Genomic DNA, 144,179 nt, shown 5'->3' with positions numbered 1-144,179 from the left:
CTCACACCTTGCAGAATCTGTTAGAGTCTATTTATAACAATCCCACAAAGGAAAGAAGCAATCGCTTCCACCTTTTGTGTTTTATTTCTGCACACCTATAGTTCTCATTCTCTGCTGATACAAGAGAGTGTGCATGCAGGAATGTATATGAGCTATTATCAGGATTCAGAAAATCCAAACCTATACAGATATGAGGCAGTATAGGGACTGTACATTCATGCAATGCAAATAAGGATGAAGGATACACAGAAAAGATCCATGCGTTCCACACTGCACCACAACCATAGAATACTCACCCAGTGCCATATTTGGCATCAGCTTAGACATGAACCGCCATTATGACTGAATACTGCATTCTAGGCAGGATCTGTAATCTAAAAGATGGGGTGTAAAAGAATGCATTAAAATGTAGAGACAGGCAATAGCCTCTTAATGGACAAGGCTGTTTTAGATCTCATGTTTTTAAACTTAAGCACTGTTATTGTGTTTGTGTATAGAAGTTGTGTATAATGCACCATATCTGGGATAAAAATAAAATGTGTACATATAAACTTCAATGTAAGTCATTTCTCAGAAGTTGATTTTACAAACTGCTTTTTCATAGCCTGAAGTCTTTCTAAACATTTACTGTTTAATTTGTATTCTTTTTGATAATTTAAGAAAGCTAAAAATATTAAAGTAAACTGTACCAGAAGCCACAGTAAGGAAAACATTAGGATGGTCATACCGCTGGATTAGTTCCTCGATTAGTTAGACCTTTCCTAACAATGATAGCATATACCTGTACTAAAGATACACCAATATCATTCCATATTTACCCCTTTTACTTCTCTTTATGGTCTTAAATAAGTTCAGGCACAATTATGGTGGGGCAAATTCATGCCAGGCCACAATTATGGTGAAAATGTGGGAAACAACCCCGCATTATGTTATTGGCAATATGTGCTGACATTCCATATATAAACGGGTGTGTGGTAAACAGTACCATGTTTGTCCCCTGATGGTCCTCGGTAAATTGTGAGTGTGCAAGTAATGAAGCAGATATAATTGCTGATTGCTGCAATGTCCTGGTCACAAATGCTCAGTAGATGAGCACTAATGGGTGCAATTTTGCCTACTTAATGCTCTTGTACTTGTGGCTGTGGCTTTATATTAAGATGGCCATACACTGAACAATCCTCTAGTTTGGGGGAGGTCGCCAAAAGAACTAAGAATTGTTCAGCACTTGGGCCATACCATTGGATCACATTGACTGTGTGATCGTGCAAGGGCCAAATCAACAAGCTAATGTGCTCTTTGCCCCAGTGGGAGTTTTAAACATGCCCAATCAACATCACCAGTTTGTGGCCAGATTTTGGTCAGGCAGGCCCATCTGAGGGCCCCATACATGGGCTCATAAGCTGCTGACTCTGTCTGCCGGCAAGTAAACTTTAGCCCTAAAAACAAAAGATACCAAATACTTTACTTCCTGGTTTAGTCATTACAAAAATCTCCCAAATAGGGAGTTGTTTTTTCATCTTTAGTGGTTCATTGTTGTTGTTGTTTGGGCACAAACATTTTTTTTTTTATTCTCAGCTAATGTATATAAAATGCATTAACACACATTGGTACTTGCTAACCACCCTGAAAAGCACATGATACCACCCCTGTATAATTAGGGTCACTTAGAGCAAGATAACGAAAAAATGAACAACAATAACAAAAAACAATGAGCAAATTATGTCAGTCTGATACTATATATTAATGTCTGGAATTAATAATTTACTGTTGTATTATGAAACTGTGCACTTCACAATCTCTTACATTATAGGAAGGGGAATTTACTCTTAGGGTAATGTCACTGTGACATTAAAGTAATCACTTGCTCCAGTGAGGAGAAAGCAATTCCTATTCTCGGAGACCCTGTGGGAGGCAGGGAGGGAACACACCAGTTTTTTTGTGGCTCATAGAGGCCTATTTGTCACATTTTGGGTGACTTCCCTTTGTGTTTAATTACTGCAGGAAAGTTACCCTGTGTGATGTTACCCTTAGGGAAATTAACTCTGATCTTCAAGTGGCATGATTACATGACAGATATTAAAGGGAAAGAATAATTTTAGAACTAGCATTTGTCAAAACAGATTGTGTAGGAAGGAAGACGTAGAAGAATACATTGTTTTCCCAGCCTGTGGAAATTCATCACGAACAAGGTCATATATCTGAAATTCAAATAAGGAATATTTTAAGCACTCACTGGCAGGAGGTGCTGCACCCATTGTTTCAGTTTGTGGACATTGTCAGTTTTTTTGTAATATGTCACTGTAATTCATAGCATCTGGAACATAAATATACAAATACTAAATGTAATGCTTATATGTGTTATATGGTACCCTACTGTCTTTCTGAAGTACTCAAAGAATTACACTTCTGCAACTTTCTTTCACACTCCTTGAGATGCCTCCTGGTCTTATAATAACATACAAACGTGCAGGTATGGGATAATTTTAATTCTAAAAAATATTTATTTTTTCTCTTTAATAAAAAAACAGTGCCTTGTACTTGATCCTAAGATATAATTAATCCTTACTAAAGGCAAAACAATTACTTTAGGTATAGTCATCCAAATTATGGAAAGACTCTTTATCTGGAAAACCCCAGGTTCCGAGCACCGTGAATCACAGGTCCTATACCCAATTAAATTTAAGATGCTAGACAGCAAGAAAAACCTCTATAAAAAATGGGAAAACACATACCTGTGACCATTTTAAATTCATCCTTAAAACAAACTGGATTCAGTGGGAGCTGGCTAACATATTGACACCCCCAGTCGGTCTTTCCTTGTCCTTTAAAGGGGACCTTTCTGTTAACTTTCAGTACGTTATAGATGGACCCATTCTAAATAACTTTTCAGTTGGTCTTCATTAATTATTTTGTATGTTTCTTTGAATTATTAAGGTTCCTATTTCAAGCCTGCAGCTAAAATGAGTCACTGACCCTGACAACCAGAAAACAGATTGTCTATAAAGGTTCAGTTTTATTGTTATTTTCATTATTAACTGCTTATTTTCTTTTTGGGCCCTGTTCTATTGGTCTTCTGTTCAGGGCCATTCTGAGCCCCATACTGTGTATATGCATAACATTTGTCAAAGCAGTTAAAGGGGCATATTTATGCTTGCCGCAAATGCTAGGGGCAAAGGGTGCACAGTTTTGGACCCATTAAACATATTTAGCAATCTAATGATATCAGAAGTTTATTTGTGACTGGTATATATGACTTTTAATACCCTTATAGTTTGTACTGGAGGTAAATGATTCCCTTATGAGACTACACCTTAAACATATGTATAGAAAACTAACAATTACCTACATTGTAAGCTCTACGGGGCAGGGACCTCAATCCTCTTGTGTCTTTGACTCTTAATTTATTGCAACTATACTTTGTAATTATTTGTATTGTGAAACTTTGTATTTATCTATTAGTATCTTAATAACCCCCTGTTTGTATTAATCTATTCTACTGTATAGCACTGCGTACATAAGTAGTGCTTTATAAATAAAGATATTCATACATATGTAGGGAAGTGCTATACATACAATTACAGATGAATCCACCTTTAAAGTGGCACTTGTAAAGTAGGGAGATCATCATTTTTTTTAATAATACATAGGTTTTAATGAGTTATGTGACACAAGTGACAAACACCATTTATAATCACTAAAGCCATATAATGGCACATGTTAAAACTGGCTGTAAACAAAGTTGTCTTTTTATATGATTAATGACTGACATATTTTAAGGAACAGAGGTTCTAATCTAATCCAGAGCAATACCAGAGTGTGGATACTATTGAGCCACTGATTCTTACATAGTTACATAGTTACATAGGGTTGAAAAAAGACCATTGTCCATCAAGTTCAACCCATCCGAGTAAACCCAGCACACAACCTATACTAACCAATCTATACACTCACATACATAAACTATATATATATACAACCAGTAATACTAACTGTAGATATTAGTATCACAATAGCCTTGGATATTCTGCTTGTTCAAAAACTCATCCAGGCCCCTCTTAAAGGCATTAACAGAGTCTGCCATTACCACATCACTAGGAAGGGCATTCCACAGCCTCACTGCCCTCACCGTGAAAAACCACCTACGCTGCTTCAAATGGAAGCTCTGTTCCTCTAATCTATAGGGGTGACCTCTGGTGCGCTGATTGTTTTTATGGGAAAAAAGAACATCCCCCAACTGCCTATAATCCCCTCTAATGTACTTGTACAGAGTAATCATGTCCCCTCGCAAGCGCCTCTTTTCCAGAGAAAACAACCCCAACCTCGACAGTCTAACCTCATAGTTTAAATCTTCCATCCCCTTTACCAGTTTAGTTGCACGTCTCTGCACTTTCTCCAGCTCATTAATATCCTTCTTAAGGACTGGAGCCCAAAACTGCACTGCATACTCAAGGTGAGGCCTTACCAGGGACCTATAAAGAGGCAAAAATATGTTCTCATCCCTTGAGTCAATGCCCTTTTTTATACAAGACAGCACTTTATTTGCTGTAGTAGCCACAGAATGACACTGCCTGGAATTAGACAACTTGTGATCTACAAAAACCCCTAGATCCTTCTCCATTAAGGATTCTGACATATATTAGATCTGTTCCGGTCAATAGGAACAGTAGTACTGCTCTCCTGTAGCTTTTAGCAGTAAGTGGTTGTGCCCTTGCCATAGCCAGCCTCTCACTTACTTAACTACACAGCATATAAACCCCTTTCTCCATCAGTGTAATAAGAAGTTATAACTCCAATCATTGATGCATGCTTCTGTAACCTCTAAATATCTGTCTGACAATGAGAAATTGAGAAATAAAATTGTAAGAATGGCATTAGCATAGCCTTGGACTGTACATCATTATATAGTTTTGTTGCATTACCACTTTTGGCGAGACAGGACCTTACTCAGTGAATAATGTGCTTTCTTTTAGTTAACTGCCATGTGCACTGACCAGTTACAGTCCTTGTTGTTTTATTCTGTGTGTTAAAATATAACATGATAGACAAAACATCTCAGAGTCATACATAGTTAATATTCTCGGCATAATAGATGAACATATCTTAATAAAGCATTCTATGTTTCTTGACACAAATGGCTAATCTCATTCCAGGCTGTCAACTATCACCTAGGATAATCACACTGGCCAAAAAACTTGAATTTCAAATGTAAAATAGTTGATGTTATTTAATTAGTCTAACAATGTATTTAATTGCCCCTTGTGGTCTCCATCTTGCACATTGCATCGGGTTCTTTAGATAAAAGCCATGTAATACCCTGACATTTTAACAAACAGTCATATTTATTTGTATTATTTTTACTAGCCAGTGAAATCCAGTATAATTTTTAAACCCCAATGTGCTGGATTACCATTTCATTTCTCTTTCTGTAATCCCACTCTTACATCTGAACAGGCAGCTCCCCACATGTAGAGTAGAAATCTGTCATTGAGCTGACCAAGTACAAGCACACATATGCCCCTGTGAGCATTCTCTGCTGAATATTAGGCGGGAAAAGACTGGATTACACATAGGTGCTCATTTATAAACACCGGGCAAGTTTGCACCTGGGCAGTAACCATTGCAACCAATCAGGTTTTTGCTGTAATTGTTCTACCTGCAGCAGGCTAAGAAAAGCTAATCACTGGTTGGTGGCTATAGGTTTCTACCCAGGTGCAAATATGCCCAGCGTTTATAAATAAACCCCAACATGTCAGACTGGGGTGCAAGGAACCCACCAGAAAACCTTAGACCACAGGCCCTCTCTTCACTCTTTCTGACTTTCTTTAATCAATTAATCATTTCTTTTAAAATACTGTCATATATGCTTTCCTCCATTTCTTATATTTCTTTCTATTTTCTATTTCAAATAGAAATGAGGAATGGCCATGGCATAGGCATACAAGGCAAATGGTTAGGTAAACAGGAAGACCCACAGGCATCTGGACCCACCAGGAATTTTCCCAGTGGGCCAGTCCAACACTGATTACACAGATAGAAACTAGGAAATACCCCAGTAGGTGATAGGATATATAGTTGTGCTGCACATTTACTCATATAGTGATACTTTATTAGAATAATACACTAATAGAACAAACAGGGGTCACTACAGTAATACAATACAAAGTAAATACAGTACAAAATAAGTACAGTTATATTCATATTTAAGGTTTACGTTATGAAGAGGCTAAAGCTAGGAGACCCCTGTCCTGTAGAGCTTATATTCTAAGTTACTAAAGTTAATTTTAAATGTATTTGCAACTAAAAGCATTAATTTTGTGTGTGGTTTTTGTGATCCTGCACTGCTGGACCTCACTCTTGAAACAATAAAACATTTGGGAGGGCTTTAATGCCCACCTCCAAATTATTAAATTGTGGGGCTTTCATTCTAAGGTCCTTATCACACACATACAGGGGCCATTAATCAGGAGCCAATGAGATTTATAGGGAAATTTTCAACATTCAAGTTTGAATTATTTCACAATTCAAGTATTTTTGAGCTATAAAAACTCGAATTCAAATTTTGTTTCAAAAACTAGAATTTATTAAGTACAAAAAACCTGAAAACTTGAATGTAAAAATTTGCGATCTAAAAGCTTGCGAGTTTCTATAGAAGCCAATGGTAGTTGTCCTAGGCAAAGTCAATCCATATTTGCAAACTCAAATTTTTGTAAGTATTGGAGTTTTTTATTCAAACAAGTTTTTCTTATTAATAAATTAGAGAGCACTCGATATGCAAGTTTATTCAATTTAGACAAACAAACTCAAACGCATAAGCTGAAAATTAGTACCGTATATACTCGAGTATAAGCCGAGTTTTTCAGCACCAAAAATGTGCTGAAAAAGTCACCCTCGGCTTATACTCGAGTGTGATCCCCTGACAGCGGTTCCTGCTCCAGCCTGCCCCACCAACCCCACAGACTACTTGTGCGCCGCTCCCCTGCCAGCGGTTCCTGCTCTAGCCCGCCCTGCCAACCCCACAGACAACCTGTTTGCGCTCTTCTTCGCACCGCAGTAGTTCCTGTCTACATAGAAGTCGAGGCTGGGATTTCTGCAGGGGAGCGTGACGTCACTTCCGCCCCAGGAACTACTGCGGCGCGCAGAAGAGCGCAAACAGGCGCACAGGTAGTCTGTGGGGTTGGCAGGCGGGCTGGAGCAGGAACCGCTGGCAGGGGAGCGGCGCACAGGTAGTCTATGGAGCTGGCAGGGCGGGCTGGAGCAGGAACCACTGGCAGGGGATCATACTAGAGGTAGTTATTTTTTCTATATGGCCTAAGCGTACATTTCAGTGAATACTAATGTATAAGTGACATTGTCACTTGCTCTCCTTCCTACCTAAATAAAAACCTGCGCACCCATACCATGTAACACTCGGCATTACAGGAGGGTTGCAGTTAAGCAAAACAGGTTGTGTTTCTGAAACACTTCTTTTTCTTTCTTGTGAATGTCCTATTATGTCTTAACCTGTCCCATAATTATATTTTTGTTATATTTTTTTTTGTGTTATTATTTTCTGTGATATAACATTACTGTTTTACTGTTTGTTTTTATTTATGTTTATTATGCACCCGCTTGGAGGTGTCAGTGGGTCTTTGTGTGCTGTTTATTCACTTTGAAAAAGGCTATTAATTATCATTAATTACCAGTACCGTAATTTAAAGCTACACACATACAGTACAGTATAGAACAAAAAAAAAAAAATTACCACCACCCTAGGCTTATACTCGAGTCAACAAGTTTTTCCAGTTTTCTTAGGTAAAATTAGGTACCTCGGCTTATATTCAGATCGGCTTATACTCGAGTATATACGGTAAATAAGCCCTTTAATGTAGCAGAATATAGTGATGTGCAGATCTGGACTCCCTGCTAGAAATAATACATCTTTGTGTGTGTGGAGGCTATAGGTAGAAGATACCTTTATTTCACTTGCAGATTTTTACCACCATCATCATTATAGTCATTTATTTCTCTAGCCCCAAGTTATGCAGCATAAATATGGTATTTTGACTGATTCGGTTTTCCTAGTGATGTGATGTAGATTGAGAAGAGCAGGAAACTTACAATGAAACCTTGAGGAATGTCAGCAGAAAGTGATTGAGAAGGAAAAGTCAGTAGAGTCAGTAGAGTACAGAACTAGGAGTGGGCAAGTCAAAGACTGCAAAGAGATCGAACAGGATAAAAAAAATAGAAGTGACCCTTAGATTTTGTTAACAGGGGGTCAAAGACTGCAAAGAGATCGAACAGGATGAAAAAGTAGAAGTGACCCTTAGATTTTGTTAACAGGGGGTTGTTGGCCATATGAATAGTTAAGTTTGGCAAAGTGGGTCCTGGTGATATTGCAGTTAGTGGGTGTCAGCAACTGGTCTCTTGTAGTATCATCCTTCATTAGTGTTGGTATGGATGTTGCAACCCAGTAAATAAATGATGCTTGGTTATTTTTCAATATACATCTTTTTTTCAGCTCAGCTTAAATCCTCACGTAAGGAATTACGGGTGGAGACATTCAAATACTCCTTTATCGATCTATGGCCAACAATGCATCCAAAACCACTGGTTTAATTGCACGGATATGGCCTAATAATTAGGAGCCATAGTAAAAAAAATTAATTTATGGCAGTATCAATGAGTGCTATTTGCCTAAAACCATGAATACCACTTTGGCAAAATTTGGACATAAACTTGGTACCAAAACACCATTTTTATTATTTAGGAGCCATAGTAAAAAAATTTAATTTATGGCAGTATCAATGAGTGCTATTTGCCTAAAACCATGAATACCACTTTGGCAAAATTTGGACATAAGCTTGGTACCAAAACACCATTTTTATTATCCCAAAAAAGCTTATAGAACTCTGCTCTGTGACTCCCTCAGCTATAAGCACTAATATAAATGCACCGACCCCCTTTCCTAAATGCAGATGCTCTGAGCATGACAATTCTACCAAAAAAAGGGAAAAAAGCAGTTAAATAGCGCTGTTAATCTTGCCTAAATATGTCCACACACATAAATCACATTAATCAGATGCAGCCTGCTCAGATATGTCAGACAAGCCCTATATATAAGGAGCAGGAAACAATGCATGTCCTTTGTTCCTATGAGCACAAACCAATCTGTGCCATTCTGTGTGGCTTGTCAGAGGATACAGCTTTAGGTCTTAATACATAAACGGCACATGTTTGGTTCCTTGTCAATGCAAACCACTCTGTGCCTTGAAACATAAACCATTCGATTCACAGACTGGCTCTGTACTCATGTCTTACTGTCTGAACATTGCTGGCACCATAATTCTCTTAGCTAGTTTCCTCTTTACGTATCCTGCATGTCGGTTCCCAGAAGCCCTCTGGATTTGCCCTGTGACCCTGATATATAAATCCAGGGTTGTGTTTATTTTTACTTTTAGCAATAGAGCTTTTTTTTCCATCTCCCCCAACGATAGTTATTCTTAACAGGGTCAATGACTTCTACCCAGCTAAATTGCTCTATAAAAATTGAATTTTATTGCTCACAATTTTTTGCAAGCTCCACTGGGGGCATTTTTGGCTATTGATCTGCACCTGGAACGGCTGCAGTATTTTCTGTTAAGCATGGAACTGTATTTTACTGTGCGGTTTAAAAATGTTTTTTACAAAAGAGTTTTAACCTTTAAAAAAGCCTAACAGTGGAGCAACAATGACACTGCAGACCCACTGCTTTGTTTTATTACTACTCGGTTGACTGCAAATGCTACTTTCCCAAATTGTATTCTTGATAAATATTGAATAATTATCATCATTTCATCATTTATTCATATAGCGCCAGCAAATTACACAGCACTTCACAATAAATTTAAACAAATAGGGATCTTAAAAAGTTTAACAAAGGTTATACAGAGTAACAATTTTACAATTAACCTTTACACCTATTCCATAGTGCGTTATAGACATTACACGTTATTCATCTCAGTCCCTTCCCCAGTGGAGTATGTTATGGAATGTTCTATTCTTACCAACTTTTCAATTGGTCTTCATTTTTTTATTTTTGATAACTTTTGAAATATTTGACTTCTTCTTTCTAGCTGTCAGATGGGGGTCACTGACCCCAGCAGCCCAAAAACTATTGCTCTACAATGTTCAGAACCTCTTCTATTCATCTTCCAGTTTCTCATTGAAACCCCTGCCTGGTTGCTAGGGTAAACTAGCAACGAGATAGATGCTGAAATTCCGCACTGGAGAACTTCTGAACAAAAAGTTAAATAAGTCAAAAACCACAAAAAAAAAAAAGAAAACCTATTGCAAATAGTTTTAGAATATGACTGTCTACGTCATACTAAAAGTTAAAGGAATAATGTCATGGGAAAACATGTTTTTTACAAGAGGCATCAGTTAATAGCATTGAAATCTGTTTTTCAAAAGAGCAAACAGATTTTTTTTTTATATTTGAAATGGGGCTATATATATATACATACATATTCTCCCTCAGTCATGTGACTTGTGCACTGATAAACTTTAGTCACACTTTGCTGCTGTGCTGCAAGTTGGAGTGATATCAAACCCCCCCCCCCCCCACCCAGCAGTTGATCAGAAGAACAATTTGAAGGGAGCAAGATAACAGCCCCCTGACAGCTGCATTCCTAAAAATGATCTCTGTGAGAAGAGCCGTTATTAGTAAAACACCAAAGTCTGGCTTATTACTCCTTCAGTAACACTAAGTAGGAGAAACAATAGGTTACCTGAAAGCAGTTCTAATGTGTAGCGCTGGCTCCTTCTGAAAGCTCAGACTCAGGCACAATGCACTGAGATGGCGCCTACACACCAATATTACAGCTAAAAAAAATAAATATATTGGTTCAAAAATAAAACTTGCAGAATGAATTATTTGCAACGTGAACAGTATATTATAGTACAGGTATGGGATCCATTATCCAGAAACCTGTTATCCAGAAAGTACCGAATTATGGAAAGGCCATAGACTCCTATAAGCAAATAATTCTAATTTTTAAAAATGATTTCCTTTTGCTCTGTAATTATAAAACAGTACCTTGTACTTGATCCTAACTAAGATATAATGAATCCTTATTGGAGGCAAAAGAAACCTTTTGGGATTATTCAATATTTAAATGATTTTTAGTAGACTTAAGTTATGGAAATCCAAATTACAGAAAGATCCCTTATCCAGAAAACCCCAGGTCCCGAGCATTCTGGATAATAGGTCCAATACCTGTAATAAATTCCATACTATAAAAATCGTGACCTTTTAAGTAAAAGCTGCCCCACCCCTTTAAGTGCAATGCAATTAGGAGTATGGAAAAAAGCAGAGTACCCAGAGAATCCCAAACACAGAAATCAGTGCAAACAGTGCACTAAACATTTAGGCTCTTCTTATTTACACTCAGTATACTGCAGTAACTGAAGTAAATATCTCCATGCAAATAATTTTTAATTATTCTTTAACAATTTTCAATGTCTTTGGCACAAATGCACAATGTAGTTCTCTTCTTTTTTTGTTTCTACATTTATACTTCAAACAATATTCCCCTATCAAATTGCACTGCACACTCAAGGCTGATTGATTTATAAAGATGTAATATTTTACTCCTGTACTTTTAGTGCGCAAACACAGCAATATTTATATTAGCCCTGTAACCTAGAAACACCAATCACCTATTTGCTTTTATTATTTTAGCTGCATTAGGCTGGTTGATGCCTATTGCATGCTATGGTTACAGGGCTAGCACAAGCTTTGCTCGACTGCGCAGAACTCTGTACATGGTAATTTAGGCATGGGAACTATTACAGTAGAACCCCCATTTTACACATTTCAGGGGACCAAAGAAAATTGGTGTAAAATCCAGGAAAACTTAAATCAGGGAAATGTTTTTTGCATTATATACTGATGGGACGCCCCTAAAAAGACAAGTGTAAAATGTGGGATACTAACATTTTTATGGTGTACTTTTTTTCTAAATTACACTGTTTACATAGCAAATAATTCATTCTACCATTTAAAATGTTATTCTTGAACCAACAAATGTATTTGTTTAGTTGTATTATTGGTATGTAGGCAGCTATTGTTGAGCTTTCAGAAAGAGCAGCACTACACATTAGAACTGCTTTCAGGTAACCTATTGTTTCTCCTACTCACATGTGACTGGAGAAGTCCCAAGCCGGACTTTCTTACTATTGAGTACTATTCTGATATCTACTGGGAGCTGCTCTCTTGCTCCCTTCCCATTGTTCTGCTCATCGGCTGCTGGGGGGAAACTCGGCAGTAAACTCGGCAGTAAAGTGTGACTGAAGTTTATCAGATCACAGGTCACATGGCTGTGGCGCCCTGGGAAGTGAAGAATATGGCTAGCCCCATGTGAAAATTCAAAATTAAATATAAAAAAATCTGCTTGCATTTTTAAAAAATGGATTTCAATACAGGATTCTGCTGGAGAAGCTCTATTAACTGATGCATTTGAAAAAGCATGTTTTCCCATGACAGTATTCCTTTAAAATCAGGGTATGTTAAATGTGTTTTCACTGTATCTGGAAGGTTTGGGATCTGGGATTTTCTTGTTAAGGTATCTTTTTGCAATTTGGAACACTCTGCCTTAAGGCTTGTAAAAAACATATTTGTTAAATATATATTAATATTAAACTTTATATCTGTAGTAAGTTCAACATTTTATATGAGCAGAAATATATTCCATGGTAAACCAGTGACATACCTTGAAAAGGCAAATAGTACAGCTAGAAATCTAAAAGGTGTAATGACATCTACAGAAGTCTTTGAGCAAAAAGTTGACAGTAACCAAAAAAAAAAAAATCTGTGCTATAAAATACTGTTATATATCGTTCCACACTGAGCTATTTTGGGGGGGACTTTTTAAGGCGCCTTTAGTGTTACATTTTTCAAGTTTCAACACATTATAGCACAGAAGTTACCAGCTACTGCCTAAACTCATGTCAGGATTAGTGAGGCATCCAATGTGTGCCAAGGAGATATGCAGGCAGCAGAACAATTCCCAGAATGCCCTTGGCATCTGACACAGCAGAATCCTTTCCCTAGTTAATCAGCGTTGCTTGAGCTGGTTCTGTCAGCTTGGCTGGATGTGAAGCAAGCAAGTGATGAGATCTTGCACATAATGGGGTCTGCTTTCAACACCTCAGTCTCTCCGTATTCATGTTCTGTTGTGAAATTAAAACCCTCTGCTTGCAAGCTAGTATGATGAAGCCCTGCTGGTTTACAGTTGCTATTCTCCATTTTATTTACTGTAGCACAACATTGCAATATATTTATTTTGGTGGATTTCTGCAAATGATTTGAGCTGCAAGTCAGCAAAAGTTGGAAAGCTGACAAATGAGCATCAATTCACCATGGTGCAAGCCATGGGCAAGGCCATTTTCTTATCAGAGATTATACTTGCGGGCAACAAACTGAAATGAATTACTAAGAAAGGGTAGATGAGCAGATCACCTGATATGATCAAGTTACATTAATGTTCAGAAAATAACAAAGCTTATCCCCAAAAAAGAGATCAACTGCAATATTTATATACAGGATTAAAAGCATTCATTATTACCCTAATTGTAGATTCCCCATATATTTCCAAGTAAGAAAAGTATCTTGCCAATGTCTTAGAAAACACATCATTTTCATTCCTAGTTATGGAAGTTTATGGTGGCAGTATGTACCCATCACTAAGACAAGTGATTTGATTTAGGACAAGCACATGTGGTGACACATGTATGCTCTGCTGTGTTATACAAATACAGTGGGTACTATGAAATGGGGTGTGAACTGTAAGGTTTGACAATGTATTTTAAGAGCACTGTATTAGTCATTGCACTACAGTGCATTGAGTAGGCTTTGCAAAGTATTGGGCCATTAAGGGCAGGTGAGATATACAGCATGGTCACTAAAGGGCTTTGCAATGTGCAGCAGAAAGGGCTGGGGGAAATAAATGTTGGACATATCAGTGGATTAACACTAGAAACTAAATTATGCGCTGCTGGCACACAAGGGAATATGCAATGTAATGAATGAACACTAGAGGGTCAGCTCACTACATACTCCAGCAACACTGGCATGCTTAATTTTGACTAGTGTGCTGAATTAACACTTATATTTGCAATGCCAGAGGAGATTAAAATGGTGGTGATCCAGAAAACAACTCATAACCCACAAATTAAATTCATATAAGGTTCTATACTCTTTTCTCAGACAAAAAAGTCATAAGCTATGTTGTTGAAATTGCCACCACTACCAACACCAATTTGCCAACACTGTAATCTCAGTCATTGTTTTACAGGGGCCTATTCGTTCTGTCTTGCAGGGCTGGGGTCCTAAATACGATTTCAGTTTGGGCAGTTTGGGCACTATATGCAAGGAGCTTGTATGTTCTTCCCATGCCTGCATGTGTTTCCTCCCACATTCCAAAATATACAGGTTGGTTATTTGACTCCTGATGAGATTGGCCTCATTTAAAGGAAAACTATACTCCCAAACAACGTAGGTCTCTATAAAAAAAATATTACATAAACAAACTAATATGTAAAACCCTGATTCATCTAAATAAACCATTTTCATAAAAAAATAATTTTTTAGTAGTATGTGCTATTGGGTAATCCTAAATAGAAAACTGCCATTTTAAGAATTAAGGGCTGCCCCCTGGGATCATAGCACACAAACAGGCTAAGGTACACATACATGCTAGGCCCCATCAGCCAATTAATGGACACAGTTCTGTCTTTTGCTTCTATACTTCTTCCTGTTACAGTTAAAGCTGCATTATTTCTGGTCATGTGATGAGTGAGCACACAGCCCATGACAAAATGGTGGATCAAGGGAAAAGTTATAATAGGGCAATATTTATGATATATATATATATATATATATATATATATATATATATATATATATATATATATATATATATATATATATATATATATATATATATATATATATATATATATATATGTATATTCCAGTTTGACGAGATTCTTTAATAGGTTGCTTGACATAATATAATCTGTTGGTTAAGTATTCATTCTGGGGGTATAGTTTTCCGCTAACTTGATAAGGCCTTCGATTGTGAACCACTGGGGCAGGGAGTAATATATAAATCTTGGTAAAATGTGTGCAAATGATTGGATGCTATATAAGCAGCAAATAATAAATAAAGAGTCATTTCTAAATTGCCAGTTTTCTACACATTTAAATTTGCTGAATGGCAGAGTAGGTGCTGCCATACTAAAATACATGTGAACATTATGTTTTGGAGTAGACTAAAACACAGACTATAGGTTTCAGTTACACAATGTCATTCTATGTTTAGCATACTTCAAACCATGCATTTAAAGTTTAATTTTTACCAACAAGTCATGTTACAAACAAATTATCTAAAAAAATTTCTTACACTGAAGTTTATTTTCTGGTTCAAAAGCCAGTACCATGTTGTGCTCCTATAATAGTCCCCTGTTTTCAATATGGTTTTGGGATGATAATTCAGCAAAATATAAGTAAGTATTACTGTACAGACCTCTTTGGTGGTGTTGGTCCTTTAAACATAAATAAATACTGTTTACTATAAAATCTTTCACCTTTCCTGGAAAACCCCTGATTGTTCCACTTAATTTAATTTTTAATATCGTCTGCTTTAGTCTGGCAATTGGTAAAGCATTTGTAGGCATCTTCATATGTACTAATTCTTTACTCTGCTGCAGATGTGAGGGCTTATTTATGACTGTAGCCGCAACTGCTGTTGTTCAAAATTATACACAACTGTTGTGTGTGTTGAGGGCATTTATTATAAGTACTTGAGGTCAAAGACACTCTTTCCTTCTAGTTTGCACTTAGCAGCAGGCATCAGTCCCATCTCCTCTTCTGAAATTTACGCAAGTAGGTCTATTGATGAAGGGGAGCCCTCAGCTGCCACCACCATCAAGCTGGCATTTAAGGGTTCCTTCTGTGGGCTGTGTCAATAAACACAGCAGACTTGCATCCAGTAAAGCTGATCTCCAGGGGCAGGCCTTATTTTTTCTTAAACCATTTTAAAAAAAATATCCCTGCCAAGCAGTCTAGAGCAGTTGTCAATGCAGTTATTTCCTTTTCTGTGAGGGAGACTTTAGATATGTGACTGGCAGCCCTGAGGAGGCTGAATTAGGTTATGTTTTGTGTACAGTAGGTCACTGGAGTGAAGGAGCAATGTCTGGTGAATAAAAATAAATCTGAGTATCATACTCCTGAATATGACATTAGAAGCCAAATCAAAGTGTGAGTTTACAGAGAGGCTTGGTTCGGTGAGGACTGCGCCTTGTTTGACCCTTGTTGGACAGATATAGATTTCTCCTGCTATATTTTCTTGCTTTATATGAGCTGCTGTTACAAATACTACATCAGCTGCCACTCTGTCTCTTCCTCACTGTAATCTGTCTCTTTCCACTTCATCTCTCTGTGATTTTCTCAATTATGTTCCTGGTAACAGGCTGGTGAGATTCTAGCAGCAGCTTCATTAGGCCCTGATGCCTGTAGCAATGTGTGTGTCTCCTGCACATATTGATCCCTTGCCACAGCGTGGAACAGCACAGCGATCCTCACTCACAGTGCCAGGATTTGGCACAACGCACGCTGGAAACATTTGTGACAAGGACACAGTTTGCATTTTTAACCTTCACTGTGCTTTATATTTTCCAGCATAGGTTTAAAAACGTTCAGGCAAAAGCAAAGAAATGAACAAAAAGTGTTTATTTGCATAGTTACCCAGCATAACCGACTGCCACTCCAAACTTCTTTCATTTTTGCTTTTTTTTCCTCCCCCTCTCAGCACTACTCATTCCTTTTGTCTTGAATCATGCAAAAAAAAAAAAAAAAAAGGTTTCTAGTTCTGCAGCTTCACCAGTACTGCAAACACGAAAGCTCAATTACTGAACCAGCATTTGTATTTTCTAATATAATGGATATATATGGGACACTTGCAGTGAATGTGCTCGTGTTTATAATACTGCAAAGGGCAACTGGATGCTTAAGAAAGTGAGTGTTATTAAAAAAGCAAACAATATATTAGTAGTGTGAAACTGAAAGGGCAGCTTTGCCATCCAGAGAATCAGAAAGAATCTGGAGCTGCAGTCAATAGCAATTTCCCTGTTTAGATCGATACATTCACTGCCTTTCTAGCTGCAGAAATTGCTTTGCGGATTTGTTGGGGTAAAGAAAGACATGAAGAAGGAGGGGGGGTTGAGCTTGAGAGGAAGGCAGTGGAATAGTGGTCTTCTAATGATTCTCAGTGCAAAAAGATCTCTATAGAGAAAAACAGGCATGTTCCCTTTGCTGCCAGTCAGACCTAAAGTGCAATGCTCCACAGCACATTGCAGGCCTCTCAAGCACTTCAAATATTAAACAATTACTGTACCAATTATGTACAGAAATTGGCTTTGGGTACAGATAATGGCATAAAATAATGGTTCTGCAAAGCATTATTTTTAAGCATTGACTGCATTAGGGGGTAAGAAAGCAGTCTGTGGTGTCTATTAGGAGTGACTTGTACATGAGGATTAAGGGAACAATAACCTCACAAATTAAAATGCTCCATTGGTTTTTATAAAAAATGCACACATGGCTTGGAATTAATTATCATAAGAGCAATTTTGCACCAATGCCATATTCTTCAGTTTGTTTGGTGCAGTTAGAAACACTGGGGGTCATTTATAGACACTGGGAAAATGTGCACCTGGGCAGTAACCCAAAGCAATTAATAAGATGTTGGTGTTCAGTGTTCTACCTGCTTAAAAAAAGGTAATCACTGGTTGCTATGGGTTACCTAAAAGGTGTAAATATGCCCCGTTTTTATAAATGAGCCCTTTTGCCACTCAGTTTGCACTTACACACATTTTGCATCAATTATAGAAATCATATGTTTAATATATAGAACATACTTCTACTACAAAATAATTTTGTAAGTCTTTTGGGTGAAAAATGGAGGCCTACAGTTGACATCACTGAATCTACTGAATTTTGTTTCCATTTTTGTTTAGATGCTAACATTGCATTGAATTTTTATAAATAAATGTTTTCTATATCAAGGGTGGCCAACTGAAGGCCCTGGTTTATTACTCTTTCATTTGTGTATGGATGTCAGACTTGAAGACACAATCGGTGAGTTCACAGAACCTAGAAAGGGCATATCAGAACAAGACCAGCAAATATGATATGCTATCTATGCATCCTTCAAGAAAATATAGGGTGAATGTATTAAAGTTCATTAGAGCAATATAAAAATTCTCAAGTTAAAGAGATGCAGTAAAAAAATAAGCAATTTCGTTTTTAGTGATTGATGAGCTGCTAAATCCTGTTGTGTTTTTGCAAACATGTATTACACAACGGTTTATGCATGCTAAGTGAAAACTTCACACTGTGAACACTTTTTCCACTTACAACATTAGTTACATTTCCTTAAATGAGCCAATTTCAGAAACATATCAGCAGGATGTAGTGACAGATTTTGATGGTGTTAGAAATAATGTACAATTGGGGTAGATATGTTATCCACTGGATTAGATTTTGAGCAGCAATGGGTCTATTTTAACCTAATGTGAATATTATTGAGTGGTTTTTTTTTAATACAAAGAAACTAAGTACATATCTAACCTACACAGCAATTATATTGCTATATGACTTGTCTATCTATCATAGCAATCCTTTACATGCTCCTTTTAACAGTTCTTGCCATCTTCACCCTTGACTCCTCTTTTCTAGTAATGTGATAGCATCAGCCTCAGCCATAACCAAAATGTTTGGGTTTCTCATTCATTTGAATGACAAGTGACTTGAGGAAGTGAATTACATGTTGACCACTGCAGTTCTACCTTATGTGCTATAGGCCTAAATGTGTAACCACTTCATTACTGCCATCACCTGGCATGGTATTCCACAACCTCGCTGCCCTCTCAGTGAAGAATCAATAATTGTTGCTTCAATACAAATTTCACTTCCTTAAGTCTAAAGGGGGGGACCCTTGTTCTTTGTTCATTTCTATGTGAAGATCCCCCGCTCTGATCTGTTTTTAATGTCCTCTAATATATTTGCAAAAAGTCTTGCTTATGTATCTACCTAGTCTCCAAAAACTTTTTTAAAGTGGCCCCTTGGTTGGAAGCTGGCCCTATGTGAATCTGGTGGTACAAATAGCTTATGGCCCATATATCAGGAAACTGAGAAAACTTCACTTATCAAGTTTTAAACCACATAAATCATTGTTGTGCAAAGAGCAGATAATTTAATAAAGTGCATTTCAGGGAAGTCCTTAATAGAGACCTTCTTGTTCTGTGTTTGTAGCATCTAGCTTGTCTGTTTTTCCCTAATCTGCATGGTTTCTCATTTCCTCCCACACTCCACAAACAAACAGACAGGGTAATTTGACCACACTGTGTATGTGTATAATGATCAAGAATTTAAGACCAGTGGCATACTCAGTGTTTTCTCTGTTGGTGTAACTGCCAATCTGCTCCCATCTGGCCTGTCTTGTGCATTTTCGTGCTCAATTCCACCACGTGTGTGCGCTGATAGTGCTGTGTCAGCGCGAACAATAATAAGGCAGATTGAGGCAGAGTTGCTGTTTGTGCCTCTTGCCTAAGCTCAACTGGGGCAAAGACTGATATATAAATCAGTCAGTGCTTTTTATGTAAATTAAATTGTATATTGAATATAGGTTATAGAACTCTGAGGTGACTTCTAATATCTTTATATTTTTCAACAGGAGGTACTTAATTTATCACAATACACAAGTTTCAGTGAGTCATTGGGCAAAAAATTACATTAGTAAGCACCAATTATAACTGATCACTTTACTAAGTTTCACTAAGTTTACACAATATTCATTGCTTTTGTGTATCATACATAAATATATATCTACATAAATTATATAGAACACAAAGTAGCACTCCACATTATATTTCCTGTAAGCAAATATATCTAACTACTATATAGGCCTTTTAGGTATCCAATGTTTCATTCGCCTAAGAAGGACCTTAAAAAAATTGTTCTCCTCCCATCCTAAAGAACTATTAGGAAAACATTTTTCCAAAGATCCTAAAGACATTAGGAAGATATTTCCTTCTGTTCTTCTTCATATACAGTCATGAGTTAGTTATTCGCTGTTCCCCTTACCTCATGACACTTTCCAAGTTCATTACTCTTGCCAAATTATCAGCATGAAAGCAATATTGCATCTCGTACCCATATGTCACACACAGACACAGAAACTTGGGACACATAAAGCTCAGGCGTGCTCCTAGTGCAGGCACAGCCAACAAAAATATAGAAACACAATCAAACATTTACATGAGCAAAAAGCCATTCAGCCATGAGACTCTGTCAGATCCAAGCACACGCAGAAACCTCTCATTTTCACACAACGAGCCTCAGCAGTAGGAAACACTTTAAATATTTCCTGCAGTCTTTTCTGAGGAGATGCCGTATAGCTGGTTACGGTGGCCTGTAAAATGTAATGACAGTGATATTTCTGCTCACAGATACTTGTTTGAGAGCGGCTGTAAATACACCCACTGGCCTGAACCGATGTCTCTTTTGTGGCTGATTACAGACTTGGTTATGGGTTCGCCAAGGGGAAAATAGTCCTTTGCAGAGAGAGAGATTATCATCTGAAAAAGCTAGAAATTAACAGCTCGGGTCAGTGGCATCATCTGTGCAGTGCCTGCATTGTCAGAGGGTACAATATTTTTGTGTCACAAAGTATTTATATCTGTTTGTTAATAAATGCTGTTGCACCATGGAATATTATGAATTGTTACACTGCCACCCTATTGAGATCTCAGCATTCACTAGCCCCAACCAGACTTCTGCTGTCTAGTTTTCCTTATTTTTGAGAAAAGGGATTTCCAGGTATATGACATTACTTTTTATTAAACTAATAATATTTGAAGGGGTTGTTATTTTTACAACATAACCCATAGGCATCACATTTTATGATGACACTATAGCCTTTACTTATTTTATTCCAGTCCCAACAGTGGTACTACTAAGCTTGATAGTGAAGAAAGCTATACTGTTATATTTCACTTGTGTAATGATGTCCAATACATTTAATTCCCTCAAACTCACTGGCTACAGGGACTAGAATCCCTAGTACAGTAACACCGGGTTTAATCCGAGAATAGTCATGTATTACTTTGGTTATAGAAATGTAATTACTTTTCAAATGATCCCTTTTCCAACTTGTATATGTTAAGGAGTAATAGTAATAAGAAATTATTGGTCTACTTTGTATTACAGTAACTGAATTGTAAAGCTATTTACTATCTACAGAGCATGTCGTTTTTCCACTCCCTATTATATTGCCAGCAGCAGCCAATACATAACCATTAGGGTACAAAGGAAACCACAAGCAAATCATGTTTTCTTCCTTTTAATTTTCTGGGCCACAGTTCAGTGCAAACCTTCATTTATATATTCTGATTTAGCTGAACACTGAGTTTTTCAGCCATTTGAACTAGATGGTATGGCTATGCCCTAGAGCTATATTTGCATGTCATGTTAAATCCATAATCATAATTAGATCAGTCATATTCCCCGTTAAGTAAAGGTCCAGTTCTGAATATAATTTTATCTATATCTGGGGCTGATTTCATAAGTGACTATAGTTTGTCAGGCAGTCCATGCATAATTTCCAAGGTCTCATAAAGATATACAAATCTTGTCATTTATAATAATTCAAAAAAGAGAAGCTAGTTAGCACTCGGTTGACTGATTTAAAAACAATCCCTAAGCTTGTAACAATGTCAACACAAGCAGTTATCCAGTACACTGTGACAAAGGGGCACAATAAATAACTTTGTTGCATGTTATGCTAAAGGGACTATATACTGATTTTTCTGGAGGAAAATATTTTTTCAATGGTTTCACTCATTATGCCTATTAAGGATTAATTCAGTTTACTGTTAAGTATTTTTTTTGGTATTTAGTATATTTTGCAAGCGCATCTTGTTTTCACATTAAGTGTTCACATGCCTGGCCTTTTAATTCCTTTTAAAGAGGTTTTAGGACCATTTGTGATCTAAATTTTGGATAAGCCCTCATAGCTTTGTAAAGATATTCGTAAAGATATTGTCATCCTGTTAAAGTTCCAGCTATATACAGAGCAGCATGATGTGCCCCAAATCTAACATTCAGGCAAGGTCCCACTCTCCACTGCTTTGAGGACCCTATGGGGAAGGGGGGGGGGGGCAAGCGCTGCAGTTTTGAAATGTCCTATTAAAAGGATTGTTTCAAGCTCTACTACACTTTTTCAAAAACATATCCTAGGAAGTCAATAATATTTACAGTACAGGTATGGGATCCATTATCTGGAAACCTGGTATGCAGAAAGTTCCAAATTACAGAAAGGCCATCTCCCATAGACTCTATTTTAAACAATTGATTCTAATTTTTAGAAATGATTTCCCTTTTCTCTGTACAGTACCTTGTACTTCCAACTAAGATATAATTAATCCTTACTGGAGGCAAAATAAGCCTATTGGCTTTAATTGATGTTTAAATGATTTTTTTCGTAAACTTAAAGCATGGAGATCCAAACTACAGAAAGATCCCTTATCTGGAAGACCCCAGATCCCGAGCATTCTGGATAACAGTTCCTATACCTGTACCATAAAAAGTCAATGATGTTTACAAAGAAAATCCTACAAATGTGATACATTTTCATGGGAAAGTTGCTTTTGATATGGGTCCAGCAAGCTTCAAATGGAATACATAGTTCACGGGCAAAGATGTTTAGCAGACTATTAGAAAATGTTTTTTTTTTCTGGGGTAGGGCAGAGTGGGCATTTACTCTAGAAAAATCTTTCTTTTCTCAGATGCAGGCCTGAGAATTTCTGCTTTGTCAGGGCCATGTTTTCTGTTTTCTAAAGTTGATGCCAATAGGTAGTGGAATGCAAATGCACAATAGTAAATGCCCTATGTGTAACTTTTGAACTACTGTTTTTGCAGCATGAATTTGTTTAAAGGCCACATAAAAACATTCCTAGAGTGGCAGCTCTTTAGGGGGAGCATCAGGCTGACCCTACATTTAAAATAATAATATAATTACTTTTATAGTTTTATTTTAAGGCTATTATAACTGGAGGCTGATAAGCTTACTGTGTGATAAATAAAGTGTTTCTCTTTTTTATTCATATACATGTTAAAAAAAATTCAATTCAGCACACTGGGACCATAAATCAGGGTGCAACAAGAAACTGGCCTAGTGTAGTATAAATGGTACATCTAGCCCTGTGTATTTGGGAATCTTTGATCTATACAAATATATTTTACAACTTTTGTGCTGTTAGGCTGAAAGTAGTTTGGAAATGTAATATGTTAATTGTTAGTTCTGCATATTTGTCATTTCTGGACAGGAAAGTGCATGATTATTTGTAATGCTTGTCTACATACTTAGTTTAATCAGTTGCAGATACAGAGCCCCTTAAAATAAAGCAGAAATCCTGTAGTGTGCATGCAACATTTAGTAACTGTACTACAGCAGATGATAACTATCATGCTCTTCCTTTTCCCTAATTTGTACAGTTTTATAATTTCAGTGCTCATTGCTGCCCTTCTCTGAAAATGTATGTTATATATACTTTCAGTCAGATGCTAGGTTTATATTTAAGCTTTGTTTGGCTGCATGTAGGCTTTAACATTTAATGAGTACAATTAGTCAATGAAAAGCATATCATACAGTCTGTAATGGGATATATATGTTTTTATTTTTATCTATTTAACAATTTTCTAAGGTTTCAGAGAACTAAAGTTTGCATCTGATCCTCCATTTCAGTTTCACCCTCAAATTGAAATTTGTAATTGTCTGTGCTGCCGCAGAACTAAGTATTATAACGTACATAAATGTACTCATTACCCTTACATGACAGCAGGATAAGGGTTCAGAGGTTAGACTTTCCCTAATACTTTATCCTATCTGCCAGTTATACTATTTTTATATTGATCCTGTAATACTATAGGAATGCCTGTGACCTTGACATTTGCATTTCCAGTTCTTTACCACTGTTGCACAGTTAAACCCTAAGGCCCATAGAAGTTTTTTTTTGTGTGTGTACACACAATGAAAAGATTCACAAATTCTGACTGAACACTAGTTGCAGAAAAATGGGCGTGCATAGCTTAATACTCTTCCAGTGTCTTTATGTACTCTTAAAATGATATTTTTATTAGTTATGATAACACTAAAGGGGTGATGCATAAAGTAGGTTTCATTTTGATGCAGTTGTGAACAATCAGTTGTGAGTTGCAGATAGAATTCTAAAAGCTTTTATGACTTGAAACTATGAGTTACTAAATCAGAATAATCCTGTTTTGTGAACACCCTTATATGAGCAAAAGTATTTGCAGTTGATAGGTATCTTACTACTTTTTCAATTATTTCTATATCTCTGTTATGTATAATGTCCCAGGAGGTCATATTCAACCATTACAGACTTCCAGTTCATCCACATTGCCTCCTCCATGATAAAAGGGGACACTTAAAATGGACACATTGGGTGATCACTAACCAGTGGGTTGACAAACTCATTCATTTAATGAAACATTTCTCCTGTAAACAAGATTTTTAAGTATAATACCTGTCTTTAAGTCTGATAAGAGCAAAAACCTTATGAACCCTAGAAAAAATTTAAAAAACTTGGTTTGATGTCCTCCTTATAGCAGCCAGACCACCAGGCGCCTAACTGTTTTAAATCTCAACCTGTATATATATATATATATATATATATATACACCTCCTTAATTGCTTAATTTTGGCATAAAAAGCTGTACATTATATTATGGCACATGAGGTGTATTCTCTGCTGGAGTTTTTTTTTTTTGCTGATGGAGAAGTGCAGCCTGTCATTTTAATTAATAAAAACAGCTGACATGAGAATTTTGGACAGAAAACACTCTAATGCATATTCTTGGCCTCAACAATTCGTACTGCATCACTGCGAATGACAGCCTGCATGACCACACCTTCGCAGGTTTAAAACTGCTGGCAGAATTATAGTCATTTATGACCCGTTGGAGAATTTCAGAGGTAAGTGCACTGCACTTCTTCCTCTAGGTTCATTACCCCTTATGTCTTGTGTACCATGAGCATAATGCTGTAGTCTATCCCTTCTGTAGTAAAAGAACTGTTTTTCTGTGTTAAAATCCTGTGCTATCATGGGTGGAACTAATGTCCCATAAGGCATCACAAAGGTAAGAGTGATCACAGAACCTAGAGTAAACTCTTGCTGCTGCCATTACATCAGTGCACCCCTGTTCATGATCTGACAAATCCCTTAATACACTTAAGGGTCTCAACTCACACAAGCACATCATTTATTTCTAATCAATGAAAAGCCTATCGCCCCAAATACTTGACAGCGTTGTTGTAGTATTTTATCCCAACCACATGCAGAAAGACTTTAAACCTGTGACACCTTTGCTCACAGGTAAGCAGCAGTCAAAGTTGGGCAGTAAGGAAATGTATGCTAAGAGTGTTATAATGACAATTACACAAATGCATCACCTCTAAAGTCATGTATTGTAGAATGCTGCAGAATATGTTGGTGCTTTATTAATATGTAATAATAATAAAAATAATATCAGAGCCTGTTAAAGTGCTGTAGATTAGTGTCAGTTTATAGTATTACACATTTTAGGAAATGATGGTATCTGCTGCTTATGGAACTGTTATTGTCACTGATAGTATATCCCTGTGTCTGTATGTATATAATAATTCTACAATTGTTATTCTGTCCAACCAGTGCACCCTTCTTTTGCAACTACAATGAATTCTGGGACTTCAGTTATACTTGTTAACATTCTTTTGGCATATCTTTGTATATTTATCTAAGAATTTATGTGCTTTTAATACCCTAAATAACACTTTCTAGCCAGTGATAACCTATCAACTTCCCCTGACCTAGAGCAGTGTCACACAGTAACCACTTACCTGTTGCTATGTCTGGTTTCTTCAACATGGCAATGACAGTTGTGGCCAACCTGACACTCTCTTGCTAACACTGCACATTCACTCAACTGAAATATAAGTAACTATGCTGTGCAAGATTTTATCACTGCATAAGGACCTAACATTTCAGGGCACATCTACTAAGGGAATTATTGTGAATAAACAAATTACTGGGCCCTTCTAGCTTATGAACTTTCAGGATGATAATAAGGTGCAGCACTCTATACCCCTGAGCCCAAATCAGCTACTGAATCTGTTCTATTGTTATATTCTAGAATCTTTTCTATTGTTCTACCCCGGTTACTGGTTAAAGGGACATTACCTACCAGTTATTAAGTCAGACACCAATAGTTTAAACATAAGACACTGATGATTTTTATACATGATTTTCTTGCTTAGTCAAACAAGACTCACTCATATCTATGTTTAGTTCAAATATAACTATGGTTGTGTCTTTTTATAAACAGTTCTAAATGTACTTATATTTCTACTTATATGTTGCCTTTATTTTTAACTTGTACTTTAGTCTGGGCCCGCTGGGGGGACACTCCCACAGTGTGGGGACCGAAGAGCTTTCACTTACACCAAAACAAGCGAAGACCCAAGTGAACACCAGACCGTTTTATTCCCAATCAATCGCGCTCGGGTTCTCGGCAATACTAAGTTGTACAATAGCAAACAGGCCGATTTAGAGTCTGTAACACCGACTCAACTATTACGTAGGGCCCCTCAATGAATGGGGCCCTCTGCATTTTATTGCGTTGGCAGGCATTCATGAAGCACAAGGGTTAAGGTAAAACGAAAGCAAGTAGGGGGCAAAAGCACTGAAATCCACCCGGGCAGACCCACTAAAGCCTGGCTTTGTCCAGAGGAATTACTCCTTCTAAGATACCCATACACCTCTCCCAGCCTGCGCTAGCGCTTTAAGACCCCGGGGCCACTGCCTTCTCTTTTCTTTCTGCTCTTCTTTTCTCTCTTCCACATTCCCCACCTCTGAACCTTGTTGATTGACAAGAGAAAAGCTAAGGGGGAGGGGAGTGACCTGCCAAACTACCAATCCAAAGCCAAGGGGGGCGGTACATTACCTCCCAGTACGCCAATCGGCGTGACGGAAGGGGGGGCTAAGTCTCCATTCCGCGCTGTGTGCCAGCTCTGGAGAAGAGAGGGATAGACACAGGAGGGGAGGGAGGAAAGCAGAGTCTGAGCCCAAACAAAAGCAGGACACCGAGCTGTGTAGAACTTCCCTGGCCCGGTACAGACCCCACCCTCCCGCGGAACCGCCGTGCCTGGATACTGTACCTTTTCTTCTTGACTAGGACGGATTCCTGGCGCCCTGGGATTAACAGGAGGGAGCCACAACAAAGGCAGGAGAGAGAAGAACAATAAGAGTTCCCTGTGCGCTGCACAACACAGGCACAGGGTGCTGCAGAGCGGGGCTTGCTCCTGGAAATGGATGATCAGCCCAGGTTGATGCACAGCCACCCCGGGGTGGGGATGGCGGGACACCCCAGTCTGTCCCAACACATGCAGGATGGCACAGGAGCCAACGAAGGGGAGGGGGGCAGGAAGCAGGACATTGGGGATATATTACAGCAGATCATGACCATCACTGACCAGAGTCTGGATGAGGCACAGGCCAGGTGAGCTGGATCTTGCAAAGTGCTTCTTTCTCTCTTTTAGCAGCTTTAGGCTGGGACCCTGTGGGCATCAGGATACTATTTGTGAGCTTATACTTGTCATGTCCAGCCTGAGGCCCTCCACTTCTAACTGAGCAACAACTCACAGCATCCGGCTGTCAAGGGATGATGGGAGCTGTAGTTAATTGCTCCAGGGCCTCAGGGTGGACTTGCCTGATTTTTAGAATGGATGTGTGTATGAGGTTGGACCAGCAAACCACTTTTCCCCCATTAGCAAAGTAACTGCTACTGTTTATCAACCTTGTGTTATATGTGAACGTGTATCAGACAACGTGCACCATAGAGCTGACAATCTACCTCTGTACATGGTGCTTTGGTTTATATACTTTTTATTCTTAGTGCTGTATAAGTAATAAGGTTTACTGTGTGCAATCCATTTGCACGACAGTAAGTGTGTACAGTATATACCATGTACATGTGTGCGCTAAACTGTTACCCCTAAGCAGGAGGGTTGCATTGTCTTTCACTTTTCCATTTTTACGGCAACATTTTTAAACTGGTACTGACCCAGTGGGGTTTGAAAAACACCAAATTATGCAAAAAAAAATCTATTTATCAACAGTTTCTATCTAGATCTTTGATGTTTAGCTTGTGACCCTCCAGTTGTTGCTCTGTTATAACTTTCACATCAGCTGTCAAAAGGATTCTGGGAGCAGCAGGGGGGCTGCAGGTTGAACATCCCTGTCCTATATGTATGGTATATTCATTCCTTAGAGGAAAAAGAAACGGGCAGGAAGAAGTTCTCCATCTGTCAGGGAAGCACTAGAGATGTTGAGTTATCCTCTGGGCCTCAAAATACGTTGTACTGGCAGTTCCTGCATTCTAAAGATCTGTTTACAGTTGTTCATTGTGATTCACGCCATATAACTATATACTGCATTCTATAATACAGAGAGGGACTTTTATATGTCATAGGTGGGATAATAACCTCATGTACAGAACTCATGTCCAGGGCACACTCATTTACAAAACACACTGATTTTATGGGGACGGGCAGAGTTTTTGTATATAACATATTTTAATATACATCTCTACACATAATCATTAAAAGCATAGCTTCATTATATAAACTTTTTATGATGTTGGTTAATTAAATAAGAACAGAGGTTCTGTGAATGGGAGTAAACATGGATTTTTCTGCCAAGGAAGATTTTTAGTACATGGGAAATCCAAGCAATATAATTACCTTTGTTTTGTAAATCAGAGATTTAAATACATTACTTATTGCATGGACTACACTCTCCATCTAATAGGGTTGAATGACAGCATTAAATAAGCTTTGTAAGTTAATTGTTTGACACTTTCTTATATAGCTAAACAATATTTCCTTAGTAATGAGAATCAATGTAGAGGGTTTGCAGTGAATTCTCTGTTGTGCATTGAGAATTTATGAATGTTTCTTTTGGTTTCCTTCTACTTTTGCCTTTGTTCAGCATTTCTAAATATTTAAAGAAGGAGGAATCCCACAACACCTTTCTCCTATGGTATAAATTCAACATGTTAACCCCAATCGGGTAAATAGAAAAAAAGCAGGCTTTTCAAGAGAAACGTGCAGTTGGCGGAACTAAATTTGAAATTACAGCACTCCTTCAATTGGATTAAAGGGATTTTGGATGGCATTTATCTAAAATGTGTTGCTGTCGCAGAGAAATATTTCCCCTGTACATGTGCACATTGCATGTATATAATTTCAAGGCACATATACCATTTATAAATATATACATATTTAATATGTGTAAAAAAAAAAAAATATATATGTGCTGAAAACTTGCAGACTAAAATATACAATTGAAATTCTCTCGCAACATTGAAATTACAAAAGGTTGAAGTATGTAACAAAATGTACTTAGTAGTAAGAAGTGTATTTTTGCTTGACTTATACAAAGCAAGAGAGCAGACCTTTCAGAATCTGTTAATTGGACATGTCATGCCCAGCCGTTCCTTTGTCAGCGTATAGAGATTTGCAAAGCTACTATGAATAAACGTAAGTGTGGATCACTCTGCTTCAGTCCATTGTAGCCAAACAGCGATCTTTGCTTATTATCTATAGTATGCACTGTGGACTGACAAAGGCTGGTCAGGCCCCAGTGTGTCGTTTAGATGCCTATCTTCCACTGTGGCAATTTTAGCTCTAGGTATTTTAGTTTTATTGTATTCATCTTGCTGTTTAAATATAAAATAAATCCATATTTGTCTATATTCTGAGAGTTTTTTTGTATTTACATGTTTTTCTAATTTATGTTTTTATATATTTTATTTTTTTCAAGCAATTCGTTTTCCTTATCTGACAGGCAAAATATAGTAGTAATAAAATCTGGTTTGCCTGTTGGAACCCAAGCCCCACATTAATACAATTATAATTCCTTTGTATACTGTACTTGCTGCAGGACAGGCAGAAGTACACATATAATGTAAACTTCAGGCACTACACCTCCCACTTACCCACAACAGCATGTGGATTCTGGGAGATGTAGTTCTGCAACAGCTGGAAGGTCATGTCCCAGTAAAAGACGTCTATACATAAAGTGACAAATGTATGCAAGCCATAGTTTACAATCTTCCTGTATTCCGCTAGAATTGCATTATGGACACTCTTAAAGTATTAACAGCGCCCTGATGTAATTGAAACAGTATTTGATGTAACTAGAAGTATACATACAATGTACTAAATCTAAGTCTAAAGAACACTTGCAAGTCAGTAGCAATATAATTACTGTTTTTTTTTTTGTAGCTTAAATTTTATTTAAGAGAAAAATAAACATAACAGAGCAATATATGTGAGATTAATATAAAGGACACAGTATTGCAGGGGAGCCAAGAAGAAATTTGCAGTCTGTTAATGCTCTTAATCTACATAAGGGAATATTTAATATATTCAATATAGTGACCTTTAGCATTGCCATATATAGAACAGGGATATTTTTACCAGCTGAGCATAAAATAGAAACATTTTAGTGGAAAGATAGATAATAACAAAGGGGTTAAAACATGTTAAATATATTTACTATGTATGATAAAGAAGGAAGTTGTTTTCTGTTGCTCCATCTATCATACAGTGATAGATGACTTCTTGAAGTTTGCACTTGAACTGACCATTTTGAGTTCATTGTTACTATAAATACACAGGACCCATTTTAACAGTGTCCTTGCACAGAGGTAACAAATAGGCGACCAGTTGTATCTGTGTGTTTGTTCTTGTACTGCTTTCTTTATTTCATGTATTTATACCTTAACTATGCTAAATTCAGGTGAATATAGATATCAGTGTGAGGCATTATTGCAGGGTCTTTGGCAGTCATTAGCAGGTCATTGAAAAAAATCTATGAAAATATAAATAACTACAGTGGATGTACAGAATAAAATTTAATGTGTTGCATTATTTGCATCACAAATAAATTAACTGTTAAATCATCATGGAACCAGGTGTGTAAGCCATGCAGTTTGTATAACATATAATTCACATTATAGCACACTTTGTTCTTTTGTATGTGGTAGAAGTGCAGGGGAGCAATACTTAAGAAATCAAGAGATTAGCCATAATTTATATTGGTCAAGTTACAGAAAGTTCAGGAGCCAGGCAGATATTTTAGGAACCAAAGGGGGGCTGGCTTTTATGTAAACTTGTTTAAAATATCCTGAAAAAATTTGAATCCATGGCTACCTGACTTGACGATTTGTCCAGCAGCAGCTTATGCTAATACAATGTACAGGACATGGTGACTGTGTGCAAACACATAATTATTTATGCACGTTACACTGTACAGAACAGATTGTTACTCTACAGACAGAACATTAATGAAATGTACAGGACATAATTAGTGCATTCTTGACACACTGACTGCAAACAGTTCAGAAATATTCAGGAAACTAACAATGTGCATGAAAAGACAGTGTAGAATTTATTAATATAATGTAAAGAGACAGTAGTAATTAATTGTTTCAAAGAGTTGCTAACAGAATATCCAGCAATGACATACCTGTGGAAGAAAATATATTACGCTAACAGAATAAATATAGTATTTCTCTAGTGTATTGATCATGAAGTGTTAATGTTTTTACATACAGAATCCTTTATATTTCTCCAATTGCTTTTACTTTTATAAAACCAAGATCTTTTGAACTTCCAGTCCAAGAATCTTTTTTTACTAAAAATTTCAAATTTTGTAGCACAGGCATTTCAAGTAGTGTTTATTTTTTAAGTCTATTACAAATATTTGCACATGAAATGTGATACACATATGCATTCCCCAGCTATGACTATTTATTTTACAACTGAATTCAGTCCATTAGTAAAGTTGGCCATCAGTCTGTTCTTATTTCTTTACTCTTTATTTGTTCGACTTTAATAATGTGTATATAAATATCCATATAATTGACAATAGGAGCACTCTCATTATTTGTCGGGAAGCTTCTTTGATACGTGGCAAGGAGCAGTAGACATTTAAGTGTGTTGCTGTTAGTTCGTAGAGCACTTTTTTTCAGATGTTGGGGCTGTGTGTCGGTGTGAAACACATGGGGAAGAATCCAGGTTTACTGCAAGTGGGAGTGAAGCAAAAGAGGGAGAATGCAAACTTTCTGTATGAGAGACAAGCACATGGGAGGAATTCATGCTTACTCTACTTAGAACTGAAGCACAAAGACAGTCTAGGTTTATTCTGTGTAGGTGTTGCACACAAAGGAGAGCATCTAGGCTCACTGTATGTGGGTATGAACCACATGGGCGACTAGGCTCGCTATACAGGGGTGTGGAGCAACTTACTTTATGTCAGGCATCAGTCTTGGGCTTTCCACATATTGTCAGATACTGTGCAGTCAGAATCAATCTTCTGTGATTTGACCAGTTCAATAGCCAGATTGAACTGCTGTGATTGGTTGGCTTAAAGAGTGAATGATCTTAATGCATAGAGAGGAGTCCAAGCGTCCATATAGTTTTTCAAGGAACTAAAATGTTCTGAAAGCTTCCTATGATTATCTTAGTTAGCCAATAAAGGTATCACCTTTGTACCACTTTTGTTATTTTTTATTTCAAAAGGGTTACCCTGTTAACATTTTGACTGGCTAACACGGTACATCACCTTCTCCCGTATAGTTTTGTGATGTTTTTTTGTCTTTAATCTATTTCTGGCACCCTGATATGTCTGTGACATATATCTATGATCATACATAATGAACTGTTGCCCTGCAGTGGTAAAACTGATGTCTGGTTTAACAGTTCTAATGTAATTTGTATAATAAATAAGCTGCTGTTAGACCATGGGGGCAGCCATTGAGTCTGAAAAATTAGAAAAGGAACAGTTGAGCAGATAACAGATAAGCTCTGTAAAATACAGTGGGTGTAGATTCCTGTGCAAAGGTGGCCACACGTACCAATTTTCGATCTTTCGTGCGACCATCTGTTGCATGTAAGTTCGTTCTCACCCTCCACAGACGTTCAGGGCTGAATCGTCAGATATGGAGGTAGAAACAATAGGATTTCTACCTCCTTCTGCCAATTGACCCCTTCAATGGCGCCCAATCAAAATCTTTTAACTGGGCCAATCATCGAGTAGATGGATATCCGCAGATTTTTGCGATATTGGTCGCCTCGCTGAGTTGCCATACACGCACCGAATATCTTATGAAACGAGGTTTCGTACGATATCATCGGTGTGTGTATGGCCAGCTTAAGAACTAAACGCATTGTATTCAGCAGAGTTTATCTGTTGTGTTTCTGTTATACTGTTTTATTTTTACAAAGAAAAAAAAAATAATTAAAAAATTTAGAAATATTTGCTTATATTTTCAGTAATTCAGAGGCTTTCAGTAAAGGGATCCCATTCCTGTGTTTGTGTGTGTGTAAAACACAATTTTAGCAATAGGATTGTTTTTCTACCAATATGGATTCATGCAGCTTAGTTAGGATCGAGTACATGGTAGGTACTATTGTATTTTTACAGAGAAAAAAAAAACATTTTATAAAACTAGAAGTATTTACTCAAAATGGGAGAGGGCCTTCCAGTAATAAGGAGGTTTCTGAATAAGGGAATCCCATACCTGTGTGTGTGTGTGTGTGTGTGTATAATATAATAAGTACTCTTCTCATGTTTAAGTTGTACAGAAAGCATGTGGCTAGCTTCTCTTACAGTGACATGGTTAGCTTTTAATTAATAACATATGGGCAGCTCAGAAAAAGTCAATTTATTTTAGGAAACCAGGACAGCAATCTGGAGAGTTTTAGGAGAGGAAAGAGCAGCATGCTTCTAATTTCAGGCAGCTGAATAAATGTAAGAATAAGCACTCATGGTGCATACTGGCGGTGGCTTGGGCAGTAAATGCTTGTCAGTATACAGTATTCTGGCATTCACAGCTATACCTAAATGCAATATTAATTGTCAGTCTAGTGATTTGTTTAGAATGTCTTTTGATCCCGCTTCCCTTAAGGTTATTGTCTATGTTATAAATAATACTGGTGTGACTGTACATTGGATTTAAAGAAAGTGGATAATATACATCACAACCAGAAGGAAGGCTGACATGAGGAAATTGTCTTGCTTGTAAAGGCATGACTGCATGTAGTGAAGAACAGCCTGTTCTATTACATGATAACAAACAGCCAGCCGAGTGAAGCACTGTCAGATTCCTGCCACAGTACTGTGTGCTTATTGGGTGTTCTACAACACTGATTTTCAGTCTCAGAACTGCTGGTTCTCATTCCTGAAACAGTATAGCAAAAGCTACTTAATAGACCAGGGGTCCCCATCCTTTCTTACTTGTGAGCCACAGTCAAATGTAAAAAGACTTGGAGAGCAACACAAGCAGGTAGGTAGCCTCTATGCACACCATCAGCTTACAGGAGGTGTTATTTGGTAGTACATCTTGTGTTTATTCAACCAAAACTTGCCAGGAATTCAAAAATAACTACCTGGTTTGGGGGCACTGAGAGCAACATCCAAGGGGCTGCTGAGCAACTGGTTGGGGATCACTGTAATAGACCTAGTGAAGTTCTGACTTCTGCTATATTAAATCAAGAGTCAGAACCAAAGAATTAATAGGGGCAAATACTGCTTTTAACTAAAATTACATTGACAAATAACATTAAAATCATTAAGCATTCAATGGAAATTTGAAGGTTGCTTAGAATTTGAATTTCCTTTAATGCAAAAGATTGGAGATCCCCTTTACCTATGTTTAGTTTTTGGAGCTGTACAACCATTAAGCTTTTAGAACCGTGCAAAACATTTATTTGATAGCTCAAACATGAAAAATATTTGTAAGGAGTTCTTCCAAACCTTCGATTAAACCCTGGTGGCTAATACAGCATATTTGTTAATTTATATCTTATTCTGGGCTGGGCAAAGCTAATTTATAATATGTTTTTTTTAGTTAATGGGGAATTGATTGTCTGCATGTGTTTCTTTACAGGCAGAGAAACGGCCTAGTGTGCCATTACCCCTAAATAGTTTATCCTGACTAACAAATGCAACAATTTGACTCAATGTTATTGACTTCTGAGTCATACGTTTCATGTGACTTTTCATTAAACACAACACAATTTATAAGGGTCCAAACAAGCCAGCTGTTAATATAGAGATGAATGAACACTTAATTCTTAATTTAACTTTCCAAATCTGAGTGGCTGCAACTCGTTCCTACACTTGCAGTTGGACAGCATGGTATATGCATGGGCCTATGTAAGCGCATAGAAATGTACTGCTGGACTATTATCTCACTAATCTCACTGATTGCTGTCTGACTTGTCACAAGTAAATTGCTTGCAAAATACAGGGGTGCACAAGACCTCAACAGATATCTGTTTCCTCCATATGCCCCATCTCCCAAATTTGTGGCATCCCTGATCTAAAAGAAAATGGGATCTTCCCTCATTGTTCTGCTCATAGTGCGCAAACACATCCATGACCCCCACTTCCCACTCGGACTAGTACATCATGATCCCTATTTTTGCAGCTTTTTGGTGCCTATTTACCCACTATTACAGGGATACCAGCTTCCATATATACACTAGGATCCTGTGGATATCTTGGAATTACTGCCTCACAAGGCATCTGTTTATTTTGCTACTTTTACTACATGGTACAATATTGGGAATTTGTTGTAGTGTGATATATTTGGGCAGAACAATATGTTTTTGCCTGCCCCCTTGACAACCACAGACCTTCTTCTTAATTAACACCATATGGACAGTTTACTAAAGAAATGTATTTATTTAAGATCTAGAGGCATGTAATCAGGGGTATTGAATTCCTTACAGAGGAAATAGCATCCTCCTCCACATTTTAAACAAAGGGACACCATGATTATGGATAAGTATTTTTTTAGAGAATATTCCCTGTGGAATGTGACGAACAGACTGTGTATGTGACTGTCTTCTTTCTTTTCTCTCTCTCTCTCTCTCTCTCTCTCTCTCTCTCTCTCTCTCTCCTCTATTATTTTATTCTATTGTTCTGTTTCCACATGGGTATCATTTTACTGCTTCCCCTACTTGCATTTAGCACTGCATCAGATCTCTTGCTATAGCAACAGTGTGATTACTATTGCTAATCGTACTTGTGGCTATCAATACCAATCATATCACTGAGGGCAAACCAGCAGGCCTTTTAATCGATTATTAAATGTTCCAGAGTTCGTAAACTCTGAAATGAAAGCGAATCATTTGCAGCAGGATTTTGATAAGTTACATGTGATCCAGTGCATTTCTTTACAAAGTGTAAAAGTAATAGGGAACACCATGTTAAGAAGTAAGGGTGACTTCAGAATTTCCCAAGGCTTTTGATGAAAGATTTTCTTTTCTTCGATTTTAGCTCTTGTGAAATATTAGTGACACGTCCAAAAGAGCCCTTTATGTGTATTAATTATCAGAAGAGTTTACATTGATTATGTAGAGTTAAGCAATTAGAGTCATTGGTGGGGGGTGGGGGTTTGCCTAATAAAGTGACTAAAGATTGCCTGGTACTTTTAACATATATAGCGAATTTACAAAGGTTCAAAATTGCACCAGTGCAGTTGACCATAGAAACCAATATGATCTTTTCTTCAACTCATTATCAACTGATAAAAACTAATTGTTTTGGCAAGAATATGTTTACAATATACTACATATTTAAGTAAGAAATTTTGAAACGTATGTCAAGCATATGCCTTTAAGGCTATTTTAGTTCCATTTAGAAGGCATTATATTGCATATGTATAAATATGTGTCATAATGCAATTACTCTGATCCTGCTGAGGAAGCACTAGAGAGTTTTAGGTGCCAAGGAGTTATAGACAAATTTTTGACACACTGTGGTGCATAGTATAGAACTACATAATATATTGAGATCATTAAACTAGTTGTTGCATATATGTAAATACAAAAGGTCTTATTTTGCAATGGTATCAGAATGTGCCAGGTCCCCTTTTGGATGTTGAACCCACAAACGACCGTTAAATATCTCTTACACAATGTTAAGTAAGTCACATGTACTGGAATGCCCATATCTGTGCCTCTGCATTTTTTCAATTGGGTGCCAGATGGTAACCAGAAGAAAAGTACTTTGGCCTCCATGTGCTCTAAAAATTGTACCCAATATTTCAAATCTGGTCTGGTTTGATAAATAGGACATTCAGCACAAGCTAGTACTTGTTCTAGTGGGTACAGATGAACACTAGAACCCTGAAAACTCCTTTTGTGTGTTGCTCCTAAGCGTACTTTATTAATACACTGGTAAGGCCACTTTAATGCAGTTGGGACTGTTGTTTTGTGAGTACAAAGCATGGCAGGTAGCTGCTTTTTTGCACTTGATTTGTAAATGAACAGCCCTTTTGAGGAATTAATATTATTATTAGTTCTAAAGCACCAGTAACACTAAAAAATACAAATGTTTTGAAATAATTAAAACATAATGTACTGTTACCCTGCACTGGTAAAGGTTGTGTGTTTGCTTCAGAAAGACTACTATATTTAATAGAAATGGCTGCTATGTAGCCATGGGGCACCCATTTAAATTGAAAAAAGGCACAGCTTACATAAGCAGATAACGGATAAGTTGCATAGATTCCCATTGTATTCTACACAGTTTATCTGTTATCTGCTTACTAACCTGTGCCTTTTCTCCTTTTTTCAATTTGAATGACTGCCCCCATGGCTACACAACAGCTTTGTTTGTATAAACTATAGTAGTGTTTCTGAAGCAAACGCACAACTTTTAGGCCAGTGGCACACTGGGAGATTAGTCGCCCTGCAACAAATCTTTGTTACTGCGGGCGACTAATCTTCCTGCAATGCCATCCCACTGGCAAGAATGTAAATCCCCGGTGGGATGGCATACGCGTTGCTTTGTTTGCCCGAAGTTGCCTCTCAATGACACTTTGGGCGACTTCGGGAAAATTAAGCATCACGTATTCCATTCCACTGGCGATTTACATTCTTGCCGGTGGGATGGCATTGCGGGGAGATTAGTCACCAGCGGTAACAAAGATTTGTCGCGGGGTGATTAATCTCCCCGTGTACCACTGTCCTTACTAGTACAGAGCAATAGTATATAATATATTAATTATTTATATACACTTTTATATGTAACCTATAAATGTGTATTTGTGTGTAATAGTAATCCAACCTACCTGTTATTTCTATAGTATTTTAACCCTAGATCATTTAGCACTCCCAGAGAAGGAGCTGCTGATACCCCCCCATCCAAGCAGGGGCCCAAGGCAAGGGGAATAGGAATTTCTTGCTTCCAGTTTTGTGTCTCTACTACTTACTGCAGAAAAATGAGAGAAATATGTAGATTCCATATTCTTTTTCTGTGTGACACATTTGTTCACAGTTAGGGAAATCAATATGTTGAATATTAGCACATTTGTGTTATGTGGCAAATCCTATGTTTATTTTGAGTTTGTTGTATGTTTGGATGTAGTCCTAATGAATGCCTATATCAAATTGTGTGTGTATATGTATATATATATATATATAATATATATATATATATAATGAAAAAATATCCACTCACAATAAAAGTTTTTCGTATTCATAAGTCCTGTGAGTGCGGGATATTTTTTCATAATGTCTATGCTTCTGACATTCTGCACCCAGGCATCTGTGACCTATTTATGAGACGTGAGTGCCTGATTTTTTGTGTCTGTGTGTGTGTGTATATATATATATATCATTTTTTATTTTTATTTTTTTTGTCGTAAGATTTGTAACAACATTCTTACCATTGCTAATTTGTAATGCAGATTGCATTTCACCTAGGGTGTTACAATTTAATGGTGTCACTGAATTCAAATAGTTGGGTCTAACCGTGTGAATGCAGGAAAAAACCTCTATTGTGGCTTGTATGTCTGTAGCCAACAAGGGGACTGCATGAAACACTCCTTATAACAAGCCTGTTAAGTGGATGTGTCCTTGGGTCATCACTTTTCTCTAGTATTGGGTCTGTTGTTAGTGTTGTTGTGTCATTCCAGCCCCCAAGCCTTATTATCCCAACATGTAAGGTCTAGCGAGCAGGGCCCTCCTCTTTTATTTGAACCAGTTTGTGTTCATATATCATTGTCCGGCTCTATGCAACTTGCCTGGAGAGAAATTACACTTATAACCACTTATCTCAAAGTGATATCTCAGGCAATGGCAGATGGTTTATCTATACCCATTTTCATAGGCGTAATTAGACTGAAGTGATGTGACTAAACATAAGCTGAATTCCTTGTAGGGTACCATGGTTATATCTGAAGGGTATATTTTGCACCACCTCAGTAACCAGTGGCTGTCAACCAGCAATTATCCTTCCTTAACAATCTAGTGCAGTTAAAATAATAAAACTGAATGCCTCTGTGGTTGCTATGGGTTACTGCCCTTGTGCAGATGTTGCACCTGTTAAATATTTTATCAGTAATAATGAGAAATAATAAATCTAAGGCACGTTTCAATAGTAGCTATTACATTCACACATTCTATTCTGCTTCTCTTGATAAACTCACATTATAACAAAACATTAAAACCCAAATGTTTATGTGTTGCAGAAAACACTGGTTATATGTAGCCTGTGCGTCAATGCAACTATTTATATACATGCCACCCATTGTTCATTGCCTGTGGATACAAATTATCAGATTACATTTCTTGATATTGTTTCACTTTCACTGTAATATCTTTATGTTTACACAGAACTAGATTGGAATATCTTTAATATGTGCAGGTTACAATAAATAACATGGTTTATTTACAAGCTTTTTAGACTAATTTCCCTGGCAATAGCTTCCACTTAGCATTGTAGGAATCCTAGCTGAAAAGTGGCAGTTTATTTTACATTTTTTTTCTTTTTGTCTTCTGTAAATTTTAGGTAGCAAAACTATCATTAACTTCCTAATGTAGCTGGGCTTTTGCTAGGGGAGAACACATGCAAATCTTCTGATTTTGAAATTGAAAATCATGAAATACTTGAATAGAACAATTTTAAGAGCGTGTTAACAAACCTGGGATAGTTGTGTAATGGATTCATTTTCTCTTTGTGCCGTTCAGTACAAAGCCTGTTCTAGCAGACAGATTGCTCCCTCTCTGACAAAATAGAACAGCAGTGCAGACTACTGCTTGTCCCACATCTGCAAAACTGTCTTCTAGAAAACTGTATATTATTCTTTTTCCTTATGTCTTCTTAGGACAATATTACCCAGGTAATTGGGCTAGTATATAAAATCTGCAGTGGAAAAAACAAAAGTCAGGGTTGAGTGAACTGCTGATAACAATAGCACTAATAATACCACATGAATTAATTTTACCCAGACCTCCTCTAGATCACAGTCACTATATAATGAAGCTATAGTTATTTTAGTTGAATTCTTTTGAAATGTACCCACCTCACTTGAAGCACCAACCCTGATATTTCTTTATCCTGATATATATGGGGAACTGTTCAGCAGTGTTTTCCTTTTAATAAAGGACCAATAAAGTCTTAAAGTGAAAATAGTTTTCTCATATTTTAAGATCATAGCTGTTGACCCAGCGCTTACAAATAAACTATTTCTTGGAAGCAAATGTCATATTTGATTTAAGAGTTTTTTTTTTTATAATATAGTTCTGTAGATAGCCATGAATGACCACTGATTTCTTTCTATTTATCTTCCTGTTTAAGAACTAAAACCATTGTACTCTAGACAGCTAATGGGTCATCTGCTATGTAAACCTGTGCCTTTTTGCTCTTTTCAACTTAAATGGCTACCCTTATTGATACACATTAGGTTATTTATATAAACTCTAGTGAAGTTGTGTTTCTGAAGCAAACGCCCATTTTTTGCTAGTGCCGGATATAATTAAATTTTATTAAATACATGTGAAACCCTTTAGTTTGTTTGTGTTACTGTACCTACTTTCTTACAGGCAAAAATCAGCAGCCATTTTATGCCTTATAATTTGATATAGAATAAATATTTAAAGCACTAAGGGGCACATTTACTAATCCACGAACGTCCGTCGTTATGATCGGTATTTTTGCTGCAGAGTGCCATTGAGTCCTATGGGAGGCTTCCAAAATCATGCAAAGTCGCAAAGGTTTGCCCGCCATTTCCGAGCGCTCAATACGAAAAAGTTGCGACAATTCGCGGAAAAGTCGCGATGAAAAAATCGCAAAATGTTTGTTTCCAATCCAATTTTTTTTCCTATTCGGATTCGTGGATTAGTAAATGTGCCCCTAATTCTCACAAGACTGGCACATATAGTAATTCTAAACTCTGTGGGCAAAAATGTTCTTTATTCATTCATTTATGGAGTAACTGCCTGCAAGCTCAATTGTCTTCATGTCAGGTGATTGTCACTCTGAAAGACGCTGATGCTTCCTTTGAACGGGGAGCGATTTGGAGCGTTTTGTACCACCGTTCGCAGTGCTACCAATTTGATCTGTTATATGGACCATTTATGAACACTTTTAACTGTTTTCATTTATGAAAACGTGATATCTTGTGTACCAAAAGTTGCAGCATTGTGTATTTTTGTGTAAATGGAATTATTTAGAAATGACATATACATTTTGTAACTCCTGTTGTATTCTGGGAGATGTAAATAGCATAGATGGGAGCACACTGACAGTCTCTGACATGCATAATTCAGCGTTGCTTTTTCTGGGAAGGGGAGTCCCTTTTGTAACTGTGGTGTTGCAGCCCTGGTTCTTGCCTGTGACTAACAGAGGACTCATCTGACACAGATCGTTAGTCAGAAAAAAATAACTTAAATGCAGAGACTTTCTGACCTCTCGGATCAGTGAAACGTCATCTAACTCTCTCTCGACCTCATTCCAGATACGTATGGAGGCAAAACAACTCTACATTGGCACATGGTCTGATCTGCTTTGAGGATCACAAAGTCCTCTCGCTTTTATCGACCTGTCACCACAACAATGAAAAATGCCCCAACATACCAGCAGCCCATGCTTAACGTGGGATTTAATATTACAGTCATATATAGTGCTTGTGTAGATTGTGTTAGTATGTATATTATAGTACATTAGTGTCAGGCTGCTGAATTGGTCAGATTATTGGGGGTCTTGTTTTAATATAAGTGAAAGTCTCTGTGATTTGTTCCTTTGCTGTTGGATTTCATTACAATGAATTGTATTGGCAGCTTAATTCACACACAGTTTTTAATCACACTCTGGCATGCTGGGAATTGAATTCAGTAGAAACTGAAGAGCCACAAGCTGAATATCCTAGAAAATGAAGTTATAGTAGAAATTCATAATGAATATGACTTTTTTTTATTAGAGACTTAAAGCCTGTTTTATTATAGTGTTTGTGTGCATGCTTTCATACCTCTTCTGGGCTTTTTCGGCTTGAAGAAACCAAGCAGTACCTCTCTCTTCTAGCAGTTTATATTAAAATGCACACATAACCACAAAGCTACATTAAAGTTCAAGGGGTCCTCTGCCCCAAAATAGTTTTTTTTTTTTTTTTGGCATTGACGCACCCCCATTGAAATTCTCACAATTTTTCCTTGGGACAGTGGGGGGGGGAAAAAAAAGCTTTGACCGGGAACTGCTATCTTTCTTTCCATGCGTGAGTCTTGCTTTTAAGCACTTGCTTTATTAATATGATGCAAAGTGCTCATGTGATGCTTGTTGTGAGAATCTTCCTATCTAATCCATGAAATCTTACATCTCCTTATCCCTCTCAATGTGCTGCTGGAGCAGTAGGGCCCATCACTTCTGTGGCCCATATTGTTGCAGGAGCATGCAGCAGTTTTTTTTTGCCAACAGGAATAAGAACCTTTTATATAGCCATTTTAAGACTCTAATAAACTCTTTCTTTATTTACTTAGGTTCATCCCCCTTTGTGTTAAGTGGCAAGGACCCCTGCCTTGCGTTGCTCATTAGGCAGTAAACTCAGTTGATATCTGCTGTGTTAGGTTACACTCATTACCTGACAGAACATATTTGCAGAATTAGAGGAAACACAAAGTCCCATAATATACAGATCATATAAATACTTTGTATATTACAAATAAAATTACAAGTAATAGCAGTTAGGTGATTCATATGGTATTTGTACATTGCATTGTTCTCCTACACAGTAACAAATAATTATTATATCTAATTTATTAAAAATGTCTCACTATGATGGGGTTAGCACTCTTTTTGATGGGATTTTAATGTCAGGCTCATGTCATCGCTAATAAACAAAAGAGTATCTATTGGTGATCTTCAACGTGGATCTGATAACTGGTACCAAACTACAGATTCCAGTATCCCAAAAAGATAGTAATGGTAAGTGGGATTCTGGTTATAGAGTTTGAGAAATCACAATAGGAGCACAGTTTGAAGATCATGAATTCTTGTATATTTCTAAATATAGGAATTCAGAATATGAATTCAGTCCTTAAATGCCTTCACAGAAATGCTGACATTACAAGCCTTAAGGTGACTGGATATTGATCAATATGGTATGATTTTAAATATAAAAAAAAAATCGCCTGATTTATTTATGCATGTAATGACACTTTTAGATAAAGACTGGACACGTAATCCTTAGTTTCCACTTGATTTCAGTTAAAGAAAAAATGTAATCTACTGATCACTCATGTCATCTTGTGAGATGGTCATCAGCCAAGAGGGAAGAGACTGTCATTCTAACCTGAAACAGAGTGGCTCATTTGACCAACTTCAGATCTATGGAAAAAAATATATTTTGCTCAAGCTGTTTTCCAAAACCTTATTGGCCAGCTGAAGTCTATAATGGGAAAAAGAGCATGTTGGGCACAGGCAAAAATGATAATTCTGCTTAGCTGCAAATGCACATGCTGAGTTTTCATTTGTATCATTGCATAAAAAGCCTTTTTTGAGCACATCTAGATATGTATCATATGATGCAGAAACTTGTATTTTCCTATTGAAAGACAGCAAAATGTAAGGCTAGAAGGAATTTGTGGTTCATTTGAAATGTGATTCAAAGTCTTGATAAGCTACGAGGGTAATGGTGCGATTACTAAACAGTTGTGAGAGATTCTGGAGATCTGATCTGCAGCTCACATTGCTTGGTGTTTTTCTTGGCTTTTTAGATGCCGTTATGCTAAAACATTCCTTTTGCATTTAGCAATCGACAAGAGTGAGAGGGATGAGAGAAGAAAGAGGGGGGCAAGAGCAGAATATTAGAGTTCAGTTCTATGTTTGTATTTACCAGAAGTGATTATTCTGGCTAGTCTGTCCCTGGCCTCTGTGATTGGTTAAGGATCCTAGATGGCATATGTGTTGGAGACCTGGCCTGGTTATTCAGTATTATGTACTATGTATTAGTTTTCCTTAAATTAAAACTATACCCCCAGAATGAATACTTAAAGGAGAAGGAAAGGCACCCCCAGTGATTTTTACCTTTCCTTCTTCTTTACCCAACAAATATTTTATATTATATGTGACCTATTAAATAATCTCTCCAAACTCCATTACATCCTTTCCCTTGACCCACCATTTTGTGATAGGCTGTGTGCTCCCTCAGAGATCACATGACTAGAAATAGTGCAGCTAACTGTAACAGTGTCGAAGAAGTGTGGAAACAATTCAATTAATTGGCTGATGTGGCCTAGCATGTATGTGTGCCTTGGCTTGTTTGTGTGCACTGTGAATCCTGTGATCCCAGGAGGTGGCCCTCAATTCTTAAAATGGCAGTTTTCTATTTAGGAGTACCCAATAGCACAGGGGTCGGGAACCTTTTTGGCTGAGAGAGCCATAAACACCACATATTTTAAAATGTAATTCCGTGAGAGCCATACAATATGTTTGGCCGCTGATGCTGCGGGGCAAGGTAGGGTGGGTCGCAAGGATGCCGGATGCGGATGTGATGCGGAGGAGGGTGTGGCCTGCGCTCGGCGGATAGAAGATTTGTTCTAAGGCTTAGAACACGTCTTCTATCGGCCAATCGCAGGCCACATCCCCCATTTTTTTTTTATTAAAGATTTGGAAGCGAGCCAGATGCAGCCCTCAAAAGAGCCACATCTGGCTCCCGAGCCATAGGTTCCCTACCCCTGCAATAGCATATACTACTAATAAAGGATATTTTTATGAAAATGGTTTAATTAGATAAAACAGGGCTTTACATATGAGCTTGTTTATGCAATGCATTTTTATTACATTATTTGGGGGTATCGTTTTCGTTTAAGATCCCACTACACTTCTCCTTTATTAGGTGGAGCGTGCCCTTGATTTGACCCTAACATCTTTGTCTGCACCTTTATGTGTGAATTTTGTAATCAGTTGGGATCCACTGTAATAATATGCTTTGTATTTTTGCAGAAAACACGCTTTGAACTGCCACAGAATGAAGCCTGCGCTATTCAATGTATTATGTGAAATTAAGGAGAAAACAGGTAAGAAAATAAGGTTGGGTAGTTGCGGCCTTGATGTTTCAGATGTCTGTACTGTTGGAGGGTGTTAAATGTGCACCTCTTTGACACAGATTAATATGATTGTCCAGTACGGACACATGCAAATGCCTTACCTTCTTTGGAAGTTTGATTTTATTCTGCTTTTAAATGAGTAGCGTGTCATGATTGTGGTATTTTGATTTTCTGTCTTAATGCGATAACTATGACTTTCTTTTCTTTCTTGCTACTCATACTTTGTTTTCTGATGTATCAATTAGATTGTTACCTTTTCTGTATCAGTCATATTAGAGCATGTCCTTTCCTGTGGCTATTTTTAGAAAAGAATGGTTAACCTCTCTGCATAGAAAACATATATGGGAAGGTTAATTATCTAGGTTCTAAGTCTAAAAATCCTACACGTCTTGCTGTATTCCAACTCTAAGTTGAAGCCTATAAAAAAAGTGATCATATCATTTCTTGGGTATTTTGATCTTTTTGTTGCTAAGAGTCTTATGCTGCCATTTAAATCTGCACATTATCCATTTCTTCATTACCCTAATAATATATATTATTATTATTTCCTCTTCCCAGACTTTGGTTGCCCAGCTAATGGCAACCTTTCACCTATTCTCTTTTACATATTCGTTCGTGTTGTTTGTGCTCTTAACTAGATGCTAAACTCTGAAATGTTCTCCTGTCCATTGCAAACTTCAGAAATACTTTTGCTAAATTTAGAGGCCTATTCATTAAAGCACGATTGACCACAAATGAGAAAAATTCATAATTTTTCTAATTGCTCAAGCTTTTCGTATTGACCCCGATAATATCATTAAAATAGTAAGACTTTTTCGTGGTTTTCTTAAATTCCATGAAAAAGTCATAATTTTCGCAAAGACTACAAACATTTCAGAATTCATTCAAGCTTTGGTATCGTGACTTTCTTTTTGGAACAGTTTCCGCACCGTTTACGATCAGTCAGATACGAAAATTTAGTGACTTTCGGATCGCAACCACAATATTTTCGTATGACCAAGAAAATAATTTTCGAGCAATTTTTGCACATCAGAAATTATCGCGGTTACTCTGAATTTTTCCAATCGTGCTTTTTAATTGGCGAAAATTTGTGCTTTAATGAATTGGCCCCATAGTGTTATTATATGTGCTGGTGTACTTTGCACATACCTGTAGTATTGGGACACTTATAGAGTTTGTTTCCCATGGTTTATCATATCTTTAAAAGATTATTGGCCAAAGCCTCTTTTGGCTTCTTGAAAGAAGGTTTTCATACAGTGGGAGTCTTTTTGTTAGATAAAAATGGTTTTGAGAGAAATTAAGAGAATATTTGAGGCCTTGTGAAGGAGAGAATTTCGTATTTACTGGTAGCTTTGAAAATAAAATCTGTAATGTAAAAATAATGAAATATTGACCTGTGTACAGGTATTTCTGTTGGACAACTACAGAGGGGGGATATAAAAAATAGCTAATGGTATTTAAATTGCAGTTGTCTGTTATATGTGCTTGTTTCCCCACACAATTGTCACATTGTTTCTGTTTTTAGTCATTGTTTTTCTCAAAGCGATAAGCCTTTCTCTCTAATTATTTAATTCTTCTTCGCTCTCCTTTCTCTGTCTCTGCTTAGCTAAGTCATAGCCATCAACCCACTCTTAGTCAGGCTTGAGTTAGTGCCTGACGGACAGTTAGTAAAAACTTTACCAGTTCTGCTACATTCCAGCCAGGTTCTCTGTAAGCCTTAAGTCGGTTTAACTCTTTACGTCTAAATATACACTCTGATTTTAATATAAATCAGAAGCATGCACTCAGATTTCTACAATGCCAATATGGAATGTAAATTCTAATTTTCTTTGCTGTTTGATTTAACAAAATATCACCTTAGCATGTGCATAGAAAATCACTAACAATTTGCATTCATTAGATATCAAAAATATATTTAACTGGACCACTTTAATCATTACATGGTAATTATAATTTTATTGCAGTATTACTCAAGAAATGGTGGAAACATCTTGCAAACCAAATGTGGGGCCTTCTAGTCGTTATTAAGACATAATTTGAGCTTCCGAAATAATTGAAATCAATGTCTGAACCATGGTTTTGATTGGTCTTCCACGACAGGAGACTGGGACAGAGTAAAAATGAATAAGCAATAACACAGTATTCATGTATAATTTAAAGTCCATTTGAGAGGTAGTTGGGTCACTTGATTTTCATGTCTGTGGAATAATTATTCCTGTATGTGCATTTTTTTTAATCCTTTTAAATACTAAAATTGCTATTCATTTTGGAGCACACATTTCATGTGTATCTTCTACTATAGAGGCTGGTGTATACTCCATTACCATTTGAGAGCAGAACCACACATATTCATGTGTCTGTGTGTGGACAGCTGAATACATTAACATCATTGTTTCAACTGCAAAGCTCACATCATTAACATTGCCATTCCATCATTTTTTGTGATCATCTCATTATAAGTAACATTATGATCTATCATGATATTTCCATAGTTCTGCAAACTATAGAACCTGAACCTGAAAGGTAGTGTCTTTAAGACAGGTTTATTATATCCGGGGAGCTCATTTAGGTGTTTTTTTTTTTTTTTTTTTTTTTTTTTTTTATAAGCTGCCATTTTTGTATCCGCATGGTTTTTATTATTGTTACATGCTAAGTGCTATGTAAGTTGCAATATACCTGTGAAAACTAAATATCCAGTAGTTGTGCACAGTAAATTATTGAATAGTTCTTCACAGGAATGGAATAAAATGATTATGCTACATCCCACCAGAAATTCTAGATACAACAGCAGGAGGAGGAAAAACATCATCATACATTTATCATTCGTTTTGGTTTCTCTGGATTTTCCTTTCATGCAGGGCCTAGTAATATACCAGTGATGTTCAAGCTGCATGTTGGTGACAGCATTACCTGTATGTGGAACAGGGATCCTGCTGTATCAAAGAGTGGCATTGATTGTAACAATGAATATCAGAATTGTGAAAAGTATAACAGAATATGACTGAATACTTCCGTGGGTTTTCTGCTTCCTCTCTGTGTCTGATTGATGCATGCCTCCTTTTGTCAGGCTAGTGACAACTTACCATCTGCTTTATCCAAGATTTTATTTTATATTGGTAATTTGCTGTTTCAGCCTGCGAAATTCCTTTGCTCTTGTGCCCTATAAATCTGGAATACCCAACCTGCAGTCTTAACTACAAGTCTCAGGACCCCCACATAGCATTAACAGCTTTATTTCAGTGGCAGTTACAGGCTAAATGGCCCTAATACAGGAATGGGATTCTTCATCCAGAAACCAGGAAGGCCACCTCCTATAAACATAATTTTAATCAATTCAAATTTTTATTATTTCCTTTTTCTCTATAAAAATAAAACAGTATATTGTATTTGATCCCAGCTAAGATATCAGAATCCTATTGGGTCTATTTAATGTTAAAATGATTTTTGAGTAGACTAAGATATGGAGGTTCAGATATTGGGAAGCAGTGTTGGGCCAATCCAGCCAGGCGCCCTAGGCAACCTTGGACCCCCCCCCCCCCCACGCTTGTGCACATGCAAGTTAGCGTATGATGCATGCACACAGGGACACAGAGTTGCCGTCAATAATCTCCCCTTTATTTCTGGGGGGCATCCCAAGACCCAACTCTCAGATTTTGAGATTTTTTGCATCGTTGCTGTCCTGATTTAGCAGACGCACATCTCTTCGAGTTCATACAAAGTTCACTTGTGGTGGTTTAGGCTTCCCCTGACTTCTTCACCTTCTGTCATCATAACTCAAGGGCAGACAGGACTTCATCCAAGGGAGGGACCCAGGCAGAGAAATTCCACACTTCCCTTGTTTAAAGGCGCTTTCCATTTGGAGTTGTGTGCCTGTGAATGGCTTTCATTGTTAATTACCATATACTTTACAAATCCACACTCTTTCCTTTTCCCCTCTGTTTAGGAGATGTACTGGTGATGATTGATATCTAACATACGACTTTAATACGCCAGGACAGGCTCATACTGTGTAGAGGTTCTGTTGAATGTAAAATGACCTCTTGACTGCAGATTATCAGTGACATGCCTGGATATTGCTGTCTTTCTGCGGAATGCCGGCCTGATTGATTATTTGTTGTTTTAATATGCCAGGAAGTGGACTAAATACCTATAGAGAGAGAGAGAGCATAGTCCTGAGTGCGCATGCAATCATTTGGAATAATTCTGCATTATTAACGGCATTTTTTGCTCGTGCATCATTCTAATGGATGACCTGTAAAAATTACTTGTTCTGTGCCCCAGCAGAGGTCAGGCAGCCACTGCAAGCACCAAGCACGTAGCTTACATTCCTGCATGCTATCCAAATCTGGCGTGCCTGCATGCCAACAGGAGACTGCAATTCTATATCTGCACAATAGACCCTGCATTCCAGCAACGAGTCTGTATTTTAGCATTTTGCATTCCATTCTGAGCCATGAAACTCTATTTTCATGTCTTAGTATGTCTAAGTTGCATGTTGTGTAGCAGTACTTTTATGTCTAAGTTGCATGTTTTGTAGCAGTACTTTAGGTCAGGGCCTTCTTCATCTCTTGTATCTTGTATAATTTGACATACAATTTATTTTAACTGTGTCCATGTGAAAATCTAAGACCTGGATTTTGTTGCAGTGTGTCTGCTTTCAGCAAATTTTACTAAAGGCTTTTTTTTTTTCCTTATTTGAATTCAAATAAAATTGACATTTTCCCTGTTTAGTCAGAATGTTTTTGTGTTATTTATTAAACCAATCTTTTTATTACCCTATTGGGTTTTTAGCAACAGATCGCCATTAAAATATGTTGCGACAATTGTTCCTAGTTTGCCAAATTTCTAACAGTTTATTGATTTGAAAAGTGGCTGGGTGTGTAGGTTTTTGAGGTAATCCAATACATAATATATATTGTTTGTAATATCTGGTTAGTACATTCTGTATACAGACAATGGCTCTCACTAAGTCTAATTTTGTAGATAAAGAATGGAACTAGATGCACAGAGTGCTTAGATAATGGGACTGGTGAAAGAAGCAGCTCCCAACACTGTATTGTTATGCTAATAGAATCTCTGCAACACTCATCGTGAGGGCTGAGTGTTTTATTAACACCATAATATTGTTATTAATACATGCAGAGAGCGGCCATGGAGAGGCTTGGATCCCTCAGGCATCAGATCAGTATTCCAGCTGTGCCAGACACTAAAAAAAAGAAAGGAACACAAAAGAATATACTATCTCCCACTTCTCAGCATTTTAACTCCAAATTATTAAAGATTCCGTCCAAGGGAGAAGCCAAAAGTAAAAAGCACTTGGCCATGAGACGTATTTCCCTTTTAAGATATCAGGTTTGCCTGAGAAGAGCTGCAGGCCTCTTTCTGTGTAATGGCTTTTCATTTTTGGCTGGATGTGAGACACTTATTGTAGTACTTACCAAAGAGTCTGATCATTGCATCTGACGGGCTGTAGAGGTTGTGCGATGTGAATTCTAAGAACTTTGTGTTTCAACAGGTAAATGCTGTTTTGGTGAATGGAATGGTTTAAGAATGGAAATAAATAGTGCTTTGGGTCACTATTTCTAGCACAGTACTGTAATCTTTAAATATATACCTTTATTTATAAGTAGTGTTTTTATCTTTTGCTAAAACTATACTAGGCGACAAAATCAGCTTTACCATCTCTGGCTGCTAGATTACTGTGATATTACAGCCCATAGGGAAAGCTTCAGCTGAGGCAAGCAGTGCAAAAATGCCAACTCCTATATATAAATGCAAGTATGCAAAGGAGATTGTGTAAATAGAAAGCTGTGCCCCACTTTCTCCAAATTGCATGGACAATCTTACCACTAAAGTATTTTTATCCATTTAAATGTCATACACAGAGACATAGGAAGGCTCAGGTGCAGTGTCTGCAATATAGGGTCCCATGCCTCCATTTGATAGAGTAAGAAGCTCTCCAGTTGTGAACCAGAAGGTTGTGAAGGGTTTATGACAGCTAAGATTTTCATGCATGCACATGTTTTTCTTATACTTTCCTAACTTTTACCTAATTTCAAATTAAACTGTATAAATACCTACTAGCTTTCACTCCCCAAATGATTGTTTGATCTGCACAAACCTGCCCTTTTGGATGATGTACTGACCAATCAGTGTGACTGTTTTGTTGGATCAAGGTAGTTTGGCCATCCAATAAGTGATCAAGTTGTACTAATATCTGACCACCATGCAGGTTAATTAGGCAGTACAGGTATTGGACCTAACTTAAGTCTGCTACAAATCATTTAAATATTGAATAAACCCAAAAGGCTTGTTTTGCCTCCAATAAGGATTAATTATATCTTAGTTGGGATCAAGTACAAGGTACTGTTTTATTATTACAGACAAAAAGGAAATCATTTTTAAAAATTTGAATTATTTGCTTATAATGAAGTCTGTGGGAGATGGCCTTTCCGTAATTCGGAGCTTTCTGGATAACGGGTTTCCGGATGAGGGATCCCATACCTGCCCTGTAAAATAATTTGCACAGTGGCCCGTCAGAATTTCATGTATTAGAACAGTGCTGTCCAACTTCTGCGGTACCAAGGGCCAGAATTTTTCCGACCTACTTGGTGGAGGGCCGATAATGGAAGCCAGTTTTGACCACTCCCCTTTTTGAAACCACGCCCACTTGAAACCACACTCGTGTTATCACATGACCATACCCATATTAATGGTTGTAGTACAGCAAAAACCTGCCATACTCTGCCTTCCCTACCCTGCCTGTGTGTGCCATACTCTGCCTTCCCTACCCTGCCTGTGTGTGCCATACTCTGCCTTGCCTACTCTGCCTGCGTGTGCCATACGTTGACTGTGTGTGCCATACGTTGACTGTGTGTGCCATTCTTGGCTGGTTTGTGCCATACTTGGCCTGTGTGCCATACTTGGCCTGTGTGCCATACTTGGCCTGTGTGCCATACTCTGCTTGCCCTATGCTGTATGGCACACACAGGCAGCATACAGTGACACAATGCTGGCACTGCTCCTACAGTCTGCACAATAACTATATATTAAACTTTTTATTGCAGTACCACCTCAGTATATGTTCTTTTTGTAGTGTGCAGGGATTATTTGTGGGTTTCTACTGCTCCTACAGTCTGAGGTGTGAACAGGGGAACAATGTGGGTGATTACAGTCTGAGCCTGAGGTGTGAACACTGCAGGGGGTGAACAATGCAGAGATTAAAAGGTGTGAACAACACAGGGGATTACATTTTTAAACAATACCATGCAGGGGGGCAGTTAATCACAGTACTGATACCATTTAAAGCTTACACAAGAGTAAGCCATCAAAGCAGCCAGACAGGTGGGGGGCCACACAGAGGGGGGTCGCGGGCTGCCAGTTGGACAGCACTGTATTAAAAAATTTCAAATTGTAGAAGACTGCAGTCAGGGTAAAATGTTCACCCTATAACATTTCTTTTGATGCAAACACATTTAACATGAAAATGTTATCTAAAAAATGATGCTCACTTTTCTGTAGAACATTTCTTCCAAAAGACGCATAGCTGTTCTATCTATAAGTAGAAGGTCTTGGACAGTGTCATTATAAAAGTAATTCTAAACAAAGTAGATACAAGACGTCACCCATTTTAACTAGGATATAGTTCTGCAGGTATGCAGAATATTGTACCCCCCATTATAATATTTTGAATATAAGCACCTCAGAGTTCAGTGACCTCGATAAAAACAAATAGCCTGCTGCATTGTGCTTTTATATAATCATCGAACTTGTTTGTTGTTTTAGAGGGTCACATGCTGGAGGGGGCAGAGCTACAGGTGGAACAGGAGTGGGAAATGGCAAATTCAGATATTCCACATTTACATTCTATTCAGCTGATCTAAAATCAGAATAGGCACCAATTTTCCTTGGGCAAAAAGCACTTTCATTTCCGGGAACTATTCTATCTTCATCATCATCATTTATTTGTATAGGGCCAGCAAATATGGCAGTGTTTTAAATTCTAACAAACGGGCATCTTACAAGAAATTGAAGGGTTTACAAGTAAAAATAGGATCAGAGGGCCCTACTCGCAAGAGCATACAATCTATAGAGGTTAAGGCAACTTTGAAACAAAAGGAATATGGAAAAAGATTGATTTATGATACATAAATAAATGTCCGATCAATTGAGATTCATTGAATTTGCTTCCCTAAACAGATGGGTCTTGAGAGAGAGCTTTAAAGATGAGTCTAGCAGCAGCATTTAGAGATTGCAGTTGTGGAATGCTGCAAGGAGTAAGTTGCAATAGTCAAGACAGGAAATGATAAGAGACTAGATGAGTGTTTAAGTTGTGTCTAAACAGAGTTAAGGGCATATTCGGGCAGTGTTGCACAGGTGAATTAGACTAGAAGATTAAGATAAAGATATGTCCAATGTTTCTGGGTTTTTCCAAGCCAACTGCTGTAGAAATCTGTCTAACTCCAGGGGCAGATTTATTATTCTGTGTAAAAAAACGGCAACAAAATTCGCCACACATCGCCAGGCTTTGCTGTGTAAAAAAATAAATGACATAAAATCAGTGTGATTTTTTTACGTGTTTTTTTTCTTCTGCTGGCATTAGCATAAAAGAATGGCATAAAATCTGGTGTTCGGACGGCGGACTTCTGCATTTTTTACACTGTTTTTTTTAGTGCATAATATGCCCCTAGGTGTTGTACAAGGAGTAGTAGAGCTGATTTAGCAGGAATAGCACATACCCCACAATGCCAAACTGTTTGGGGCTTTACATGCCCTTTCAAGGTGCAAGAATAGAGGTGTTTCAAGGTGCAAGAATAGAGGTGTTTAAAGAAAACCCCTGTGACTATCAGCCTAATATATCTACATGCCAGAGCTTATTTGAACCCTATTCTGTTCCTTAGTCGTTTGTGTTGTGAGTTCTATAGAGTAGATCACTAAATTAATAATGCCTTCTGTTGAACATGTACGTCTCTGCTGGAAAGACTGTAGCATGCTTCTACATATCTCATAGTTAAATGTTCCAGGAATTCATGAGGGAAAAGAGCCTGTCCTGGAATTAGAAAACATCTGTTTCCAAGTTACTCAAAGCCATTTTGTTAGAGGCAGATGTGCCTGTGTGTCTTTGTGTAAATCTTTCTCTACACATGTAATCGAGATACTGATACATTGGGTGCCATGAAAAGCAGGCAGTTAGTGCTTCACTTTGTATCCAATAAGAAATGTCAGAGCTGAGTCATGATACAAGTTGTCCTACCTGTACATTCACTCTAACAAGTGCCCTGTAACCCATTTCAAACCTTACAGACATGTGGCATCTGAGGAAGGAAGGCCACAACCACTTAACATTGCATGTTGCTGTAACACATTAATAAATAGAAGATCAAATATAGGTGCAGTATGGATTTTTTCATATACCAGTGGTGGAAGAGCTATTTTAATTGTTGACCTTCTCAGGTATAAAGTCGTTGGAACTTAAAGGATTTCATTTTCGTTTTTTTTTTTTACTCAACAAATGTGTGTTATTTTTATCTGATATACATGTTTCATGTATAGTAAAACATCAAGTTGCTTTCATATTTCCATTTCTCTCAGACTATTGGACCTGGATCACAATGTGATTTCTTATTTTCTTATGATGAAAATATAGAAAAGGACAGTTATAACGTTGTTTGTCTAAATGTGGCGCAATTATATTATTTTGAATTGTATTCTTCTAGCTAGTGGTAAAACATGAAGCCACTATCCAGGATTTTTTAAGGGTAGTACAGAAAAGGCTTATAAGGCATTTGTCCTTGACCCCCAGTGTCAGGGGGTACCACGAGGCCTGGGTGGTTGCTAAAGGTCATAATATTTTGTACAGTATTTTCACTGGCATGTGCAACCTGTAGGCCTTCTTTTTATTAAAATTCAGATTTCTAGTGATTTTAGATCAAGCTGTAGTAGTAATGAAACAAGCAATTTTATGCAGAGATTGCATATGTGTTCATGAACTCTTATATTGCACAGGGATGGGACCTGTTATCCAAAATGCTCAGGACCTGGGGCATTCCGGATAAGGGACCCTTCCATAATTTGGATCTCCATAACTTAAGTCTGCTAAAAATCAATAAAATATTGAATAAATCCAATAGGCTTTGTTTTGCCTCAAATAAGGATTAATTACATCTTAGTTGGGATCAAGTACAAGGTTCTGTTTTTATAATTACAGAGAAAAAGGAAATCATTTTTAAAAATTAGAAATATTTGCTTATAATGGAGTCTATGGGAGATGGCCTTTCAGTAATCCAGAACTTTCTGGATAACGGGTTTCCGGATAAGGGATCCTATACCTGTACTGTACACTGAATATCCCAAAATAAGGCTGCTTTCTGGTACCTTTGCTGTCAGCGTGTTCAGCTTCTGGCACATGCAGTGTCTGTATTTGTGGCTATGTGCCTGCTCTGTGCAGACATAAAGTACACCGTGACTCTCCAGGCAGTGGCTCCATGCCAGATCCGGCTTCAGTCCAAATCTGAATCTTTTCCAGTTACTTATATTTTGAAGGATTGCTTTGTAAAACTGCTCTTTTGAACTGTTCTGCTTTGGAATAAACATGCATGTGTTTGTACTAGTTGATATAGGAACACATGTAGGGCTGCAAGTTTGGAGAATGCTTTAGTACATTGCTTAGTGGTAAGTTTATAATATTTTATTGTGTCAGACCCACACCCTTATGTAGAGCCTCCCTGCCCCTTAAAGCTGCATATTTGTTCTGTGTGTGTATTGTTATTAATAAATCTCAAGTAAAACTAAAGGTTATTGTATAAAGAGTGCCTGATTTTAACTGCACAATAGATTTAGATGTGTGTTGCTATAATGCTTTTTATACCTTGGCAAAAGTTATATCCTAGTCTCCTTTTTCACACCACCAAGTTAAAGCTAAAGTCCCACGGTTTTAGTCCTTCAAGATCTCTGCTACTGCGGGCGACTAAGGCCTTTCCACCGGCGACTCCTATTGACACCGGTGGAAAGGCATTTTGGACGGGTCAGTCGCCTGCTGTAGGAGACATATATTGCGGGCGACTAACTCACTCTGTGGGACATTAGCCTAATACAGCAAAAAAATCCAGTAGCACACTGAAGATGCAAATCGTGAAAAAATTGTATTTTATTTGCCCAAGTACATAAAAACAAGCAAAGAGCAACGTTTCGGGACCCTCCGGACCCTTTCTCAAGCTAGAGAAAGGGTCTGGAGGGTCCCGAAACGTTGCTCTTTGCTTGTTTTTATGTACTTGGGCAAATAAAATACAATTTTTTCACGATTTGCATCTTCAGTGTGCTACTGGATTTTTTTGCTGTTGGATATTGACCCCCATGCAAGGTGAGGTTCTTCCAGTATTTGCACCTGATACCCGTTTGGGTAAGTTAACAGAGGGTTGAGCTCCCCAATACTGCTATTAGCCTAATACAGCGTCATGAAAGAGAATATATAGGGGCCAATGCATCACTGCTTGGTTCTATTTACTGAGCGGTAAAAGGTCAGTAAAACATTACAAGAACCCTAAGATTTAACATTGTTTTTTTCCATGCTGGAACACTTTGTTATAGCTCATAATGATAAAGCAATTGTCTCAATACTTTGTCTCCATATGCAATTTGCTTTGGTTTGTAAGGATTTGACTGAGTTCAGAGCTGCTGCTGAGCACTACCCCCCTATTAAACTGTATGGTGTTGGACTGTTTCAAGCAGTTGAATTCAATGTAATGAATTATCCAGGCCTGACTTTGATAAATTGGTCAATTTGTTTTAAACCTTCCAGACCACAAGGAAAATGTTTGGTAAATATAAAAAGCTTGAACTGTTGGGAATCCTCCTGGATTCCTGAGTTTAAGGTGGCCATACTCTTAAAATCTGCTTATTTGGCAAGGTCAACAAACAAATATTTCTTACTCCTAGTATGCTCACCTAAAGTGATGGTTTGTTTTCAAGGTGATGATCAAATTAGCCATATTATATATATATGTGTATGTATGTATGTATGTATGGCTAATTTGATCATCACCTTGAAAACAAGCCGTCACAGCAAGGACCACATCAAGGAGCTGATGCAGTCCTCGATCCAATGGTAAAATCAAGCCTGCCCTATTGACATCTGCCCAATTTTTGGCCTGTCAGAAGGCCCCACACACGGGCACATAGGCTGTCAAATCTGTTTGAATGACCCGAATTGGCAGCTTAAATCTGCCGTTTGGGGTTTTTGCCAATCACCCCTCATCCTGTAGGCAATAATAATTAATATTTGGTGCCTGGTTTCCTTCTTAGCTACAGAGGACTTCTTGACTTCCCACAGGTTTTCTCTGTTCCCTGTATATGCTTCAACTGAGTGGTGGACACGTCCTACCAGCCCTCCATCAGAAACAAGGTGGATGTAGACGGATGGCGGATGTTCCATTTAAGTCCAACTATCTGTTCTTTCTCTGGCATCCTACAGTGCAACACAGCTTGGGAAGGCATCCTGCAGAAATTGGAAGGGCTGCCTGATGCTAGCAAGGATTTTTCAAGAAATTGTCTTTGAAGCAGCACATTCCTTTTGTTTTTTGGGTGTATAATGCAATTGTAAATACTTATTTTTAACATTGTATGTCCTGTTTAAAGGAGATCTCAAGCTTAACAACAAAGTAGGGTAGAAATGCTGTTTTGGGATTATAGGTCCAGAGCAATCACAGCCCTTTAGCAGGGAAGATCTATGCCTCTGAAGATGCCCCAGTAGCTCCCCATCTTTTTTGCTGATTCACTGCACATGCTCTATGCTGCTTTCAGTTACCTGAGTTTAGAGAGAGACTCAAAATATTCTGTATATATAGAATATAAATGTTACAATATAAGGCTGACTAGTCCATAATTCAAATTATTAGTACATGGCAACTCTGAAACCAGTGCAATTAGCATCAGAATTTAACAATTTGGCTTGTAGAATCAGTTTATATGACAGGTGAACTTTTTCTGCTTAGTGATTTGTGAGGGCCCCTAAGCTTAGCTTCTCAACTGCTGCCCAGAGCTCACTTAGCATGTGAGTGTAACTGACACTTCTAACAATATCTAAGATGGGGGGGCTCCTGTGACAACTTTAAAGACCTGAATTATTAATGTTAAAGTGATGCTGAACCTTTAGGCTTATGCACTAAATTCAGTATATAAAATATGGCAATATTATTTGAAGAAATTGCCTTCTTTACTTTAGAGTGTTTTACTTACCCTGAAACCCATATGCATCTTCTACTATCTTAAATATAGGCATTAAGTCTCTTGTTTTTTTAAAGTGGTAAAGCCTCTGACCACCTAAGTATGTATATGTATATCATATACAGATCTATGTTGCAGTGTTGTGTATTTTTGTGTTTGTATTCAGTGTATACAACACTTGCTGACATCGTTTTTCATGGTATGTTAATATAGGTGCCCAAGTCTAGTCAGTTAGACTGGGCGCTCCCGACTCTTGGGTCCCCCGCAAGATGCTGAGTCTGCTGGCTGTATTGTTTTGCCCATTGTCCCTTGACATTTATGCATGCTTTCCTCCACTCTGTGCTAGTGCATGGTGGGAAGTTTGCAATCCCTGCATCTGAATTTTCATTACCCACTTAACAAATTCGAGGTCTGTCTAACCAAGGACGCCTCATACATTATGCTAATGATCTAGAGACATGTTAATGATATTTTAGGAGCCTAATTAGTGGAATATATAACTATATGCAATTTGGTAATGGGCTGTGAAGCAGCGGAGAGGGTGGCAGGAGTCTATGAAAAATGTAAAGTGTGTGTGTGTATATGTTTATGTGTGCGTGCACAAACTTCGGGCCTTTCTTTGGGCCCTCTCCTTCTGATGTTTGGCTTTTATAGACTTTTTCCTGTATGGTGTGATTTACAGCTTTAACAGACTTAATAAGTCTACTTTGTTTTAGAAGTAACATTTTTTGTTATAATGCCTATATTATTGAGATTTATACACTCTTCAGCCCTAATAAAATGTATTGGAAGGTATAGCTCTTTAGATAAGCTCTCGATGTTGCAGTGTATTATGATTTATCAGGCAACATGTATGGATCTGGCAGATATCATAGTTGTTCTATTTGTAAGGACGATTACATGTTTTTTTTAAGGCAAGAATAGCTTGATAATTGTTGGAGCAAGGGTTGGTCAAATAGGGCAATAGAAGGAAGTTTTTGGCATTTTGGCCATGCCTGTTTGGGCAATGGGGAAAACACCTGACATTGACCCTTGTGCCATTGTCCTGAAGTGAAAAGTGGGGTATAAAAATTTTTGCATTACACATGCAATGGAAGAACTGTTAAGATCTCTGCTGTTGTTATTAGAGTACAACCAGATCCCGTTTCTTTCAGATAGATAGATGGACTGCATTATAACTCGCTTGAGAAGGCCTGATATGGAAAGGAGAGCCTCATACATCTATAGGTCCTCCTCTAGCTCATGGAAAGAAAATGTAGAAATAATAAAACAAAATAAAAAGGAAAGTGAGTTTGTCACTAGTATGTTACTATATAGGGACATGGTTACATTTTCAGTTTGCAATGTAATTGTTAATTTGCTTGTTTCAGGTTCTGTTGAACAAAGGGTCCCTGCTCTGCAGCCTTGCACTTGATGTTACATGCAACCTTCCTAATGATTCTAGAGAATAGAACACGGCAGTTTGGGGTGTCCCTGTTGTCATCGTTCATTTCACTGTATGTTAGATCACATACATGCATTAAATGCACTAATGTAACTGGTGGGACATGATTATACATTTCTTTATACTTGCCATATATCCTGTATATTTTGCAATTGAGCATTGTGTTAAAGAAAAGATAAAATATATAAGCAATGTAGAATATCGGTACACAATCAGTTTACACAATCACCATGATCCTACATGACCATAGCACTAAGTCTTTCTATGCCCAATTCTCTTTCCTTCTTTCCTATTCCTTTTCATCCTTCTTATGGCCCTATCGTTTATTCCAATATCATATATTTCTTGTGTCTAGTTTTCTGTAATCTTTCCTTTATTTCTTTTTTTTTACTGAATGCAGCACTCTATCTTTTCTTCTGCTTTTACCTTATGTTATTTATCTCCACTTCCTTTTCCATTGCCTTTTCTCCCTTCTCACATTAATTTAATTCCTATTGGCCTTTTTTCCCCATTTTTAAACTTTCTCCCTCTCTCTTCTGTTCTGTTTTGTCTCCCTCCCCTCCTCTCATCCCTGATGCCCCCCCTTCCCCCCTCTGTTGTTCAGTATCAGCGGCTCTTCTCCCTCCAGGCCTTTTATCTGCTGCTTCTTTTTGTTCTTTGTAAAGGAAATGTTAATTTCTTAATCACAGCGTCCCCCCTTTGCTCATGGTTGCCATGCCAACACCCCAGGAGTAGATTTTGCTAATTCATGGGAGCTTTGTGTTGAGTCCTGAGCCCTCCTGCTGTTTCCATTTGAATATCCCCATGGTCTGGAGGCAGGAGGTGGGGGGAACAGTGCAGGAGCGAATCTATAACCGTCACAAACTCGTCTCACTGCGACTTAGTAAAAATGACACAAATTAATATACAGTATTTAAACCAGAGCGAGATTAATGGATGCTTTCAGTGCATCTTAGCTTTACTGTCAGTCGCTGGGTGGCTGGGCCCCAGGTCTAAAAGCCTGGGTATCCTGGCGCGTAGAGGAAATGGCAGCCATTTGGGGAAAAAAAAAGGAATCAAAGAAAAACAGTGGTACAGATTTGTTCATTTTCTACATAAACAATACTTTGGTTGTACCAGATAAAATATATGAACTATTCTATCTGTGTGAAAAGCATGTAGATTTCAGTGTAAAGCAATTTAATCTGATGTGGTATTGTGCTTTATGCACTGGTGTGTTTGCTTCTGACAATGGGAAGCAATGGGTTATATGCAGTGTTCTAACTGATAAAAGAATGTAGTGAATGGCAGTATGCAGGGTTCTGTGTTTGTTGACTGATAGCGGCATGCTGTGTTCTGGCCGATGGCAGTGTGCCTGTTGCGTGATGGCAGGTGCAACGCATGGCATATGGCAGTATACAGTGTTCTATGCTTGTTGACTAATGGCAGTGTGCAGTGCTCTCCTCCTGTTGACTAATGGCAGTGGGCAGTGCTCTCCTCCTGTTGACTAATGGCAGTGGGCAGTGCTCTCCTCCTGTTGACTAATGGCAGTGGGCAGTGCTCTCCTCCTGTTGACTAATGGCAGTGGGCAGTGCTCTCCTCCTGTTGACTAATGGCAGTGGGCATTGTTCTGACTGGTGGCAGTATGCAATTTTTTTTTCCAGTCTGTGAATGTGCTAAAAAATCTAGAAATCCTAATTTGCAGAACAAAGCAATTTATTTCATTTAAATTTGATAAAAATTACTTCTCAACCTTTGCTAAATAGAACCCATAGTATACTATTTGAAGACAATAATATGTAATAAAAGGAACAAAGTTTGTCCAGGAGCAGTAACCCATAGCAACCAATAATGCTTGCTTTTAAACAGCTGACCAATAAATGGTACCTGCTGATTAGTTGCTATTAGTTGCTATAGGTGTAGCAAACTTTGTTCCTTATATTACATTGCCCCCTAAGTCTTGTGAAAGTAAAAAAAGTCTTGTGAAAGTATTCTGCCCCTTTAAATGAGCCTGTGTGACTTTTATCAAATGGTATCTTGTAGAATTAAGTCTAAAGGTTGCCATACACATGACCATTTTATCTATACTTATCAGCCCGTGTATGGGCACGAACGATGGGCGTGCAGACCGACATCTTTATAGACAGACTTTTATTAAATTTCGATGCAAATCTTAAATTTATGATCCAGCACCCCTACCTTTGGGACAACAGTGAGATCAGAGCAGCGGCATGTAGATGTAAATCCATCTGAACAGGAATGATCCAATGTGGTACTTGCCTGATTGGAATGCACCTACCTGATATATATCCCTGGATAGATATTGGTTGGGCAGGCCATGGTTCTGGTGTGGGTAAGTTGCCAGTCAATGTTGGTCCATGTGTGACCAAGTTAACATTATAAAAACTGGCAGAGTATATGTTCTCAGTCAGTGCTGTAAAATAGTATAATTTTCTGTGCAACCTGAAGGGAATGCATAATAAAGTATGAAAGTATAGCTTTGCATTGTGTTTCTTGTCAGTGTGTCATTGGCTAGCATTTTAACATGTTGTATTCTATTGCTTGACCATGGCATTTGCAATAACATTGATCCATCGTCGGTAAAATTGTGGATCTGAATGGAGAAGGGTAGATCTAAGGTCTGTTGAACCTGTTGATCAGAGGGTCCATCTTACACTGTATAATGAATGGACAAGTGCAAATCTAGCAATTCAGAACCATTATTATTCTTTATATATAGTGAAGTGGAAGAGTCATGCATACTAAAAAAGAAGAAAAAAAAAAAATCTTAATGTGATTTTACTATTACGGGAGAGTAGAATAGAACCGTGACAGTACCAATGTAGCTGTGTGGACAATAAGGTGCCTAAAGGTGGAACTAGCACACTGCAGACAATAAAATATCTCCTCATTGTTACTGATGCTTTATACCAATTCCTTTTACCTCCCCCTCCCCTGTCTTCCATAATACAGCTGGGGGATGGGGAAAGACTGCTCATTAGAGAGGACACATTTTTCTGTTTTAATTTCCATCTATTAAATCTGCTTATCCCTGGGGGAACTGAATGATACCCTCCATACACGTATCCCTTGGAGGGTATATGCACTAATGCAGTGAGCATGATCTGTTTCTTTTTGTGCACAGGAAGGCTGAGTGCAGCAGCAAGACAGTCTTACTATGTATCTCACAGCATTGCTGTGTTCAGAATATTTCTCTGCTTCTGTTGAGCCTAAAACTAGAGATACCTGGGCCAACACTGGCTGCTAATTTTCCCACATTGCATCTGCCGACCAATTTTTGTCTGGATATAGGCCAGAGTTCTCAGATAGGCAGTGTCAGACTTGGCCTTCTAGGGCTCACCATAGAACTAGACATCCAGAGCCCACTATCACAACAACTAAATGTTCCAGGTGTGACTTAGGCCTATGATGTAAATTTAAAAGGGATGATGGGAATCATCCTTGACAGTGCAAGTCTGAAACTGTAGACAGGTTTAGAATTGATACTGGGGGTCTGCTCCATTGATCTGCTGCAATCACTGTTACGGAAACTCCTCTATCCTTATTAAAAAATAAATAAATGTATGTATTGAGTTGTGTATATATCTTGGTTCCAGCCATATGGGGCAGTTGATTGGCCCCAAAACAAGTGAATCTTTGATTGAATTGCCTGCCCAGTTGCAGACCCACCAGGAGAAAGATGTGGCCTCATCCTCATGTGGTTGGTGCCTGCAAGTATTTATAACCATCCCAATCATTATCTTACTTAGCCCTGATCAGATATTGATTCTGGCTCCATACACTGTCTAATAAGCTGACAAATCGGTCAGTAGCCAATGTCCACTCGTATAGCCAACTTTATCCTACAGCCTGATTTAATCTCAGGGGTTTATAATATCTGCATATACTATACGTTTTGCTGCAATGCCTGCAGAATCAAAGCATAATTTAGGTGCTTTTTGGGGCTTCCTACTTACTGTTCCTGCTGTACAGGGCCCAGAGGAACTGCTCTTACTAGCATGTTGTTAAAGAATGCTATGTTTTATACTGATGCATTAAAGTACATTCCGTTTTCATTGTTATACACTAATCCATGTTAGAAAGAAAATGCAAAGCTACTACTTAATTAAAACAATAGATGTATGTTCAACACATGCCTTATTTATTGAACTCACTTTAAACATGAGTATATATTGCCCCTTTAGTTGGCTTTCTGGTTTCTAACAGATCAGACCTGTTGATTTTCTCCCTCCTTTGACTCTATGCACCCTCCCCTCACCCTGGCACAGCCCTGCTGCTCGTTAGAATGAAAGAATGCTCGGTTTTAATTAATGATATGTAAATATCCTTGAATGGGCCACATTTGCATATTAAGAGAGATTTGCTGAATCTGCGGAGTAATATATTTTAATTAAGGATTAATTAAAAATAATGTGGATTTCATTCTGCCTGGCAGGAGCATTTGGGCTGCGTGCATGTGTGTTTCCCCTAATTCCCTGTCTCGGGGTGGAGGATTGCAATAGTGGGCTGCTTTGAGTAAAGGGGTGTAGGTGGGTGGATAAAAGGGGCGTATGGGTAGAAAGATTTGTGCAGGTTGTGGGAAGGAGGTTTTGAAATGTGAATGTCTTGTGTCTGAAGAAATGTCAGTCTGTGTAAATTGTGTATATAAAGGGATGCTAATAAAACTAGGTGTGGTAAAAAGGGCATGATGTACAGTTAACAGTATGAGTAGTGAGAATCAAGTGGACAGGATCTTTTACTACTGTAGGGTGGGATAATTGCACAAAATGCGCTGTATTTGTGGGGGGGCCGACATAGTCTGAAATTTTGTGACAATGATCTGCTGACATAAGTGCATTATTGCACCAGCACAGTTATCTATAGCAACCAGTCAGCAATTAGTAGTTTGAGTCAGAAAATTAAAGCTAATATCTAATTGGTTGCTATGGGTAACTGCCCTTGTAAATTTATCACCTGTTAGATTGGCACCAGTGTATGTATGTTTGCATATTATATGGCTGTAATATAGAAACAGATGCAGGCATATTCCAATGCGCTATGTTCTGAAGTAGGTAAACACATTCCCTGCTTCAGATTTGTCATTATTATAGTCTCTGTTCACTTTTCACCTCTTTCTTCCTTTTGTCTATTTTCTACACCTGAGAATGCTCTGGATCTGGCCAGAATAGTAATGGTGACATTTGTGAAGCCTGCACTCACAAAATATTTGCCAATTAAAAGCTGCGTGTGTTCTCAAGTCTGTGTGTTAGTTGCGTTTGCATGTGAGCTTGGATACAAGCACATGAAACAAACTGTGCTTCTCACAGAAAATATTCTGTGATTACAAAACATAACAAAGTTCACTTTACAAGACTAGATTTAAAGGCACTACAAGTCACAGTGGGCCCACTAGCCATATTGCACACATATTACCCACTAATTCCATTTGTGCAAAAGAATAAACTTTCACACATGGTGCAAAAAATCAGTGGCTGCAAATGCATTTTGAGTTGCCATTACTTTGTACTTGAGCCTGTAGCTACTGTCGGTACACGTTGGGGATAGATTGGAACAAGGAACTGGAGGGAAATTATATTCTATTGGGGTTTGCAGTTCAAGCAAAAGTGCCAGGCCTGGAATGGCAGTCTGGGGGTTCTGGCAAATTCCAGAGGGGCTTCTGTAATGTGGCATAGACAGTGACTATTAAGTGTCTGTTTGGGCCTTTGTGTACAATAAATGCCAGAGCCTGTTTTGATGTCCAGTCCAGCCTTGAATTGAACTATAGGCTAAGATACCCCTGTGCATTGGGCATTAGAAGGTCCCATTTTTGTTCAGATTTCTCTTTCTTCCACTAGGCCTCTTGTTTTTTCTTACAGCTTCTGAGACAGGAGCAGATATAATGGCCATTTGTTTCTAATTCAGTCTTTTCTGACCAAATGTACACTATTCGCCAGTGTATGAGTTCAAAATGATACAGTGCTGTCCTTGCTAAACTGAAAAGGGTATCCCCTTGTCTAAAGTATGTCCTCTTGGCTAGCTCACTAAATTATGAGCAAAAATATCACTTGCACAATGTGCACTTAATTTGTTTCCACACATTTTATTGCCCACATGAGCCATTGCCATCACATAAGTGTGTGATACATTGATACAAGTGATTAATATTACCATCTTATCTCTTAACATTTTTCTCTCATTTTTGTTAACATTTGACACTTTGTGTCCTGTTTCTTTTCATTTATAATCTCTTCTCCATTGTAATGTTAGTATTTCTCAGATTTATTTTATATTTCATCGTATTTCTTTATTATTTGCCATTTTCCCTTCCTTTCTTCAGCTATCTCTTTTTAGACAAACCCCCGTTGGTCTCTATCCCACACCTCATACCCCACTTTACCTCGACCTCTGGCTCTGCTTTAATGAGAATTCCTCCTAATTATTTCTTGGGCTGCTGCAGAGAAGCTGCAGAGCCTCAGATCCTGATATCGGGAACGTGACTGTGCTACTGATGGGGACGGGGGATCAATAATTTAGGACGCTGCCTTAATAGCAGAACTGACAGAGCTGGAAGAGGCAGTGATCAGACCCTGCTAGTGGAGTCTGTTGTTGTACAGTCACTTATCTTCCAAGCATATTGCTAACAAATATACAAATACCTGAACCTACCTTAGTGTGTACATATACACAGAGTTATACATTTATACTACTGTGTGTCTGTGTAGTATGCATGTATTGCCAATATTATTATTGAAGGGAGGTGTGATGGGGTATAACCCCATATAAAGAAGACTAGCTCATGTGTCCCTTTATCAAGATGCATTGGGCATAGCTTGCATATGCATTTTTTTATGCTCGTATTTTTTTGTTGTTTCATGAATTTCTCATTTCTAACTTTTAATGTGTGTCAAAAGCATAAAAATGTTGCATGTTGCTTTGGAAAAAAACACAATGGATCGTTAACCAAAAATGTAATCAGTTTGTTAAAAACCTGACAAATCTATGAAAAAAACACCTGTGTGTAAAGGCCCTTAGGGATTACCCTGGCTATACCCTATTCAGCCAGACCTTGTGTAACTGAAATACTGACATATAGAAATACCTGTTGGGTGTCAATGCAGTATAGATTAATAACAAACACTATGATGTAGTAACACATAGTTAGGTTGAGAATAGACACCATCAAGTTCAACCTTTTATGTCTACTGCTAGTTGATCCAGAGGAAGGCAAAAAAACCCTTCTAATGCCTCTCCTATTGGTCTAAGAGGGGGAAAAAATCCTTCCTGACTCCAAGATAGCAATTGGACCAGTCCATGGATCAATTTGTACCAAGAGCTATTTTCAGTAACCCTATATTTCCTCACTTGGTAAAAGCCATTTGACCCCTTCTTGACGCTATCTAATGTATTGGCCAGTATGGCAGGTTCATTGATAATAACTAATGCCTAGGAATTGTATTAATTGCATATAAAAATCTGTCAATTTCTTGTAAAGAAATAAGATACTGTGACTAACATTTAATATTGATAAGGACATATTTGGATAAAAGCACAAAATAAATATACCACATGTGGACTGCAGGTGCAAAGGGGACTAGGAACTGGATTTACTTCATGTTTAGATGCAGAATTTATACAGGGTGTGTGCATACCCTTCATTAGGTGTTCCTGCTCAATACCCTTACTGATATGATCTAGTACCTACATCACAATGTTATTATTCTTTTGCTGAGCTTGCTACTATGGGGAAGATCAGGATTCAAGATAGTTGTGAAGCAGTAATTAGAATTGGCAAAGTCTTAAGGTCCCCATACACGGGCAGATAGTAGCTGCCGATATTGGTCCCTTGGACCGATTCGGCAGCTTATCTGCCCGTGTAGGGGCAGAACCGAGGGGCTTGGCCGACCGATATCTGGCCTTAAATTGGCCAGATATCGATCGGCCAGGTTAGAAAATCCAGTCGGATCAGGGACCGCATCGGCTCGTTGATGCGGTCCCCGAACCGACTGCCCCGTTTAGAATTCGATCGTTTGGCCCCAGGGCCAAACGATCGAATTCGCCTACATGCCCCCCGATATCGCCCACCTGTAGGTGGGGATATCGGGTGGAGACCTGCTCGTTTGGCGACATCACCAAGCGAGCGGATCTTATAGTGTATGGGGACCTTTACCCAAGAAAGGGAAATACAGGATGGGACTATGCTTGCTTATAAATAAGCTGCATGTCTGTTGCTAGCTTACTCCTTTTATCCACCACTCATGAAGGTGTAAATTGGGACTGTCACCCTTATATATGTATACTGTTATGTCTGGTGAGTGCTTTTGAGCTGAAAACCACTTATACCAGCTATTTTTCCTGATTCCCATTCACTGGGAGCAACAATAGTCGTGTCCCATGATCTTACAGTAAAGAGCTGCTATTAGATACTTTAGCACAAAAAAGGCAACACGCATTGCCTTTTAATGCTCTACAAGGCTCTAGGATAAAAATTGAGGTGACCCGAAAGGGTGTGAGGTCCTGCCTAGTTGGTGGCTGAATAATACTAAACTCAGTCCCTGGTATGTATACAGGCTCACATGAGAAATTTTGCTGGTTGATATTCATTTATTAACAGAGAGGACATATGTACTCTTTCTCCAACCGTGGACATATGTACACCTCTCATCTCTAGGTACCATCCAACCCGCTTGTTACGCTCCTCTACTGACCTGCTCCTCAACTCCTCTCTCATTCCCTCCTCACACACTCGCATTAAAGACTTTGCAAGGGCTGCCCCCCTTCTCTGGAATTCGCTCCCACAAACTGTCAGACTTTCTCCCAATCTCTCTGCCTTCAAGAGATCTCTAAAAACGCATTTATGTAGAGAAGCTTACCTTAATCTAGTGTAACATAACCTCAGTGTGCTGCTAAAAGCAATACCCTGTGCTACACCTCTCACAACTCTGGTCATGCCCATTCCCACACCTTGTGTCTCAACCCTTTCTCCTTGTAGATTGTAAGCTCTTTTGGGCAGGGTTCTCTTCACCTCTTGTATCGGTTATTGATTACTTTATATGTTACTCTGTATGTCCAATGTATGAAACCCACTTATTGTACAGCGCTGTGGAATATGTTGGCGCTTTATAAATAAATGTTAATAATAATATTAATAATGTGCCCTATGTAAATTAGCCATTCAACCACCCCCACCATTCCCAGACACATAGCCAGTCTGCTTTTGGCTTCCCTTCCACAATATTGTCTCAATAGGCAGGTTGTTGTTTTTCCATACTCTGGTTTCACCGCAGATGTCTCCCTCCTCTCTTCCCAGTGTATTTTAACTCAAATTCCTTCTTTTTATTTTTCAGTATAACAAAACTGTACATTTTATCACCCTGACCTACATTTTCCATGTGTTTCTAAGCCTCTCTCATCTACACCTTTTTATCCAGCAGATAATGTCTAAACCTCTTTCTCATCCAGTCTTTATTACTCAGGTATTTAGATATTAATTTAGATTTTTTTTTGTTTGTTTTAGAGTCAACCTAAAAAAGGGGAACCAGGTTTTATTAAAGAACTAAGACAGGCAACCGGCTATTTAAAATGTTAATGTACTTTTGTGGCCTAATCTGTACGGTATTCAACCAACTGGCCTGCAGGTCAAACATATGGGCACTGTATGATTTTGAAATTGGGCTCATCTGATCCTGTGTCATCATGACCAATGATTGGATAACAGTATGGGCTTATCTAGACACATCAAGGGGAAACCCTCAATGACCAATACAAACAGTATAAAAAATGGGTATATACATTAAACATACAAATTAAATACACAACAAACCAATACCAGAGGTAATGAGGGCCCTTTGCAATCTGTTTCGATTATGTAAATATTAAAAACACTTATTGTGTGGAATTACCTATATGTTCACTATCCAACAAAAACCGTAGTGTCCGGCTACAGGGAAAACAGCCCTGTCCATCTGCATCTGGCACCATTCCTGATGATACTGAATTGAAAGCTCCCCAGCCTGAGGTTCACCTGTCATCCTTGATGTGGGTTGGCCAGGACTATTTGCTTCAGGATTGCCGTTAGTTGGCCTGGGGTTATTTGGACAACACTGTTTTCTGCCTGACCACAGCGGTGGTAAACCTTACTTCTATATGGGACTTTTTTCCCCTTTCTGCACAAGAGCTCATATTTGTTTGTTTGTTTTGTAGGAGGTGAGCACTAAAAATATCTTGTGCACATATTTTAAAACATGTCACTTGCTAAAGGGCCCTGTGGTGCCAAAATGTTGCATTTTTGTATGTCACTTTATGTATGTGTCCAATTGCGAGCCAATAAATTACAAATAGGGCACATCCCCACTGCCCAATATGCTGTAACATTTTTATTTTATTCTTTGTGGTCTATAAACTGCATGCACTGCAATTGGGACTGAGCAAATAATAAATTATACGAGTGCTCACAAAATGTTCTGGTGTCATAACTTGTGTGTGTAATGCCAAGCTCAAATCTAAGTGGGACTTTGACCAAGAGCTGTAGTATGTAAAATCAGCAGAGTACATTCATAGGTCTCTCTTGTCATTTTGTGTATTAGCTGCCGTATATTGCTCTATTGGTTTTGGTACTGTTAATTGTGACTATCACGTCTCTTATGTGTTGCTTATAGTAACTGAGGTAATTGTCATTACTGTGAATTTCCGAGGAAGTGTGGAGGTCACACTCTATAATGTGTGTTTTGTTTTTTTTGTTTTTTTTTGCTTCTTTTAAATTACAGTTTTATTACCTCATTAAATTCATATAAATGCAGTTAAAATCTGATACATGTCATTATGTTAGTCCTCTTTTTTGTTTCTCTTTTCACTGTTGCTTTACACAAGATTAAAGCTTGTGGGGTTATTTTTTGGGGGGTGGTCAGGTAAATATGAATTGTAGAGCAGCTGCTTCCCTCCCAGCTTAGCTCTGCTGATAACTAACAGCAAAATGTGGAGGGGAGAGCAGACAGAGGGGGCGCAAACTGCTGACAGCACAGAGGTGTCATACGAGAGGAATTGACACTGGCCAAGGGGTCTTGTGGGGAATATGATAATAACAATAAAAGAGATATATCGCTCCCCCGCCACAGCCATTCAAACCTTTTTACAGTCAGTTCAAACATATAAAACTTTATTGCTCCTGCGGATAACGGGAAGAGTTGGAGGCAGCGCAGATTCTCGGGCTGACAGGATACGCTTGCTCTTATAGCTCTGTAGTGGCATTTTAAACTTTATTGAACAAGACTTTTAGAATTGAAGGAAGTATATAAAACCGTAAATTTATTAGATTCTGTTTTTCCCTCTCCCTCCCGCTCGCTTTTGCTCTTATCTGGAAAGTGCTTGCTCTATCAGCAGTCGGATCCCACAGCCTTCTGGTACTCAAGTGCTGGCATTTTCAGTTTTTGAGTGAATGAGGAATGAGGTGATATAGTTTGCATTAGAGTCAGGCATGCTTAAAGAGCACATCACAGTTACAGGGCAATATACAGGCCATGTAGGATTACATCTTATTATCTTTATAGAGTTATTAGTTAAATGTGCCACCATGTTCTTTCCATTTGACATCTCAGTACTCATTATTACAAACATCATAAGGTGAAGTTCTACTTGATGGCAGGGTTGTGGGCCCTTAACCCCATAGGGGATCTTGCCTTTTAAAGCAAGACTTGGTGCAAGTTGATATACTTGTTTACTAAATGTACTATATGTAATAACAGGCACCAGGTTTACTCAGATACAGTAGCCTATAGCAACCAAAGATGCTTTTTAATCTTAACACTTACTGATAAATATAGTCTATAATGCACTTAGTAGATCTAAAGTTCATACCCTTCAGGGTTTCTATGGCTTGTAGTTCTGTTTGGTTAATATTTGCTGAAACAACTGGAAAAGGTTTCTTTCATAGAAATTCTCTCCCCAAATAAGTGGGATGTAACTGTTTTACTATTATTCTAAACCATAGGGATGGCATGGACATCTCTGACATTCTGCAGCATGTCAGTGAATGATTGTATCCTCCTCTAAGCAGTACTAATCCTACAGACTGAAAGTAAACCATGATAGTCTGACAAACCACAATGGAACATGGTGAGGGAGGGGGCTGCACTTGTGAAACTCACCCCTTTAAACAATATATAGCAATATAAAAAAATATATATATATCCACACCCCTTTTATTCATTTTAACATAATGACATATGCAGCAGTGCCTCACTTGTTTGCAATTAATGGCAAGTGGAAGCAATATTGAAATGAAACTTTTCTGGCTTTCTGCATATTTTATTGAATATTAAGCAAAAACACATGAAAAATGTAACACTATTTTTAAATATGACCTGAGTTCTTTTCTTGGTTATTTTATCAGCATTGTTCACACCAGTGGCTTTTATCAAATCAGCTTCTCTAGTGTTAGGCATGGTCCTTTGCAACAGACCATGCATACAGACATTTGACTGTCCAACCACATGGGCCTCTCAAAAGCTGCAGGGTGTAAATCTCATCCCTTTTATGTTGTTTAATTTTAAAATGAGCCCTTCCACTGTCTGCCATCAACTTCCATTGGTGCCTGATTAGCTAAGTAGACTCATTGACACCCAACACTAAATCAGATAATGCTACAAGTGGCAACACCGCTTGTGATTTATTCATCTTTTGTGCAGTCTTATACAGCTTGCCTTATTATGTATGAAGTGATGCTAGGGAAAGTATGACGATCCAACTCTGCCTTTCAGCTGCCGTTCATTCCAGCAGAAATGCACAAACTTTACCTCATATTGAGGGGAGGGTGTGATGCACACCTGAAATATTCAGATTACCGTATTGTGTTCTACATTCTGATTTTGTATTTAGACATTATTTTAGTATACATACCTGGCCCTGAAGTTTGAAGATAGTCTACTTCCAGGGCTTTGAACCCTTTGGTTGCTGAAAAATATATCGCCTGGCATCGATATGCATCTCTTGGATATGTTTGTTATGTTGTACAAGAGCTGTGCGGATTTAAAAATGAAAAAATATATTGCCTGGCATCGATATGCATCTCTAGGAAACATTTGTAATGTTGTTCAAGAGCTGTGCAGATTTAAAAATGAGGGTGGTCTGTGACCCATAAAAAAGTGAATATTCTGGCAAACAATAAGGTCTTTCTTTTCCTTATTGAGGTGGGCCAGTGGTAAGATTTGGGACTAGGTCTCTTCACAATGCATGTTGCCTTTTTTTAGTGAAGGGGTTAATATACACACTCACTTGCACGTTGTATTTAGTATTCCTATCGTTCAGTCTATGTCCTTAGTTAAGGTTCTGTCTACTAGTCGGGTAGAAATCATTTCCTTGCCCAATTTCCTCCTGAGATTTATTTGTCTGACCCACACAGTAAGCAGAACAAGGGAACAAAACTGAGAGGAAAGAGAAGCTGCAAACATGAACAGAATAGCAAAGAGGCTGATGGAGCCATAATGTTACTCTGGCTATGGACTTCCCTCTCCCTCTGTGAAAAGGAGAGAGAGAGAGGGAGATTGTTGTGGGCAGAGAAGAAGTCATTGTGTGTTGAATGTTTCATGAGGTGGATATTCGGATCGTATCTCCTCTGACAGTGAGATCAGAATGTAGATTATAGAATGCCTTTACATGTGACATCTTTACCTGTTTATGCTCCCCTTTCTCACCTATCTTTTACCATATCATGTGCCTCCTACTCACCATATACATTTATTTTAAATCCTTTATTAGAGGGACATTATTAGGCAGAAAATGCATTATACATAGTTAGTGGGGCCTTTAAAAGATGGTTGCATTTATTTTTTCTCACAGTAAAATTGACTGCACCATGTGTCCTCTCTGCCTTGGCTTTGGCATCCTCTGTCATTATTCTCTCTTCTGTCCGTAGTTCCGCTCAATATCACCAGCCCCAGAGCTAATTTCCCATCTATAAACCTGCTGAATTACTCCCGGGAAGCTGCATGAGTAGAGGCCTCTGTGCTGCTTCTGAAGGCTTGGATTCCCATTCACCCAGCGGACACAATTACTGCAAACACTTACAGCGGCAGGGCACTGATTCCTAACCATTCCAGAGCGTGACCACTTACTCATTTATCACCGTGTACAGAGAACGCAGAAAAGAGAGGGATAAAGAACAATAAAGGGAAAGAGAAATCATAGGAATACCAATGATAACAAAAACTAGCATTAAATGCAATAGAAAATTCTGTAGCTTTGGTAGAAAAAGTGAAAATAATAAGTGCAGCAAATCTAATGCCGTACTTGAAGATTTGTATTTGCTACTTGTAGGTGCTTATTGTTTGTTATAGAGAATGGTGGAGATTTGTAAGACAAGCTCCAGTAAAATTATTTGAAGCCAACTACAAGAAGCCATTACAAATCTCCATGTATAATATTAGCCAAATACCCAATTAGTTTTCTAGTTGCCTGACCATTCACAGCATTTCTGTGTTGCCACTGGGTCCTATCAACCCGACAGAATTGAAAGCATAAGGACTATCAAAACGGAGCAGCAAACTAAGTTATTTTTTCGCTATTTTTTTTTTTTTTTACATGCCCAAAAGTCATATTCATCTCAATTTATTTATTACGTGTAGTGGGCTGATTATTTCTCAATTAAAATGTTTGAGCGCTAGATTAAATTAAAATGATGATGCCATGCAGTGAAGTCTGTTAAGCCTTTTAGTAGATTGGGGGCCATAAAAATCCATTGGAGGACCACATTTGGCCCACGGGCCTCCAGTTGGACAGCGTTCTAGTATCAGATAAGTATGGCAGCTCTTGCTCTTGAATCTAGCAGAAATCACTACTTGTATGTAATTACTACTTATGCTTGTGCATAGCTTTTTAAAATGTATATTGAACCCACATCCTCTATACTTTACAGTTTACTTTTGGTGCCTGATGCCTAGGGAGGTTAAGTTGATTTTACTAGGTCAAAAGGAACTGACACAGTAGTAGATTCCTTAATTAATCCAACACATACTGAATTAGTTTAAAATGAGCTGTAATTCAGATCTGGATGTTTCAGATAAGGATAAACAGCAGTAATATGCATAGACTAAAATTGAAATATAATCTTGTTGTTCTTTTACTTATTGAGAGTTTTTTAATATTTCAACATTATCCAAGGATGATTGGCCTACTGGGGGCATAGGGTGCCATATTAAATGTTAACTGATACAGGGTCTGTTGTTTCAACTTAGTTTTTTTATTTAATAAAAGACACTTTGCCCAGGTGCTGTAACCCATAGCAACCAGCAGGAACCAAACTTATTGCCTTTTATTACATACGAGAGTTAGCATCCTACACTAGTAATTCCCTCTGAATGAATAATCCATTCGTAATCTGTTCATTGGATGGTGGCGAAGGATGAAGGCTTGGAGTTGTAATTAAAATACTAATGTATTCAGTCACCTCAGCTCAGTGTATAATATTACATGGTTACACAGTATCATGTATTGTTATTGTGGGGTTACTCTGTAGCTTGCATATTTAGTGCATAGTTACACAGTACGCATGGTTACAGACATTATTGAATGGGTGCACAGTAGTTCATGGTATTGCATTTGAACATATATTTTTCTGCATGGTTCTATAGTAACAAATAATATTGTAGGGTTAAACAATAGTTTCTGTTATAGCATGATTGCACAGTTTATATATTTATTATATGTTTATACAGTATCTGATATTACTGTATGGTTACACACTGGGTTATATTAATGGCATGGTTACACAGTACTTATTGTATGTTACATTGTTGTATTATTGCATGTTACACAGTAGTTAGTATAATTGCATGGTTACACAGTAGCTGATATGTATGCCATGGTTACACAGTACTTATTGTATGTTACATAGTAGTTAGTATTATACCATGTAGCACAGTAGCTTGTATTTGTTACATGATTACAAAGCACTTTACATTTTTTGCATGTTACATAAAGGCTGTTATTATTTCATGGTTACACAGTAGCTTATATCTGATACATGGTTACACAGTAAAGGTGGCCATACATGTTGCAATCCACTCATTTGGTGAGATCGCCAAACAAACAGATCTTCTCCTGATACGCCCACCTAAGGAGCTAAAACGGCAAGCATAGGTGCCGTTGGAGCAAGATCCACATTAACGAGCCAATGTGGTCTTCAATCCGACAGAAAATCAACCCTGCCTGATCGAGATCTGGCCAATTTTAGGCCAGATGTTGGTTGGGTAGGTCTGTTGGGGGTGCCCATACATGGGCAGATAAACTGCCAAATTGGTCTGTAAGACCCAAATTGGCAGCTGAAATCTGCCCATGTATGGCCATAATAAGATAGTATGATTGCCTGGTTACATAGAAACTTATATCTGATGCATGGTTACACAGTAGCTGGTATTATTTCATGGTTACACAGTAGCTTACATGTATTGCATGGTTACATAGTCGTTAAAGGATTTTCAATCAGAATTTCTCACAAGTGTTTATTTGTTGTATCCTCCCAATGAGTATGGTGAGGAAATCTGCGGTGTGGTCCTTGTGCTGATACTGGCAGGATTACTGTGTCACTAGGCTCCAGATAAGAGCTGTTTATAACCTTGGCTCAGACCATGGCCTAATCAGACAAGAGCACATTTCCAGCTAGCCTTTGATAACACACACTCTTATCTCCAATGCAGAGGCAGCATCTGAATGGCATCATTATGAGAAGATGCCTATGCCCCTTCAACCCGCCTCTTCTGTGGCTCCAGGGAGATCTTTCAAATCTCATCAATCTACTGGGACAGATCACTTGGTATACACCCTTTCATAACTTGCACCCTTCATGTTAGGCAGTCCATTTCTTTAATAATTAATGAATGCAGTCTGCCTAGTAATGGAATGAGAATGTCTAAATATATGTTTATTTGATTGCTGCTTATAATGATATATTCTTTCATTATGAAAAAAATGGTTTTGGGGTAGAGAATTCTATATATAATATAGATATATAGTGGATTTTAATGCAGGATTCTGCTGTAGAACCTCTATTACGTGATGTGATGTGTTTTGAAAAAACATGTTTTCCCATGACAATAATCTGGTAAAATAAGGGGGTATGACATTGTTTGTATCATTGGCCTTGGCCTTTCTACAGCAGAGCAAAATGTTCAGTGTAATAAAGATTGGTTATAATTATCTTTGTGGCTGAGTGTTAGCCTTGTACTGCTTTGCTGCTAGGTATAGAAACTAGTCTGTATGTATTTCAGCTTAAAAATTTTTGTTGTGGGAGTGACGTATGAGGCAGTTATCATTGCTTATTTCCTTTGGGTTCACACCATTGTTCTGCTGTGCAGATGTGAGAGCTTCATTTCTTTACAGCAGAATTTAAACACAGTTGGGCTCTATTTGGCATTATTCCAGCATAGAACTAGAGTGTTGCTGACTGGATGTAAACTAAAGTATGGTCAGACTTTTTTCTTTTTTCATATACATTCTTAAAAATAAACGGGGTTTTCTTTTCGACACATATTGGACAGTTTTTGCTTGTAGTCTGTTGTATCGTACTGCAGAAAATCTTTTTTTATTTTATTTATATATGACTAGATTTGATCTGCCAGTTTGGCCAAGATCAACCATACTGCTGACTTTAGTGTAAACCAGTATTCTTAGTGGATCAAGGATTATCGTCCTCACTGAAAATTTCCATCAGATGTTTGACATAAGCAATTCTAGGAAGAAAACCCCTTTTACATGGGTTTATTCTATGGGCTAAAGCTCACCCACTGAGTTTTTAAAGCACAAGCCAGGTTAATAGCTGGTCAGCTGATTCCCAACTACAGACCAGTTTTGCCCTTCTTGGGGCTCGTCAGTGTAGTGCAGGGTTTTCTGATCAACTTAGGTAGAGAATGTCTGATGAAGAGAAAAAAGGAGCTACAGCTCCTCTTCACTCCTGCAGTTTGGCCCAAACAAACACAACAATGAAAAGGTAACCATGTTCTTGAAATGCTTTGTCATGGCTTTAAATGGTGGTTCATGATGCAAGATTGACAACCATTGCAAAAATATTTACCGTGTGTGGGGTTCCTGCACAAACAAACCAACCCGTCAACATCTAATCCAATCAGTCAGAAACTCAGATCTGAAGGATCTCCCCCAACACTCTTTTGGCTACATTAAAAATAAGGTCAAACTAAGCCTGTTTCAGTATCGAAGATCCAGTTTAATTTATGATGAGCATGCAAGCATTGCAGACGGTGTATGTGAACTGGTCATTCATAGGTATCACCTTTGCTCTGTGGGATAGATAATAGTATTACAGGACTGATGACAAGGGTAGATATATTTCAGAAGGTGGCCTTTCCTTTATTGACAGTTTCTTAACTGCTGTCACCATGAGGGTTGCTTCCACCTCTGGTCTCGGTCAGGTTTAATTGCCATTTTGTTTGCAATGCCATTGTTCTGGGCTGTGAAGTATGTTAATGATTTATAAATAATAACAATAATGTGCTGTGGGAGTTTCAAGGCTGGCATGTTCCATGCTGGGGATATTGTAGGCTTGGCATGTTGGAAGCAGAGTACATTCAAGGCTGCGTATTCTCATAGAGAGATTTATGCTGTTCTGCTAATGATTGCCTTAGTTGCCAACTAATTATTTTCACTTGAAATGAGCAATTAAAATTAGTAAGTAATTACATTTTGTGTGTAGTTAGCATGTATGTAAATCCCACTCTGGAGACACTTAAAGACAACTGCTGTTAATGTGTCATTATCAGACGTAATTCCGTAACGCATCCTCTGCTGTAATCTGCACAATGAGGCCTTGTGTCCCTCTTGGTGCCACCATACTTATGCCACCTGTCTGCTGCAAATACAAGGCCAGAACCATTTAACATCTGTCTCTGAGTGCTTTCAGGGCTTCTAAATCTCATATGAACCATCTTATTTGCAACCTTTCATTGTAGTGCTTGTGAAGAACTGTTTTGTTCCATTGGAGATTTAATTCAAATGATGTCTTGCTTGTTGCAAGAGTAGCTCTGCACATGGGACGGAAGGATTTAACATGATTTTTCTAGTAAGGTGATCATCTATTTTTACTGTGTGTGCTTCTTGCACAGCGATCTTTGAACTGTACCCAATATCTCAGATGTGCCATATCTTTGTGACTGGGTCACCTTGATCTGTATATAGAACAGTTCCACAGCCGAGATGTGCGAAAGGACCCTGTGGTTGCCAAGCCGCTCCTCTTTTTTTAAAGGAACAAAATTCTGGAGAGTAAGGGTGCCCACTAGTGTCAATGCATGTTTGCGTAATCGTGCATTCTGGAAGAAATCTAATTATTTCTATCTCACCATAGCAGCACTCTTAAAAAAAAAAACTGCAATTTCTTTGTTGCTGTCTTATAATGCTGTTTACTGTGGATCGACGTTTTGGCTCCCAGGAGCTTCATCAGACCTCGGTGGGACTAAAACTTAGGCACATTTCACAGATAAGGGTTTGACGAATCATCTTTGTAATGTGTGTTTAAAATGTTATATATTTGCACTCTAAGTTAATGCCCTTGGGATCTAGCAGAGTGATCCACTGTTATGTTCTGAGACAGCATCTGAAATGTCAGCGTGTGATTTCTGTAATGATTATTTGTGGCTCTGTTATCTAGTGAGAGCTTCAGCCTCCTCGGGGTCTGACCTTTTCACAGCTTGTTATAATCAGATGTCGTTGAGTCCCTAACGTCCTCTCTTGGGACGTCTCCTATTTTAAATTGTGCTCCTACCCTCAGGCGGGGATTAAAGAACCGTCTCATTTCCTCACCTCGCACCCAAGTAGTCTGTAACATGCTCACAATCCCCTAAAGGTTACATACAGAAGGGGTTTCGGTGACACCCTCTTCTAATTTCTGCTTCTATGTAGAGTGTAAGCTTCTCTGTCCCAGAAAGGGATGCCATTAATCTGATTTAGATTCTTCTCACTGAATGGGACAGGTCAGTGCACTAGGTCACTATTCATTTGGGCTTCACATGACATCTGTCAGTGCGGCTTGTGTTTGCCTCTGCAGGGAAGAATTATTAGCATATTTATGGGTTTGAGACATGCTGGACCATAGTCTTTGTTGCCTGACCCGGAGTATAGGAAGGTTAGTGAGCCAGTTAATAAGAGCCAAGGTGATTGGAAGGGGTTTATTTTTTACACTATGGCTGGAGCTGGTTCTTGCATGGGTGGCTTTACCCTGCATTCAGTGTGAGTATGAAGGTATTTTCTCAGCAACAGGATCTCCAATTATTAGATTGTAAGTTGTGTAGGACAGGCGCGGCTGTTACTTTTCTTTGCTGTTTAAATAAATATGAGTAATAAGAGCATATTGTGTTATTGAGGCCTGTGCTGGGTATACTCTGCCAGAGAGATAATCTGATTATTGCTCTCACTACTTAATGCCAGTCTGAGAGGCAGCTGGTGATGTTTTAATGAAGCTGGAATTGTATAGTCGGCAGCGCAGGATAATCAGAAGCTGCAGAGTCAGAATCAAATTAATAATTCATGTCATTAAAGTGTGTAATTAATTCGAACAGTCCAGATGAGGGAAAAACCTTTTCGGCTTTAGAAATGTATCCCGAGGGTTTGGGGAGATGTGCCAGGCGGCCTTGCTGCTGGGGGAGGGGTGCAGTGGGCTGCTCGTTAGAACACCCAAGCAGGTTCCTTCTTATTCAGCCTATCAGGTAGCTGTAACATTCCATCACTATCTGCGTGTTTCTATATGGGCAGGAATAACCTGACTAAATGCAATATCCTAAGTCAGCTCTGTCTATTTTATTATTGTATTTACTTTAATGATACCCAACCAGAATGCTTGTGCAGGAGAGGAAAGCATATCCTTAATAATGAAGTGGAGTGATTATTAAGTCTCTGTGGCCTGCAGTACAGTATGGTCAAAAGGAATAAGCAGCGTACAATGAGGGCTTGCTGTTTCTAGTTTGTGCCGTGGGATGTCTGTGCCCCTGGAAAGAATTGCACACCATTTTTAACTAATAATAATAATTTAATGTTGTAGAGGGGATAAACTTGTTACAGAGTTGAGTGGCTTCCTAATTCAGGAGTTTTTTCAAGAGTGGGTCAAAAAAGCAAGATGGTACCCCCAGAGACTTTATAGTTGTCTTCTCCTTTAATTGAAAAGTTACTGTAGCTGAAAAAAATGTCAGTATGCCATTTGGAATCCCAACTTATCCTTGAGTGAAAAGTATTTCTTCAGCAAAAATCCACCAGATATCAAACAAGCAGGGTTGACAATCCCATTGGTCCATTAATGTGGTTCATGCCCGAGGGGTCCCTATACATGCAGGTGGTCAAATCGGGCAGATGTGATCTAGTAACCTTTACAAACAAGTGGATTTCCACATATATGCCCTTCCTAAGGGGCAGTATAACTAATTTTTCATTGAGCTCATGTTGAACAAGTGGGTATATATGCTCCTATAGGGCTGGAAAATTATAAGCTGCATGTCCTAGCATATTTATCAAGCCAGTGTCTGGAGGCCCACATGGGGCAAAAATGTATTTTAAGCATTTTTTCTGTAAACTCACTTGTAGCTTCTGCTCTGCACATTACTAAATATCATTATTAAAATGTATTTATATAGCACCAACATATTTCCCCTTCATGCCCAACTCTGCTGGTTCCTTCTGCTCCTCCTTTTTCTCCTTCCCTTCCTTAGAATCATACCACCACTTCCGCTTAGCCCTATGTAGCCCTGCCAGTATCTTGTGCACCATATCAATCCCAAACCATCATCTGCTCCAGATGTGGCTTAATTTACTGCAACTCTGCTAATTACGGTAATTAAGGATTAATTACTGTTAATTACTTTCACATAAACTCAATGCCAGTCAAAAGTGCATAGCCTTGTGAAGGCTGCCACACACATACATATACACAGAGCACCGAGTGTTATCCATAGTAGGCTAAGGTCCGCGCAGCTGGGATACATGGTGTCACTTCACTGTCACCTCAACATGTCTTGTGCAGTGACTGGTGACAGGGACGCTTCCCCTAGTGCTTCTGCTCAAGTGCCAGGAAGCTGCCTACTTTTGCTAACAAGACACACAACATTGAATAGGTAAGGCCATGAAACAGGCAAGGTATAGTGTCTTCTGTCTGCCATGGACTACTTTTGGTGAAGTGATCTTACCCTTTATTATTATAAGCATATATATTTATGAACAGATGTTTGTGCTGGTTTTGCTGCCTTATGTTTATGTTAGTGTTCACCTGCATGAGACTGGTGGGCACCAGGGCTGTGGAGTCGGTAGATAAATTCTCCGATTCCTCAGTTTCTGATACTTCCGACTCCGACTCCTCTGTTTTTAATATGCTAATGTATTTTATACATTCATACAGTCAATGAAAAGCATGCTTCATGGTCACTCAACGTGTTCGTTTATGCACTGTGTGCATTGGGCTTTATTCTTATAGCAGAGAAGTAATTAATTATGACTGTTTGTGAATTGGGACATTTAAACTTGCTTTATTTTTTTTTTTTTATTCTCATTTAAATTTAGTAGGAGTCTGAGTCGGTTCATTTTTTGCTGACTCCGACTCCAGGTACCCAAAATTGACTCCGACTCCACAGCCTTGGTGGGCACTTGCTAAAACTTCACAGTACCCTATAGTAAAATGTTTTTCAGGCTGCTAACCTTTTGAAATAAAGCTCACCTGGCTGAGTGGTACTGGGAACTGTAGTTCTTTTACAGTGTAGTCTAAAGAATATGAATAAGAGACTTAAACTGGCCATACATGCACCAATATTACTTTTAATACAATATTTGGTGCGTGTATGGTGAAGCGACAAGGCGTCTGATATCGCAGAAGCCTTGGATAGTGGTCATCTTTTTTTTTTTTTTTAACAATTATTTATTTTTCAAAGTGTTTTCATGGGGGAAGGGAAACAGAAAGGAAAAAGGTGGGTAAAGGGGAGGGGAACATTACAGTTACAAAGGTTCTCCAGATAACATAATATTGTTTATTAGAAAAAAAAAAAACAACATTCAACAAGTCATATCTAGTATTCATCTCGCCATAAAGTAACCTTGTGAAACATGTTTACCTATAGAGAGGTGAGCCTGAATGGCAGGATTTGAATATGGGATTATAACTTTTTTTATATAGTTGAGCCAAGGTGTCCAAATATTCCAATTGCCTGCATTTTTATATGGATCATATACGTAATTTCCTCTAGTTGTCTAATTTCGTTTCTGTTGTTTAACCATTCCATAAAAGTGGGGATATCTGTGGTTTTCCATTTTCTAGGAATGAGGGATTTAGCTGATTGTAAGGGCTCTGGTACACGGGGAGATTAGTCGCCCGCGGCAAAACTCCCTGCTCGCGGGCGACTAATCTCCCCGTGTACCAGAGCCCTAATAGATGAAGTGTAAGGGGATCTGAGATAATAGTATTTTTTCCCGGGTATATATTCAACAGGATTGGGACAGGTTCATCAATAGAAAACTTATAGTCTGTGATTTGGTAAATAGCTTGTAGGACTTCCGTCCAGTATTGTTGGAGTCCTGGGCATTTTAACCATATGTGGGTATGGGTGCCCTTGTGACAGTTACGCCTCCAGCAAAGGTCATAAGTGTTAGGGAACATTTTTTGCAATTTAACTGGGGTGTAATGCCACCTTGTAACCAATTTGAATGTGGCTTCGTTTGTCCTAGAAGCTCTGGAGGTTTTGTGAATTGTGCTATGGATTCTGTTCCAGGCTTCGTCAGGTAAGTTAATATTGAGCTCTTTTTCCCATGCCTGACAGTATGGTCTAGGCGGTAAAGGGGTTGCATTGATCAGAGCTCTATATAATTTAGATAAAGGTTTTTCCGGGGGTCTTGGCTCTGTTAATATCAGTTCCCATGGGGTTAGGGGTCTGTTCCAATTTCTAGATTTATTAGCTTGGATATAGTGGTGCAACTGATTGTGATTCCAGGTATCTCTGGGATGGGAGCCCCATCTTTTCTGTATATCTGCCAAAGTTATCATTCTACTTCCCGATAGTGGTCATCTCTTCAATTGTGTGGGACACAAAATTTTGATCGGGCGCCATTGAAAGCACCTGAGTAAATGCATGTGTTTAGGGCTGAATCATCAGGTCGGGGTAAAATTCCTATGGTTTCTAACTCCATATCTGACAAATAAGGTCCCCTAGTGGAGGGTACGAACGATCTTTCCAGCTGGCCATACCAAACCTGCTCAATTGACATCTGGCCCCATACATGTGCAGCAAAGCTGCCAAATGGGTCTAAAGGGCCCGGATCAGTAGCTTAAATATGCCTATGTATGGCCACCTTAATTTGTGTGTTCTCCCTGTGTCTGTCTGTTTCCTCAAGGTACTCTGTTCCCTCCCACACTCCAAAAACAAACAGGTAATTGAATTGGCTTCTGAGGAAATCAGCTTCAGTGTGTTTAAATGTGATAGGGAAATTTGTTCTGATGGGGCAGGGACTGATGGGAATAATACCAGTCTCTGTAAAGTCATATATAAATGTGTTGGTGCTATATAATATATATATATATATATATATATATATATATATGTATATATATATATATATATATATGTATATATATATATGTATATATATGTATACAGGTCCTTTTCAAAAAATTAGCATATTGTGATAAAGTTCATTATTTTCTGTAATGTACTGATAAACATTAGACTTTCATATATTTTAGATTCATTACACACAACTGAAGTAGTTCAAGCCTTTTCTTGTTTTAATATTGATGATTGTGGCATACAGCTCATGAAAACCCAAAATTCCTATCTCAAAAAATTAGCATATTTCATCCGCCCAATAAAAGAAAAGTGTTTTTAATACAAAAAAAGTCAACCTTCAAATAATTATGTTCAGTTATGCACTCAATACTTGGTCGGGAATCCTTTTGCAGAAATGACTGCTTCAATGTGGCGTGGCATGGAGGCAATCAGCCTGTGGCACTGCTCAGGTGTTATGGAGGCCCAGGATGCTTCAATAGCGGCCTTAAGCTCATCCAGAGTGTTGGGTCTTGTGTCTCTCAACTTTCTCTTCACAATATCCCACAGATTCTCTATGGGGTTCAGGTCAGGAGAGTTGGCAGGCCAATTGAGCACAGTAATACCATGGTCAGTAAACCATTTACCAGTGGTTTTGGCACTGTGAGCAGGTGCCAGGTCATGCTGAAAAATGAAATCTTCATCTCCGTAAAGCTTTTCAGCAGATGGAAGCATGAAGTGCTCCAAAATCTCCTGATAGCTAGCTGCATTGACCCTGCCCTTGATAAAACACAGTGGACCAACACCAGCAGCTGACATGGCACCCCAGACCATCACTGACTGTGGGTACTTGACACTGGACTTCAGGCATTTTGGTATTTCCCTCTCCCCAGTCTTCCTCCAGACTCTGGCACCTTGATTTCCGAATGACATACTTTGGACCACTGAGCAACAGTCCAGTGCTGCTTCTATGTAGCCCAGGTCAGGCGCTTCTGCCGCTGTTTCTGGTTCAAAAGTGGCTTGACCTGGGGAATGCAGCACCTGTAGCCCATTTCCTGCACGCGCCTGTACACGGTGGCTCTGGATGTTTCTACTCCAGACTCAGTCCACTGCTTCCGCAGGTCCCCCAAGGTCAGGAATTGGTCCTTCTCCACAATCTTCCTCAGGGCCCAGTCACCTCTTCTCGTTGTGCAGCGTTTTCTGCCACACTTTTTCCTTCCCACAGACTTCCCACTGAGGTGCCTTGATACAGCACTCTGGGAACAGCCTATTTGTTCAGAAATGTCTTTCTGTGTCTTACCCTCTTACTTGAGGGTGTCAATGATGGCCTTCTGGACAGCAGTCAGGTCGGCAGTCTTACCCATGATTGCGGTTTTGAGTAATGAACCAGGCTGGGAGTTTTTAAAAGCCTCAGGAATCTTTTGCAGGTTTTTAGAGTTAATTTGTTGATTCAGATGATTAGGTTAATAGCTCATTTAGAGAACCTTTTCATGATATGCTAATTTTTTGAGATAGGAATTTTGGGTTTTCATGAGCTGTATGCCACAATCATCAATATTAAAACAAGAAAAGGCTTGAACTACTTCAGTTGTGTGTAATGAATCTAAAATATATGAAAGTCTAATGTTTATCAGTACATTACAGAAAATAATGAACTTTATCACAATATGCTAATTTTTTGAAAAGGACCTGTATATATGTATAACTTTAGTTATAAAGCGCCACAAGGGAAAGCAGGGCTATACAATCTTACAAAATACAAAATTACAATTACAGGGAGGACAAGTGTTATAATATATATATAATGCACAGGGAATAAGTGCCATGTCGTATGAGACGCAGTAGGAAGGAGGTCCCTGCCCCGTAGAGCTTACAATCTAAGTGGTTGGGTAACATACAGGCACAAATTGGAAGGTAAGAGTGCACCAGGTATGGGCATTTGCCTTTAAGTGCATGACTAGGCAAAATAATGTTTTAGTGCTCCAGAAGGTAACAGCTGAGCTTCTTCTTAAAGAGAGTTAGTGAGTGTTCTCTACGGAGGGACGGAGGGATTCAGGGATAGAGTTCCAGAGGTAAGGAGCATTATGGCATTATTATTCCCATTAATTGAAGTTTTCTCATCAGGGAGGCACACAAAAAAAATGTGAAATACAACTCTTCCAAGAGTCTAGCCAGCTTACTGAACTACACAAGAACTATTTTTGGCAATAAAGACTGCCAAGTTTATGAATTGTGCAGCATTTCAAATGTTTGTGTGAGACTATAGAGACTGAGATCCTACTACTTTCGTTCAATTGCAGAGATGCTTCTTGTCAATATCATCTGCGTCTTGGCCATTTAGTTCTTCCATGAAAATAGCCTCCATTTAAAATAATAGCTCAGTAGTTCATCATTAAAGGAACAGTAACACCAAAAAATGAAAGTGTATACAAGTAATAACAATATAATGTACTGTTGCCCTGCATTGCTACAGCTGGTGTGTTTGCCTCAGAAAGACTTCTATGGTTTATATAAGGTAGCTGCTGTGTAGCCATGGGGGCAGCCATTCAATTGAGAAAAGGCACAGGTTACTTAGCAGATAACAGATAAACCCCCATTATATGGGGCTTATCTAGTAGTTATCTGCTATGTAACCTGTGCCTTTTCTTTTTTTTTCCAGCTTGAATGGCTGCCCCCATGGCTACACAGCAGCTTATTTATATAGTAGCTTTTCTGTAGCAAAAACACCAGTTTTTTGCAGAGCAACAGCACATTATATTTTAATATAATTATATTTTACTTTAAAACACTTTAATTTTACTGTTCCTTTAAAGGAACAGTAACACCAAAAAATGAAAGTGTATAAAAGTAACTAAAATATAATGTGCTGCTGCCCTGCACTGGTAAAAGTTGTGTGTTTACTTCAGAAAGTCTACTATAATTTATATAAATAAGCTGCTATGTAGCCATGGGGGCAGCCATTCAAAGGAGAAAAGGCACAGGCACATAGCAGATAACAGATAAAACACTATTGTATTCTACAGAACTTATCTGTTATCTGCTATGTAACCTGTGCCTTTTCTCCTTTTTTCCAGCTTGAATGGCTGCCCCCGTGGCTACACAGCAGCTTATTATATAAATTATAGTAGTGTTACTGTAGCAAACACACCAGTTTTACCAGTGCAGGGCAACAATGCATTATATTTTTATTACTTTAATGCTCTTTCATTTTTTGGTGTTACTGTTCCTTTAAAGAAACCGTAACACAAATAAATGAAAGCATATCAAAGTAATTAGAACATAATGTATTGTTTCCCTGCACTTGTAAAAGTTGTGTGTTTGCTTTGGAAAGACTACTATAGTTTATATAAATAAAGCTGCTGTGTAGCCATGGGGGGCTCAAGCTGGAACAAAAGGAGAAAAGGCACATGTTACATAGCAGATAAACTGTGTAGATTCCTATTGAATTCTACAGAGAGTATCTGTTATCTACTCTGGCCGCCCCATGACTACACAGCAGCTTATTTATATAACTATAGTAGGGTTTCTGAAACCAACACACAGCTTTCACCAATGCATGGCAACAGTACATTATATTTATATGATATTTTCATTTTTTGATGTTTCTGTTTCTTTAACATTTCTTACTGGCCTTTATTTATACAATGTATATCCTTAACGTGTTACACAGCATTTTACCTTTAATATCCTTTATATAGTGGCAACATATTCTGAAGTGCTTTACAAAAATAGTACATCATTCATAACAGCCTCTATCTCAATGAAGCTTGCATCCCCTATTACATTCACAAACACTATGGGCAATTTTAGTAGGAGCCTACTAATGTAACTATAGATACTAATATATAGAACTAATTTGCCTTTGTTTAAGGGAAAAAAACAATGTTTCTCTACAGCCATCAAACATACCATCTGCTTTTGGGATAAAATTATTAGTTTTTGGGGCAGATTTATGAAAATGTGAAATTAGAGCTCACCACAGAAAAACTCCCTCACTTTGTTGGTTCCTATGGAATTTTTAGAAAGCATTTTTATCAACTGATTATCTCTTTTACCCATTTTTCCCATAGGAATGAATAGAAAGTGGGTGAATTTTTCTGTAGTGAGCTCTAATTTCACATTTTCATAAATCTGCCCCTTTGTGTGTATGTGTGTAGGTTTCGAGCTGAGAGTGCATTAGATGTGTGGTTTGATTTGCCATGTGATCATCAGACATTAAACAATTTAGCCACCGGGCAGAAGACAAAGTTGCAGTGATGGAGCTGTTTAGCACAGTAGATCATCGGTTATCCTGGTTCTCCCCTAGCAGTGTGGTAGGATCCCACTGGATTTTAATTAACCAAATTGCTCCTTGGGGAAGCCCACACTGTTGATGGAGCAGTTTGGTTGAGAATGGATCAATTGTATGAAATTATTGGCCCTTGTATGGCCAGATTTTGATTGGTTTATGACTTTGACGCTAGATTTGAAGTGTGCTGATTCTGGATTTCTTGAGCTGGCATAATTCACCCCTGGCAGATTTTTATTTATCTTTCTTCTGTCTGTGCCTCTGTCCCTTACTCCATCTCTTGCTCACTTGTGCTTCTTTCTTCCCCTCCTCTTTTATCTCCCTGCTAATCCCCCATCTCCCTCCCCTCTCCCTTCTCCTCTGGCTGGAGATTTTCCCAGCAGACGCCAGTAATACAGTATGTAGAGCTGTGCCCCAGCTCTCAGCATGCAGCAGACCAAATTATTCTCATGTATTCATGAAAAGCTGCCACCGATCCGTCCCTAACACAGAAATGGCCTTTGTTAGTGTTTCTCAAGTGGATTGGCACCGAGAACGACCCATGCAATTTGGCTTCAAAAGAAAGAAAAGATTTAACCGCGTCACCTCAAGGAAATTTTATTCCTAACACGCAAAAAATACAGATATAGCAATTTGCCCAAATTGCTGGGGTTTTTTATTGTACAATTATGATTTTTTTCCCCTGCTTTTTCACTCAAACATGAACAGTTTCCTGCAGGCAGCGGCTGTTCTGTTCTGCTGTATTATTGTTTGTAGATACATGAACCAGCCATAGGATGAGGACAGGAACTGAGATTGATACCAACTATGGGGAGTAGGCTGCTTTATTGCTCTGTGAATAAATACCAAATAGCACTGTGTATATATGTTTGCCTACACCAGCACACACACGTGTGTCTATGTTACTCCCTGTACTGTGTATGAATGAAGTACCCACTTTTAGTAGCCCAGAGAAACTGCCTAGGCTAATATTATGCCTGCTACCATCGGGCTGTAATGTCCTGTAAGCAGTACACTTATCATTCTATACTATCCTATACCATATAATATTATAATCATACTGTAAAAACAATTGTTATTTAGTTTATGTTATAGCTATAAGTAGTGTTCAACTACTATAAATCTATAAGAGCTCACTACAGGTGTAGCTCACAATGATGCATGTTTGGGAACTGTTATGTGGAAACGATTTCCCACTCATTAAAGAACTAGTGCTTCATTTTGTTTTTCCTCAGTAATAAGACAGTATCTTATATGTGACCTAGCATACATGCATGCTTATAGCACCGCATGGCTACTGGGTTTTTTCTTTTTCAATGTTTACATTTTTTGTGCCTTATGACATTATGCTTCACAATACAGAAAGACCACCCCTATCCAGAAATCCCAGGTCTCAGGAACTTTGGGTAACAGATCCCTTAAGGTGGCCACACATGTGGCAATTTGCGATGGTCGCACGAAAGATCATTAAATCCGCCACTAATGTTCAGGACTGAAACGGCAGATAAGGAGGTAGAAACAATAGGATTTCTACCTCCTTCTGATGATTCAGCCCTGACGGCAGATTTTGCTCAGACGCCTTCTATGGCGCCCGATCAAAATCTTTTAACCTGGCCGATCGGCGAGTCGACCGATATCAGCAGCCTCCTGCGAATTCACCAGAAAAGTTGTTAAAAGCTGTGTAAAATGAACGGCCATTCCCATGGGAGAAAAAACGTTTTAAGAAATGAAGCCGATTTTACGCCTTTTTTTTTTACACACCAATACTTGCCGATGTGTGGTGAATTTTGTCACCATTTTTTACACAGCATTATAAATCTGTCCTTAAAAGTTACTGACAAATGTAAGGCCATTTTACTAGTTATATGCCTTTGTGCATACTCCAGCAGCAGGTGACAACTTGCCCCCACCACATGATTGTATTGTGTGCAAACAGACAGAATTGATGGGTACAGCTGGTGCTAGCACCATTCACAAAGTGTGCCTAAATACCTAACAATAATTGATAAATGTTATGAGTTACGCAAGGCAAAATGAGGTTCTTCCATTCTCTATTCCAGATGACCCCTAAATATCATGGTGCTCTGTATCAGACAGTTTGATATGCTGAAACAAGCAATTTTACTTGTTAGTTTTTTGTTGCTGTACTTAATATTGTCTGTAGTCAGAACAGTTTGGATGCTCTTTGATGAAATTTAGGGGCTTTTGTAGTTAATTTAAAGGCTGATGTTTCCATATTTTTAAGCTATCGGAGCATTAATTCTTAACTTAGGGCAGGTATACAAATGGGTCCACATCCTGTTTTGGATGGGCCCCCTTGACCCCCTAATATAGGAAAAACTCATTGAGACAAGGGGCATAGCAATATTTTGCTGATTCATTCAGGTCATGGTATATCTGTAGTAATTCAAATCAAGTGGACTTGCTGTGTTTTTTCCTGAAGACATTTCACTAGTCATCCAACTGGCTTTCTCAGTTTCTGACTCAAGAGCCAGTTGGATGACTAGCGAAACATCTTCACGAAAAACACAGCAAGTCCAGTTGATTTGAGTTATTACTACAGATGTATTGTCTTAACAGGATAGGTCTGACATGTGTATGTAAAAGTAAGACAGATAACTAACTAATTAGCATTTGATGCTACCATCATAAATTAAAATATTTTTGGTTTGTGTTGGACTTCCACAGGAGTGCCATTCTAGACTTGTTTGGGTGCCTGGCCTTGTAATTACTTTAACCAATTCAGGGGCACCATGCAGGTTATACGAACACCAGAAGCACATTCTATACAGCCACAGAGGGCCGTTGCCATTACATTAGGAGAGATTCACTGGTTTGTTAAAAGCATGGACCATTAAAAAGCTGGTGATTTCAATAATAGGTTTACCAAAACCAAGATATATATGCAACTCCTCCTTAGCTTGTCTTAGATCCCCATCTTCTCCTCACCTCCACTCATATATGCAGCTTTTCGTTAGTTCTGCATAGATCCATCCACATCTTCTGCTCACCTTCACTGATTTCTGCAGACCCTCCTTAGCTCGGCCTACATCTTCTTCTCACTTCCACTCATATCCGCATATCCTTGTTAGTTCTGCTTAAATACACAACTTCTCCTCACACCCTAATTTAAGAGGACCTGTCACCTACACATAAAAAGCTGTAAAAAAAAAAAAAAAAAGTCCACTGCATCATGAAAACCAAATAAAACCAAAAATAAAAAGCATATAAATACATTGGACATACAGAGTAACATATAAAGCAACTCTATGCCACAGCCAGAGAGGCAGGGCAAGCAAAATACGTTCACTTTTCATTTAGCACTCGTCATTGCATTTGTGTATCCTGTACTTGGACATGAGCATCAAGTGCCAGATTGTGGAGCATAAAAAAGATATCTGGCTGATGCAAAAGCTTGTCTTAATAACACAATGGCAGCTGCCTGCTTGCCGTCATTGAGTACTTGCAAGACTGAGGGAAACAAGATTTATATAGTTTATGTAGGGTAAGTAAAGTTTATTTTGATCAACTAACATGATTAAAAAGGATTTGGAATTATTTCACTATTTTAGGCTACCAGACTGAAAATAAACAGAATGATACCAGTTGCCCAACCACATACACGCTTTATACAAGTACCCTTTGCGTATGGGCTTTAAAATCTGTGATTTGCATTTAGCCACCTAGTGGCTTTGTTACAGTTTATAGGCTGTCGTAATGCAGCATATATTAACATATCTCACTTTCTGCTTGTTATATTTTCTAACAATAAGTGCTAATGTTGTTAAGAACAATTGCCAGTGATGTCCCCTGAGATCTCTATAATACAAAAAATATCATTATCCTGATCCAATATGTTAAGTTGTCATGCCTTTAATAAAATTGACATATGAGGTATGTGGATGTCAGACAAGTTTCTTAAAAATGGCATCTATGGCAAGATGCGTGACTAAGAATATAGTAACTAATAAAGCAACAAGTTTAGGTATGTGCAACTTGCAGCTGTCAGACAACTCTGGGAGTTGTAGTTTTAAAGCATCAGGGGAGGGCTGCCTGAACTAGGTTATACTGAAGGGAAAAATGTTACCTGGAACTGCAAAACTTTACTGCATGTGCAATATATTTTCAAATGGATATGCAGTACAGGTACTCACATTAAGTTCCCGAATTATTTTGGTTCTATTATTCTTGTAGCAAAGAGGATATTGTTTTTAACCATTTTTTCCTTGAGTCTAAACACAGCAAGTTTATTGCATGTTTGGTAAAATATCAATTGTATTAACCATAGCAAGTACCTGCTCGTTTTTGGATACCAAAACTTGTTGGCATTTACATTTCTCTTCACTTTGTTTGACTAGTCTTTTTTAAATACTGGTATTTTTCTTGCAGGAGCATGTTGTCATGTCAAATATGTTTTAGGATAGTGAATTGGTTTCTGTTCAGATATTATTTTTTTCTGCAACAATTGTTAAAGTAGATCATAAGGCATGAGGCAGTGTCCTGAATGGTATTACTAGTGTCTGTGAATACTGCTAACAACCTGCATCATGTGTCTTTGCACAGTTGAGTGCTTGGCTTACTGTGGTTTGTGCATTTCTCTTTCTTACCTAATCTTTTCTCTTCCCTCAGTTCTGAGTATTCGGGGAGCACAAGAAGAGGAGCCTGCAGACCCCCAGCTAATGCGGCTAGATAACATGCTGCTGGCAGAGGGCGTTGCAGGCCCAGAAAAGGGAGGAGGGTCAGCGGCAGCAGCAGCCGCAGCCGCAGCATCAGGTGGAGCTGGAGCTGACAACTCAGCTGAACATTCTGACTACAGAGCAAAACTATCCCAAATAAGACAGATCTATCACACAGAGCTGGAGAAATATGAACAGGTACCATGTCAAATTCCATTATGGAAGCTTAACACTAAAGGGCTAAAGCTTGTCCATATACTTCTGTTGATCAGCCCTAAGTCAATGCATGGAAGCACAGTGAGAAAAAAAGATCCTTGAAAGCTGGTTTATAGAAATATTCTACTATATAAGAGGATCCACCAACTCCCTCCAACTATATGAAGCATATATATGTATTTTTTTGTATAGAGCCTTACCCTTCAGTGCTCCCTGTTTACTAAATTTTTTTCCCCATATAATACTTTTTAGGCCAGATTTTTTTGTCCTCAATATCTGTCTTTCTTCTACTGCCCCAACTTTGCCCCTCATTCTAGAATGTTCTACCTGCAGATTTAAGTCTGTGTTTCTTTCTCCCAACAGGCTTGTAATGAGTTCACCACTCACGTAATGAATCTTCTCAGAGAACAGAGCAGAACCCGACCCATTTCCCCGAAAGAGATTGAACGTATGGTGTCAATTATCCACAGGAAATTTAGCTCAATACAAATGCAGCTGAAACAGAGCACGTGTGAAGCTGTCATGATCCTGCGCTCACGCTTCCTGGATGCACGGTAAGGACCAAGGAAGTATAGAAGGAAACATGCCATCATTAGAAATGCAGGAATAATAATAGTTGCTTTGTTTTCCAGTGCATGTAACCTCAGGCTGTCCCAAGCTATTTTTTCATTTGTGGAAAACACAGTGGGAGGACAGAAAACTTCATGTTTCATTTCTCTAAGCAGTTTTCTTTTATTGTCTGATTTCATCTTGGTGCAGTTTTGTGCCCATAGTCCAAATAACCATATCAAAGGAACTTTGCACTGATCTGGTGAGCAGTTGATTTGCAGGGTTGTAGGAGAATTTCAAAGCTAAAGTACAACAGTGGTGCGACTTACTACAAACTAAGGGAAATGACTGGTGCACACGTAATTTTTTCTAACCAAGTGCACAAAATAAATTCACAGAATAAATTACTGATACCACATGGGGCCAGTGACTGTGCACCTTTTGGGGAGGGTGAGGCTGCTTTTTTTTAACCATTGGGCCAGCAGACAATCTTGAGGCACACACAGTCCAATGGGAAGCATTAGCAGCCCAGTTTTCTTCTGTGGGCAGACCTAACTTTTCAAATCTTGACAAAAGTTACAAAAGTCAATATTATGCTGTAATTTAGATTGTATTTTAGCAGTGTACCTAAAAGTTCATCAACTACAGTCTACATGTATGTTTATGTCAGGAAAGTGGCACCCTGTATTTAATTAATTTTTTTTATGCAAAACATGGATCTTAACAAAAGTTCTGTTTTTTATTCACAGGCGAAAAAGAAGAAATTTCAACAAGCAAGCCACAGAAATTTTGAATGAGTATTTCTATTCCCACCTCAGCAACCCATACCCTAGCGAGGAGGCCAAAGAGGAACTAGCCAAGAAGTGTGCCATTACAGTGTCACAGGTACAGTACACAAAAAAACTGAAAAATATACACGCAGGCTGTAAGACCCAGAGACACTGTTTTTTGGGGGGGTTTTTTTGATGATTTGACCTAATTTGAAAAACTATACAATTATAGGGCCAGTTGCTAGTCCCTACTATAACTGGTAGCAAATGTAGAATCAGTGTTTTTAACAGTAAAGTTACAGTGCAGCAGGTGATGTTTATTTCCATGGAATATGCTACAGGTATGGGATCCGTTATCGGGAAACTTGTTATCCAGAAAGTTCTGAATTATGGGAAGGCTATGTCCCATAGACTCCGTTTTAATCATATAATTCAAACTTTAAAAAATGTGTTTCTTCAGTAATAATTAAATAATAACTTGTTCCCAACTAAGATATTAATAAACCTTAGAGGCAATGGAGATCCAAATTATGGAAAGATAACTTGTCAGAAAAACACCAAGTCCTGAGCATTCTGGATAACAGGTCCCATACCTGTATTACCACCTCCATGTGTTCACAGGTTATTTGCCATTGACTGCAATGGAAAACTCTGATGATCACTCTAGACTCAACTGTGAGTTATCCTCTGTCGCTATAGAAAACAAAGGGCCCCATAGTGAGAAGAACACTTTTATGGTTGTCACTAGATGAACGCAGATATTCACATGTAATGTGCATTGACTGATATTCTTAAATGGCTTGTACTTACAAATGCAGAACAAATACAAAGCTGTATATAGAAATTTGGGAACCCTTTGGGTTTTAAAGACGGCAGGCATGTTCCACTTGCAACCCTCTAGCTGTTCTTAACTTCCAGCATCAGTTGAACTGATATATATTGAAAATCCTACATTTGTACTCACTGCAACATTTTACCCCCCCAGGGTATTGCCCTCTTATTTTTTTTACAGAAGCCCAAATAAATGTAATCATATAAAAAAGAGTGAATTTTCCTTGTTCCCTGTGTGTAGCCATACTCGTGTCTTCTGTGTAATGTAGTCGTACAGATCACGGCTTCTCCACCACTTGTCCTGAAATGCTTTTGATTAACGTAATGCTTTTCTTGGACTCACCACAGGTATCAAACTGGTTCGGAAATAAGCGAATCCGCTATAAGAAGAACATAGGTAAATTTCAAGAGGAAGCCAATATTTATGCTGCCAAAACGGCCGTGAATGCTACCAATGTGTCAGTTCACGGAAGTCAAGCCAATTCGCCCTCAACTCCCAGTTCTGCTGGTTAGTTTATGTTTTTTTTTTCTTTTGGTTTTGCGTTTTTATTTTTTTTTTTCTTTCAACTCTGAGCTTTCTCTGCTAATGCTCCCTGTGTGCCGTTCCATTTACCAGCCATTTGTCTATGCTCCCTCTTGTTCTAGAAATCTCCATTCTGTCGTTGTACTCTCCTTCTTTATCTCTTTTTCTTCTCATCCTTTTTCCCTTTCAGCTCAGTATTTTAATTTTTCGGTTTCACATCTTTTCCTTTTTATTTCCTTTTTTTTTTCTTTTTTTTTTCCTTTACTCCTTTTGAATTAGACCCCCGGTGTTTGTTTATTTAGAATGTGTTGTCATAATGTTTATTCCTATTTGTCTGTATTGGTTATAAATGGCAAAGGAAAATATACCCTGCAGAAGGCTCTATTTTTCTTTTGCTACAGCAAAGTGCAAGGGCACAGCTCATTGGGTACACACACAACATTTCATCTCTGTGTATTTGCGATTGGGGCCTGTACTGCTGCTTGTCATTTGTAGCAGTGTCGCCTCCCCTTTATGACCAGTTAATAATAGGGCTGTCCCTTGGATGGCTGCAGAGTATGCAGTTACCAAGGCAAGCAATGTGGCACCTGTATTTTAAAGTTAAAACAACTAAAACAAAGAAACTGTTATGGTAGCCATGATGGCCTGCCTGGCCTCTACATAAATTAGATTTTGTTCAGTAGGGCAATTACTATAAATGGGCAAATATCATTGATCTGTTTGTTATGCCTAGATGAATCTAAATGGGCCAGGGAATAAAAGTAGATGATCTACTTGCTTTTATGGCACCTTCACATGGCAGGTATCTGGCCCAGAGTGTCTTAAAAACTTGCTTGATTTTCCCATTCCTATAAAGGCATCACGTACACAGTATGCTATATTTTTCACTGTCCCCATGTATATGTAATTTAGATATTTATTTTTTTGCACTTTCATGGAGGTAAAAATTATTTTATGTACTTCATTCCTCCCATAGCCAATATATTGTGTGATAATCCCTCGAAAAGAAGACAGGAAATAGGTTAATGGTAAAGAGGACATGGCCTAAGAACTTTGAGGACATGGAACTGAATGGCGTTATACAGACATACCTTCAGCCTAGGTTTCATCATAACCTGTTCCTTTGTATAAAGCACAATCAATCAGCAAAATGTTAGCATATAATTACCCATTAAACTATCAATGCTATGCCTTATGTTACCTGAGCATTAAATCTTTTCAAGAAATGTAGATTGAAATATTTAAGGGATGTACTCCTGTGCTAATCTGCGGGGTTTCCTCTGGTTTTAGTTCAAGTCATTCTATTTCAGCAGCTCTCGCTTTGTAATCTTTAGAAAATGGCAACATACAGAGAAATAGCAGAAAACATGCTGGTACATTATTCAACCTTAGGAGGTGTCAGAAAGGCCAAAAAGCGTGAAGAGAAATGACACAAGGAAACATGCTATTATCTGTTTTTACTCTGCCTTCTTGCATTATAAAGTCTTTCCTGGTGTCAAATAGGTTTATGCGGTGAAACTGCTATTCTTTTCCTGAATTTGTTATGTGTAGCCATAGTAAATGAATGGCAGCCACAAATATTACTCCCCACCACGTATGCATAAAGACATCTGCAAAAAGATGGCTTTCATAATAAATTCCATACACTGTTTTTTATTCTGTTCCATCGTAAATCTAGTGCATTTCAGTGTTCAGGCACGCTACCTTTGTTATTCATGTGCCAGGGGGAAGGGGAAGGCTTGGGGGGTAAAGGGGAAAAGATCTGAAATGATCACTCAGTATTAAGAGAATATTATATCTGCCTCTATACCAAACTGTTATAGTGTTGGAATTGTCACTTTGGCTCAGGCAGAACTTCTAACTGGCAAATAATATTTGGCTCGCTAAAGGGTTTTCTGTGATATATGTAGCACTGTAGCTGTTTCAATGGAAAAGATCAGCAGTGTCACTAGATTACGCCACTAAATATTACGGCCTTCAGTGGTAAAAAAAAAAAATGGAGTTTGTAGGGGCTGCAGCATTTTTCTTGACCTATAAAAGAACTAGCATTTTATTTTGCCTTTCTGGGCTTTTTTCCCCTCCTAGTTTTTATCTGTTTATAGAATAGGTTAAACTGTCATAGTAAAGTAGTGCATGCTATGTCTATAAAGAAAAGCTATTTTGTTTTATTTGGTGTGTGTTTATTTTATGCCCCACACTTTCCAAACAAGTATAGAAAGTGGAAGAAAATCATCTTTTTTTTTTGTGTGTACACATAAGATGCAGTCATTACAATAAAGTTTTTTTTTATGTAATCTTAAAAGGTTGGGCATTGTATTGTGATGCTATAAACGAATCATTTGCCTATTTTAAATTGTTCATTGTTCATATTTTTGTGTATATTGTGTATACACAAAATATACACAATATATTGTGTATATTGCTTTCTAAATTATGGCTACTAGTAGCAAGTAAACCATTGGAGGTTAGATCGGCCCAGCACATCTGGTCATCATCTTGGCTCAGGGCACTGTCCTGCAGCTTCCTGAGCATGGCTTCCCTGGATCAATCCAGAAAACACCATTTATAGTCAATGTGCCACCTTAATGGCCCATGGGTATGTTTGAATGAACCCTCATGGTTACAATTATATATACTATCTGTAACTATATGTGTAATAAGAAATGTAATGTCTCGAGCCCTTCTAGACAAATAAGCCAGCCAATACTTATCATAAGATGCATTTGGATTCTTCAGGATTAAATGTGAATACCTTATAATACTACTCAGCTTGCTTGGAAATAAGCAGCCACCATATTTATGTATTGTTTTACTATTACTTGCTGATTATAGTGTTATTTTACTGGCTTAGGGTAAAATGTGCCCATGCAAACACTGCAGGCTTCTAGACCAACAGTCAAGGGCAGATAGGAGTTCTGATTGTTTTTGGGTTGAGATATACATAGTGCCTTCATTGGGATATACTTGGGTACCTGTAGACAGTTAGATTGTGATAATACATGCCCTTCCTCTTGCTACAGACATTGAACCAGTAAACCTTAATTTATTTTAATAGCTTTTGTTCAGTGTTATTACCAAGGTGTGCACTCCCTGTGCACTTGGTTATTATTGAGGTGTGCACTCAGACCTTGCTGGCTGTTAAAAACAATGTGGAAACACCCACTTTCTTTATTGTATAACTTTAACAAACAAAATAGATTCACCATTATGGACTTCCTACCAATTGAATGCACATGCTTACTTAATAAATAGCAATAAAATTCTGTAACATACTAGATGGGTGGCTACCAATCCCATCATCCCCACGTGTATAGTTATGCAATTACACAAATTAAATATATATCATCATGCCATCCTGCAGTGCATATAGTATGTCCTAGAGTTAGTACTTACACCATAGTATACTACATAAGGCTATCTTGCTAACAATTACATGACAGTTCAAAGGATCTGTTTGTATATAGGCTTTTATTATTCACAGTATCACCAATGAGCAGTTTTCATAATAATGTATTAAACAAGAAAATACATAGTCATCATATCACTGCACTGATTTAATGTTCTTTCAACATCACAAAATGAGCCCCACTCCATTTATTGCATTCACTATTCCATATGAATCTTGTAGGTTACCCATAGTTTAATTTGTTCCCCACACAAAATACTGGAGAAATCGCTTGTAGTGCAGATTTTAATTCTGAGACCGGGCACATCCAACTGCGACACACTTGCTGTGCATTCCTAAAAACAAAAAAACTCTGCCCTGGTGCTGCCATAGAAGTCTAACCCTAATATCGTTACTACATCAATTCCATTGTAGTGTTTTCCATGTAACCACATTTTTTCCTTCAGAATACCCCATAATGCTTGAGAAAGATAAAATATACTTGTGTTTTCTTATTGTGGTTTTTCATGTGCAAGTAGAGGAAGGTTGTTTTTTTGAACTAGGTAGTAACCAGGAGCTTCTGGCATATGTACCCAAGAGGAACACATGCTTTTGGTTAAAAAACTGTTGTGGGTTAAATTCTTCAGATTTTCTAAGCCAGAATAATGTAAGTACCCAGTTGTAGAACAGCTGTATTATTCTGGCTTTAAGCGTGTACATACAAGCTCTATCTTTACTATGGTGTTCTTTTTATTAAAAGAATAAATATAGGCAGGGCAAGAACACAGTTGTGGCACAGATGACAAATGTGGCTTAAACAGAGATAAGTGAAGGCAGCATGCCTATACAAATCTGATATATTATATTACATGAAAAATATTATGGTATGGCACATCCATTTTTAAGGTTTTACTTTTTTAACTGTGTATTTTCTCTGTCTATGTGTTTCTACTTATCCAAAAGAAATGGATCCAGCTTTAAGAAATTCTTTAAATTTGCTGCTTTTTTTGCTCATTGTTTTAATAATGGAAAACCAATTAAAAAAAAAAGTGAAACTAAGGCTACTCTATGTTTCTAACTTTTTGGGTCTTGTAAGGTAGATAGCAAAATAAATAATTAGGAGTGCACAGATAATTCCCCTCTGTTTTTGATATGTGCTTATCCATAAGCCAAAATAATCGCAACAGGGTAAAGGGAGTGGTGTTGTTTATGCAGAGCTCGTTATCTCTAGCTAAACAAACTTAATTATTACAGAGTAGCTAGTAAGTGTGAAAGCAAAGCAATGCTTCTTTACTGCTTTTTAATAAAAACACTAAGAAAATATGAGTTTCATTTAAAGAATAGACAATGTATTTTCAGCAAAAGCTCATGTTGGAAAGGGATGTCTAATGGAGTATACTGCCCCTTTAAATTCACCGGTTTACTGTAAATCTATGTAAATAAATTCATGGTAGCCTTTTTTATTATCACAGTTAGCAGCTGTTGACCTACAATGGCTTGTTTTCAAAAAGGGTCTAAAGATTAAGATTGTAGGTCGGAAACCCCAGTGGGTCAGTTAGACACCACTGCCTGGAATAATGACTGGTTATCTGGCTTTTCCCCATATAGAATGATTTTGTGTTTATTAGCAGGATACATATGGGACTTCTTACCAAGCTCTTATATGTTGCTGCAATAGTAATTTATCATCTGATATATGGCTTATTGTAGAAAATGTAAAGAAAATTGAAGGGGAAGCCCTGAAAAATATATATTTAGTACTTTAGGTAAACTGAAAAAAGTTTTTTCATTGTCCCTAAAGACTACTTCTGTTCTTCATGCTCCTTAGCTAAAGCCCCAGCTCATGTATAGTCCACTGTATCACCTTAAATACCAAGATAATTTCTGTAGTTCTTGCTGAAAAGCTGACTCTATCCAGTATTATGTTGAATCCATGGATGCCTGAGGTACCCACAAGGTTTATTTGAAGCCACTTGGTCATTCACTCTGAATATGCAGTTTGTACTAAACTTGGACCTCTACAAAGCTTGGTGCTGATATCCTTGAAATTGCTGGTTTTGTGTTGTGTTTCGTCCAGGAAGCAAACAGACGGAGCGTGGGGCAGTTCAACCACAAAACAAAATGCAGTTCCTGTCACCGCAGAACCTCGGTTAGTAAGCATGGTCCCCAGGACACGTGCACGTAACTTTTGCGTTTTGTGGATATTTCGTGGCTTCACTTGTTAGTTGTGTTTTTATTTTGTTTTTTTTGTATGAATTCAACATTCTCATTCATTCTTGTCTTTCCATGCTGCAGTTTTGGTATTTGGAGGCTATCCTTTTTATGCTGGAAAGAGAAGGGAACCCTTCTTCTATGAGTACCTTTTGTATTAGTGAGATACCCCTAGGGCCCTAGTGCTAAGCTACAAAAATTGAATTTATATATTGGAACCTACTGACCAAATACTGTAAGCAGTATTGTTGTTTTCTGTAGAAATCTAACTCCATCTGTGCCTTAAATTGTGAAGTGTAAACAGCTAAGAGTTGGAGAATGCGCTCTTGCTTCAAGAACCTTGGTTAAATACAATGAACATTGATGTAAAGATTTCATTTATGTTGAAGCATTTTGTTTAGTATGTTGTAAAGTTTGAGTTTACCAAGAATAAATACAACAGGGCAGTTTTCTCAGAGAGACTGTGATATTGCCTCAGGGGGAGGAAAATATGTCAGGATAGAGCAAGCAATCTGTGCACTGTGTAGAATCTGCACATTTTCCATGCTAGTGTGTATTTTAAATTGCACAAATAAATTGAAAAGAGGAAGATAACTGAACTACCTAATGCATTGCATTGATTGTATCTCTCTTTAGCATGGTGTCTGTTATTCTATGTACAGAAATCATATCAGATGTTAAGGCGCTGATTATACGAGAAGGCTTGCAACATCCGTTCTGGTGAAGTTTTGCAGCCAATTCTGCACAAGGGGCCTATTTACTAACAGTACACATTGGTTTCAGTGTGTTTCTTGTGATGTCTCCATCTTAAATTATTGCTTTTTATACAGAGTTCAACTGAAAAAAGGTATTTTCTTAGTCTTGCTTCCATTTCAGTAGACATATATTATGAAATAAAAATCAGGGCATGAAAAACTTTTTGCAAATTTTCAAATCACGTTTGAATAGAATTCAGAATGGTGACAGTTGTCCCACTGGATTTAATGGTTTCTTTTGTCCTGTCTACATGTCTAATCCTAAAAAATGCATTAGTAAATGGGAGACATACAAGAAAGAAATGGTCACATTTGAAAAAAATATGGAAAAAACTATGTGCCTACGTTATCTTGATTGCAGCAGCATTTTCATATAAATGTAGGCACTTCTTGCCAATTTGAGAATTAGTAACTAGGCCCAAGTGTAGGGAATTTAAAAATATTATCCCACTGTAATATGGCTAGAGATCTGGAGGAGTTTTTGGAATTAGCTAGGATCATTACTAGAATTTTAAATTTGTGCTTTGATTCCAAGTCATCTGCTGAATGTGTAATTAAATCTCACTGTTTCTCCTTGTGTATATTGTACAACATTGGGTCTGTTTTGGGGTAAGTCTTAGGCTTAGGCTTTTTGCAGTTGTACCACAATGTCATTATCGCAAGAAATAAATTAGGTTTTGTGCTGTGACAAACCCCTTGGCATATGTGCCCATGTAATCTTTAGGAGTCCTTGGTTTAAATGGGGGATTCTGCATTTTAAAATATCTTGTGCAGCCATTATGGATGCTGATCCTGAATATCAGCAGTGTGCAATACTTGTGTTCAAATATGGTTTCTGATTTTGCTCCATCCTCACCTGTCAGTTCCTGTTTAAATGGATTTTTTTTTCTCAAATCGTCCAGTGAAGGGAGACTGTATTTCTGCAGATTCCTATTACTCGTATTTCTCTCAATTACCCTCAGACTTTTCATTTAGATGCATGCTGTGATATCATTTAAATCTAAATGTTCCATGGCCGAGATAAAGCTTAATGATGGCTTTTTTTGCAGTTACAAAATGTTACCAGCTCTGCAGGATATGGGTATTTCTTTTATGTAATTTTGTTGTTTGGCAGGTATTACAGGTACTAGATTTGGAATGGTTTGTATTCAGTGTAAAGAGAGTTAAACCATTAGATATTTATATCCATAGTGTATTTTTTTTGGCGTTATACTGTTCACACAGTTATTCTTGTTGGCATTTCCAACTCTGGTGCCCACAGTACCAGGTCTGAGGTCCTCTTTTGTGATGCAAATTCAGTGAACAAATCCATCCTTACATAAAAGCTCAGAATAAGCAACTGCTCCTCCTAATACTAAAAACAGTCTCTCATATATTTCATCCATTACTTTTCCCTTTCCATAACCAGTAGAATCCCTGCTCACCCGAATTTACCTTTTACCTCCAATACTAACATCTCGGCCTCTGCTAGTACTTTCTCCTGTCATCCTAAACTGTGCATGCCAGGCCTCCTCTCCAGGGTTTGAGCTTCCTTCTTTCTTTGATTCAGGTGCCTCACTCTTTCCTTTCCAGGTTCTTCCAGTTCTTTTAACATGTCAAACTCTGGAGATTTGTTCATGAGCGTGCAGTCTCTCAATGGGGATTCTTATCAAGGTGCCCAGGTTGGAGCCAACGTACAGTCACAGGTAGGGACCTTCAGATGTAACACGCCCATGGTGACCAGATTATTTGGCCTCATTTCATAGTGTATGGAAAACGTCTCAATCTTAGTTGTAACCATAGGTATGGAAAAGCGGTGGAAACTTTATTCTCATTATGCAAGGTTGAAGCAAGTTCTTACAGCTACCCTCTTAAAAAGAACGCCTTAAATAATTTGTCCTGTGTTTCAACCTGAGGAGGAATTAATGATGGAATACAATGTTGGTATATCTGTGAGTGAATGAGGATATTTCTTTCTGAATTGTGGACTGTGTGTGTCTTAATCTTTGCCAGTGGACATTGTTGAATATCATGGAAGAAATACATGAATGTGAAATTACAGATTTTTTCTGCTAAGCTTCAGTCTCCTGGGCTTTTGCACCCAACAAAATGGGTGAAGGTGAAGAGTGTGTATCCTTTGGCAGCTGCTACATAACTTTATACAACTTCAGTTTTTTGCTTTTTACAGTTATCAGTAATTGTAGAGTGCAACACATCAGGGTATGGAGAGGATTACCATAACGGTAATGTATATGTGCGCTGCAGAAAGAATGCAAGAAATGGGAAAAATATATCCTACTTGGTTATTCACCCTGGTTGTATGTGTGTACAAGTGTGTGTGTGGCCTTTGTCATCCAGGATGTCATATAAATGCTTGACTTGTAGCTAAAATGAAAAAATATTAACAATATATTGCTTATATTAAAAGAGGGTGTTGATATCATGTTCTCTTTGTTTCGCTTAATGTTACAGTTCAGTTTACTTCATCTGGAAGGTTTAACCTATTTTATTAATAGGAATTATTATCTGGAATTTATGATTAGAAGGTACTGTTTTATTATTACATAGACAAAGGATATCATTTTTAGAAATTAGAATTATTTGCTTAAAATGGGCTCAATGGGATAATGCCTTCCCATAATTCAGCGCTTTCAGGATAACAGGCTTACATATAAGGGATCCAAAACCTGTATTTCACATTTACTGGGAACGTTTCCATGGGATATCCATGAGACTCCCCATTTACGTGAATGGGAAACTGTAAGGGATGCGTAGCATGTGCCATTGCCCATAAAGTTGTGGAAAATAAGTTTGCTCAAATAACATGGGGTGACGGGGAGCAAACATTCAAAACTCAAAAAAAAAGTTTACTTCTTCCTTAAAAAATAATTTATTTCACATAAATAAAAACGGCTTAATGCTTGAAAAGACACTGGGTTTTGTGTGTGAACTTCAGTAATTTTGCATAGAAAATGTGACATTGTGGAATGCTTTGGGTCTCCCTCTGTTGGCTAAAAATGTGTAACAGGATATTACAGAATCAGTGTAGAGAATGTCCATGTATTTTTGGAAAGGCAGCATATCACCCAAGTAGTGGGCCAGGGAGAGCCTGCCAGAGAGACAATTCACCAGGGAGAAAAACCAGATGTCCAGTTTGCTCAGTAAAATTACACCTGTTTTGTAAATTCGTCTCTTTATCCTTTCATCTGGGTACCATAATAATGAAAAGCTAAGGAACACCCTTTGGGCAGGGCCTACTAATGCAGCTAACTTTTATTTGTACCAATCAGTACTGTATGGGCAGCATTAGGCGCATGATACTTAGCTATGGTACCTCTCATGCCGAAGTCAGATCACAGTGGTTGGTGAAGGTTAGTGGCTGATTAGCTGCTCTGCTTTACTGCACTGCCTATGAATTTTATATATTTACTCTACAAATAATCTCTCTTTCACAAGAACTATAATTTGCTTCAGGATTTCAGACTTTCTTGGTGGTGTTTCCTTTGCTCCTTTATCACTGCATATTTTCATTTATTTATCTTTTGCCCTCTTTGTATTCAGATCCTGTTCACTTTGACTTTCTGTTTTTCCTTGCGGTTCTTCATATGGCCTCTCCTCACATTTCTTCTTTCCTCTATTACTTTCTGCATCTACCTGTTACTGTGGGTCCATTCTCCATTGTGGCACTGTCCTGCTTCTATGTCTGTCGTTGCTGCTTCCATTTTTAGTTCTGATGCTTTCCTATGTCGATACTTTTATGTATTTAAAGTAAATGAGACTGATTGGTGTGCCTCCACCCTTTCCCCACGCTAACATCTTCTCATCCATTGTTGTGCTCTGCCTTTCAGGTGGATACCCTTCGCCATGTTATCAGTCAGACAGGCGGATACAGTGAGACTCTGACAGCGAATCAGATGTACAGTCCGCAGGGCATCAGTGTAAGCACACAATCCACTTGTTTCGATTCTCTTTTTCCCAATTATTTCAAGTCCACGGGGCCCCAACTGCCACATTGCGCAGACCCCTCTCCCTTTCACGGTCACCTATTTCTCTGTGTGCCGGTGATGCCGGCGGCCAGCGTGCTGCCCGCAAATAATGCTCAGCGTAGGCAGCTGTAGCCAGCCCTGTCATATGCAATCAGCTTCCTTGTGCCACCTGCGGCCACTTACAGTCAGCAGAGTGAAAAAGCCAAACAGGTGACATACAGCATGGCTAAAGAGGCACAAGTGGCATAGGAGCTGTCTGCATTAACCCACTCATTGCCAGACTGCCTAATCATTGCATTTCCAGTTTTTAGAGGAAAAAAAAGGTTTGTATGTGACCTAACCACCACTGTCTCTTTAACAAAAAACACAAGGGCCTCACCAGCTTTTTCTCGTTACCCTATGGTATCATTTATTTTGTCTTGCTTGACAGAGGACTGTTCAGAGTTATGACATCTATTTCTGATTATAGCATTTGGGAAGATAGCTGTCAAAGACCTATCACTTTCCTCCTCTTATCATTTGGCAGCCCATTTAGTGCATATTGTCCATAGTGCTTTAGACCCCCTTCTAGATCACCACTGCATTGCTGGTTCCACACTGATTTATACATGGACACCAGTGTATGTTAGTATTTATTGGAGGGGGACAGAGAAGAGCACACGGTCCTGGCAGTGCTTGCGGCTGGGAATGACATGTAAATTCATAGCGACAAGCCGCGTCGTATGGAGTGAAATCAATAAGACAGACACAGGGAGAGAGGCTGCAGATTTGGGACAGCAATCGCAATACATTTCTCAGATCAGCCATCCACCATCCAAAGGCCATGACAGAGGAAGGGGGAGGGAGGAGATGTGACATAAACAGAACACGAGATACATGGGAAAGCTGGGTAAGAGGAGAGGCTTACGCCAGGATACACAGGTAGAAAATGGGCTTTGCACTTGACACGCGTGCATATTCTGAAAGCCGTTTGTACCTTAATCATACAGCTCTACAAATACTCAAGCATACAAGTGTTTCACTGAACATATTATGTAACCAAGCATGCATATAACAAAGCCCAGCTAGTAAAAACATACATCTGCATTTGTACATTTCCAAATAGGATAGTAATCTTGGATGGACGACTGAAGTTTTCCTATCTGGTAGGTTAAACACAGGTTTTTGATGTATAGTCTGGGAAATACTCCCTAGGGCTCAAAGTTTGCATTAAATATAGCTCTTTCCCATGTCTTTAATTACAAAATGCTATGCCATTCTGGCCATTTTGAAAGAACTGGCCATGCAATCTATATGTGAGGGCAAAGGAATTGCTTTATCCATCCAGAATATATTTGTGATAATGTTTTTTGTTTAGCAAGTTTTTCATATCGTTGAGCTAGAGATTAATGTGAGCGTTGATTGGCTACCCACACTGCTTGGTGCTCCTGTGATCCAAAAATTTTGCGCACCCCAGACCTCATGGTGGTATAGTAACATGCAATGACAGTTCTTGCGAGGAACACTCTCACATTAACTTTAATATGGCATACAACTTTGTATGTTATTATATAATATATATCATTAACATATCCTGCAGTAATTTACAGACATTATACATCATGCAAATCAGTCCCTGCACCAGTGGAATTTATAATCTAAATTGCATATCACATTTACACTATAATACAAGCTAATTATCCTTCCTGTATGTTTTTAGAGTAAGGTAGGAAATTGGAATATCCAGAGGAACCCACGCAAACACAGGGAGAACATACTAACTATACTATACATGCAGATAGTGGCCTGGCTAGAATTGAACTTAGGACCTATGAGCCTCAAGGCAGCTTCCTAACCACTCCAAAATGTTGCTGCATTTTGTTCTAAGTCATTTAACAATAATTATTTTTTAAGCACCTGAAAATTCTGTACTTTTAGTTCTGCACCTTCTAGCTCTACCAAGTGGGAGGACTGTCAAAGGGAGCGCTGCTGTCATGCTATATTTCTATCAGTCTGAAATATTTTGTTAAAAACTTGACTTTTGACTTTTAAAACTACATGCATATTGGTATTTGGTGGATATCCTATGGTGGCTGGAACAGCACAATATATATCCCATGGCAATCGCTCTTTAGAAAACTCTCATAAGATTTATTTTAATTGCAGCATATAATCCATAGAAGTTCCAGGCTTTGGAATATAAATTCCAGGGATTTTATCATGTGAATTGCCACTGTATTAGACAGTCACAAAAAGCAGCAAATATCTAGATACCATGCACTCAGTCTGCCACCCATACAGTTTGTTCTTTTTCTTCATAATGACCTCACCCAATATTGAGTGACATTTTCTGTGCATTAAGACGCAGCAAAAGAAACAGATGATCTTGTGACATGGCAATTACTGTTATGAAATAGACCAAGCGAATGAGAGGAGGGAGCTAAACCAGGCCACTATTATTACAAAGAGAGGCTGCCTCTAAATAATAGGTTGGTAAATGAAAGGCTGCCAGGTTCTGCTCAGAGGTGGACCTAGTAGACCTAGAAATGTATGCAGTGTCCTTGAATCAGGTGTGTGAAGCATTAGGGAGAGGATCACCCCTTTTAAATTGCACTAAACAAAGGCAAAATACAAGCTGACATTGTTCATCTTTGTTATTGAAAAAAGAAGTGGGCCAAAATGGCAACTTGCATTGGTGTTATATAGGAGAACACTATGATTAAAAAAATAAACATATATTTTCTTACTCTACCAATGGATATCCTGCAAATATAGAACAGTGAAATAATTCTGGGAGACATAATCACTTGCATTAGTGATTGGAACATTTTGGGTGATAGCCAAGATGCGCCTACCAGTTTAAGAACAACTTACTAAATAGAGCTCTACAGCAATATAGACACACAGTGACATATAACTGTATATTTTACGGTTGAACTGATTCCATAAGTTTTGAATTTGCAAATCTGATCACACTTGACAAGACAGCACCATCTGTGAACAGAAAATCTGTTACCTTCAGTTGTCCAGCACCATAAATTCCCATGACATCAAGGGCTTGGGCATAATTTGCCTGAAAGTACAGATTTCATAAATATCACTGCATAAAGTGATGGAATGTGGTCAAATCTTTTAACTGAGTTTTGGATTCAGTGCGTTTGCATTTATATTATATAATCCCCTAGCCTATAGGTTTATATTTGGGTTTTGTAGTGGAGGTATGGGTATGGGATCCGTTATCCAGAAAGTTCCAAATTACAGAAAGGTCAACTGTCATAGACTCCATTATAAGCAAATTATTCTAATTTTTCAAAATGATTTCCTTTTTCTCTGTAATTTTAAAACAGTACCTTGTATTGATCTCAACTAAGATATAAATAATCCTTATTGGAGGCAAAACAAGCCTGTTGGGTTTATTTAATATTTAAATGGTTTTTAGTAGACTTAAGTTATGGAGATCCAAATTACAGAAAGATCCCTTATCCGGAAAACCCCAGGTCCCGAGCATTCTTAAAGCTAGGGTCAAAAGTTAAATAACAAATAATTAAACTCTTTCTTTCTGTAAAGGGGTAGTTCACCTTCAAGTCTTAGCCAATTTTCAGTTGGTCTTTAATTTTTTATATTTTATAGTTTTTAAATTATTTGCTTTCTTCTTCTGACTCTTCCAGCTTTCTGATAAGGGCCACTGACCCCAGCAGCCCATAAACAATTACTTTGCGAGGCTACAGTTTTATTATTATTGTCATTTTGCATTACTTTTCCTTTTATTTAAACCCTCTATTCATATTCCAGTCTTTAATTTAAACCACTGCTTTATTGCTAGGGTAATCTGGACCCTAGCAACCAGATAGCTGCTGAAATTCCAAACTGGAGAACTGCTGAATAAAAGCTAAATAATTCAAAAAGGACAAATAATAAAAAGACTAATTGTTTTAGAATAGCACTCTCAACGTCATACTTAAAGTTAATTCAAAGGTAAACAACCCACTTAAGAGTAAACTGTAGGCTACTAGGTACTGCATAGCAAAGGAACCAACAGCAGGTCACTATTGACTTTTTGAGGCTTCATGGGATAATTTGTATGTGGACTAAGCAAAAAGTGATGATTTATCAAAAACAAACCGTGATGCTTGAAGTCATTTACACATTCTAACGGGTCTTGGCTTCTTCTTCCATTTTGCCTTAAAGGAACAGTTCAGTGTAAAAATCAAACTGGGTAAAACAGACTGCACAAAATAAAAAATGTTTCTAAGATAGTTAATTAGGCAAAAAATGGAGTGGGCAGATGCCTATCATAATAGCCAGAACTCTGCTTCCTGCTTTCAGCTCTCTAACCTCTTAGTTAGTTAGTGACTTTGGGGGGGGGGGGGGGGGCACATGGGACATAACTATTCAGTTAATTTGCGAGCAAGCAGGTCAGATTCAAATGCAAATTAATTGAACAGTTATGTCCCATGTGCCCCACCCTCTCAAGTCACTGGTTACTGACTGCTAACAGCTTAAAGAGCTGAAAGCAGGAAGTAGAGTTCTGGCCATTTTATTACACATCTGGTCACTCCAGCCTTTATAGATTACATTTTTGCCCAACTAACTATAATAAAAAAATTTATTTTGTGCACTCTATCTATTTTACCCAGTTTAATTTTTACAATGAACTTTTCCTTTAAGTGCATATAGGCAAGCAACAGACATACTGAATGAACAGTAATATCATTCAAGGCCCAAAAGTTATTTGTTCATACTCACTTTTATCTGATGTGGTACCAGTCTATTGGTGGAAAGCTGACATTTTTCAGTATTTTTAAAGGGAAATACCCTGAAGTGGGTACATTAATTGAAGGTTTAACAGGTACATTTATTTTGAAGGAAAGAACATGTCAAATGTGTTTGCCCTTTTACATGTAGAAATAGGAAGGAGTACAGTGGATGTGATGTATTTAGATTTTGCTACAGCCTTTAATGCAATGTCTAAGCATTTGCTCTTTAAAACATGCAATCCAAAATTTTAAAACTAAACATGCAATCCAAATTCTTTTTTTAATTAAAGAATCTTTACCTGTTATAAACACATTTGAAAATCTCCGCTGTCAATCATTTATTGCCTTGCCCGCCTCTATGCCTCAGGCACAGCAATTACTTTCACTTTCATTTCTGCACTTCCTAGATTTCACTGCCTTCACCTTTGAGGCCAGTTGTTCTGTACTGTTCCTTCATAGACAACTACTAAAAAGATCATGTTCATAGAGTATTTGTCAGTGTTACATTGGGTATAATTTATGTAATGTTCATTAATGATTTGGAGGGGGCTTTGAAAGCAATGTATGTGGTTTTCAAAAGGACACAAAATGTAGGACAATTGAATCTATCTAAGATGTGTCACTAACTTGTTTATTTAAACTAAGCAAACAACGTATACAAATCAAGACAAATCCCTGATGAAGAAGGACCTAGGGATACTTATGGATAATAAATGCGATAGCAGTTATCAGCATGAATGGCCACAAAGGCATTGCCCTGTATAAAAGGTGGTATGGATTAGTTTTATGCAGTAAAATTGGGGTCTTATACTTATAAAGGACATTACTGAAATAGAGAAACTATAAAGAAGAGCAACAATACTGATAAAGGTTATGGAAGGTCTCTGTTTTGAAGAAATGCAGCCACTTATGAGACTTATATGATCACTGTGGGACATATAAGGGTGAAATGGAGCTTACCCAAGTTCTCCATGGCTTTTTATTAACTTACTTTTATAGGCCTTTTAGGGACCATATTTATCACCCAGTAGAGATCTGTAAAATTTCCCTCTGGCAAACATGCCACTAAAAAATATGCTGTTTTCAATCTTTAATAAATATAACCCTATGTGTAAATAGATAACAAGACTATATTATTGAACAGTTTATCCTTGCAGAGTACAGAACTGCATTGTCTGAAATTGTAAGAAGGAAGATACAGCTTAAAGGAAAAGTAACACTAAAAATTTTTAACTAAAAAATCTATTCTACCCTGCCCCAATAATTGCCCTATCCTGAAAAACATTTGTTATTTTGAATGCTTTAGTAGAAAATACCTGTTAAAATTTGGCTTCCGGTCATTTGAACAAAGGCGATACGGCGATGCAGGGAAAGTTTCAGGGGAAGCATCCACTATGCGACAATCGATTGATCAAGCCTAGCCTGACTCCTTCCTATACAGAAGGAAGGCTAGGCTCGATCAATCGATCGCCGCATAGTGGACGCTTCCCCTGAAACTTTCCCTGCATCGCCGTATCGCCTTTGTTCAAATGACCGGAAGCCAAATTTTAACAGGTATTTTCTACTAAAGCATTCAAAATAACAAATGGTTTTCAGGATAGGGCAATTATTGGGGGAGGGTAGAATAGATTTTTTTAGTTAAACATTTTTAGTGTTGCTTTTCCTTTAAGGCGCACAAAGGGTCTTTTACAGCAAGAGCTGTGCAGTTGCGCTCTTTGTACCAAGGTTCCTTTAAGTGTAATTTTAGTTGATCCAAGGACTGGTCCAAGTGCCCTTTTTTTTAGTCAGGAAGAATTTTTTGCCCTTTGCTAAAGCAAATTGAAGAGATTTCTTTTTGTAATATTCTTCTCTGGGTCAGCTATATGTTACTCTGGTTTCACTTAGCCACAAGGTTGAACTTGATGGATGTGCATTCACTGTTATTTGTTGCCTTCATTTGCTGCTCCATGTTATATGGAAATTATAAGAGGCCTAGCTAAAAATGTGCTTACACTTTTGCACCCAGTGAAATTAAGCTGTTAACCTGTATTAGTGCCAAAGCTGTCCAGACAATAGTCTGTATTCAGTGACAAATCTTGTGTCTAATCGTATCCATGATTTAACATATTTAACATCTAAAAATGTTAATTACTATCATGTTGGTAATTTTTCTGAAGTGTCTAACACCAAGTTTATGTTTTACAGGCTAATGGGGGGTGGCAGGATGCAGCTACCCCTTCTTCTGTGACTTCCCCAACAGAAGGACCTGGCAGTGTCCACTCTGATACCTCTAACTGAGTTGCAGGCTCCTACATCATCATCATCATTCTCAAAAGCCAGATTCCATCCCTTCCCTCTCACTCCAGATGGCCACTGTGGGAATGCAGAAAACAGCAGCCTCATCTGACATGCCCATCAGCACTCCCTTCACTGTCAATCATGATCTTCTTCTTTCTCCATGCCTTGCTCAGTTTGCGTTAATGAATGATTCAGAAGTACTGACACCATATAAGGACGTTTGAATTATGTGAAAAGAAACTAAAACAAGAGGAAATTGGATGTGGGTAGGGAGCAGGATCCATGTGGTGATTTAAAATTGGCTGCACATTTGCACGAAATCAGCCATCTTTAAATAAGCTGCAGAACTTTATTTGCATACAAAGAAATCACATACTGTATGTCCATCCTTGGAAAAGTATTTTTTTACTTCAGTCTGGCATACTGATACTCCACAAACCACCTGAGCCTACACAGGAGCACCCTATTAGATTAAAGCATTTCATGAAGAACCTGCCTTCTACTTATTTTTGAAAAACTTCCCTTTTTGGATCTGTTCATATATCTCAGTTCATTAATAGATGGAGCCTTGAACTCTGCACCATGTATGTCCTGGGGTCACTCTTGAATGTTTAACCTCTTCACCTCTTACAGTCTTACCTACTGCACCACTCATGTAGTGGCCACATGTAATAACAGTGAAGTTATGAGGAATAAGGCCTAGATTTTGCTACATAGATAGGATGCACCGAACACCACTTGGAGGTAATCTGCTGGCAGTAACTACGTGCGTGATGGGGGTGAAGAGGTTGCCTACTTTAGAGGTTTCCTGCTTTAATACTATTGGCAGCTGGTCCAGTTGTGGATAAAGATGCTACTGAGCTCCCTGCTAAGACATCAATCAAGCAGACCTCATTACATCTCTTCAGCTGCACTCTGCCTCCCAGGTCCTAGTCTCTGTTCCACAGTATCCTTCAACATACAAGGTTTAATGCAGATTTTTTATTTCTATTTTGAATTGACTTCATAAATATTGCCCCCTTTTCTGGACATTGCTTTTTTCCCCATCACATTTCTAATTACTAAAATGAGGCCAAAGCCCCATTTCTTCTATTAGAAATCAATCCATGCCTTTTTTATGATGCTTTCCATATATCCTTATCCAGAAATTACTAGGCCACTCACCCAGCCCTGAAACTTTTGCCTGTTGTATAATTATTATGCTGTACCTAAACATAGTTCTTAATACACAATTTCCTTCCCTCTGTTTCATTTTTGAAACATCACTCTGCACATAACCGAGGTACATTCTGCTGTGACATTGATGCCTATAAATGGCCTTTTCCTTTATTTTACCACTCCTGCCAAGGAACTGACCCCATGGACATCACTCTGTGCCACCCTCCTTAATATTCTTCACTTGTTCATCATTATTTTGACCTTGGTAAATCGTCCTGGCTGGCAGCTTTCAAAGGCACCCACAAGGTGTGTCAGAAATCCATGTTTGATACCAAAAATCTGCACATACTCGCACAGAGGAAAAACGGACACAGAGGGAAGTGTTCAGCTTTATTAACATTCACATAACTTGTGTATCATTGATTGTTATATTTGGGATAAACATTTGATGCTGGATGTTCTTGTATATTCTGAAGAAAAAAAAAAGAATTGACAAAAAAAAATGGAAAAAAAGAAGGAAAAAACCATCAAAAGCCAAAAAATCTTGGGTTTACTAATGTTTATTACATTAAAAAATTGCCCCCTAAAAAAGAAAAAAAAAATTAAGTTGCAGAGATCACACCCATTTAGCATGGAAATAGGTTGCTGATTTCTATTTTTTGTCTTTCATATTTCTTGCTTAAGTTTAACACATACACACACACACAAAACCAGAACTACCTACATGTGATTTTATTTTATTCTTTTAACACCACGCGTTTGTGAGTTAACACAATGCTAGAGAAATGTAGTTGGGCACCTTTTACTTTTTGTTAATTTTTATTTTCTATAGGGTGGGAAAGGGGACGGGCACAGGGTTTAGGATGGATTTGGGGGAAAGGGTAGGGCAGTTTCCAGGTTCGACCCCTTTACAAGCAGAGGAGTCTACAATGTATACTGTATATTCACCTCTCATAGTAAGGGGGGGGGGTTACTAAAGCAGGCTTAAAAATTCTGCTAGCTGAATTCATTTTGTAAACTAAATTTAAAAAATTTTAAAAAGTATGAAAAAATGTTGGAAAAAGTTGGAATAGTCAAACAATTATAGGTACATCATAAAATGTACATTTAATAACTTTTCTGAGAACGAGAAATAAATTCTTTTTTTCCTGTTTTCAGCTTTTTTTTAATCGTATATATTGTCTACAAGATGGTAATACTTATAAGCCTGTCTGTATATCCAACAAAAACGTTTGCAGAGCTGTTTTATTATTGGTTTGGATTGAAAAAAAATCTGTGTGGATTTTCAGGCTACTGACCCAAATATTGAGCCTGACTTGCTAACATGTATTCTAAAGTGCACACAAGTAGTTATTTATTGTAACCAGTTATCAAGTTGTTTTGATTCCACTACTGCAAATCGGAAAATGAAAGCAAATATCTGATACCCATAGAAACCAATGAAAGAATCATCAGGAAGAGAAGTATTTTCTGATGTCTGAGAGAGAGCAAGGTACCTTTTACAAAAATTGGTCACTATGTTTGCACAGAGAAATCCATTTCTGTGTAAACATAAAAAAAAATGTGATTAAAAACAATTGGCAAAAGGTATGTTCATCCCAAGCCCAATGTATTGCCATTTTTTGGGACACCTGTAGGCAATTCGACAATGACAACAAGAGGCTTAAATTTGCGCATAATACATGGCTTGACATGGCTTAATGCTTCTGGCATTATGATTGGCAAGATGTCTGTCCGGCAGGTTTAAAATCCTTTTGGTTGAGAGCCTCATCAGACTGTGGATATGGTCCTCTAGTGACAGATCAGCATAGCTGCATAACTACGTGATCATTGGTATGAGGACTGAGCAGTTAGATCAGCCCTATTTGGCTCATCACCTTAGTGGCCAAACGTGACAAAGATCTGTTATTTGGGAACCTTTACAAATCAGTTGTCCTTGGGTCTATGGGCAGCATAACAACGATTAAAAGAAGTATCACTTTTTTACAGTATAAAAAGCTTGAGCAAAAAATGATTGGGGAATTATGTGGTTACATCTTTTAAACCATATGGTGGTAAAACTGCAGTAAGTGAACTCTCCAGGTCACAAGATTTGGCATGTTTGCACTTTATTTGGTTGCAAAAGGTCGTTTGTTTGCTGTAGTTTGTAAATTATCAAGAGAATTCCTTTAAACACATCAGTTAAAGAAGCAAGTAGTTTAAATTCTACTCTGGTATTACATTTATTATTGTGGAACTCAGAATATTCTATATTATGGAGATTTGATTTTTTTTTCCCACAAAGGACAGAAGCCAGAGTAGAAAGTAATAGTCAAACTGCCATTCCCTAATCAGACAGCAATTACACAGTCCATTGTGATTTGGGGATATGTAAGGGCAGTGACACACAGTGAGATTAGTCGCCTGCGATAAATATTCACTACCGCACCCAACTAATCTCCCACGACATGCCATCCCACTGGCAACTGTAAATCGCTGGTAGGATGGCATACGCATCGCTTCAGTCACCCAAAGTTGCCTCGCAAGGAAACTTCGGGCAACTTTGGGTAACTGAAGCAATGTGCATGCCATCCCACTGGTGGGATGGCATATCAGGGAGATTAGTCATACGCGGTTGAGAAGGTTTATCACGGGCGACTAATCTCCCCGTGTGCTGCTGAGTGACCTATCAAAGAATGTTATGAAATTGGCATATACTGTATCTTTGCTTCTGTTACCATTATTTTGTGATCTTCTGTGTGTGCTCAATCATTGAACAACTGACAGGAAAAAAATCTGATTCTATTTGTAACAAGATGAAGTTTGAGACTAAAATACACAGCTGTCTATTCATTGGCTGATGTAACCTAGCATGTATGCTTGTTCTTTTTTTGTATGTGAGCACAGTGCCACATATGTGCAAGAGGGATAGAGTTTAGTGTTTCTATAAGGGACTATCCACTGGCGATAATATTAGAAATATATATACATTTTTTTTAAAATACTTTATATGAAAAAGATTTTTTTTAAATGTGGGTTGTTTTATGTGATATATTTTTAAAGAGACCTGCAATATTCATGGATATAGTTCCCCTTTAATTGTCAAAGTTGTCAAAAAAGAAAAAAATACATCCCTGTTCAGCTAGCTAGTACCAGCTTTGTAGTAAGGATAGGATCAGATCTTCTGAAAAGAGAACGTATGTTGAGACAATGGCAACTGCTGCACCAAAGTCATAAGTTTCTCAGAAATGCAACATTAGAACTGCTCCTGAGGTGAATGGTCTCTCTATTAGCCATAAACACAAGTATGGAGAGCCTCAAAGCTGTTTGAACATATAACACTGGCAATGTGTTTTTGTTTTTGGCATCAATTCTGTTTTAGTGTTAGAGTCTTTGTTTTAGACAGATGGTTTCAAGTCCAGATTGCAAGCCTTGGACTCTCTAGTTTCAAAAGCTTATAATTCCCTTGTGGATGTACTGTCATGTGAAACAATAATTACAACCAATTTTTTACTTTTTCTACATATTTCAACATATAGATATTTGATCTGCTTTTCAACAATATTGATAAATATTGGTGATATATCAAATATGCATTGTTTACATTTTGTAGTCCATTGTATCATCTAAATAAACCTAGAAGCAAATATTACATGTACAAAAGGTAAGTACTCTTTTTCTCCTATCTGAATTAGAATCAGGTACACATGACATTATTAGAGAGGATCTAGTTTTTGTTGTTGAATTATGTGGTATCACCTTGCTAGGTTAGAGGGGCTCTCTGTGACCTTTAGGACAATGGGCCACAGGGAGATTAGTTGCCCACGGTTAATCTACACTACTGTAGGTGACTAATCTCCCCTAAATGCCTTCCCTACAGTAATAAAGTGAATCACTAATGAAAAGGCATACGTGTTGCTTCATTTACCAAAGTTGCGTGAAGTTTTCCTCCTACAGGAAAATAAAGTGACGAGTATGCTTTCCCACTGGGGATTCACTTTATTGCTGGTGGGAAGGGATTTTGGAGAGATAAGTCACCCGCGGTAGCTGAGATCAAACTGTGGTTGACTAATCTCACTGTAAGTCATCAGGGGTTATAGATAGCTGGGAAGGGATGTAAAATAATCATCAAACAGGCATAATTCATTCTTTTGTTTGGAAGACCATCTGCAAGTGGGAAAGATTTCAAATAACTGTCAACTTATCCAGACCAGGCAGTCCCAGCAAGTTTTTACAAAAAGCAAAAAATCACCATGCAGAAAGAAGTCTCTAAAAACCCTAGAATGTCATCATTGAACCTTCAGGTAGCTTTTGCCACTATTGATATAAAAATAGAAATAGAAATAACAAATAAGGTCTACATTGGAAGTGTACCAAGTGGAAACGTTTGCTATGAAGAATATCAGGGCAATACTACAGTTTGGTAATAAACACCTAGACAAAGACTTATGGGCTGATTCATCAAAGTACGAGTTCAAATCCCAAAATGGGTAAAATTCGGATTAGATACGATAATTTCTGATGATCACAAATATCCCTAAAATGCGAAAGTCACAATTTTTGTATCCGAATGATCCGTAACCGGAGGGAAAACTTTTCTGACTGTGATCCTTCTGTGCATGTTTTTGGAAGACTCCCATAGGACTCAATGACACTCTGCAGATCCAAGCTGGCCCAAGGAAAGTCACGATACCGAAGCTCGAATGAATACAAAACTTTCATACTAGGCTCGACAAATACGATTTTGTTGCACAAATTGTCGCACTTTTTGTCGCAAAGTACGAAAAAGTTGTGCAAATTAACAAAAAAGTCGCAGAAAATACGCACAGTATGAAAACTTGTATTCATAAGCGATCGTACTTTGATAAATGGGCCCCTTAAACAATTTGCTCTTGACAGACAAGATAGACAGGCCTGGGTAGCTTACCATGAAAGATTCCACTATGAATTCTTCATTGTAGAGGAGGGGTGCCTGAGGACAATGTGAGACTTTTTAGAAGACAGAAGCTTATCTGAAAGTGGACCTTACAATATGACAATTACCCTAAACTTTCCAGTAAATTCACCAAGTAATGAAGAAATTCTGTACAGAGGCATCAGAAAAACATTTTCCCAGTCAATATCCGAGACTGATATACAGTCTTAAAAAACCCCTACTGGATGTTGTGTTCGCAAAGGGGCAGGGAACAATACCAGATATTCGAGTCAAGGATGCACATCTCATGTTTATTATTGAAGTTAGTTTTCCTTTGTTTTTTATTCAGTTACATCACCTTTATTTTTCTATATCGTTTGAAAGAAGATCAAATATTAATTTGCCCATATATGTTAAAAAAGAAAAACTTTGATGTACTCACATATTTAGTTTTGAAAATTTGCTTTATTCCCAAGTTTGTTTTCTTCCATCACAATGAGAACATCTGTACATTCCTTTTTCTTATTTTTGAAAATAACGTAAATTATTGCTGCTTCTTTTATTTTGTTGTAAATTGGAGCAGTAGAGGGTTTAGAATTGGAATTGAATTTTGACGTGAACAGATCTTGGTGGTCTTTGCGAGCATGCTGGGGGGACATAGAAAATGAAATTATGCTAAAATGTTGCATCTTTCCAGTATGACTAAAGCCAGTTACAACATTTCATTTGAAGGTTTGTGAGAAAACTAAGGAATGAACCTTATATAAATCTTCACTGAAAACTGAAAATTTTAGGCGCTTGTGGCTGTTTTTAGGGGCTGAATGTTAAATCACAGTTTTCAAAGAAGAAAGGCTCTACAACAGATTATTAATATGGGTGTGGCTCATAAAAACTCTTGCTATTCTTAATTGAACACATCTTGGGAACCCATCTGGTATTCCAGGGTTAAACTTCAAGGTGCAATGATGGATTCCTTTGCTCAGGTGCTTTATAAATGGAAATAGCATGTAAACATTAGCCTTTACTTCAACCAGAAAGTATCTGCACTAGTTTCACAGTGTGGCCATGCTTATTGGTTAGACACCATGCAGGGCCAGCTAGTGTATGACCACCTAAAATGATCTGTTAAGATGTGCATTTCCATGCTAGTAATTTCCCTGTTGGTTTAACATCAGCTCCAAGGGCCTTTTCAAATGAATGACCTCTTCTAGTAATGTACACATTGATGAGCCTAATCGTGAGTGATGGCTGCTCCATTATAAAGCAATCTGCTCACTGCTACGGCTTGCAAACATATACAAATTCAGGGGACAATTTGTGACCCCATTTACCATTTAAGAAGTTGGAACACATCATTCAATGCATGCAATGCTTAGGAATTTCTTACCACTCAATTTTTTTCATATTCAGGTTTTTTGACGCCAAAAGTTTGATATTGTCGCAAAAAAAGTGATATTCTCAACCTGTCAAAATATTTGAGGTTGTTGGATTTCTTTATGCTGGCTATTGTACGACAATCCCAAAAAGTTGTGGTTTTCGTGAGACAAATGGAAAAAGTCACCGATTTCACATTTTTTCTGTTACTTTTTCCGTTCATGTTTTTCAGTTTGGATTTTTTTAACCATGGCTAACATTTGTGGAAAGGAGTTTAGTTGTGGTTTCAAAAGCATTTAAAACCCACGAAAATCAGAGTGTTAATAAATCCCCCTCCTCCAAGTGTTTTCAGCGTGCTCATATTTTAGTGCGCACAATTTCCAGAAGTCACCCGAAGTTTCCTCTCAAGGCAACTTCGGCCAACTTCCGTAAATCATAGCAACGCGTATGCCATACCACCAACGATTTACATTCTTGCAGTTGGGACGGTATTGCAGGGAGATTAGTACCCCTCGGCAACGAAGATTTATCGCTGGGCAACTAGTCTCTCCATCTGTCACTGCCCTTATAGCAAATTGTCATGTTTTTAAAGGTGTAGACAAAAAATTAGGGCAAACAACATTAGGGCACTCCATAGTGCTAGAAAGCTGGGAGTTTACCATCACTCATGCAAGACTTCTTTAAAGCACTAATAAAGGATTTTTATTTTATTTATTTTTTTTAACCTTAATACAAAACTTCTAAGTCTACTGCATATTCACTACTCTAAATACTGTTCCGCCTAAAGCAATTTATGACACACTTCTTACAGCAGCTACATGAATTGTAAAATGTGAAAAGAAAGACCATATAAGCCTACTTTAGTCACTTTAAAAAAGTGAGTATTTCTGCGTTTCTATTGAAAGTAGAAGAGTTCAAATGGAAACTATAAATTATTTTATATTCTGAATAAGAGGTATAAAGTTGGCAAATACGGAAGAAAAGCTTTGCAGTAAACCCCTTCCCCCTTCCCTTTGTTTTAGAACCAGAAGTGGGGGGCATAGCAAAGGCTGGAAAATTTAGTACAAAAGGAATTTTTAGATTTACAGTTAAGAGGCTGAGGAACAGACCACTCTGAAGATGCCAGATAGATTTACAAGCACTTATTGTGCAGAAAGCCAAAAGGAAAAAAAAATTGCTTTAGAAGGAAACATAAAGGCAATCCAATGATAGGAGAGCCATAAAGAGTAGTGTGAAGGTTAAGCCTGGGTACCTCAGCTTCTCTGACCCATTCTCAGGTCTCACTAATAAACTTAAATAAACTCACAGCTAGGGTGGATCTCTATAATGCTGACAAATCTTGGGGGGCAGGTTTATAAAGCTCTGGTTTGGGTAGCAGTCATCAAGGAACAGTTATTCCTTTATAGAATTATATGGGCCTGTTCACAGGTATGAACTAAAGTTTTCATTACCAGATGGAATAAATGGTAGATGAAATGTTCTTTATTGTGTATAACATGCCTACAGTGCAAGTGACATTAATAAATGGTAAATAATATTTTATTTATATAGCACAAGCAAAGGTATTATATAGTTATTTTATTTTAGTAATATTGCATTTTTAGAGCAGTAGTAACTTTTTAATAGAAAATTACCAGTATCGATGCTCCCATCAATTTGATGTGACCCAAACTGGTATAATGACAATGATTCTCTGCACCTTCCGGGAGATCAAGGATGTAGCTTTGCAGTAGCCCACAGACAGCCCACTGCATGACTATACTAGCTCTCCTGCAAAAGTCCATATGATATGACCTCCCCCCCAGACACACACCCCCCTTCAGTGTATTGAATGGAAGAACTTGTAAAGGGACTACACTACCTCTCTTTCTTAGCCACCCCCTGTACTTGAGCAACACTACATCTGCTTCCTAGCATCTCCTAAAATGGAATGGAATGCTTCAGTCGATCATTTAATGTGGTTCCCTTAGCACTTGTCAAGTGCAGGAAGCTGGAAAATCAGACTACTGATGACCCTAAGGTTGCTTGGAAAGTGTTGAAAAATATTAGATATGCAAACTCAATGAGTTCCTGTTCAGAAATGCTCAGAAGACTGCATGCAAGTTAGAAAAATGTCTACCGTTAGGGGGTCACATGTTAGTTCCCTACATGCTTAGCCTCTTCTTCTTCCGCAATGATCTTCTGCACGATTTATATGTTTGTGGAAAGTGGAAAGGTATTTTCAGGTATTTTGTCCTCTGCGGGGTGTAAGATTTCCTGTGGGTAACAAAGCAACCAGCGGCTCCCAAGCAATTTTTTTGATGTTGCTCCCAGTGGCCTTTATTTTGGCTTGGATGCAAGTTTTGGAGGCATGTGTACTGCCAAACAAAGTCACCTGCGGGCTGCCAGTCCTCATGGGGTTACCAACGAGCCAATGATAGCCTGTAATTGGCATCTCCAAAGAACTCTTTAATGCATTTTTCCCTCCAACTCATTTACTTTTGAATGTGGCTTATGGGTAATAATTTTAGGGACCCCTAGACCTAGATGATATAAAAATAAAAAATGGAAAAAAGACACTTTTTGTCTTTCTATATCCTAGTTGTGTGAAGCTAACAACAACAATTAATATTATAAAGGCTAGAATTTTTGTAGATTTATAGCAGGCATAAAACAGTAAATGAGTTTTCATTATACTACTTTTTAGAGCAATATGAAGGGGAAGTATATCCCTGTGTGTGACATGAGTTCTATAAATAGAGCTTGTGTTAAATATAAATTTGCCTCATGAAAAATATCTGTGGGTCTTGTTTTCCTTTTCCAACTTTCTGGTTCTTTGGAGCAATTGTGGGAGGAGCAGAAGGCAGTTAGAAAAAAAAAAAAAACCTCTTTACCGATGTATATTCCTCTTTATGTGTAAGCTTAAGATACACTGTGCAGCTGAGCAAATCATTTTGGGTTTACTAGAGGAATGGGAAAGTTAGAGGGAACAGAAGGAAGTTGCAGGCAAATCTTACATGGGAGCAATATAAGTTATTGTGCATGATAAAAGGTTACAATCAGTTGTTATAGAGGGGAGATTAAATGTACTCATAGGATCATCACTTTGGAGGAGCAGTTTAGAGGAGACATATACATAGAGAATTAACAAGATTATATACTTGTGCTCCAGAGTAAGTGGCAATACAAGGCTCTAGATGCTTTTCTAACTGTCCCTCAGATGTTAGAGGGGAAGTTCATCTTTATATTAACTTTTATCATGCTATAGAGCAACCTGTTCTTAGCCAGTTCAGTTAGTCTTTATTATATGGTTTGTGTGTTTTTCTAATTATAAGGCTGTGTGGCTGCCAGGGTCACTGACCTCAACAACCAAAAAACACAAAATCATAAGGGTTCAGTTTTGCCGCTGTTCAGCTTCTATTTATCTTCCATTTCCATCTTCCATATCTTTCCATTGTCTGATTGCTATGATAATTAATATATGGACAAACAATTCCTGTTTTACCTAAAGGGGATAGCATATCTTGGTAGCTTAATGCACAGAATGTCTTAATGTCCTATATATATTGATAATGGGTGAGTGCAGAGGACCTTTTATTGTTGTTTATATAATATATATATATATGTGTGTGTGTGTTGACTACTATGCATTAGTCCATAGGGAACACTTAATCCCTACACCCAGTATAGATTATTATTATTACTATTATTATATATTTATACAGCACCAACTTGTAACAACAGAGCAGTATAATAAATGCATGTATGCATAACTACATACAGATTTACCTATAAAAACAACCAATAACTGATACAAAAGGTAAGAGGGCCCTGCCCAAAAGAGTTTACAGTCTAATAGATTCCTATAATAACAGCAAAGGAGGCGAATAACTGCAAAGCATAAGATTCTGCCTACAAATGCTTGGTAACAATAGGATTATCTGGTCAGAGCAGATATTTTTCCCTGCAAAATAGGTGGAGATTCTACTTTTCTGGGCCATAAAATATTGAGTTTGCATCCTTGTTTGTCTTGCAGTGTACATTCATGCTTAAAGCTGAATATTTTACTTGCTCAAAGATGACACTTTACCTCTTTGGCATTGTATATCACATAAAATTAGCAGTGCCCTTGTAGCCTTATTAAAGAACTTTTAAATATCTAAAGGTTGGCAGCATTTTTCCCTATTTATTTATTATGCCCTTTCTAATTAGGGTGCCACATTGCAGATAACTGCACCAAAGCACATATACATGGCACTATGCTTGGCTGGCGTGATCCCACCACTGTGCACTGGAAAATGTTTGTCAATCAGCTAAATGTATTTATGTAGTGGGAACATTTACAAAATATTAAATTGGTATTTGGTCTCCACTCAGTGTGGGGGAAAGTGTTTTTTTGGCAAAGAGAGGCAGACATAACACATGGGTAAGTGCACATACACTTACCCAGACGCACTAAGTAGAGTTTTTAGCCCTGTTCCCCCCCCCCCCCCCCAATACACCAGTTTTCTCAAGAATGCATGCATCATTTTGGACACAATGAGGGCACTGATTTGGATGCAACTGTGCTGCATCTGATGCACTTGCACTGTGTCTGGTGTCATTGCATCTGTTTCATCAAAATAGATACAAGTGTACGTGCACTTTGTTGCAAATCGGGAGCAGTTTAGCCAAATATTTGTCTGTCTGGCATCATTTCTGGTGTTCGCTCCATCAGCTTCTGTCTTCAGTGCGAGTGATGTCTGTGTCCAATTCCTTAGCAAGAAATGTGCTGTGTCTATTGACACAGGGTGGTGAGGGGTGCAGCAGCGCCCGATTAGGAACGAAAGCCACGGACTGAGCAGCGCAGAGTGCAACTACACTTAAGTGCAAGGAGCGCATTTATATATATATATATATATATAAACCAGTTTGGTGAGATTCTTTAATAAGCCACTTAATAAAACTATTTGTTGATTAAGTATTCATTCTGGGGATGTATTTTTAGGGGGAAATATACATTTATTGGAAAAGAGATGTTCACTAACCCAAAGTCATGAAGGTGATAATGATCTCCTGGAGGTGAGACCTTATTTCATGTTATTTTTTATAGTAAAGTGAAATTAGGTTTAAACAAATCAGGGATTGAACATAATCACACTCAGAACATGGGGTAAGTTGACATCTCTGCAGTTACTGTACTGGAATATACAGAGTTATGGCACCTGTATTGTACATGCCCCCCCCCCCCCCCCCATCCACCTCGGTACAGGGAGATCTCCCCCTCTCCGTATTTCTGTGCAGATTCATGGCAGAGACTGAGTACTTCTTCTTCTTCCGAGGACATTCCCTTATATTCAGTCCTTAAGGGTAGATATTAATGAAAGACAAAATGGAGTTGAAGGGACCGTTGCCATAGAAAATAAAAATGCATTGGATGTAAAAATGTACTTAGCAAAAATAGGTGTTGTATTTCTTTCCGTGCCGTTGGTGTGCATGAACAACAATTTGCCATCTGGAAGCTGGTATTAGCCGCCCAGTATTAGTCAGAGCCTAACCACTGTTCTAGCGAGCACTTCCATTCATTGCCATTGTGTGCGCTCTGCTTTGTGTCTGTGTATCAGATACATGCCCTGCTGATTAAACACAGCTGCACTCAGCCTAAAATACCAGTTGTTAGAAAGTAATTTTACTATAGTCGAGCTATAAAAATACAGCCTTCAAACACATTAATTTCTACAATGCTGCGGGTTATTCACTTCTGCTTGTTTCCATACTGTTCCTACTAACATTTCATTTTCTTTTAAGCAGCAGAGAACCAGATATTTTAACACTGTACACTAAAAAAAAAAAAGGTAGCAGCCTTTGAATACAATCATAATCCCTAAAATCACACAAAATCACAGCCCCACCTGTACTTAAACTCTTTATTGATATCTAAAAGAGAAAATGTATTTATTTGTAATATATATATTGTAGCTTATTCTGTGTATCTTCGTTTGTTCCAGTTCTACTAAGGCAAGGGCTGCATCAGGCAGCAATGTTTCCTCATGGTCTAACAATGTAGTTTTGGTCAATGGTAAGTAATGCCACAATGACCAATAATATGTGTAAGTGCTAGTATAGAGAAAACAACTTTAATTTATGTGATATACTTAATGGGGTGGTATACCATCTTGTTCAACATTGAGCTCAATGTATAGGGCTTGTGCTGAATATACTAATTGTTTTAATTACAAAATAAATATGGTTTTGTTATTTTTCAAGCCAAACAGGGAGAGGGAAGCTACTTAAAGGAATACTGTCTCAGGGAAACATGTTTTTTTTCAAAATGCATCAGTTTATAGAGCTTTTCCAGCAGAATGCTGCATTGAAATAAGGTCTTCAAAAACACAAACAGATTTTTTTTTTATGCTAGCCATAATTTTCTTTCCCAGGGTGCCACAGCCATGTGACCTGTGCTCTGATAAAGTTCAGTCAAGATAGCATCTCCCAGTAGATGTCAGAATAGCATTCAATAGTAAGAAATCCAAGTCTGGCTTTGGACTACAGTTACATGTAACCACGAGTAGGAGAATCAGTTCTAATGTGTAGCGCTGGCTCCTTCTGAAAGCTCAGACTCAGGCACAATGCACTGAGATGGCTGCCTATACACCAATATTACAACTAAAAAAATACATTTGTTGGTTCAAGAATAACATTTTATATGGAAATCATATATATAAAATCATGATAGTATCCCTTTAATGTTTGATCAATGCAAGGTAGATCATTTAGGGAGTGAAGTTTTCTAGAAATTTTAGGCTAGAGGCACACAAGGCTGATTCTCGGGCTGCGGAAAAATGGAGCTTGTTAACCAGTACCTAAACTGGTACCAGCCTCTTACCTTGCCCGCACCCAGGTGCAGACAGACATGGCGTATATAGGCTATGAAATGTGAAGTCTTACATTTTTTTGTTGATATCCACCGTGTCTGCATGTACCCGGATGGAGACAATGCTTCTAGGTTCAGGCAAAGTAGCAAGCTGGTGCCAGTGTAGGGCCTGCGAGAATCAGCCTTATGTGGCTTAAGATTTCTAAAAAAACCTCACCCCTCCCTTTCCCCTTCATTAGGACTTTTTTTCTTTTTCGTCAGGGTGGCAAGACGACAAATTATCTTTAGCACTGGATAGGTCCTTAAAGGGATAGTAACATGTTATTGAAAACTGCAGAAAGTGAAAGTTTATGCCTTTTAACTATTTGTTTAAAATATATATTTTTTTACAACTTTTTTAATTTTTTTAATTATAGACAATGAAACACTGAATGCTTTATTGCAATGATTTTTAAAAGTAATGTTTATTATGTGCAATCGTGCTTTTTGTACTAGGGATTCAACCCCCCCCCCTACTAACACCAAAGCTACGAAGGCAGGGAGGGAGTCAGCACTGAAGAGTCCACCTATGGGTGACCAGGGGCGACTCTGCAAAAGTAAATCCGTATGTTGTTATTAAGGGGTAAGTTAGTGTTTTCTCTGGTTTAACAAACTGTTTGAGTATGGCTGAGCTCAACTTCATAGTGAATGGAGCCTGATAACCACAAATCAGGTGGCTGAAATAGTTAAATAACAGGCTGAGGGACCACTGTAGGGATATTTTTCAGTGGAATGAGTTTGAGGAAAAATTCTGCTTATCGCCATTGCTGAATTCTTTCAAAAAACCATGACGAAGTTTTTTGTTTTGCAAATGAAGAGCAGATTTACTAAAACTCTAAAAATGTATTTTATTATTTTAAAATTTGAACAAACATCCAAAAATGTCTTATGTTTATTAAAAAGTCTAAACTGAAAAAGTCTGTGTGGTAAAAAAGAGTCGCAGCACTGAAGCTTCTACTTCTACATAAAAAAACCAAATCCGAAGCCTCTAAACTTTCGAAGCAAAAGAAGGATCCTCCAGGGAAGAGAAGGGACATCTGCCATTGACTTTGACATGATCTTGGCAAGTTTTAGCTGATGAATTGTCGGATTCTGATTTTTGGCTGGTTTTACGCATAGTAAATATCGAAAAAAAAATCATTTTTTTCCTGTCACTTTTATCCCTAAAAAATCTGAACCAAAAAATGGCCCCCATAAAAGCAGAATGCCATCACTATACATTTCTGTGTGCCAATCACCTGCTAGGAATGTATAGCTGCTCCAGTGCATAGGCAGGATGTCACCCTGTCACATTACTACAGCAGGGGGTCTCTCTGCCCTGTTCTCACTTACCCTGAAATCATTTGAAAGCAAGGCATGAAATGGAAAGAGCATCCACTACGAATGTTTTATAACAAAGCTCAATGTACGAGAACAGCAAATCCTTCCCGGTCATTCTAATCCCAGTTTTACTGAAAGACACAAAATAAGTCGCTTGCAGAGAAGAAAATCAAGAAGAATGGAGAATGTTATATCTCCAAACGCTGCTGCTCTGTCCCCACAGAATTTATGTCAATTATTATTCCATCTCATCCCTGACCTTTCAGTTCTAAATAACACAGTGGTATCGCAGGGCCCAGCCGCAGCTGCTGCAGGAAATTAACTGTATCGGCTATTCTGTAGGAAAGCGGCGGCACAGAAATCAGCATTCGGCATTATCTTCTTCCAACACGCCCTATCTAATACCAGTCTAAATATCACCCAGCTCCCAGCTGCTCCATCCTCATAAACACTCATCTATTATCCAACAAGACAAATGTTACATCTCTGGTGGCCTTAATGCTGCATTTGCTGAGAACTGCTATTCAGACTGTGGGAAATATCATTTAGTCACCTGAAATCTTAAGTCTGGGGATCTAAAGCTATTTGTGGGTTAGCACTAAAGCCAATCCTTGCAGTGAGCCCTACAAATGTGATGTGATTGCAATTAATATATTGTAGTGCCGAAGAAGCAATAGTATTGATTGGTGGACTGTGCTTGAAGGGCAGGATAAATTGCAGAATACATTATTCTTCATTAGGCCAAAATATATAAACGCTTTAAAATGATTATTCTGTTGCAGTAGGGAAGGCACCAATGCTTGTGTTTCACCTGCTTTGGTAATTCCTTTACTAGCCATGGGAGCCACATTCAGGGTTGGGCTCCTTGGAAAGGAAATGTGTCTATTAATATGAAAATTTCATTGTGTAATAACTGTTATTGTTAGGAATTATCCCCCGCATACCCACTGAAGGTTCTCAGATGCTAGTAGTCACCGATCAGCATGTGCTAGAAGGCTACAGGTTGAATAGCTTTGAAGGTTCTAGAATTCCTGCATAGTCCTTGTCCCCTGTTGGGGGGGGACCAAGTAGTCACTTTGCACAGCACTGGCAGTCAGCAGTAAAGTAGTACTGGGATTTGTTCCATCACCACTATAGACCCTCCTTTCTCTCTCTTAGAAAGCCAGTTTGTATTGGCACAAAAGGCAGTAAAACAGAAACATGAGGCATACTAATAGGCGCTGTAGCGCCTGGGACATAGAATATAGAGGGCACAAATTGTTCCATTTAAATAAAGTCCAAAATTAGCTACTAATACAGTGTTTTGGTACATTCCTTGTGGCCATTATAGCCTAGTGACTACTGCCCTCCATGTTGTGGGGCCTGCAGAGTAGCAGTTAGATGGTCTAAAATAGTGGTAGGGCCCAGGGCAAAATTTGTGGTTAGCACTGAAATAAAATATTCCTGTTGCCATCTTGCTCAACTGTACCTACTATTTCCCAGGTCCTAGAGCAAACCAGAAACATACACAAGGCTGGCACCAAAGCATGGCATGTTAAATGAATGACCTGTATTTGCATTAATTTCAGCTACACTGAAATTGACTTAAAATCCAACAGCAGTGTCCAAAAATTGTTTTATGAGTGAGAATAGAGACAAAAGCACTTCCTGTTAATCAGCACTAACTAAATGACTAATGCCCAATTAAACAGTTTGTGTCTGTCTCCGCCTCTCCCACAGGGTTTATATTTTGTTTGGAGGGTTGACAAATAATGTCAAACTGAAATGCTCCTGGGGCCTCTTCATTAAATTCCCACCTAATTATCAACCATTGATAGTGTTAATCCTCTGTTTGCCACCCACAGTGACACTCCTGCACATAATAAAGTTCCCACATTGTATAAACTAAATGAATATTGTGGCATTCTCTGTGCATATGTTTATATGTATACACATTTAGTCCTGCCAGTGCTTACACAAGCCCAAGCAGTTTTAGACTTGGTTTCTCCACAATGTAAAAACATAGGGAAATATGCCAAATTGTCCTGTATGGTTAATACAAGTATGGGATCTGTTACCCAGAAACCTGTGATCCAGAAAGTTCTGAATTATAGGAAGGTCATCTCTCATAGATTCCATTTTAATTGAATATTTTTTACTATTATAATAAAACAATGCATTTGTACTTGATCCCAACTAGACAATAATGAATCCTTTTTGAAGGCAAAACAATCCTATTGGGTTTATTTTTAAAAAAAAAAAAATTTGTAGACTTAAATTTTAGAGATCCAAATTATAGAAAAAAACCCTTAACTGGAAAACACCGGGTTCTGAGCATTCTAGATCAACAGGTCTCATACCTGTAAATGGTAAAACCTTGAAAACCATGAAATAACAAGCAAACTTGGTCTTGTTACTTACGGGAAAAAGGTAAAATGTTTGGCTACACACAGCACAGGTATGGGACCTCTTATACAAAATGCTCAGGACCTGGGGTTTTCCAGATAATCAGTCCTATACCTCAACCTTGTGAAATTATCTACTGACATCCAAGCTTCAGTGCTGCAGTCGTTCTGCAGTTTGCACCATCATTATATAATCCAGTTATGAATGGCATTCAAGCTCTATGATGCACTTTTCTGGGGATTGCAATGCATTTTTAAATCAATTATTGGTTATATAGTGCAATTCTGGTGAATATGTGGCTGTGTTACAAATTTAACGGGAAAACTGAACTTTGTTATATACTTTGAGGTCCACTCTGCAGGGTGTATCATAAGCAACAGTGGACTACAGCCTGTACTGCCTAGGGTACTGCTGACTGTTATATTTCTTACTGAAGGAGCTGTGACCTATGTTGTGCTGGGAATGTCTATGTAGTGGGCATGGAAAGCTGCAGGAGCAAACTTTAATACTGCATGTGTTACAGAAAGCACAACTTTCATGCCACTGGGAAAAAGTGAAGTGGATTTGGAAACCAAATGCTTAATTTATGCCTTTTTCATCTGTTTTTCATACACTTGTGGAAACGCTACAAACAGATGTTAGAATAAAAGACGCCCTTTTGCATTTTATTGATCACATTGACTTCTTATGGTGTGTGTTTCTAGGGTGGTAATTATTCCCCATGTAATTGTACTGCTGACAATATATGTATCTATTTAGCTTTACCCTGCACATTTCATCCCTAGTTTGTAACGTTCTGGAGCAAGAATATATCAGCTGCAAGTTATTAGATAAAACTTCAGCAGGGTGTTATAGGTCAGCCAGTCCTCATAAAATGTTGATCCTTATATTGATATTCCTGGTTTATTTACCATCCCACTAGCTGTGTGCATTGCATTTCCATGTTGACTGGGCGTGATGTACAAGTGTTATACTCATTATGCTGAGAAACAGAACTAACATAGAACAAACCCACAGGTATTATCATAATACTAGGATGTGTTTCTGAGAAATGGAGCAATGCTTGGAATGCAATATAGTCTCCCAAAATGAATTGTCCAGCTCCAAACTGAACAGGAAGGCAACTGAACATCTACCAAGCTCACGTAAATTGTAAATATTAAATGGTGGGTCTGGATTTTAGAGGCCACACATGAGCAGTGGGTGCAAATCTTACCTACTGTCTTCAGCTTGAGCCCTTAGAATAACCTGTGAAAGCAGATACAGAATAGCATTTTGCAGTTAGTATAACAAGCAGTAAAACTGAATAATGATGTGATAGCGCTCACCTTAATTGCTTGTTTGGCAAGCTCACCAAAGGAGCACATCTTTTAGTGTATGGCAACTTTAGTCCAAATGACTTCCTTTTGTGGATAAAACGCTGAACCCCATTTGTTGCTCTGATACATGCCACCATTGACAATAACTCATTTCACTGTCTTTGGCTTTCCAAAGTTGCCCAATTTTTTCTTTTAAAGCAACTTTGGGTGACTTTAGAAAACTGAAGTTGCGCTTATGTTTTCCTACCAGCTATTGACATTATTGCCGGTGGGAAGACATTTGGAGGAGATTAGTTGCCCTCGGCAGAGTAGATTTTTTGCAGGCAACTAATCTCCTCAAGTGTTAGGACCCTTAAAGGGGCTTTTTTAAATTTATGTGTAAATGTAATTGCAATTAAAAGCAGTCTTTGTTTTTTGCTGTCTGGCTTTCAAACAATGTAGCAGGTCAGTTCTCCAGGTGATTCATTTTTTAATGAATCTGTTAGGTTGTTTCATGAGTCAGTACCAGGAAGGCAGAGAATATAAACAGATGGACATACTCTTTCACTAGCAACTGTTTGCAAATAACTTCAAATATTTGTATTAAATGTATTTAATAAATTTACTAAGATTTATGTATTCTTTCATGCAAATAAAAACTTTTTTGGCCAAAAGATCTCTTCCCCAGCCCAGTAACACCTAGCAACCAACTAGATATTTTGCTCTCATTATGCCGTCTCAATTAGACCAACAGCTGATTGGTTGCTATGGGCTGCTGGACTGGGTCAAACTTTCCCCTGTGTTTCTATACCAACTAATATCTTCATAGGGAGGTTCTAAACTACCATGGCAAGGAGCATAAAGGCACACTACTGTCATTTGCTTTCTTTTGAAATGTCTGTTTCCCAATTCTGGCACCTTAAAAATAATGCACAAGTCTATGCATCGGAACTCTCTGGCCAAGCAATTAGAATTGCAGAAAGTTGAGTAACAAAAATAACAATTGCTATGACAGAGCAAAAAATGTGTCCATGGAGAGGAGTTTCCTTCTCTGTGTACCCTTGAATTATCCAGGGTAATACATGCTTTCCAATTGTCTGCAGATAAGTATGATTAGCAATTCTGCAATGTAACATTAAGCAGCTAGTAAACCAAATTTAGCTGGAGCTGGCTGTGGTTCAGACCAGCTAATTGAATTAGCTATTGTTGCATTACCGATAAGGGCACTTTGGGGAGAGAGAAAGCAGTGCAGGCTTCGTAACACAGAGGAAAGCGTGAAATGGGATCACCAGGAAATGTGCAAGAAAGGCATGGGAATTCTCATCCCCAGCAACCCCCCCAAGTACGAGGTGGTGATACTGCCATCGAACCCATACTGTGAGCAACTCTTCCATCTCCCTCTCGTATACACGCCATTTACTTCTCTCTCTATCACAAAGGCACAAGAGCTTTATTTAATCAGAAGCACACACAGTCTTGCCTTAGAATGATTCTGCTTTGATGGTTGCCGGGTTTCACTAGACATGGAAACAGAGGATTCTAAATTGGTGCAGCACAAGTTGTTTCAATGTGTCATTGTCTGCCTCTTGCTTAAAATTCATTCTAAAATCTCTTTTAAAAATAACTTTGTTGAGACATTTATCAATTTATTTAACAAAAAAAACCCATAAAGCAGGCCTGGACTGGCATTCAAAACAGGCCCTAGCATTTCAAGAACACAGAGGCCCAAACAGCACTCCAATAAATAGTGACTGTCTGTGGCATCTTACAGCAGCTCCTTTGGCATTAGCCAGACTCTACAGATTGCCAGTCCGGGCCTGCTTTAAAAGGGGCAGTAGGAAGAGGGATGCACATCTTGCATGTACCTTTATAGTTCAGCTGCTTCTGCTCTGGCTGATAGCCAAATCCAGTTGTGGACCAGTCCATTACATAATTCTCTGACCAGTCTAACAAGCATTTGTAAAAAAGATGTCTTAAGCTGGCCATGAAAATCATGCAGCTATCTATTGGGCAAGTCTGAAAAATCTGTTGGTAGGGGAACGGCACAGATCTGATTATTGGTCTGGGGGCCAAACAATTGGATCATCCCAGTTGTTCCACTGTGTTGGTGGCCAAAACGGGTAAAGATACTCTTTTTGGTGACCTTGACAAAGGACCAGTTCTTACCATGTATGTCCAGATTTAAAATTTGAATAGATTTCTATTGGCTGAGTAGGCACAACAGCAGACCATGAAAATTCATAGTTGACACAAGGGCATCCACTGAAACGTCCACTATCTTGTGCACCCTTCAGGTGTACAGACTAGAAGGCCATTTACAGACCATTAGTTCTGGAGGGAAACATAAGTGTATGTAGGGAAACTTTTTAAAAAATTGTTGGGGTTTCTTTGGCCTATATTGGCCTATATACCGGCTCTTTCTACATAATTTACAAACTTTGTAAAACTGACTGCATGAAATTTGCATGAAGAAAATGCAAAAAGACTGAAAACCCACTAAGGGCAAGGGCACATTAAACAGATTGTCAAAAGAGCTTTGCGTGTTGTGAACATAAGAGCAGATCAACTTTCCTGTATGTTTATAAAAAAAAACTCTTGTAGAGGAAAGTGGTCAATCCACTAAGGGTGCCCTTGCCCTAAAAAGGGAAAATAAATAGTTGTAAATAAATATGTATTAACATGATTTTTCTACATTTATTTTTCATTTTATTTCTTTGTATGTGGTTTGCTACAGAGTTAAATAGCTGGACTATGAGATAAATATTGCAATTGTTAAATATTGTTAATTGCAAATCTTAACATTAAAAATGAGCTCTCCCATAGCCTTAAGAAACTGATGTCAGCAGAAAATATTGCACCTCTATTGGCAAATCCAGCTTGTCGGTAAAACATGGTGAATTGCACCAGGTTTTTGCACTTAGCGAGCAGCTCAACTTCAATAAATGAGTTAAACATTTATTAGCAGGTCGGTGTGTCCGATCAAGACAGGCCCCACACACAAATGGAGAACAATTCCCATGAATATTCTCAGTGCTGGATGTTTTATGGTATTTAGGCATAGATATTCTCTTCCTGTAATGAATCATGTACAATTTATAGATTTATTCAGTATTTCCTTAGGAATTGTCTTCTCACACATGATGCCTGATTTCTCTTGGGGCAAAAGCATAGATGTACAGTCTTTTAGGCTCCTTACCATATGGGGAGAATTATAAAACTTTAACAAATGGCCCCAAAGCTGCAAGTTTATTCTGGGAACAGAGTGTGTTTCAAAGAAGTTGTGTTTCTTACTGATGATAAAAATAAATGATATTGCTCTTCATGAGTGGGTTTCTAAGAGACCCTAAAATGATCAAATCAAGGATGGTAAGAGTGCAGGAACGGCTTCAGGCTGGAGGTCCCTACATCAAAGTTTTCAGGTTAGAAGGACTGATGCTGATCATGTTGTTCCTTAGAAATGGCTTCATTAGCTGATCCAGGGGAAGGAAAACCATCAGGCCAGTTGCCAATTCAGCCTCAGAGAGCAGCAAAGTAAAAATAGCAACTCAGTACCTCCTGGGGCAATTACTCCTGCTTTTGTCTGTTAATAATAATATACAGGGTTTTTTTTGCTTTCCTATAATCAATTTGATCTAATTTTAGGGTTATTTAAGGTCTGTCGTGATATCTTTATTACAAATAAAAAATGCAAGTGGTAATTTTCCCAGCTTTATGGCTTGTAGCCATATAGCCTTGGGTGTGCATGGCTCTCAGATCCTCTCATATGTGACTGCTAAGTTTTGTGTAGCCTTCCTATATGGAATTTAACCATGCATCACAAGCAAACCATTAGAAATGTATTCTTCAAAATACTTTCTATGTCTTGGGGGCTGCATTTGTATCTTTTATAAGTGCTGTGGCCCTCCAAAATGTGCCCAAATTATGGAATTGAATTTGATAGGTGCACTACCAGCTGAGGAAGGGAGCTGCATGTCCTTCGCACACAGGATCACTATTCTTGCCAGGCTGCTAGCAGACACACCACATATGCCATTTTATAAAGTTGAATATAACAAAATATATAAGGCAGCAGCAGCAGTCACATAATCCTATTCAATTGTCATTGGATACTTTTGTGGAGTAGCAGCGATATAATGGTGCTGCTGGTAAGTACTGATTTACAGGACCTGCTGATGGAAAAGGTTGAATTATAGACAACGGTTTGTCAGTATGGTTCAGTTCTGGAAGTTACTGCACATCTTGAACTCGGTCCTTGTGCCCAGCATATGCTCAGAGCTCTGCTGCTCTCATTACCTGCACAACGTATGCTTGAGCTCTGGCACACTCTCTGCCATATGGTTAATGGGGTTACACAGTCCCAAATTACAGACTATTCTGGTGAAAACGGCTTCATTTCGCCTGTGCCAAGAGTGTTTATGGCTCTGCATTCACAGAGCTGCTATCTCACACTGCAGCTGCCCCTGTATATCAGCAGCCCTTCATTCTGGGCCTCTGAATCCTGAGCCTTTCAGCCCCTCACAGATAACAGGAGCATCATGTCCCTGTGAGTGTGAAGTTCTCTTCAGCAGCCAAACATGCAATCTCACAGCAATGCACGTCATTAGCAAAATGCAAAGGATATTTATGAGTCTACAGGACTGGTTTAATACTTTTTGGAATTTATTAGGCAAAACCTTTGTTACTTAATAGTGTTCATTTACTAACACAAGTGCTAAGTGCAAGTCACTAAGACAAACACAAATCAGCATGCTTTACCCTTAATGCTCTGTTTTTCTATAGATACACCTGATGCTTTGAGATTCACCCAAACTCCAGCACTTTTTATAGGACATGGCCAGAGTACCTGGCTGAACCAAATCCAAACCCTTAATATCATATGACTTTACATTAATCAACCTCCAATATTTTTTCAGGCAATTCATTTAGCTTTTGGCTCATATTAGTACAGTGTCTATCCAAGGTCCAGTTCAGTTGTCCTTGTGGATTTAGGAAGGATTTTTTTCTCCTTCTAAGACAAATGGGGATTTTCACCTTTCTCCAAAAATGTGAAACATTCCTCTAATGCAGTGATCCCCAACCAGTGGCTCCGGGGCAACATGTTGCTCCCCAGCCCCTTGGATGTTGCTCCCAGTACCAGGTAGTTATTTTTGAATTCCTGACTTGGGGGCAAGTTTTGGTTGAATAAAAACAAGATTTACTACCAAATAAAGCCACTGTAAGCTGATAGTGTGCGTAGAGGCTGCCTAATAGCCAATCTTAGCCCTTATTTGGCACCTCCATGAATTTCTATGCTTTTCTTGCTCTCCAAAGTCTTTTTACATTTGACTGTGGTTCACAAGTAAGAAAGGTTGGGGACTACTGCTCTGGTGAATAATGCCTACACACAGGCACACAGGGCTAATTCTCGGCCTGCACATGAACGCAAATGCATTTCTATGCTGAAATCCTCTCCGTGTGGCTCTACCTAGGCCAACACACTGGTTCCGGGGACCGACACATGTAAAGGCTGATTCTTGGCCTACATTTATCTGCAGGCCAAAAATCAGTACCTTTTGGTCAAAGCCTAAAACTTAGTCTAATTGTTTGCATGGGGTAGTAATAATTAAAGGTCATTTACATGTTGTGGGGTGGAAGTGTGGCGTACAAGTGGATGTTTCTGGTACTTTACCACAAGTATCATGTACAATAAAAAGGGCGCAAATCTACTTGCAATACAGTGTGCGTTTATTTCATGGTTCAGCATGACAGCGTTGTGCAGGGTGTAAATAGGTGTCATGCTGAACCACATGAAATAAACACACACTTTTTTGTATTTCAAGTAGATTTGCAGCTTTTTTATTCTACGTGGGAGGAAGACCCCGATGGTTTTTTTTTTTTTTTTTTTTACACTTTTCCCCCTGCCCCACAGCTAGTACCCATGGGCACAGGTCTTTATGCCTCAGAATTGAGAGCTGGTGGCACATGGGTGTCCACATTCCACCCTCTAACTTGTGGGTTATTTAGTATTAGGTGATAAGGAGAGGGCCTTAGCTTTCAATCTGAGTGCAGAACTGAGTTCCTTGCAGGGTGGGCAGAGTGTTACTTATAAGCTGTTATGAGTAGCTGCTGTTTTAGGAGTGTTTGGAGCATAAGGAGACTTGGCACTTGCTTAGTATTTGAGCGCAGGGAGTTCCAGAGACAAATTTCAACAGGGTCACAGACATGATAAGGCAGCATGAAAAAGGAATGTGTTGAGACGACAGCCATCAATAGGCCTGTAATGTAACTAGGTAAAAGTCAAGAATGATTTCTTGTGACAGAAGAATTTTATAGTGAGAGTGAAATTTAATACAGTTCTAGGAAATACATTTAAATAGAACGTTAGCCAGAAATAAAAATTGCTTTATATATATAAGCCACTGGTAACATTCACAACTGTGAGCGTAGAAAAGTGGGCAGGATTTTATCACCGATAAAGATGTTTTTCTCATTCATATCAATCCTCCAACAATCAACACTAAAGAAGATTAGCAGGCTGAATATTTTAGAAGTCAAAATAGTAGCTCCCAAGACTTCATGTAATTCCACGTAACTTTAAATCATCGGAGCGTTATATAGGATACATACGCATGGAGACAGCAAATGTATAGTGGTGCTGGAGATTTGTATCTGGTAATATGTGCAGGAAATCTATCAACTTCAGTGCAACATTAATTCATGCAAGTAATCTTAAAGTTGGGCCAAATGTATAAACAAAAATCATAGGGTGACTTTTGTGATATGCAAAGACAGAGATAGTAAGGACTCTATTCTCTCCCCCCATTTTTTAACAAACAATGGTGGGCTCCTGCCACAAATCATTTCATAACATGGGGCCAATTTCTAAGGCACCTATTGTTTCCTTCCACTGCTCAACTTTATTGGCATCCATGGGGAATGTTTCTACTAACTTTAAATAGGCATTTCCTTTGCATACATTGTACTATGAATATTTTATCCATAAAGAGATCATTTTGCTATATGAGTGCCCTAAATCATTTGTTAGGGTCATTTTTGGAATTAATTTATCTTTTTCAGTCCTTTCCAGGGTCAAAATTCCAGGGCATCCTGTCTCTGGAGGGGAAGAACTGCCTTTTCATTGTTTCAGATAAGGAGATCGGCCTGTGTATCTAAAGGGAATATTCCTCCTGAATAATAGATTCCACTTTCTCCTTAAAGTATTAAGCAAAAGTCTAAAGGGAAATGGAGAGTGGAAAGTTGTTAGAAGAGACTTTCAAGAGAGGGCTTTTTACCATGAGATAATGCTGAGATATAGCAGGATTTGAGAAATATTTCTCAAGAGCTACATACAAGTACACAACAAATTTACAGTCACGTCACTCAGTCCATTTAAGAGCACTGCTGGGCCATGGCTGGATGAAAAACGGTACACAAAGCATCATTTTACATGCATTTTGATTATTTTGATAAAAGTTGGAGACCGAGCAATACGTTCAACATAAGTTTTAATCTTACCAGGATTATACTGTGTTTCCAGTAAAGTGTCAGGCAATCTGTAACCTTCTCTACTTTTATTTTTGTGAAATACTTCTTTAATCAGTCCTTGTGTTACATGATTATTAATGCAAAATGTGAGTATCATGCCTTAGGGCAGTGGCACATGGGGAGATTAATCTCCCCGCAATGCCATCCCACATTCAAGAATGTAAATCACCGGTGGGATGGCATACGCATCCCGAAGTTGCCTCTCGGGCCACTGCCCTTAAGCTCACCAATGGCATTTAACTATGATAGGAGGAGATATGCTGAGGTTCACTATCCTTAAGGGCTCTGGCATGCGATGCAACTTCGGCCATTTGCCTAAATCACCTGGTCAGCGTGTGCCATCCCACCGGCGACTTACATTTTTGCCGGTGGGATGGTAGTTCGGGGAGATTAGTCGCCTTTGACAAGTGAGATTTGTCGTGGGTGACTAATCTCCCCATGTGCCAGAGCCCTTAGGGCTCTGGTACACGGGGAGATTAGTCGCCCGCGGCAAAACTCCCTGCTCGCGGGCGACTAATCTCCCCGAGTTGCCTTCCCTCTGCCATCCCACCGGCGAACATGTAAGTCGCCGGCGGGATGGCAGACGCGGCGGCGCGATTTCACGCAAATCGCCGAAAAAGACTCGCGAGGCTTTTTCAGCGATTTCCCGAAATCGCCCCGCCGCGTCTGCCATCCCGCCGGCGACTTACATGTTCGCCGGTGGGATGGCAGAGGGAAGGCAACTCGGGGAGATTAGTCGCCCGCGAGCAGGGAGTTTTGCCGCGGGCGACTAATCTCCCCGTGTACCAGAGCCCTTAGGGTGAAGACACATGGAGCTACTAGTAGCAACTACTTGTCATGGCTACTAAAATAGACAATACTGATAATTATCTCTATATATGTTTTAGCAGAGGCAATTCTCGGTATTGTCTTTGATGATTTTCCGGTATTTAGTAGCCATGAAAAAGTAGCTGCTACTAGTTGCTCTGGTGTCTTCACCCTTACTGATGTGGCTTTTCAGTTGTAGTCATAGTTACTTAGAGAAGGAAACATGCATTGAGGTGCTGGTCACTAATAATACTGTACAGCTTATAGCATGGAGCTGAGTCTCTTCTGAGCAGGCTGAGTAAAATAGCTTTACATTGGGAAAGGGGACTCTAAATGTGACATAAAATTAACACTGATATTTGTTACCATACACATTTGGAATATATGCTCTTCAGCCACATGATAACAGACCAATCTGCTGTCAGTAGCAGCATAATTCCTTTGCTGTCTGAGATCATGGGGGTTTATATGAGCAGATATCCTTTATTACTGAAATTTTGGTGATGTAAATTGTTCCCTATTGCATACAGGCTACGGCCCAGTTCAAACACGGGCTAGAATTACCTCAACTAACCCTGCACACAGCACCAATTAAATATAGATAGGAAATTCCATGTCATTCGCAGAATAACCTTCTTTTCTCCTTTAAGGCGTCTGATTTGCTGCTAAATACAAAATATCTGATCTAAACAGAGAATGTAATCCACGGGGGAAATAGACTGTGGCTTTTAATTATTCTTAACAAGCAGGAATTTTAATAACATACTAGAGAAATTGATGGGCCCTGTTGAATTTTTAGCCTGATTAAATGGGCTACTTGGTGCTATTTAGGATACGTGCCCATTAGCGGCAGTCAAACAAAGCTTTGTCTTTATAAATAGAATGCTAGTCTGTAAGATGAATACACAGTATGACCTGAGAATGAAATGATTCAACCCCTTGATTGCACAGAAAAGCAGAGCATTATTCAAAGCCATGTTTGGGATATATTTTCCTATTATGCCCTTTATGTTCTAATATAGTAATTAATATAGTCATATAAAATATGTATTAATACATATAACACATGCAAAAAGAAAAAAGGGGGATTAGAACAGACATGGTGGCAGTCCCCCTGGTGGCTAATTCACTATCTCCTGGATTTCACCCTAAATTGATAGTAGGAAAAAAGTCATTATAAAACTGAGCAGCTACATGAGTTTATAAAGATACAATATAAACCATCTGTGAAGCTGGGAAATGAAAGGATGCAAGCAGTCCCATAAGGCAGATGGGAAAGTGTGGTTAACTTCGGATCCAAGAATTCTAGAACTCCCCACCGTCTGTGCTGAACCTCAGACAACACAAAATTGCTTATTATTGCAAACGCCAGCCTGTAACACTGACCTAGGAAGTATCTGGTAGATAAACATAGTGCCATTTGGGGAACAAATCTGCTTTTTGGCTCTGCAGCGCTGTGCAGCATAATAATAATTATCATCATCATCATAACAATGCTAATAGTGTCATAAATGCTTCTAAGGGCTTTCTTGTTATGCTAAAGCAGAGATTTTCTATCCTCTGCTGTTCTGTATCCAGTGACAGCAGGGGGCAGGCCTGTGGGACATCCCATTATAAGCCTTCAAAGATAAATGTCTCTTAAAGAGCCACTAAACCTTAAACTCCATTTGTGTTCTATGAAGAAGATACAGATCAGATATTTGTACTAGATGCCTTTTCACATATCATTAAATTCTAGATTTAGTGTCCATTAGTTAATACATATTACATTGTAGTTTTATGAAACTGCAGTGTGGGCAACTCGTCATGGCTTTAATCAAACCAAAACAAAACCCAGGGCTAAACAATAATACATAATTTCTAGCTGTCTATCCACTAATCAGACAGTTACACTGCTGTTTGAACACAAAAGTGCAAAGTCCTTTACCTATATCCCACAGGAATGACACTCAAGGCATTTAGGTTATTAACCCGTTTCCCTGTAACATGAATGGTCAAGAAAACACTAGGCTGATTCCCATTGACTAAAATGAAGTCCGAGAGTTGCTGTTGTCATCCCAATATTCACTGGCTTAGAGATATTGCAGCACATTAACTAACGATTGCTGGTTTCTTTTGTTTCATAAGCCACACACATAAAAGAAAATTACTGAATATAGCATCTATGTTTTTTATACATGGACAAAGTGGCTACAGTTTTTAAAATTTAGGTTGGAACTTTTGAGGAAAAGTGATGGTTTGACCATAGCCAGCAGATAAATTGAAGAGATTGCACAACAAAGAGTCAGTGATACTGAGCTATTGTACTCAAAATATACTGTACTTAAGCTGGCCATACATGCACCGATAGATTGTCAGACTGTGTGGGGACTCTGAACTATCATCCCAATAATTTTCTCACCATGGCAATTGGGCATTTAGTTGACCAGACAGGTTAGAAATTTTTGGTCAGATAATAATAAAATCTGTGCATGTATTGTGTATCTGATGATAACCTTGGGGGACCTACAATCCATTTCCAGGATGTCTCTTTCATATGACTGGTGTCTGCCAACTTTCTCATGTTCAAAACATTCTCTGATTTATCCTACATGCTTCTGCTTTATCCTACAATCCAATATCCTTTCAATCCAGAAGTTACTATTCTATATTGGTTTGCCAGTAATCTGAGATTGTT

The 144,179-nt window shown here is 38.3% G+C and overlaps 1 protein-coding gene across 6 annotated transcripts; it reads left to right on the top strand.

Annotated features, from left to right (window-relative positions):
• Positions 1-27,112: 27,112 nt before the first annotated feature.
• On the top strand, positions 27,113-116,182 carry pbx1 (pre-B-cell leukemia homeobox 1). Of its 6 annotated transcripts, none has more exons than XM_012960684.3 (10): positions 27,114-27,637; positions 45,439-45,512; positions 93,607-93,851; positions 94,233-94,423; positions 95,168-95,303; positions 96,368-96,416; positions 102,005-102,076; positions 104,466-104,578; positions 106,721-106,810; positions 113,779-116,182. In XM_012960684.3, exons 1-10 carry the CDS (start codon positions 27,447-27,449, stop codon positions 113,869-113,871), a joined length of 1,254 nt encoding a protein of 417 aa, XP_012816138.1. In that variant the 5' UTR covers positions 27,114-27,446; the 3' UTR covers positions 113,872-116,182.
• The last annotated feature ends 27,997 nt before the right edge of the window (positions 116,183-144,179 follow it).

The sequence above is a fragment of the Xenopus tropicalis genome, chromosome 4, assembly GCF_000004195.4.
Source record: "Xenopus tropicalis strain Nigerian chromosome 4, UCB_Xtro_10.0, whole genome shotgun sequence".
In the NCBI taxonomy this organism is placed as follows: domain Eukaryota; kingdom Metazoa; phylum Chordata; class Amphibia; order Anura; family Pipidae; genus Xenopus; species Xenopus tropicalis.
Note: the sequence above shows the minus strand (reverse complement) of the source record. Positions and strands in the feature narration are given on the sequence as shown.

Bases quoted from the DNA above. Each gene is read 5' to 3' on its own strand.
- pbx1 (XM_012960682.3), top strand. From the start codon at position 27,447: ATGGATGATCAGCCCAGGTTGATGCACAGCCACCCCGGGGTGGGGATG. The intron at 96,528-102,004 runs GTTAGTTTATGT...TGTTTCGTCCAG, and splicing joins CTCAACTCCCAGTTCTGCTG to GAAGCAAACAGACGGAGCGT. The intron at 104,579-106,720 runs GTAGGGACCTTC...TCTGCCTTTCAG, and splicing joins GAGCCAACGTACAGTCACAG to GTGGATACCCTTCGCCATGT.